The sequence below is a fragment of the Pelmatolapia mariae genome, linkage group LG1, assembly GCF_036321145.2.
Source record: "Pelmatolapia mariae isolate MD_Pm_ZW linkage group LG1, Pm_UMD_F_2, whole genome shotgun sequence".
Lineage (NCBI taxonomy): Eukaryota > Metazoa > Chordata > Actinopteri > Cichliformes > Cichlidae > Pelmatolapia > Pelmatolapia mariae.
In genome coordinates this window covers 11,299,007-11,443,185 of record NC_086227.1, presented here as the reverse complement: position 1 = coordinate 11,443,185, position 144,179 = coordinate 11,299,007, and the positions used below count along the sequence as shown (strand labels likewise).

Genomic DNA, 144,179 nt, shown 5'->3' with positions numbered 1-144,179 from the left:
AAGTCAAAGGGTGACTATTTTAACACATCGGTGAAGACCGCACGGGCACAAGTCTGAGCAGGAAATAAAGAAATGAATAAAAAGCAGCCATGCTAAAAGCCCTGCAGTGCTGTACAACAACATGACCTTGATGGGGAGATCAGGAAGAGTTTCACAGGTGAAGTCTTCAAACTCTGTGGTTGTACGTTGCAGTGACAACAAACTGGAAAAAAATCAAATGTCATTTTTAGGTTAATATTCAGTGTGAAAAGGCTTAAAATTTCTCTTGGTGCTTCGCTTGCTCATGTGGCTTCACCTTAACACACATCCACCTCAGATTCTTTTTTAGCTTGTTTTTATATATATATATGTTTGGGTTTTTTTGTTTGTTTTTTAACTAGCAGCTAGCTTTGGATTAGTCTAAAAGTAAGCAAATGAGTCTGATGCCTCAGACAGCAGTTTTAATTGTTACGTTGTTGCCTATGCTGGAAGGTCAGTTTATTAGCACATTAAACAGAAGAAAACTATTAAAAAATCCAGCTGTTACTCTTACAAACATGAACCAATCAGATGTTCCAAAAAACAAAACAGGAAGTGTGAGCCAGGCAAAATGTGGAGCGACATGAACATCGTAAACTAAAGCGAAACGGGAGTCGGGAGGCTCAAAGCTGCCCAATGAGCTCTCTGCTTTCCTTTCAACCTCTTAACACGTGGTCCCCTTTTTTTTTTTTCTTCTTCTTCTTCTTCCTTTTTTTTTTTTTTTTAATTTGCAGACGTGTCCTCTTGTACCAGAGTTCCCTCTTGGCTTTATAGTACAGTTCTCTTATACCTCAGGGGTTGTAAGTGAAATTCTATACACATGCTACTTGCATAGATTTGAGAGGGATTCGGTTTCTCTGTGTTGGGGGAGGGGCACATTATCCACTCTGGGCTGGATTTGATGTGCTGGTTCATTCAGGATAGGGCATTGTTAAAGGTTCAGTGTGGGCTGTGGCTTATGAGCAGTCTTAATGTTCCTCTAAAGGATTATAATCTGAGTGGAATATTGACCATGTTGTCATTAAATTTAATTTTATTGATTTTTTTTCTTCCTTTTTTTTTGGGAGGGGGGGGGGGTCTATACTTTTAATGTTCCTATTGTTGTCGTTTCTGTTTCTCTCAGTAAATACTCTACATGGTCAAATCCCTAAACCACCAGTTAACGTTGTGTCTAACACCCTCTGACGTCGGATGTTAGCTGCTTGTTGAGACACTATTCAGTTACCAAACTGCATCGCTTCGTTCTGAGGTTCTTGGACATTCCAAGTAAATAAGTTGCCAGTGCCCCGTCTAATGGAGGCTTGCGAGGACGGTATATATTTTGACTTTTTACGCATTTTCAAGAAGAATGGCTGACATGAGTAAGCTGAATGTGGTGGTGTTTGACGTGTACTTAAATCTGTAAGGGTAATCTAGGCAGCTGTGATGTTGTCATTAAAAGTCAGTGGGTTTTTAGTACCAGCAGGCTGCATACAGTACATATAGTTTTATCAAACAATGGTTGTGACAAGTGCATTTGTTCTCTCTCTGAGAGTAGTAATGTTATCTCAGTAGTAAGCAAAGCCCAGTGAAAACCATATATACTAAAGTGTATGAAAAAGCCAGAAAAGTAATGTTTTGCTATCAACATATTGGAAAGTGCTTGGCTCTTGTATTTTGCAGGACTGTATTTGTTTCATGGTGAAGAGTATATTTATTGGCCAGCAGTTGTCTCAATTGGTGCCTAGTTGAACATTCTCCTGTGAAAATGCAGAGACACTCGCTCGTTTGTCCTTTCCAGACCCCGCCCACTATCACGCAAACCCCCGCCAACCCGAACCCCATTCCCACACCCCCCTTTTCCCAAAAGTACCACTTCTGGTGCTTGCAAGGATGTTTACAATGTCTTCATTTTCTTTCTGTGTGAGAAATTCAGATCTCTGTCCCCTCTCCTCATTTCTCCCTCCCTTCAGGAGTTTGTGTAAAGTGTACATTACCATGGTTCTTTTTTATACAATACTCTGTAACTTGCCTTTGTAAATTTGGGCTGGAAAAAAATAAATCTTTTTATGAGACAATCTGTCTTGGGAACTGTTTAATGGCTCGTGCTTGGTGGGTGCTATAGATTTAAGCTGATAATACAGTTAAAATGGTTTTGTATTTATTGTTTACCGCCCAGGGACAAGGTTGACTGTAATGCAGCGTTCCAGCAAAATTCCTTGTCAACCTTGAAAGTCACATCATCAGAACAGGTTTCCTTTTGTCATTTTTACCAAGTCTTATTTCAGATGAAAGTCAACCCAATAGGTCATGTAATATTTATATCCCATCACAAAACACAGAAAGTCCCCAGCATGTGTATGGCAAGTGTTTGAATTTGCACGTAAATTGATTTTCCCATCCTGGGAGAAAGAAGTCTAAAAGCCTGAAAAACCTCTTAGCCTGCAGAAACTGCACCATGGCACACAGCCACATGAGTGCAGTGTCTCTAAAGAGACCACAGTCTGTCTCAGTGGGATCAAATGTCAGATTTTTGCCTCTTTCTGAGTTTTACAGCTGACTCGCTTGCACTGCATGCTTGAGGAGCATACATACATTTAACTGGAATATATGTTATGCTCCTCTGGGAAACGTTTGCGAGCTGTCAACAGTTGAGTCTGTTGAGAGCGTCACTTTACATATGTGCACACAGTGCTCAAACTTTATCTGCGTCTGGTGCGACATCCATTCGTATCAGGCAGTTGGGATATTTTTAGCTGCTCCTAATGCCCCTGAACTGACAGTACACTCTATGCAATAGCATAATGCAACATCAGTGACAGAGAGTGATTAGGCCGGGGATGATTTTGGTGAGTGTAAATGTGAAATCTGATTATCCTCCATGCTCTCAGCTCTGCAGCGGGAGGAGGGCTGGAACTAGAGAGAGGGGGAGAGAGTGAGGCTGGAGGAGAGATTCAGAGGGAAGGAGGGGTTAAGTTACCAATGTGCTGAGCCAATGGCTTTTCCACAGAGCAGCTGGCTGGCATCAGGGCAGGACAGGCCGCTCAGAGGAAGGATACCTTGAGGACGACTCACACCGCTAACTGTAGGACATTAAAGGTGACTTCTAGGTGGTGTTCATGGGATGCACTATCTACGCAGCCAGCCCTAAGGCCCTGCCAGCCGACGAGGCCCCAGGCCAGGACAGATACTATCCGGTCCCCCACTACCGCCACCCTCATGGTAACTGCAGTCAGAGGATAGCAGCCAGCAGAGCCAGGTCAGTGAACAGCACACAGGAAGTGTTTTTAGCATGGTTACACATTCAAGATCGCATCCCATCCATGCATACATTACAAAAAGAAAAAAAGAGCACTGTTTTAAACAGCAGTAGGAAATCAGTGTTCTATTTAAGTGGTTTTGCTTCTGCTTTGAAACATGAATGGCAGAGGAGAAGCAGGGATGAGGGGATCACCACAAATGTGTCAGCAGTTCAAGGTATCACATGACTATGATAAGTCAATTAGTCATTACTGAAACCACAAAATGTGTGATTCAGGGTTTATTTGTGCGGCACTGTCAACTTAAAACGACCCAACTCTGTAGCAGTGTTTGGACTGCGATTCCAAAAGTTAAACTCCTCAGTGCAACATCCTCTCTGGAAAGTGTCTCAGTTTGACCTTAGAGCCCGGACTCAGAGCACCTAATGCACACAGACAGCTTGATGCTTGAACCTTTGCTGTTTGTACATGTGCACAGAAAGCGGAGGGACAGCGGCTAAACCCCTTCAAACATCCTTAAACGATTCTCCTTTAAATCTTCCACTTGATGGTTTTGCACCAGATGACACATTTGTTGCTTCCATATGAGTGCAAAACATCTGCAATGTAACAAGGCAGCCATTACATGTCAGTTATTGGTCGTTTACTATGAATGTAAGTCTAAAACAGCAGTCTGATAATTTGCAGACGATACAATGATACGCTGAATAATCTTTACAAAGTTATTTAAAAATACTTCAGAGATGTAATTTTTTTTATTCCATGGATAACGTGACCAATAACTAAGAGCTGAGACATTGCCTCTGAGTAACGCTTTATAATGAATTAAATTTTCAAACTCCTCAGCTGGAAACGGAAACATGTTGTTAACGTATAAAAGGTAGAATGAAAGCCACGACCCCTCCCCCAATTTAAAAAACCCCCCAAATAATCTAACTAGTTTGATCTTTTACGTCATGTTTTTAATTTCCGTTATCTCTGCACGTGCAAATGAACGAGCGCGCTGTTCTGAGCGCCTGCGAGGGGAAAAAATAGCCACCGTGTAATCCCCCGGCTGCTGTAAACAGTTAGCTAATAGGTAAGCTCAACCCACCTCACACTCGGACTCACTTGTGAAGACGCTGCAGCTCAGCCCTATTTCCCTGCTTAAACTTTAATTATTGTGGCGGGAAACTTGGTGTTTTTGTTAGTTTGTCGTGGAAAAGCAAAAAATAAAAAAATGAATTTGACGAGAAATACCGCTAAGACCTGAAGAATTTAGTGGAGCTACTGGAAAACAACATAGAGGAAAAAGCGACAGCAGCCTCTGAGCTACAGGTAGGAAACCTTATGTAAATCAAGCTAGCGAGAAAAAAACACCAATGCTTCCGGAAATGACTTAAAAAAATAAATGCACCCGTGATGCCTTTAGGGATTTCCTGAGGAATTTAGAGATGTCGATAGTCTGTATGAATACTTGCTGGTAGTGGAGTTTACCAAAATCTACTTTTTTGTGTGTTTTTAGTGCCCCTTATAGCCTGCTGCATGTCTACTTGTATTATAAATTTGAACGCTTTCTGCTTTTATTTTGAAGGGCTCCGGTTATTCCGATATTGTCTTGTTTAGCTTCACGTCGTTGCTGCTTTTCGGGAATACTGTAAAAAGTGGTGTTTATTCCAAGTCAAGCGCTGAACATGCGGATATACTTCACGAATATAATGTCTATGCAGAAATCTCTGAAGTAGCCACTTAAACTGAAAAATATAAGTAAAATATGAAGTTATTTTTAAAACGTGTTTACAAGCCCATAATCATCATGTTTATTACTACTAAAACTAAAAGTGCTAGTGGCCTATCAATTTGCCACGACATACGTACATTAAAAAAACAAATTATTAAATGGGTTATTAACTAGAAGTAACTAGAAACCTGTCAACAAAGCTATTAATTTCCCCTTTCTCCTCTAATCCCATTAAACTAATCACTCTGCTCCATTAAGTCTTAGGTAAGATGGACTTTTGAAGGGTTGTACTGCTTTAAAAACATACTTCTGTCATCAAAGGCTGTTTTGAGGTACTTGCACAATGGGGAGTTTTTTTTTCTTTGTCTGGTCTCAAGCAGTGCAGGCCAGAGTCCAAAGGCTGTATATGTGTTTCATAGACAGACTGATTCAAGGACACAAAGAAAAGGAAAGAAAATAATAATTATCCCGTGCCATGTGATGCACCAAAGCTCTGCAAACAAATATCCCTTGGGTTAGCGTTTTTCATGAGTAAACTCTTGGTTGACTTGCTGTACATGAGAGAAAGCTCCTGCTGGCAGCTTCAATGTCCCTATAAGAGGAAGTCACCTTCAACGTTTGTAGACACATTAAACCTTTTCTCCTGCACATCCACTGTAAACAACCCAGATGGGTTATTACTGACGCATCTAACCAGAGACAAAGTTCTTGGTTTAGTAGCCTCAAAAATGGACTTGACTTTAGATTGTAAAATAAATTTGGAGGTATTTTCCTTGGAGCACTGGTCTACGAGGAAGCGAGAGGTGGAGAGAGCGCAGGGACGACCTCGGTGACGAGCAACCTTAACAAGATTAGAGTTTATTGGATTGAGGGATGTCTTGTGACAGCAAAAAATGTCCAGACACAAAGAAGGACATGGAAGAGGAGAGGTGAAGAGAAGAATGGCTTTCAACTGAAAAAACATTCATGCAAGAAACAAAGAAAGTGAGACAGAAGGAATGAAAGTTGGCCTAAAGAAAGGCCAAAGGTTAGAAGAGACCCCAACCTTTAGTTTATACATGTGTGTATTGTCTTTATGAGCACTGGCGTAAGATGATAGGTGGGACGCTGCTTTGTTAGCTAAGCTTGAGGCTCAGTGTGTTTAATGAATGGGCCATGTATTGTTTGGCCTCATAATCGTGGTACAAACTCTCTCCAAGTTACAGCAGCGTTGACTCCCTGCCCAGCTCCAGCAGCAGACTGAACGCTATGGAAGTATTCATCACAATGTATCACCCTGTTTTGTTGAGAAAAATGCAAAACTTACTGTTGGAATATTTATCCAGCTCTGTATTAATTATGTATTCATTCGTGGCTCCGTGGGGACATCCAGCCATCTTTGTGGAGGCAGAGCACGGGTAGAAGAGGAAGCCTGTTAAATCATTTTATATGAACTGATTCTTATCTGAACCGCGTCATATAAAACTGAAAAGCAGCAAATTCGCTTTGTCATTATCTCATGAATTATGAGCTTTGAGAGCGTGTTCCTTCACATAAACCGACTACGTGTTGAACTTTCTCATCAAAAACAGGAAGGATTCATTATCAGATAGCTTCGAATGATGCTCCTAGTCTTGAAATACTGTGACAGAGCTCACCAGGCTGCTTCTTTTTTCCAGCAGCATTGGAGTTCAACATAATGAATGACTGTCTCACCTCTTATTTACCTAAGAAACTGGTCAGCCTGGTATATTTTGTTTCAGTTTGCGCTCCTGGATGACATGAACAGTCCAACTTTAATCAGAGGTTTAAGTGCAGGCAATAATTGTCCAGACAGACATGCTAATATAGCCAGATGACTGTGAGAAAATCACAGGTTGTGGTGTATTTGACGCAGCATTCATCGTCTACTTCCAGGAAACCCACTCAGACTAAATAAAACCTATTTTAGATGGCCTAAACATCCTCACGGTCAAACTCACAGCGATATAAAGTTGGTTTATCTCAGGGCTGTTTGTGTTGGTCATTATGATGCATTTCTATAGATGCTTTATACAATGTCTAGACTGTAAGCCCACAGCTTGTGAATGAGTTAAAGTCTTACCTCATGTGAAAAGCAAATATGAAAAAAAATTGCAGCTGTTAGGTAAAAGGTCCATTTATCTATGTATCAACTGAGTCAAGTTTATCTCTTTGCAAGCTGATTTTCAGACTACAGCAAATGAAAATGAATGGAAACAATAACAGTGTGTATTTCTTTTCAAAGTAGGCCAATTAATATATAAAAACATTTAAATAAAGATGCAGAAACCTTCACTTTTTGCATTAAACTTCTTTGGGTTTTCACTCCACCATATCTCTTTGGAGTAACATTTACCCATATTTTGTAAAAAGCCTCTGTTCTGCAAATGCACAAGTCTCACACATTAGGTTTTTTTTTCTTTTTGATTATTAAAATAAACACTGTTAAGTAAGCACTAATTCAAGTCCTTTATATGTTCATTCTGAAGAGGAAAAAGTGTAAAAAAGAAGTGAGCTTTATGCAAATTCACGGTAATACAGCATCTGGGATCAAATACTGCTCCTGAATACTTTAAACTCTGCTTACGGAGTGAAGACCCCACATATCCTATACTTATGTATTCAGCCTTTCACCTCCCATTTAGTCCTCTGTGATCACAGACAACAAGTCAGATGTAACCTCAAGCACCAGACAGCCCCTATTGTTTGAACAGGTCAGCGGCTGACGCAAAACTTCTGCCTTCTGGCCAATTAGAGATAATATACTGGAAACTGCATGCAGGAGCCATATCCATCAGCACCTGTAATTAAACCAGAGCAGGTGGTAAAGACTTCCCCTCTCCCAGAGGTATAGCACAGGGCAGGCATGTGTTTGTGTGTGCATGTGTGAAAAAAAAGATGTGCAGGTGAGGGAGGAAACAAAATAGATGGGCTAGAGCTTTTCAGGTGAAGCTGTTATATGGTAAAAGCACGAACACTACAAGGGTAAAACTTTTTTTGTGTACCCAAAGAGTACCAGACAGACTGTGGACTACTAGGACAATTCAAAAATTAATTTTATTTAAAAATATATCCAAATTGAAAAAAAGGAAGTGAACACACTTCAAATGAATGTGATGTTGAACTTTGAGACAAAGCAAACTGCAATCAAAAATGAGTGAGATATAGTTACAGAGATCTTTATTCAGTCGGGGGGAATGAGAGCAAGGCAGTGGTGAAATTTCAAATTATACAATAGGTGTATAAAATAGGTGGGAGAATACATAAACACCCATTTCGACAAACATATATGTAAAGGTATATAAAAAAATTATGATTCCACAATTATGCTGGTCATAGATAGACATAGGAACTGGAAAAAAGTCAAATGTAAAGGATAAAATGTATTAATAAATAAAAGCTAAAATCTTTAAAAGTAACTAAAAGGTCAAATTGGTAGCTAAAAGTAGACCACTGACTTAATGGAAAGGATTAACAAATAAGCGGTGTCAGCTAAAAGTAGACAAATGTTAGGAGACAAACTATTGTGTGAATGCCTTTCAGCATTCACACAATTACGTTAGAGGCTATAAAAGCTGACGTAGCTACCATGAAGCCATCCACTGGTTTCTGAAGTCCCACGCTGGAGCTGTAAGAAGAAGGTTTTCACAGAAAAATACATTTGACAAGATGCGCAGACTATGAAACCGCTAGTGGGGTTGTGAATTCCCCCACTGTACGACCAGGTTTTCACAAACCAGACATCATTTTTCATTCAATGTGATCCAAAATGAGTGACTGAGCCCATTAACTCAAGAGGAAAGTGTTTATCAAGGTCAAATCAGAAAGCTGTTTTCCTGTACACTTCTATGGGTCCGCAAGTCTTTTTGCAACCACAGCTATTGCCATCTGGTGGTCTTCAGATGAAATGTAGTTTAAAGGCACTAATGCATTTTCTTAATTTGTCAGACCTCGAAGCTACTTCCATGTTTTATAGTGTCTATGGAAGTAATGTTTAGCTGAAAGTCAGAGATAATCACAGTCAGAACTGCTAACTGCTAAGGACTGTTATACTGTTGATGCACTGTTTTGTTAACACCTATTTAAAGTACTGGATAAACCCTTGGACTAGATAAAAGCCATTAGATGCTACTTTAAGCTGTACCCTTAGTCACATGGCGTCACAACAGCAAGTAGCTGCACATGTTTGATTTAGCAGATTTTTATGCTAGAGGCCCTTCCTGACAAACCACAGATTAACAAATCAAACTGTGAACCACTTGAAAGTCCTTAGTTTTAAAAAGTTGGGAAATATTTAACAGCTGTTTGCCGTTAGACAGGTGAAGTCAACCAGATATGTGCAACAGATTTAAAGTTGAAATTGTAACTAAAAAGATTACATATGCAGGTAAGCATAAAACAGCTGAAAATTGATCAGCACTGACATTTTACTAAAAAGTTCTCTTCGTATGAACAGTTGTGTTAAATACCATGCAGCATCAAATAAAATATTACAGGTCACATTAGTTAAGGGTACTTATTCATCTCAAAATGCTGTGACGAATGAAGTTTTTCTAGTTTATTTTAAGTGGTCTGATGAATCATCTATATTCATTTGCCTTTGGAGCCTCATTATAGATGGAGATTGTGAGGCGTGTTTGATTGTTTAAAGCCATTTGCTGCCATCTATTCTGATCTGCGTGCACACCAACGTCAACGAGCCGTTAAAATGACTCGAGCCTCATTATACATCACAGTAAACACTGAGCTGAGATTTGGTTCTCTCAGCGTTTCTGCTGAATCCACGCTTTACTGAGCCTGGTGTGAATCACGCTTTGCCCGGCTTGTTGTCAATCACAGCCTGCGAGGAGATATTGTTCTGAGCAGCTCACGCACAACCAACGGTCATATTCATGGCTTCTTCTTCTCCTTTTCTCATCCGAGAAAAATATATTTCACGTCGCACGTGGCGCTGAAAAGTGTATAAAGTGTATTTTTAAAAATCTTTGAGTCAGCTCACAGCAGCAGATCAGGTCAGCCATCTGCACAACCTCTGGGGTGCTCTGCTTCATTGTAGACATCTGGGAGAGGGTACAAACTGACCCAGTTTACACAAGCACAAGCACACAGATTTATTTCGCTAAGTAGATATTTTTAATGTAGTGCCAGTGAGCTGTGTCAGACTTTGAATGTTGCATCACCTCTGTGTTGATTTTGAAGACCAAGTCCACTTGTTTGGCCCATAAAGTTTTTGGGAATAGCTCTCTTTAAAGTCAAACACGGAGGCAAAAACAAACCATTTTTTTTACACGTCTACATGGAGATCGAACAGAGAGGTTACCCACTGTTAACACAGAGCTGTGTGTTTGTGTATCCAGGGCCAGGAGCATGACTGAGCAGCAGGAGCAGAGTGAAGAAACAGGCCTGCTTTCAACGCAGGACCTGGACCCCTCCAAGGACGACGACACACACGGCCACTTCAGGCAAACCTTGCACACACAGACACACGCTGCTCCGCCACACTCTTTCCATGTTTTTTTTTTCATCCCACACACCATCTGTATCCTGTGCACGGTCACGGGTGTCAGCCCTAGGAGATTTATTTTCACAGCACTTATTTTGTGCTTTTATTTCAGCTGTATTTGATGTCAAACAATGGTCAAACACGCACACATACGGATAAAGAGACTGCAGACAGGATGTTTTTTCTCTTCCCCCTTTAGGGTCTTTAAGAAGATATATGTGCTTGGGAGGCATGCTATAGTTATACTTGTAATAAAGTGCTTTAATCTAATGCATCATGCTTTTTGTGTGAGTATTCATATGGACGTGTGTGTGCGCGCATCTGCATATATACTGCATGTGTGTCTTGGTGTGTTATATAAGAAGGATTGAAGACAGGAGCAGTGTAATCTCGGGGGAATCTGCTCTGAGATGGGATTTAGCCCTGAGGTACGGACTCAGGGACTTGAACACTTCATGCACGTTAGCTTCAACTTGTAGCACCTCAATGAGCAGTGTGTCTATATTTGATCCACTTCCTGTGTGTAGCTCACTTCAGTGCAGCTCTGTTCCAGCATGCAAATATTTACAGACTGTTTATAAAAGATAGACTTACTCCGTGGCTCTAAAGTAAAGCCAGTGCAGAAGAGCCTCTGACTTCTCAGAATTTATAGAAATGCATGAGAAAATGACCTGAATTCCCACTTCAATTAATACCTCAGTAGATACTAATGGGTTTATGAGCTCTGTTGCTGACTTTGAGACTTATTTAATACAACATGATATTAATTTAGTAAAACACAGTCCCATAAAGAATCAAATACTTGATAAAGCATGATTTTAGGCATGGCTACTTTTTGTTGTTGTTGCTTTGTTGTTAGTCCAACAGCTCTTTTGGTCTCAACTATAACTTTCATTTAGCGCCTAGCTCCGAACTGTTAAATGTGTAACAATGTGTTTATCATTGTAAGTTGATTAAAAGTTAATAATAATTTAATGTAACTAAAGAAGGATACATTGAACATTCTGTAAAACCAAGCGTTCAAAGGGGCTAAAAATCCAAGAATTAGTAGATATTTACCCATCTAACCTCTTTTATTATACAGAATCATTTGTTTGAATGCTCATACAGCTCATACAGATATATATTTTTAGGCATTTCAGTAATTGCTACACCAGTAGTTTTTCTATTTCAGTTAAAATTAGCAAAAGCAAAAAAGGATTCAATTGAAAGCAAAGGATGAGTTATTTTATTAAATGTCTTACATTTACTGCACTATTGTAAAGCAGTGAGAATTCTTATTGATTCTAGTGTGCTCCACTGATTTCTGTGTGAAATATTTCAAATGAACGCAGATTTTCTCAGGACACGCAGACAAAAAATTTCACGTGTTCTTTACTTTTCCCACTTGTGTGACCTTATTCGTTTCCCACTCAGAACACTTTGATTTTAAACTCCCGATCATTCCTGTCTCGTCTCGTGGACACGTGTCATTTAGAGACGTATTCTCTCAGTGCTCCCAGTCCCAGTTTCCACTCCTCCAGCTAAATTATTGACTGCGAGTCCACTGCCACACTGGCCACCGATGGGAGGTGTTCGCCTTCTAATTTTAGGATTCAATTTAGGATTCTTTGAGCTTGTAATTAGTTTCACCATTTTGCCTCGCAGCCAAGGGCACTGTGACAGTCTAGTGCATGCATATACACACACAAACCCACGTGCCACAGGCAGCATTTTACTTTGTTTTTATTTCCAAACTTCAGAGGTGATGGTCGGGATCAGTCTTCTACCCCTGCTCTATGAGAAAGTTGTTGCTTCTTAGTATATGTTGTGTGCAGGACAAATCCAACACATTTTGCTGCTGTTATTACTGTTTGTTTTTCCTGTGTTTGGCTCACACTAAACATTTGATGATTTCCTCCCGAGCCTGTGCATTTCAAACCCTCTGAACAATGCCCAAAATAAACACGAAGCGAAACTTTAGTGGAGCTGTCCATATCTGTATCATTCCAACATGACCTTGTTTGTACTGTAAAAAAATGCTTTATCTCAACACAAATCACATTCACAGCTATCCTGCAGTCATGTGGGAATGCCCGAAGCACTTTTGTCCTGATTTTTGCCCAAATGCACCTGCAGTATTGATTAAAAGCTGGATCTGGTGGAAAAGAGAGAGTGAGAGGGAGACAGATGGAGATAGAATACTAGAGAGCCTACTAGTCCCCACAGACCCGCCTGTGTTTTTAATAATCACTCTCTTCTCTCCACCTGAGAGTGCAGAGCCACTGTGTAGCCTATTTATAGGCGGGAACCAGCAGGCAGGGAGGCAGAGCAGCACACATGCTCTGTTGTTCATAATGTGGTCACAAGATGATGGGGTGCCTGGAGGGGGAGGGGGCTTAATGAGGAAAACTGTGAATTTCACATCTAGTGCAAGCTACATTAAATAATGAAACATTTGAAAGGTTGAACAGAGGTTAGTTTGCTCATCTAATGGCCAAATTATGGCTCTTATTTAGCTTGGTTATGGTTTACGTATTATTTATTTTGGTCTCTACGTTTGTATTAATGACACTTAATTTTCACATATTTGGGTCATTAATTTCTTATAAAATTCACAGCATGTAACATTTTGTAAGTTAATGTACCTCACAATACAAGTAGATACTACAATACAACACAATATATTAGTATAAATTCATTACATTTAAAATACAGATTATAAAGAGACAGTCTGGCTACTTGGATTCATTGTCAAAAACTGTATATAAAAGATGGGTGTCACAGACTGCTGTTTTTGAGCCTCAGCTTAGAGATTTCACCCATAGGTGAAGCTTAGCATTTGGAGTTAAGAGATGCATTGGACACAGAATAATAAAACTTGATAACTTAATGCTATCAGAAAAATACTTACTGTGGGATTCAACCACAGGGGAAGCTACTAACAGTCTTCTATGCAATCTAAAATTCATTTTGAAGCCAGTGAAGTCTATCCTCACTGGCCCTCAGAGAGAGTGCAGGTTAAAGACCCTTCTACAATAATCAACAATTATTTGTTGTCAATGTTTTGTTTTGTTTTTAAGCAGACATATAATATAAGTTGGCTGGTATTCAATTCAATTTTATTGATACAGCGCCAAATCAAAACAACAGTCACCTCAAGGCGCTTTATATTGTAAGGTAGACCCTAGAATAATACAACAGATATATCACTTTAAGGTCTGTGAGGTTTACAGGAGTACCAGCAGGAGACCTGTCAGTGCTGGAACAGCTTTGCTCTTGTGTAAACAACAGTGACAAGCTCACACACACAAAGTCACACAGCCAGTAGGCTGACATAGCATTTATCAGACCCTCTGCTCTTTTATACTTTAAGCCTTCTTGGACATATAGGATTCATCTTTTCAACAACATTAATTTATCACCTTGAGTTGGCTCAGTTGTCACAGAGATGGAGCTGTTTTCAGGTTTGCACTTCTTACTCAGAACTTTAAGCAAACACTGAAGAAAGGTGCTATAGATGCAAACGATTACTGAGCTCACATGTCAGCATATCTGTCTCCAAGACAACTGAGCAATCTGTCCACTGAGCAAGATCATGTCATGTGTGTCGAGTGGACTTTGACTTTTTCAAACCCCTGTAGGTGTATTTATAAATTTGAAGTTACATAACATGTGACCACCTTACATTTGAGCAAAGGAGTCATCACTTTGGTCCTTTAACATTATTTTAGAGGCGTCTTGCTGTCCTTTTTAAATCTCCCGCTCTTTCCTAAAAGTATTTTATTGCTTTTTAAAAGTCTCACTCTCTAACATTTAAAGTGGTAACGGCTAGCTTCAGCTTTGACATACACCTTAGCTATAATGACATTATATTGTATTACAATATTTTTTTTAAAAAGTCACGCGAGAAACATCTTTAAATACTCATTTTAGCAAATATTGAATCATACTGATAATCAGATCGATTTCTCGTGGTCTCATGGTTTATCTCACATCACTTAGAGTACATAATATAATATTTAGAACTGCATTTTTCAGTTTTATCGAATATTTTTTCTGATGCTGGTGATTTTTAAATAAAGCTGTTTAACCTTAAATTGAACTGTGATGTAATTATCTTGGCGTCATTGTGACACGCACCCCGGCGGTCAGACTTTGTCATTCTCATCTCCACGGTGACAAAGAGCTGCATGGAAAAAACTACCAGAGTCAGAGAGAGTTGTTTAGGGACAGAGGTCATGCTATCTTCTTACCCAGAGGAGCATCTCTCCTCAGGGGGAGAGACGGGACACTGACAGCTCTGCTGCTATAAGGGCAACAGAGAGGGGGATTTTACATAATAGCATCCCATTGTATAAAGTATAGGACGCTTTTCAAGGAGAATACAAAATGTGATGCTGAAGAAGTCATGTTGAGAAGTAGATTTTCATGAAATATTATATTGTGCTTGCAAAAAGCATGATGGGCTTGTGATAGTAGATGTGTAAAAAAAAAAGGACAAAGAAAACATTAGTTTATTAAACACTATGATACTTTTGGTAATATTGATCAGATCGATGGCAACGTTATCTTAAAAATATGAAGATTATGGCACATCTAGTCATGTACTGAGTAAACGTACATAAAAAAGGTAAATAAGGCTGTTGGTAAAAGTAGTTAAAATACAGCTATAAATATCTATCTATAAATATTTTGTGATCAGCCTGAAAATGATGGACTTGTACTGTATTTGTGTAAAAATAAGATTGACTAATAATTTATCTGACCCTCGGAGGCTTCTTCATATTTTAACAGTATGTTTTTACTCGTAATGTGACAGCAATGACTTTGAGATGACTAGCTGATGTGTTTTACAGATGCAACAGACTTGTGCTCTGTATGATGGAATATACCAAGGTTCACTTTCTGCCCTTCGTTTGAAGCCTCTCACTCTCGCACAGTGTGAGAAGTGGCTTCCACGGAGTGTGATAACTCATCACAGAACACGCGAAGCTTCAATTTGGTTTGGCCAGAGCTCCTGATTTATCAGTATCTCCTTCAGCAGCGCTCTTTTCGTATCAGCGCTGCGTTACATCTTGCTGTGCTCGCTGTCAATCACCCAGCGCTCTCAGAAAATAGAGGAAGAAAGGCAAGTCTCTCAAAAAAGAAACCATCGAGAACACCCTGCCTTTTACTCTTTATTGTTGCATACACATCTTCTCCTTTTAAACCTCTTAACTGGAACAGCAGTATGTTTCAATGACATTTTCCTTTAAGGTCTGATTATACTGGATTTTATCTGCTGGGGGGAGGGGGGGTTGTGTCTGCTTTAGCAAAAGATATGAGTATCATGCTGTGACATCTGCTGCAACACTCTGATTATTCCTCTTGAGGCAAGTTGGATGCCAGTTATATGTGTGTGTGCGTGTGTGCTCATCTACTATTAAAAGAGTGACACAGATAATCTCCTGGCATGGCCACTTTTTGTGTTTGAACAGTTCAGTGTTTATCTTTATGTTGTTTTTTATGGCATCCCACATCTCCCTCCATTTATGCACATGCTGATGATTAACTAACCATTTGTCACGATGACGATTTTTGCCTTGTTTAGCTCACGTGACGACGTCAATCTGTCTTCAAGTGTTCTTATATTTTTTAAACAGCACATTGAGATGAGCTGGCGATAGATAGCATGTCATATGTCATTATAACTAAGTGTATTTTTTTTTGTTTTATCACAGGTTTCAGCTGATTGAAGACCTGTCCTATGAAGATTTGAAGAAGTGTTACAGGGGCTCGGTGAGTCTGATCTCTTCTTTTTGCTCCTAACTGTGTCTGTGACTCAAGTCCAGTTAATTTTATTTTACTTTAAATACTCAAAAAAAGTGGAACATCCTTTAAAATATTATTTTCTTTCTCTGTACTGCTAAATTGAATTTGAAAGCAGATAAATGCGCTTAGTCATTAGTCACATCAATTGATTCCTTTTTATTTCATGCGGTTAAGATGATAAAGTTGAGAAACATTTGGATTCCTTCATTTTACATTTGTACCAGATTCTTGCCCCATTAAAAGAGAATTTACAGCAATGTTGTCATCAGTGAGTAGAAATAATACAACCACACCACAAACTAATCACCTAATACCATTTGAACTACAAATTTGTCAACAAATCATCCCCCAGTAATGGTTGCAGCTTTCACACAGTGGCATTTGAGCCCTCTGAATTACTGTAACCTACTGTAAGCTCCATAGTCCTGACGACAGGAGCTGCTCTAGCGTGAGCTATTAATAGAAAGACAAAAACAGGAGCAGCAGATAATAACAAACAGAGCACCTACGAGTTGAAGGAAAGATAGATGAGCTACAACGGGACACAAAAAAAGAAGAAACTTAATCTTGTGCTGGAGATAGCTAGAGGTGGAAGTGAGTCTGAGCTGCGAGAGAGGAGGGTGGGGAATGAATGAGCTCTGTTGTGCATTCGGGGGAGGAAAATGGATGTTTTTTTTCTTTGAACAAGGGAAGAATTTTAGGTGTGAGAGACTGACACTACAGACGAGATGCTGACAGAGGAGAAGAGGAAAGGTAAAGGCAGAAAAGAGCAGACTTCAAGTGAGAGTAGTGAGGAGTACCAGTGTTTTTTTATAGATGAGGGCAGAGTGTGTGTATGTGTGTAAAGGAGAAGAGGGAGGGTGTCAGCTGGGTGCTGTAAAGTGTAGTGTCACTGGAGGTGTATCTGAGGAAGAGAAAGACAACCTTGTAGTTGTGAAAGAGCTCAGTGGCTGTAAAAACCGAGGCGTCTGCAGCGCGTGTGTGTTGTGTGTGTGTAGGTCCGCACATTAGAGCCACGTGTGTGTTTGTAGGACGTGTTGACTAGAGGTAGTTGCACAGAGGCAGTCCTCTGTCACAGTACTGACCGACGACAGGGGAACAGTGTGTGTCTTGCAGCAGCTTGCTCCAGGCCTTGGATGTTCGCGAGTGTGTGTGTGAGTATGGTGCCAACGTGCTGAGCCTGGTGCAGAACTCGCGTCCTTTGAGGGAGAGGGTGGCGTCTGCGCCGAGCGGAGCCGGAGTGGCCGGTGGCGGCGGTGGTACCGGTGCTGTGCAGGCAGGCCGGTCCGCCAAGGAGCTGCTCATGACTCTGCCCTGTCCCTCTGCACAGACTGTCAGCAAGTACAACTCGCAGTACCACAAACTGTTCCAGTGCGTGCCCAAGGATGAGATCCTCATGAAAGGTACTGTGTTTTTTACTCTGTTTGGCTCAAGCTGCTCATGTATAGTAACTGAAGTGAGTCAGTTAAGCAATCATCAGAATGAAAAAGATTAGTTTAATTGGTGGCTGTTATCACGTAAATGAATTAGAAATAAAATGTTTGGCGACCTTGAAGTTGCAACGAATGAGTCATTACATGTTATTCATTAAAAAGGTAACTTAATCCATTTTATATTGTTCTTTTCTTTTATGTAACTCAACCTCGGGCTTTTCAGGTGCCTTTAAACATCTCCAACTCCTCCCTAACCACACCTTTAATCTTTTGTATATCGTGTAAAAATAGAAAATAAGATGTTTAGCAAGACGTAGCCGTACAGTTTGAAGGGATTTACTGACCGTCCAGCAGTCACGGCGTAGCCTCGGTGGCTTCACACGCCTCTGCTCAGTCCTGACCAGAGCTGCAGCTTCACCCATCCGTCACCTCACAAACTAGAGCTGCATCAGAAGTCATTCCCTCGTTCTTTCATTCATAGGTCCCTCTACTGAAACTCGATAGTGAGAAATAAATGGAGCTTCTTTTTTTTGCATTGTGTTTTTGTTGGCAGACATTAATGCGCATGCAGAGGGCATATACTTTACTTTTCAGGTTTTTAAGTAAAAATGCTTTTAGTTGAACAATTTTTTCATTACTAAGCTTTTTAAGGTTTTCTTCATCAAGTTTACTGTTGTTAGAAGTGCTTTTGTCTCTTCTATCCTCAGTGTACTCCTGCGCTCTTCTTAGAGATATCCTCCTACAAGGCCGGCTATACATTTCCAGAAACTGGCTGTGTTTCTATGCCAACCTCTTCGGCAAGGACATCAAGGTACGAATGACTGGCAGACAGCTTAATAAATTTAAACCGACTGAGAAACTTGAACCGGGTTACTCCCTGTCAGAGTCTGACAAGCGGATCTGAAAAACTTACAAACTGATTGGACAAATTATTTGTCTGAAAGTCAGTCAGGCTTACAGACTGAGGTGAAGTTTCACAGTCTCCCACGTATAAAATACCTCTGTCTGTCTGTATGTGCGGTGAATTTATGTACGAGGACCAGTTAGACTTACTGAACCTTTAACCTTAATCAGCTATGTTATTTTCTCTTTGATGTTGTGCAGTGTACCTTTTCCTTCATTTCCTTGAAACCAAACCTCTCCTAACATTTCAGTGACAATAAGCTACTTATTCAGACTGCATTCCTCACATTCTGACTGAAATAAGACACGCTTCATGTCCACTTTGAGCTTTCTCTGAGGGCTTTTCCTCGATGGATATTAGCTCTACCTTCCCTGCTACCATCTACTGAAATCACAAGGGTGTTATTTCCTGCTTTAAAAATCAATTTTTTCATTTTTTTTTCCTTAGGTGGCCATCCCTGTCGTTTCTGTGAGGCTGGTGAAGAAGCACAAAACAGCAGGCCTCGTACCCAATGGCTTGGCTATCACCACAGACACCGGCCAGAAGGTAAACATTACAGTCACCATAAACTGAAATGCTCATGCTGATTAGCTCAGCAAGGGCGTTTTTTCCACTGAAGCTGAGATGGAAAAAAATAGAACAGTGCTATAGTTAGAAGCAGAGTGAAGTCTCAGCTTGCTAACACAAGAGAGCGAAAGGTTTTTCCACCATTACAGCAATGTTAAGATGAGCCTCTTAACTTCCTGTCACACCAGATTTAACCTCTCATCAGGTGGTGCTTTCAAGGACAATTTGCACCTTTCAGCTCTTGCCCTGGCCCCAACAATGCGTGAATAATAATAGCTACATTAGCATCTAGTTAAATCTGGGTAATTCATTTTCAACTGCCAATTAGTACTGCGCAAAAAAAGACCTATAAACACACTGAAGTCAGTGTGGCCCAGAGGGTGAAAAATGTTTTAATGAATTGTTCCACCAAATTAATTATTTGTGTGCACCGCGCATTGTGCTGAGGGAGAGAAGAGGGGCAAATTAACTCATTTTTAAAAGCATGATTTGCTCACTTGAAAGGAATGATAAAAAAAAAAAATGGTGAACGCAAAAAATTTAAAGTTGTGATTCATAAAAACCCACAAAGTGGCAGCACTCTAGTAATTTACAACTGAACTCTATCATGTTGCCCTATATTTATAGAGTAATGTGGTCAAACATTAACTGTGCTGCGTTACATATAAACTACATATCAAGGTTAGAAATACTGTCAGCTGACAAGATAGAACTGAGATCATTGTTTTCATTGTTGTCCTGTTTTAAAATATTCTGCTATAAACCTAAATAGATAAAGACAGAGACAGATGTTTTGTTTGTTTGTTTTTTTTACAAGGGAATATTTTACTGAATATTCTTTCTAATTGGAGCAGACATATGTCCGCACACATATACACAAAAGAGCAGCTTCTTCAGCATTATGAGAATCAAAAAGGTTAAAGCTATTCTGTCATTATATGACCTATATAATGCACCAAATCACAGAAGTATTCATTAAATATTCCTAACAATGGATCTTCCCTATGTAAAAATCTTCCTACCAGGATATACAACCTCTGTCTTTACCTTCAGTTTCTTTCATTCTTTCTTTATTTCTCCTTACACTAACTCAGCTGATCAAATAGATGTTTACATTCTTTGCGTGCTAAAATCCATTCCTACCAACTAAATGACCTCAGAAGATAAATTGTTTTTATATTTACATGACGTAGTGTGACTCACCGGACAGCACGTTACTTTATAGCGTCATCTTATTTAAGGAATTAAAGACACACCTCTGTTGAAGCATGTGACAGACATAACATAATTAGTCGGGACTGTTTATCATCTTAACTCGGTAAAAGCGACTGATAACGCACGCACGCACAGTGATTCAAATTTCCATCCAGGTCAAAGGAATATTGGTACGTGAGCCAAAATGGGATCAGAAAAGTCCAGGTGACTTTTAACAGATTTTTTCAATTCAGTAAAATCAGAATCTAAATATTTATATGCTTGTCTGCAGCCATAAATGTACTGCATGCGGACTAACATCATAAGCATTAGTATTATGGGGGAGTCAGGGGGAATGTGAAACAGAAATAATCTCTTATCTAAACTGAGGGTCTTCTCAAAATTGTAAATAGAAACCTTAACTTGCTGCATGGGTATCACCTGTCAGGTGTCACGCTGCTGTGTTGTTCTCAGGTGTTTACTGCACAGTAAAAATGATAATGATAAAGTTAACTGAATGTTTATTTCCTTGTTTCTCTTTTTTATGTTCTCAGTATGTATTTGTGTCTCTGCTATCAAGAGACAGTGTATATGACGTCCTCCGCAGGATCTGCACACACCTGCAGGTGACAGATGGAGGACACACACACACATATAGAGCTACACTGCTAATTTAATTTGTCGTGGTGTACATGTTAGTTACAGAAGTGATCTGCTTTTCCTCTTCAGGTCAATGGGAAGAGTCTGAGCTTGAAGCAGTTCATGGAGGAGCCAACCTTATCCCTGGTCAGTGAGGACATGTCTTCCACTGAGAGAAACCACTTAAAAGAAAAACTGTTAAAAATCTTAAAACTGTAAAAATTAAAGCAAGTGTACCCCTGAAGTAGCTTGAAACACTGATCAGAGGGCTGACTAACCTTCCTACACAGACAGGATCAATAGATCATTTTGTTGCAGCTGCAGCCTCACAGTGCATTATTCCCCGAGTCTGCAAGATGCTATCAAAGAGCTCTCTGAAGTCACCTTGTGTGTTTGTGTGCATGAACACACACACACACCACAGGTTACACTGCGACAGAACACCTTTTGCATGAAGGAATAATTAAGTTCTGTTAACGTACTTGTCCTTGATCATACTCTAACCTGGACTGATAATAATCATGGAATCATTGAATATCATGTCATCATACTATGGCAAAAGTGAAACATCTAAGAGCTTTTAAAAGTTTATACCTGCGTTATTACCAAAACAAAATTATTTACACCCAGATTTTTTTACCTTGCAACCTTACAGGCTTTGATCTAATTTAAGGCTTTTTACTTTCAAAGAGGCTTTACTATATTAATAATATAATAACCATTTATTTAGACTAAAACCAGACGTGTGCTGACAGCTCATGTGTTCAATCAATCAATCAATCTTTATTTATAAAGCACTTTTCATACAAACTGTAGCACAAAGTGCTTTACATGGTTAAAAGCAGCCCACCTCACCCTCCCACTCATTCCCCGCACTGTCATTAACAGAAGCGGTCATGATACACACATCCCCCCACCCCCCCACCCCCACACACACACGTACACACATACACACACACACACCTAAAGAGTAAAATTGGGCTGGGTACGTATTAGCCAAGTGAGGAAACACTATCACAGGGAGCTGTCTGCACCGGGAGCCGGTCACAGACCGCAGCCTCCAGGCTGGGCACACAGCAGGAGGGAGGCTAAGAAGCCCCCCAGCCAGGCTCAGAGGACCCACAGGGCCCCAGCAGCCACTGTCGATCACAGCCCCGGTGCAGAGAACCCCCTCCGAGGAAACACTGGAGATATGACCTAATAAGAATATAAACAGGATAAAAAGATAAAATAAATAAGAGTGGGATATAATATAAATATAAGTATAAACAGAGTAAGAAGATAAAAAATGAATAAGAATAAAATCAGTAAATATTAGGTAAAACTAAATGAATAATATAAATAGAATAACAGGATAGAATAAATAAGCATAAAATAAATAACGTTAGTTAAAAGCTAAATTAAAAAGGTGGGTCTTGAGCCTGTTTTTAAAAACATGAACGTTCTCTGCGGCCCTGAGCTCCTCCGGCAGGCTGTTCCACAGTCGAGGACCATACGACTGAAAAGCTGCCTCTCCGTGAGTATGTGTCCTGACTTTAGGGACAATCAAAAGGCCAGTACCAGAGGACCTCAGGGTCCGTGAGGGTTCATATGGTAAAAGCAGATCTGAAAGATAAGAAGGCCCAAGACCATTAAGACATTTAAAAACCAATAAAAGAACTTTAAAATCGATCCTGAAACACACGGGGAGCCAATGCAGCGATTGTAAAACCGGTGTAATGTGGGCCCGCCCTCTGGTCTTCGTCAGCACACGAGCTGCAGAGTTTTGCAAAAGTTGCAAAGGTGAAATATTCTTTTTGGGGAGACCAGAGAGCAGGGCATTACAATAATCAATGCGACTGGTAATAAAAGCATGCATCAGCATCTCCGTGTTGGCCCGAGAGAGAATAGGGCGGACTCTGGCTATATTTTTTAGATGATAAAATCCAATTTTGGTTACATGTTTAATATGTGGGATAAAACCAAGCTCAGAGTCAAAAATAACACCCAGGTGTTGATCTGTTGTTCTCTTCCTCCTGTGCCACAGGATGACTTCCCAGCTCCAGACGTGTTCCCAGTGGTTGATGAATTCCCATCAGTGTTAAAGTGGAGAAGGAAACCCTCGGTCGTGTCTGTGTCCTCCTCCCTCCCCGACCTCCTGGGGAACTCAACTAGCAGCCTGAGTGCCACGGACACACCCTTCAAATCAGAGCAGCAACTCGAAGGTGATAAAACTAGATAATGATGCAGTGTTACATCATAGATACAAAGGTCAAGGCTTCACGCAAGGCCACGTAATCGCAGGGTCTTGTGACTTTTGACTAATTGAGTTTTATGACGCAAAAAAAGGGAAGTCTCACAAGCAGGTTTTCAGTCTCCATTTAAAAATAATAAATTATCTTTCTGTATAACACGTCCCAGTGGTAAAGGTACAGATTTTCACAGGAGTGCAGCATGGAAAGAAAATCTACTCCCAGCAGGGCAGTGGAATAAAGTGCCTGCATTATGCACTCTAAGAGTGAGTATTGTATTGTATCTTTATTTTAAACATTTTAATTTTGGGGGGTGTATAAAAATTTTAAGCTGTAAGGAGGTGTTAATCTGTGAGGTTTAGGCGTAAGAAGAAGCCATTTTTAGTATGAGGTAAATTAAATTTGGAGAGACTGAAGACATGTTGTTACTATGTGTTTTCTAAATGTCATTGATTTAGTAGAAGAAGACTAATCAATTAAACATTAATAGACACTGCTCAAACAATGAAAGCAACACTTTGAAAACATATCAGATCTCAATGGGGAAAAAGAATCTTCATGCTGGATGTCTATAAAGATGGACTGGATGCCACATTGTTTGATGGGAATGAAAATGATCAGCCTACGGAGGGCTGAATTCAAATATAACCCAAAAATCAAAGTGGAAAAAATGTTGAAATTGATCTTGGATCTGGACCCGGGCATCACTGAGTTCCTGGACAGTCTGAGGTGCAACCTGGACGGAAACACAATGCCCCCGAGGTGCTTTATTGGATTTAGGTGAAGCAAGAGTGGAAGTCAGTCAGCGTTATCAATTCCTGCATCCTCTTGCCAAATGAGGCCGGCATTATCATGTAGTAGGAGGAACCCAGGACCCACTGCACCAGCGTAGGGTCTGACAGTGGGTCTAAGGATTTCATGCGATACCTAATGGCAGTCAGGTTGCCGTTGTCTGGCCAGTAGAAATCTGTGTGTCCCTCCATGGATATGCCTCCCCAGACCATCACTGACCCACCACCAATCAGTCATCCTGAACCATGTTACATGTTGCCATGTTTGCCAAATGCAAAACTAATGAAAAAACAGTCAGAAAAGATGAATAGGGAAAAAAATCAATAAATATCCCAGAAGTTTGATTAAATTGATGCTATACTCTTATTAAATTGTTTTTTTTAGCAACACTTATTTGCTGTTTAACATTTTTATTTTTAGTTGAATGCTGTGCAGACAGAACATGTGTGTGAGAAGGGGGCATTGAGAGAGTAATTGCTTTTGGATTGCAACGTTCCTCTTATGCAACAACACATTAAGCCTCAAATGGAGATTAAATCATTTGAGGGGCTTGTATTAAAAAGCTTTGGGCGGGTGCAGATTAAGTAGAGATTATGACGAGCAATGTCTGCCGTCCAAGTTGTGTGAGGACAGCTTCCGCGTTATCTGCTGAATATCGTTTCTACATACTCTGCTCCAATAATGCTGCTCTCTATTAAATGTCAGATCAGCGTGAGCTTTTGTGTACGTTATTGTCACAGCTCGCCTGTGGAGTGGAAAGCTGGGATGTAAGTCAACACCTGTATTACAGTTGTTTTATCTCACTACAAAAACACACACCAGTGTAAAAAAGAAGAATGCACATGTCAGGCACCGTGTAATAATAACAGAGCAGTATTGAGGCTGTGGTTCTGTATGACACAGACTGTTTGCACTGTTTACAGTGAATGAAGAAAAAGGTAGAAACAGAATTAGAGTATCTATTTATGACTCCTCAACTCTGGATATCCTTTTCAGGGAATATATGAAAGCACTGTAATTGCATTTGAGTGGTAGACAGGCAGCAATATTTAAAGGGGACTATGTGGTACAGTCAACCACTATTAATGGTTTTATTATACTGTTTGTGTGTGTTACAGAGCGAGCTCTGCAGACAGACAGAGGTCTTTTATCTGAGCCAGTGGCAGAGTTGGGCCAGATGGAGTACCAGCTGCTCAAGTTCTTCACCCTGCTGTGAGTATACTGAGGAACATACAGACACCAACAACACCACCTTCATCTCCTCCAGGAGCTGACTCACAGCTACACACACACACACACTAATGTAGAAATATAAATAGTGGATGATTGACTCATAGTGAACACAGGGGGTCAGAGCTGATAAAACACTTTTTATTTTGTATTTTTCCACACAACAAGTTTCCTCCTATGAAACTTTTCGAAGATTTGTCTCTTATATAAATAAATCATTTATCTTTAGGACATCATGCGCTCCTTTCTCCACCTGGGAGACTGTGCATTATCCAGAATCTGCTAGCTGTTTATCATGTTGTTGACCCCTGACCCCTGTCTGAATAAGAGGAAGAGACTAATCTCTCTGAGATATAACAGACTTATTCAGAAGTAGATAAATAGGTAAACCATCATGTTATTATCACTATGTAATAATGCAGAGTATATTTTAAAAACTACAGCTAAGTTATATTATATAAAAGTCCCAACATTTCATTTTGTTATTATTATTATTATTATTATTATTATTATTATTATTGTATATGAATGACTGTGGCTGCATAATAAGAAAGAAAAGACATGATTTGTTACGGAGTTGTTGCAGGACAGTGTAGCCAAATGCCGCCACCCAGTGTTCATCAAAAGGCATTACAGCCCTCATACTTTATTACAAGAGTCATTACTATCAGCAAAGATGACATACACTTTTAATTAGACCAACGCGTGCATCTTTTCTTCTGTCTTCAGTATTATTCTCCTCATCTTGTCATCGTGCTACTTGGCCTTCCGTGTGTGCAGTCTGGAGCAGCAGCTGTCTTTCCTTGGTAACCCAAATCTACCCCTGAGAGAAAGGTAAGTAACGTGGTGTCAGTGGCATCATCAGTGATTTAAATAATGCTAAACTGTAATATGGGTGCTGGTATGGCTCACCTGGTTAAATTTGCAACCACACTGCAGAGGACTGGGTTTAGCCCGACCTGTTATTCCCTGTTGCTCTATCCCTGCTGTTCTGTCTACTATTACAAACAAAAATAAAGGCTAAAAAAGTATAATCTGAATAATTATAACTGGAATTTGCAGAAATAAATAAAAAACATCAGCAATATTATTAAGTTATGATTATTATACTGTATTATTTTATGCTATTCTTGTATTTTGTTAATTCTGTTTAGCAGGAACAGTACTGATTAATGCTGTGCAGTACTGCTGTATGTGGGAGCAGGTGTAAAGACTGATAAATAACAGCACATTTCTGGTGTCAGAGTCCACTACCAGGCTGCTTTCTCCTCATCTAGATAACCAACCGCTGTCTGCTGTGAGCCTTCAGACTGGCTGCTGTTTGCTCTCCTCCCGCCTCAGAGTCGACGATGCCCTTCTGCACAGATCCAGGACCTGCTTAGAGCTCAGAACAGAACAACCTCCGCACCAGCTGCACCGCGCAAAGGTGCAACAACAACCCAACTCCGGGCTCCTTATGGACTTTCCCACCGGGGAACGAGTTCCCAACCAGTGATCACTTCCAGACTATGCAAACAGACTGTCTATTTTTTTCTAAATATAAAGTAGCTTTTTACTTTAGATTATGATTGTCTCCCAGGACCTGTCCCTCTCTCCGACATTTCATCTTTAACCTGGTGACGCCTCAGTGTAAGGTGATCCTGAAATAGTGAGTAGATTACTGTTGAATCTGCTGTTTGTGGCACTCATCTTTTTTTTTAGTAGCTGAGCGATAATTCAACACATTAATTACTTGAAAAAAGACTGATAATGAAGACGTCAGGCACGTTATGGGTGTAGCTTGCACATCTCACCATACTGTGACTGACAAAAACTGGACTGAACCAGATGTATTCTTCTTATTTAACCTCATTTCTAGTTACCACTATGCACTTTCTCTTAGTACAGGTCCACATGATTTCAGATGTATGTGACTATTTGAATCATTTTTCATGATATTTATGAAAAAAGGTAATGTTGCAAGCACAGTCTGTTGACTGAATGAAGTTATACGTCATATAATTTGATAAAGTGGAACGATCACATCCCTTGTGGGTGTTAACTGTAATGTGAATGGGACGATTAGATGACATGCATCTCCTTTGTTTTTCATTGTATCACTAGTCAGATGTGTGGCAGGTGTTCCCCAGGTTCTTTTATATGTTTCAAATGAAGAGTTAAGACTTAAAATAACACTGATGTGTCATATTGTTGGCTGATGATGAGTGTTCAGACATGTGACATGTAGCCCTCAAGTCCTATTTTGTGAAATCCCTGTGAATTAAATTGGAAAACAGTGTAAATAAGCAAAAGAGAGAGAAAAAGTCTGTGGCTTTTACTTGTTTTTCCGTCAATTTGGGTGCCAAGACTTTTACTGTCTGGTTTTCCATGCTGTCATATTGGCACTGCATACACGATCACAAAAAGGCTGGACTCCAAGACCACTGCAAATTTCAGTAACCTCCACAGCTCAGGCTAAATTATAAAACTGGCCCACGATGTTGGCAGAAGCACTCGGCGCTTAATAAATTACATACGGTACGTTGGCCGAACATCACTGGCACGGGTTTTCTTTCTGATGAAATCAGTTTAAATTTAATAAATTGTCGCCGTTTTTCATGCGCTGAAATTGTCTACTTTGTAGCATTTTAACTATGAAAAACAACCTTGACTTTAGAAAGGAATACATGCCGCATAGACATCATCACTGAAAATCACGTGGTGCTCAATAAACTCAAGAAAGAGGTTTCTCATCCTGCACAGGAACCGTATGACCTTAGGAATGACGTGGGGCTCGATTCAGCTTTTAACTAAACCCAGAGCCAAACAGCAATGCGACAAATGTGTTGTTGATTAATGACGTGGAGTCCTCGTTACATGTGACCCTGAGGGTAAAGATTTGCTTATTTAAATACAAATATTCACTAAAGCTAGTCTGAGGAAGCAGAAAATCACAGGTGAGTAATTCAATTAGATTAAATTAATTAAAACAAACAAACAGATAATAGATCTGCTTCTCTGGAGGAGCGCATTAAATGACAAATTCATCCATACAACAATCGGAGGGTTGGAGTCGATCCCAGGTAGTCCATTAAACTGAACCCTCACATTCACACCTACAGTCGGTGATATCCAAGCCTCGTGCCTTTGGACTGTGGGAGGAAGCTGGAGCTCTGGAGCAAACCCACAAACATGCATGGAGAACAAACTCCGCACGGAAACGTTCCAGTCGACTCGAGAAGCTTCTTGCTGTGAGGTGACGTCCAAACCACTGCAGCATCATTCAGTTTGATTTCAAAGGCCATCTGCAGCCCAGACTGTCCGCTTAATGAGTCAGATCACAGTGCCCACAGAGTCGTACAGACATAATAAAAACATGTCAGTTCAATTGAGAAAAGTGAATAAGAGGGACTCGTTACCTACGGGACTAATTGACCTTGTTGTACACTCAGAGTATAGTTAATATTTAAACCCAGCAATGAATATTCAATGGCATGCTACATCATCAACAAAAAAACTACAGACCTCCTGTACACTGCTTTATGCACGTGTCCCTCCTTAACAGCCTCACATTTAAAATTATGAATATTTGAACGCTGCAGTTGGTGCTCTTTTGTTTGTTGGTGCTGTTGTGGGTTTATACTGATCATAGACTGTATATAAAAGAAGGAGCCTTACTGATGGATCAATGCCTCCACACAAACTTTTGCCTCTGTAAGTAATATGAAGTTCATAGTAGGAAACAAGAGGCATCCTTCATCAATCATTTGTAATAGCACATTTAACAGGCTAATCATTAACATCTGTGTGTGTGTGTGTGTGTGTGTGTGTGTGTGTGTGTGTGTGTGTGTGTGTGTGTGTGTGTGTGTGTGTGTGTGTGTGTGTGTGTGGACGGGTATTAACATCTTCATGGGGACCAAAAATTGGTAGTTTACTATACTTGTGGGGACAAACAGCCCTTGTGGGGACCAAAATCCCGGTCCCCACGAGTTTGAAGGCATTTTTGAGCCTCAAAATGTGGTTTTAGTGTCAGGGTTACAATTAGGTTATGGTTAGGTTTAGGGTAAGGGTCAGGGTTAGGCATTCATTTTTGATGGTTAGGGTTAGGGTAAGGGGCTAGGGAAAGCATTGTGTCAATGAAATGTCCCCACAAGGATATAAATACACACATGTGTGTGTGTGTGTGTGTGTTACAGAGCAAGCTATCGGTTTGAATTTTAAATAAAATCTCATGTTACTGCTCATAGATGTGCATACGTGATTTAGGCAGAATTAGCAGAACTTTATCACAAGAAACTACACTGACATCTAGTGAACAAACAGAACGAGCCCTAAACTCCACCCAGTGTCTGAAATTAAATACAGCCGCTCAGCAAAGAGTGAAAGCAGCATGAATTATTCAGTGTAAAACTCTTACTGATTTCATTTGGCGGACAACGTCTGTATTGACTCATTTTTGCTCCAGAATCACCCAAGAGAGTGCCCAGATTCAGTATAAATCATGGTAGAGCAAAATTCTCCCTGTCTTATAATGACAGTTTTCTGTAATATGGCCGGCACTCACATTACTGTGCAGTCACATTTCTTTCTGAGTAATTCTGGTGTGTGTGTGTGTGTGTGTGTGTGTGTGTGTGTGTGTGTGTGTGTGTGTGTGTGTGTGTGTGTGTGTGTGTGTAATAAGACCAAACTTAATATCTAAGTTCCTGATAGTAAGACTTTTTAGTCAGTATATTTACACACCACACATAAAGTTTATGTTTTAATCAAGTAATATCTCAGATTTTTGTATTTAAAAAGACTTTTTAAGGATTATAGATTAAAATAAATGTTTAAAAAGGCTGCAAGGCTCACTGTGACAGCTTGAAAAGGCAGATGAAACTGATGTAACTGAAGAATTAACTTAAGGAATGAAAAATAGAGAAAGACCTTTACAGATTTAGTTAATTACTTTAAAGCATTTTGCCTTCAGACGAGGCCTCGCCCCAGGTGACTGCAACTACAGCCTAACTTAAAATATACTAGAATTCATGCCATTGAATTACATTTGAAGTTGTCCTGCTGTATGGATCAATGCCATGAACTACCAAAGTGAGCTTGGTATAACATACCTGCTTTGTGCAGCACTCAGTCTTCTGGAGATCTCAAGAGGCACAAAGAGCAGGAGTCGACCACTGTGTCACACCAGCGTGTGTGAGAGTGTGAAGACAGCTGTAGCTGTGGAGTAATGGGAGCAGGTTGAAGCAGATGGCTAGACAAGCTGTAGCCTCATCCATACCTCCAGGGAGCCATATTGTCTGTCCTGAAATGCTCTTCTGTTGACCTCTGACCTGTGCGGTGTGAAGGAGTGGGCTGACTGTGACGTCACGCTGATGTCCTCTGTTACACACGGCAAAATAGTCACACTGCTGGAAGTTTTCCAAGAAAATTACCTCAGTGGAGCATTGAATGCATCTGTGTCCGCTGAAAGCACAAGTCTGTTACAGCTGCTATTTATGAAGTGAGAGGTGCTATATTTTAACTCCAAGACACCACAAATATTTCTTCTCCTCTCCTGGTACGAAATCTCTATGCAGCAGATAATTACAAGAGGCGTGCATCTTATCAAAACAATCTACAGTGAAACAATAAAATGATCTAGTTTGACAATTTTCTTTGAAATGTTGTGCAAATGGAAATTGCAGTGGAGGGAAATATTTACTCATGGTTGCATGGCTAGAGTTAAGCTTTATGTAAAATGCTTATTTACAAGTTTTTTGTGGATTTAGAGCTCTACTTGAGAGCCTAAAATCAGTGCTTCCTCTGTGCCACAACATTTCATAGAGGTGTATTGGAAAACCTCTGATTAAAGCTTCCCTGCCAGTAAGCCACATGATAAACTATGTTTTGATTAACTGAGGTTGGCTGAGACCAAAGACACCCCTCTATGCTCTCAAACAGTTGGATAGCTTCACTATATTTATATATATGTATATGTATATTTTGATTGAGTGCTAAATATTCACACCCAGTCTCTAGAGAGCCATAAATCATAATGAGCAGCACAGCCACCAAGTCAGACTAGATAGATAGATAGATAGATAGATAGATAGATAGATAGACTTGCCATATCTCAGCATGCTGTGCAGTGTGTCTTTAGCAAATCTGAGGAAACTGGATGAGGGGAAGACAAAAAGAAGAAGAAAGAAAAAACTGTCTACAGCAGATGAACAGTATGTGAAAGTCATGTCCTTAAGAAATATGGAAAAAAAATCGACCTAAAACAGGACCTGAGGGATGCATCTGGCCCTTCAGTTGATTATTGTTCACTGAAATGTCATCAGAAATGGTCTCAGTGGAAGGGCGGCTGTCAAGAAGCCAAATTTGTGGTTCAAATCATTGTCATTGTGTACATAGGAGGTCAACAGTGCAACAGTGAGTGTCTACAGTGTAAAACACAGTGGAGGCTCTGTCATCATATATATCTACTTGGCAAAAGCTTCATTTTTTTAGCATGACAAAGTATACAGCCTTGCCATGTAAAGCAAACATGGCTTTCCAAGAAGCCTGGAAAACTATTCTTGAAGAAAGCTGAATAAGAGAGTTCAAACTGTGTCGAAGAATTATGTTAAGCTTATTAGAACTGTACAAACTAAACACCTTTTATATTCTGTTTCTATGTATGTTTGAACATATTTGAATAAATTGCAGCACCAAGTTCCGATTTTACTATCAAAATATATACAAATGAGGTATATATTTAAAAAAAATTCCCCGCTCGCCTCTGTGGGCGGTCAATCCTTCAAGCTCGGGTCCTCTACCAGAGGCCTGGGAGCTTGAGGGTTCTGCGCAGTATCTTAGCTGTTCCTAGGACTGTGCTCTTCTGGACAGAGATCTCCGATGTTGTTCCTGGGATCTGTTGGAGCCACTCACCTAGCTTGGGAGTCACTGCACCTAGTGCTCCGATTACCACTGGGACCACTGTTACCTTCACCCTCCACATCTTCTCGAGCTCTTCTCTGAGCCCTTGGTATTTCTTGAGCTTCTCGTGTTCCTTCTTCCTGATGTTGCTGTCGTTCGGGACCGCTACATCGATCACTACGGCCGTCTTCTTCTGTTTGTCTACCACCACTATGTCCGGTTGGTTAGCCACCACCATTTTGTCTGTCTGTATCTGGAAGTCCCACAGGATCTTAGCTCTCCACCAAATGGGGGCATCTCCCATTTTGACCTCGGGACTTCCAGGTTATACTCGGCACAGATGTTCCTGTACACTATGCCAGCCACTTGGTTATGGCGTTCCATGTATGCCTTGCCTGCTAGCATCTTGCACCCTGCTGTTATGTGCTGGATTGTCTCAGGGGCATCTTTACACTGCCTGCACCTGGGGTCTTGCCTGGTGTGATAGACCCCAGCCTCTATGGATCTTTTGCTCAGAGCTTGTTCTTGTGCTGCCATGATTAGTGCCTCCGTGCTGTCTTTCAGTCCAGCTTTGTCCAGCCACTGGTAGGATTTCTGGATATTAGCCACCTCCTCTATCTGCCGGTGGTACATACCGTGCAGGGGCCTGTCCTTCCATGATGGTTCCTCGCCTTCCTCCTCTTTCTTGGGTTTCTGCTGCCTGAGGTATTCACTGAGCACGCTGTCAGTTGGGGCCATCTTTGTGATGTATTCGTGGATATTCGTTGTCTCATCCTGGACTGTGGTCTTAACACTCACCAGTCGCTGGCCTCCTTCCTTCCCCTTAGCGTACAGCCTCAGGGGGCTGGACTTGGGGTGAAACCCTCCATGCATGGTCAGGAGCGTTCTTGTCTTGATGTCAGTGGCTTCTATCTCCTCCTTTGGCCAACTTATTATACCAGCTGGGTACCTGATCACGGGCAGGGCGTAGGTGTTGTATATCCTGGTGGTGTGGATCAGTGAATCGATGTCTCGTTCACTCTTGGCATACAGCTTGATGTCATCCATGTACAGGAGGTGGCTGACAACTGTTCCATTCCGCAGTCGGTATCCATAGCCAGTCTTGTTAATGATCTCACTGAGGGGGTTCAGGCCTATGCAGAACAGCAGTGGGGACAGAGCATCTCCTTGGTAGATCCCGCACTTGATGGTGACTTGTGCTATGGGCTTGAAATTGGCCTCTAGTGTTGTACGCCACATCCCCATTGAGTTCCTGATGAAGGCTCTTAGGGTCCTGTTGATCTTGTATAGTTCCAGGCATTCCAGGATCCAGCTGTGGGACATTAAGTCATAGGCCTTCTTGTAATCAACCCAGGCAGTGCGCAGGTTGGTCAGTCTGGTCTTGCAGTCTCGGCTGATTGTTCAGTCTACCAGTAGCTGGTGTTTTGCGCCTCAGGTATTCTTGCCCATCCCTTTCTGTGCCCCACTCATGTATTGACTCATGTGCCTGTTCATCTTAGTCACTATGATGCCTGACAGGAGCTGTGGTGCTGAGGCAGGTTATTGGTCAGTAGTTGGATGGGACCGGTCCCTTCTTGGGGTCCTTGGGGATCAGGACCGTCCGGCCTTCGGTTAGCCATTCTGGCTGTCTCTCATCAACTAGCAGCTGGTTCATTTGTGCTGCCAGACGCTCGTGGAGTGCAGTCAGCTTCTTCAGCCAGTAGGCGTGAACCATGTCAGGTCCTGGTGCTGTCCAACTCTTCATATTGGAGACCCTTTCTTGGATGTCTGCCGCTGTGATGGTTACTGGACCCTGTTCAGGGAGGTTGCTGTGGTCTGCCCTCAGATCCACTAGCCACTGAGCATTGCCGTTATGGGTTGCGTCCTTCTCCCATATGCTCTTCCTGTCATGATCCTGGGTCCTTTTGACCCAGCGTTTTGTGTGTTCTATTATTGTGATTTTGGTTCTGTTCCTCCTGTTTAGTGTTTATTCTGTTCTGCCCATCTATTCCTGTGTTAAGTCCGCGTTTCCTAGTCTGTGTCCTTGCATATGTGTTTCCTGTTTTACTTTGAAGGTCTCTGTCTTTTGTCAGCATGTTCTGTTTACGTTTCCCCTGCCTCGTCAGCTGTTATGTCTCCCAGGTGTGCTTCCCTCCTGTTTCCCATCCCCTGATTACTGGTGTGTATTTATAGTGTGTGTTCACCCGTCTTCGTTGCTGGTTCGTCTGTGTTGTTTCCCCTCGGTCTCCCTGCGTGTATTTCCCCGGACCTCCCTGCATCTACGTTTCTGGTTTGTTTTGTTAGTTTGCCCAGTTTAGGTTTTCCTGTTTCACCTTCACCCGCGCCATTGCTGTTTGTATTTTCTTTTGTTAAATAAATACTCATCTGCACCAGAGCTGCCGCATTTTGGGTCCTATCTCCAGTTCCACACGTCTGCCACACCGGACGTGACAGTTCCAGTATTCCTCAGTCTCCAGCCTTGGTGGTGCTCTTCTCATATTGTTCCCCTGCCACTGAGAGTACACCTTGGCTGGTTCTGTGGAGAACAGCTGGTTTATTCTCCTGCCTTCGATCTGTCTGGTGTACCTCTTCAAGCGGCTGGCCAAGTCTGTGAGTCATTGCTTGGCAGTTTCCAAGGCCTCAGGTATGGACAGGTTCCTGTACTTCTTAGGCACCTTCTTCATTGCACCTTTCTGCAACTCCGATAGTTGGCTAACCTCCCTCCATGCTACCTTGATCTTAGCCTCTAGCCTCCTTCTCCATGGAGGATACTGCCCCTTGTGGCTGTTCAACTTGTAGCCAAGCATCTCACTCATCACTGCTGCCATATTGTAGATCAGCTTGTTAGTCTGTTAGTTAATGGTGATTGTAGGTATCGTCTGTAGTGCTGCATTAACTGCATTATCTAGTAGATCTTCTGAGGGTACTTCACGTAGTCTTGGTAACCGGCTACAGGGGATCCAGGTTTCAAGCTTGGCCATGATTTTATCTTTCAGGTCAGTTCCTCTCGCACTCAACGATCCTTCTCCTTGCGCACTTGGGGCTTGGTACCCAATCTCGGGTGGGGGTGATGAAATCTCCCCCCTAACCTGGCGTCCTGGTTCCCCCTTGCCCTAAGGATTTTAGTTCAAGTCCATTTTAACTACTTAACTACTACTCAGCACTTGCAGAGGATGAGAAATGACGATCTGAATCTTCACGGATGGATTAACTGTGAAAACTACCATGGTAGTACATGACATGTACATTTTCATTTCCCTCTCCGCTCTCATCCTTTAGTCTGCTTCTCTCTCTCCACATAAGCATCTGTGCTTCATTAGCTCTTTGGATTCTTTCATTTTCCTCCCAGCAATAACAAATTGAACCCAGCGAGCCGACCGCTGAAAGATCTGGTGTCCCACAAAACGCAGTGTCCATATATTACCACGGCCAGCGTGGTTAACAGTGTCCACCGAGTGACACAGGCCACAATATTTTCAAGCGCACGCATGTGGTGAAGCTAAGAAAAATTGCTTTTCATGTTTACATTTTTTTTCTTTTAGCTTGAGCCAAAAAAAGAGCCAAATGATGAGGCTGCTGTAATTTGCTGAGAGTTCAGAGTCAGAGTTTGGCATTTTGTGGTAAAAAGGCATTTTTTTTCTTTCTAGGACAGAGCTAATTAAAAAGAGTGATACCAGTCTCAATTTTGTACAGCACATGGAAGGTCACTACCAATGGTTAGTTAGTTTAGCTTAGCACAAACGCACTGGTAATGTGTTTTTTAAGGTTGAAAGAAGCCACGTGTAGCTGCAGCTCTAAAGGTCACAAATCAGCTCAGTGTTTCTTGTTGCTATACTTCTTTTTTTTAACTTGTGGTGTAGAATCTCAGTGAACTTGTGAGCTTTAAATAATATATATTATAAATGTTAGTTTTTAGTTCATTTACATAATACATGTTAAAAACATATTGTTCCAATTGTCTAGTTTCCAAAGGATGCTGGTAAGAGTCATCAACCGTTCTCAGAACCATCAATCTGTTCTTAATTGTGTTTCTGTTGCACACCAGATTTTAAATACTTGAAGCTGGAGTTTTGTTTTTTGTTTTTTTGTTTTTCATTCTTTCTTTGTTACAGAAGAAAGCTGGAAAAGTACAAGTCATAAATCTGTAATTCTCCAGCAGTTTTTCTGCTCATACAATGACTGTCCCACATAAAAACTACCTGACCCAGGGGGTGTGAGACTGACAAGCCTGGCCTGCCCATCTGCATTTCGCTGGTACGCGCTGTTAACACCGAGCACAATGCTGAGCTTTATCTCAGGGGGATGTGTGCTGCTCTTGCAGTGGAGCATCCAGTTGTTTTCCTCTCTTTTTTTAAATTTCTGATGTGACGTTGCGATAGAGACTTGGCCTACTTGCACCTCCTCAACAAAACACATTGCCACGCAGGGCACACCTGCAAACTTTGCTGTTCAGGATGTAACTGAGCGGGTTTAGGCCTCTCTTTGGGATGCTGCTTGTTTTAATCAAGCCTTTTCTCACACATGCTGCTGCTTATGAAGCTCCACGTTGTTTAAGTTGGCTGCAGATGTGTTGTGACAGGATATGATGTCATTTGCAAGAGCCAACACTCCCCAAATATGTTTTTCTCTGAGAGCTCGGGGACAGTTTTGAGCTTCCATCATGAAACTATATGTTTCATTCGTAAGTACTTGTTTGCATTGGTTTGCATACATGTTCCTGAGGAGACATTGAGACATGAGGTGAGAGGAAACCTTGGCTGAGGCTCCTGAAATTAATTGCAAATGTTGTGTAGTGTGTACATTGAAGGTTTTTGAAATGAATTAAAACCAAAATACTTGCTGGAATAAATTTGGAGATGCAGGAACACAAGTACAGCTTGAAGACTAAGGCTAAGGCAAGCCTCAAATTCTCAAACACAGATGTCAGCTGTGTTAGAGCACTGAATGTTTTCTTTTATGACCTATGTATTACACTTCATTTTTCAGTATGGTGATCCAAAATATCGAAATCATTGGAAAAATCCCAGGAACAACATAAAATAAAACACAGCAAAAAAGAAGTCTTGAGACATTTATCGATGCCTTTCTTAGAATGTGCATATGTTTTTTTTCTTGTTTTGCTGCAGTTTTATGGAGCTGGTGACTGCTGTGAAAAACAAAGCATTTGCAGGACTCAGAAAATTAAGTACACAAATGCACAGGATTACCTGATATATAAAAACAGGTTTTAGCAGTTTGCGGGTCTGGAGCATTCAGATGTGTGTTAGCATGATGCCACACTTGTTGCAGGAATGAATGTCCAAGCAAAATCACTCCGAGGTTAGAGCATGCAGCACACAGAGAAACACAAACCAACCAAGAGCTACATTTCAGACTCTACAGGCCTCAGTTAGTATGTTAGCTGTTAAAGTTAATGACAGTGCAATTAGAAAAAGACTGAACGAGTACGACTTGTTTGGGAGCGTTCGCGGGAGAGAGAAAAAAGACAGCTTCGGTTTGCAAAGCTGACAAACCACAAACAAACAAACAAACCACAAGATGTCTGTAGCAATATTATTTGGATAGTTGACACTGAAATAGAGATGTTTGGCCAAAATGCAAAACACCATGTCAGGAGAAAATCAAACACAGCACATCAGGATAAGCGTTTCAACTATCACCAACTTTTAAGCACGGTGGTGGAGGGGGGATGATTTGGGCTTGTGTTGCAGCCACAGGACGTGGGCACCTTGCAGTCACTCAGTTGACCATGTTATACCATCTAGTTAAATTTGAGGCCGCCAGCTAAAGCTTGGCCCAAACTGACTCATGCTCACTATGATCCCAAGCACGGCAGAAACTCTACAACAGAATGGCAGGAAAAAAAATAAAGTTAAATTTAAAATAATAAAGGTGTTGCAATGGGCCAGTTAGAGAGCCCAGCCTGATTGAAATGCTCTGTAAGGACCTTAAGAGAGCTGTGCATAAACAAACGCCCACAAACCTTAAAGAACTGAAGCCACGCTGTAAATAAGAATGGAGCAGATTGATTCCACGTCACTGAGAGAGACTGATGAAGTCATACAGAAAGTGCACTGCACAGCTTTTCACTATCATGCGTTCTCATGCTTTTCTTGTGACATTTGTGATTAAAAAACATGCTCAAACTTTATAGATTAATAATTTGCATTGTGATTCACTTCCATACGTGCAGATTTCAGCTCTTCATCTTATTCCAGATCATAAACAAACACAGCTTTTTTTTTTTTTGGCTGTATTTCACACACCAAAACTGTAACACAGATATTAACTGTACTCATAGATACCCAGTGTTGCAGTAATAGTGTTTCATTTACTTCTGCTTTTCTCTGAAGTGCTCACCTGTTATTCCCTTGATCCAGACGGTCCTGTTTTCCTTCATTTACGACCCTATTGCAACCAGCCAAAATGTTATCAGCACCTCATTTACACAAAGTGTCATTTTCACAGCTGCTATTTCATTTTATTGGAGCTAGTTCATTATAACTGCTTTATCAGTTTTACCGCACTGCCAGCCTAACTGCTGTTTGTCAGTATTGTTTGCAGTGTTTCACGTGCGCTTCCAAATGCCAGCTGCTGCTATTGTTATTACTGGATGTGTTTAGCTCACTTTGCATAGTCAGGTGCACAAGCCGGGGTCCAGCAGGTGAGATATGGCCTGGAATAAGTGGAGATTATCAATAAACCCATCGCGGATTTACAGCACAGTAAAACCACAAACACTAAGAAGCTTTGTTTTAGGCCACAGAAAGCAGGGCGTCGTTTGCCAAAAGAACAAACAGCATGTTACTGGATTTTGTAGGATTTAAATTGATCCATTTCTGTTTAGGTTATTTGGTATGTAATAAGTTCATATTCCTTGAAACTATGACAAATAGTCCTGGCATACTACACCAGGCCCAGAGTACCGGGAGATGACAACAGACAGAGAGCCGAGCTGTTTCCCTGTAAACACTCTTGGAGTGGACTTGACAAATTGGCCATTTAGAAGCAAATCTGTCTAAACGAATGTGTGTTTCTTACCCTGGGCACTTTGTCTCTCTAATGCAGTGTGCTGCCAGGGCAGAGAATGCCCCAGCTTTGTGGCATTTTATGAGGACAATAGTAAACCTCGATGGCTCGTCTGACTGGTTACTCCGGATGAAATACGCCTGTGGGCTGTAGATGCGCACAGAATGCCAACGGAAGGAGAGAGGAGGGTGAAAACAGTCTGAGCAGTGTGAATTTAAGAGGAGCGCAGGGCAGCCAGCCAGAGGAATTGAATGCTCTTTGTTCTGCCACATGGTTACCGATGAGTATTCCTAACTATAATCTACGTGGCGGACTGATTTGGTGATGACTCTTCATTACAAAATTTCCGAAAGCCAACAGATGAAACTATGCTTACACATCCAGCTTGTATTTAATCCTGACTTTACACAAGCTTTAGCTGTTTCGGTATAAAGGATCTAATACAAAACGGGACAATGATCTTTTAATTGATACACACTCCCTCTTTCTAAAATCCAAATGACACGTTTGTGTGTCCCACCCCATCTCTAGGTATAGGCTGTGAAACTCTTTAATCCTGAATCTAAACTCGCTTTAGCTGTGTCAGGAGGGAAGTATGTAAAACAGAACAATGCAGGGATCTTTTAATTGATCCACACTCCCTCCTTCTGAAATCTAAAAGAAATGGGTGCATGCCCTTCCTGTGCGTCTTCCTAATTTCAACTACAATATGAGCTCACAGCTTACAAGTTACCCACCCATCCTGCATCGGGATGTCCATGGAAATATTGTGGGACATTTCTGATGTTTCTAAAAATTACAGCCATTTTATTTATTTTGAGCTAGTGAAGTGAAAAAGTCTTCACTATTGTTCTCATTTCCAGCTCCTTGTCTTTTCTATTTTTACTTGATTAGAGTAGCTGTGCATGATTCGCAGTTCAAACTGACCTCTCTTCATCTTATACCGGACCCTGGTGCAGGTCCTCAAATTCCCTTGTCTGAAACAAGCTGTTTTGCGTGCTCTGCCTTTAAGCTAACGTTCTTCTGATTGGTTGCCCCTTACAAACAGAAGGTTTAAAGAGCAGATGGCCGGGACTTATTTGCTGACAGCCAGAGCTGTTTGTCTGAGATGTCATTAGTAATATCTTCTCTCACTGACAACACAGGAAGCCAAAAATTGTTTTGTCGCATGCAAAGCAGTCTGAAGTCTGAGTATTTGGCTCATTACACGTCTACTGACGTTGTGATTTGAAACTGAAGCTCGTGTTTACCATTGTAACAGTGTATGTATGATAGAAGATAAGGAAAAAACACATTAAAGCCACTTTTTTTTTTTCAATTAGAATACAGTCTTAATATTTTGCCAATTATGTTTTCTGCTTAGTTTTTCTTAAAGTCTGCTTGGCCTTTAACTGCTGAATGTAACAACCTGGATATTGTGCTTTGTTCCACTTTGAGTACTAAATTACTGCTGTTAGCGCACTTCTTTAAGATACTGATTCATGTCATCATCCATTACCAAGGAACACTCCACTAAAGAGCCAAATAGGAACATTTAAAACTTAAGGTACTCAAAAGCAGATAAAAATTCGGGTGCCAGATTTTATGATACCCTGCGTATAGTGCTTGCAACACTTCGGCAATCAATAACACAGAAGGTTAATATAAAAATCTAGAAATCACACATTTAAGCTTCAGTAAATCTGCAAATGTAATTTCCTCAGTGATGTGACCGCCTGTAAACCAACGTGCAGTTAACTTTTCTGACATAAAATGACTTAAATGTCAACAGAAAGAAAATTAAAAATAATAAATAATTGTACCACTGTGTCAACAAAAATGTGACAAGAGTCACATTTATTAGCTCGACAGACAGTGAGCTCGATACATTCCACCACCCAACACTGCCCTTTGTTCCATAAACACTCACAGCATGTCGGCACCCTCATACAGCAGGAATTCTTCAAATTATCTCAAAAACTAAAAGTATGCACGTTCAAGCTGACGAACACAATGACTGTGTGACAAAAGTAGGAGCCAGAGTTCATGTGCACATTCTTATTGTCAATTCAGTTCATTTAAAATGACCCTGAGCAATAATCTGTGTAAACATTTCTACATTCGCTCCAAACTCAGAAAATGGAGAAAAAAAAAAGTCTGTGCCGCCTCTTCCACATGACGTCCTCACTCAATATGTACACAGGAGAAAATCTGTTTTATAGGCATGCTGGTGTTCTTGTTTACATACTTTTCGTTTCTGTGCATATACACGACACCAATAGTTCTCTGAAATCATTAAATATTTGAAGCATTGCTTTATGTTTTTAACTCTTTTTTGATAATGGAGTATGACGGAGACTGTAATAGAAATAGATTTCATATATATAGTTATATACTGTATTGAGGGAGTGCATTCAGGTTCTCCAGCAGTAGATATGTGGGGTGACAGCTTTTCTGCATACAGTGCGGGGCAATCGACGTGCTAAGGGAAAGACAGTGAGCAGCAGAGGTCATTCTGAGCTAAGCTCTGGATCAGTCTGCACCACTCGGCCCTCTTCTGGGTGATGTAGGCTGGGGTGATCATTTGCACAGGAAGGCGTGGCGAGCCCTCCACCCGGGCCTTCTCGCACAAGGCCTCGGCAATACAGATAACATACATGCCACAGTCATAGCTGTTCTGCTGGGATGGGCAAGGCTCCTCGACAAACAGCGCTTTCCTCCCTGCGCCCAGGAAAGGCTCCAACTTGCTGGCGATGCGCCGTGCGTGAAGTGAATTGCTGCCATTTTGAGAGTCATAGTGGGCAAAGTGGTTGGAGTTGTGATGATAAAGCAAGAGGCTCCAGTGGGACCCTCCAGCGGTCTGGTTGGAGTTGTCGTTCACGGCTAGGAAGACCCAGCGACGAGAAGCAAGATCCAGTGGCTCCAGAAACAATGCCAACTCATCAGGGCAGGAAGCACATTTGATGAACTGTGTGACCTCTGGGCTGATAAAGATGACGGCTTCCCCCAGGACTCTAAAGCGCTCAGCAGCAAAGTACTCAAAGGCAAAACCAATGACTTGGTCATTAAGCCAGTAAGGTCCTTCCAGTAGAGAGACATCAGAGCGCCGCAACAGGCTGTCATGATAGCTGAGCACTACAGGATCCATCCTCCAGAGCAGTCAGAGTGTGTCAGTCTGAAAATACACAGAAATGCTTTAATGCTTAGGGCTCGGCTAATTCATTCATCAGAAATTTACTGCTTGTGTTTTCTTTAATATGAGAACTGCTTTTCTTTGTCTCGTACTGCTCTTTTCTACAATAGGTTCAATCAGCACATACCACCTTAAGGATGCTGTGATCTCACAGGCAATATTATTTAGCAGCTGTTGATCTCAGCAGAGCAGTAATTTCACAGAATAAATTCAATTCCGTTTTATTTATACAGCACCAAATCACAACTACTGCACCTTAAGGAGCCTTATATTGTAAGTTAAAGACCCTACAATTATAGAGAGAAAACCCCAAAAATCAGACAACCACCCTTTGAGCAAGCACTGGGCGACAGGGGGAAGGAAAAACTCAATTTTAACAGGAAGAAAGCTCCAGCAGAAACAGGTTCAGGGAGGGGGAGCAATCTGACGAATTTAAAGGCGTCATTTGGGTTTCTTAGAGAATGCAAAAGGCTTCATTCACTTCATTCTGATGCCAGTTGGCCAGAACAGCCTGGCACCTGTTTCAAACATGAAGCTTTTTTTCACAGATCTCATCCTGAACTAGTGATTCAAACGCAGTCACAGTCTGTGTTCATTTAAGCAACTCGCACAAACTGTTAAACTTCACTGAAGCTAACGCAGGCTGCCTGTTTCTGGGATCCTTGTTGACTTTCGCTACTTTGCTTTATTACTCACTCAGACACATTAACTTGAGCCGTTTCAGCGCACTGGCCGATCAGGTTATTTTCAGAGATGTTACAGTAGCGCTTTGCTGGGCCGGGAATCCACTGCGGAGCATCACATTACTGCAATGCGTTTACTTCAGCAGGCAGCTCTCCGCTCAAGCGAGCCTGCGTTTTTAGCTTGAGCTCGCTAACCGACAGTTTTTAGCGTCACTCGTAGCCAAAAAACTGAGTTAAACAGCAGCCTGAGCATGCGCCACATTAACCGTGGGCTGCCAAACTGAAATACACAGTGTCCGTTAAGTGTCCTACCTGTAAATGACACATTCAAATTAAAAGTACCACGAAAACACGAGCGGTGATGCCCCTCATTGCAATGACTATCGTAAACAGCGGCGTGAAGACCGTAACATTTTGCGACAGTGGGGGGTGGACATAAGCTTGCTTGTGATTGGCTCCTTGCATTCGGGTATGGGTGCGCGAGCGTTACTGAAAAACTGACATTCTGTGTCGTTACATGCAAGCACCGGAGAAGTGACTTTCTTTACATTTTACAGCGAATAAAGCGAGATAAAACTACGTATTTTAAAATCAAGTGAATTTCCGTTATTTTAGGTTGTTTTTTTTTAAACTCTAACATGACCCCCAAAGTTTATAATCCATTATCGGAATCCGAGAGGTGCAGTGTGGTCACTGTTGCCCTGTGTTTTTCAGGGTACTTCCGGTTGCTTCGCTCCGCCCCTCCCCCTCCGTGTTTTCTCCCCTCCCATCAGCGGCGTGAACGCGCACCGCTGAGCCGCACTGATTAGCAAGACCGAGAGGAGTTTTCAGCGACCGAGCAGCGAAGAACTGCCGTTTAATTGGATTCAAACTGCGAACATGCTCGGATAAAAAAGAAAAAGAAAAAAATGCGTAGGTTTTCAACACGGACTTGACTTTCGAGGACTTTGCTAAGAGGCAAGTGAGTCGAGTGAGAAGAAAGCAAATTAATTCAGTGGGAATGCAGGGAATTAAATAGAGACTTGGTGATTTTTTGCGTGGCTACAAGTGTGTGTAGCTCCACGGTCAAGCCTGACAAGAGACGGGAAAACTCGAGTGCCACTTTAAATTGACTTTACAGCTCACGTCTGGAGGTAAGAGTGATGTTTAGTGGTAGTTATACACTGTGGTGCGTTGGGCTGCCCCGCTGTGGGACGATAGGCGTCTGGCTGGAAGCTGCCAGTGAACCTATGATTCAGTTGTAGTCCGTAAGAAACTTCTTATGACCTGCACTCATTTGCAGCATTGTTTTCAGTTGGCAGACTTAAGTTGTGTGTGTGTGTGTGTGTGTGTGTGTGTGTGTGTGTGTTTTGGGGTGCTCAGTCGGTGCTTTTGTTCAGTGAGGAGTCTCTGTCAGAGCTGATGTGAGCCTGTAAAAAGTTCTGGCTGCTCCTCACTGAGATGTCATTTCACACTACAGAGAGTGCTTACTGCACAGCTACAGCTGGCTGAAGGACAGTTTATAAGAATAACAACCACATGTAACATAATAAAAGCAGGCTGGATTTACTTTATTCTTTCATTTTATTTGTGATAGTGCACAATACAAATTACAAAGGGCTCATTTTTATCTCTAAACTATTGACAGGGGTCGTTTTTTTATCCATTACAGGCTCAAACAAGGTTTGCAAAAAGCATAGGGGAACACCAATGCATGCGAAGATTGAGACAGCAAAAATAAGGATATACGTACATGAAACCGCACACAATATGTCACTGCGACATAAATCAGGTATTATGTATTCACGGTCCTGCAGAAATGGGAGCTATTACTGCGGCAGGGTGGGGTAAGTGGTTACATGTATTATTTAGTGGAGGTCAGACAGAGCAGCTTATAATGCACTGAAGGCAATATGCACTGCAAAGCAGCTGTAATTGTACAGGGAGGTCTAATGGGGTGAAGAAGCTGCTGAATCATGGGCATTGTGTCTCTCTGTGTGTGTGCGTGTGTTTGTGGATGGAGAGCTGACTTTAGACAGATTTTACAAGGGATCGCCTGGTTGTGTATCTTGAGTGCACTTGAGTGGGTTTGATCGATTTTATAGTATAGTTACTATAGTTTACCTTAAGAGACTATAGCCTAATTTTTATGTAAGTTATTGGTGAGTTGATCTGCGGTGCTTACTGACTACATTAAGTCATTTTTATACCTTTTTTATGAATGGACAAATGTCACCAGAAGATCATCAATTTGTGCAAAAGTCCATAGACCGTCAGCATGCTCCTAACGGACTTTTATTTCTATCATCATTTTAAAATATACATTTTGGTGCTAGATGATTATTGTTTAAAAAAAGGAAGGAAGGAAGGTAAATGACTTAAATTCATGTTGCAGTGGGTGAGGTGCCCCTGAGAGCCTGTCCCGCCCTCAGATCACCACAGGTGATGAGGGTAAAGTGGGCCTGTCCTGCAGGAATGTGAGGTCTGAGAAGACACAGCTGCTGCAGCACGAGAGGAAGCCCAGGCTGAGACTCCAGCAACTGGTCCCTGTTGACATCTGACACCCCACAGACCCCTCTGTCTGCTATTTCTAAAGGACCGGCCTCAGTTTTGTATCACATCGGTGTGCAGTGAATGGTCTCGCAGACGCCACCTGAAAGATTGAAGCTGTGATTTAGCAGCTTAGGGCTCAGATTTGAGCTCTTCAGAGGAACTAACCACTGCTGTTGTTGAAGGCAGTCTGTGGTTTACTAGGAATACTTTAAAGAAATGTTTTTAAGTTTTTGAAGGTTCGAGTTACGAAATCGCAAACCTTCATATGCAAGTAGTGCTGCTCCATGCTAAGTTTTAGCTGTTCTTTTGATCGCTACAGTCTGGGACTTAGTCAGTGCTGACTGTCATTCTCCAATAAGAAGAGCCAGTGTGTGGCCTGCCTTTGGCCCTCCTCCTTGTGTCTAACTTAAACTCAGTGCCTTTGAAATTGAAACTTTGGAAAATGAAACTGAACAGTTTTAGCCTCTCAGAGGATTTTCCAGTTCACAGTAGTTGCGCATCTCAAAGAGTGATGGCAGAAGCTGCACAGGAAGGGAAGTGACTGTTTTTTATGTATAATTTAAAGCTTTTTTTGGCAAATTAAATATTTTGAAAAAAATAATACAGGAGCTCATTATTTGGCTTTCAAAATGTCATTGGGGTCTGCGTAACACTAAGATCGAATCTTTACTTACCCTTGCCCTTTTCGTTTGAAAGAGCTCCTCGTAACACGTTTTACTTTTGCCATGCACAGATCTTAATAACCAGCAACAACAAAGTTGCTTCTGTTAAACACCCACAGACTGTAACTGTGATGTGCTTAAAACAATGAGTTACCACTAGCTCATAGATGCTGTTTCTGCTGTTTTGTTCTCTTGAGACTAGAACTAACAACCCCTTTGTCTTGTGACTACTTCTTTGCTCATCCACCAGAGCTCCTGTGATCTCCCATGAGCACCGTTCCTCTAAACTCTAGCATAACCTCCCAGTTATCATCCCCTGAGGTGTTATCTGCTGGACTGAATTACCTGCTGCTATCAGTCACATGCTGCAGGCTTAAAACTTCGGCATGTCCTGAAAAGTGGCGTGGCTGCGTTTTGAGATTGTGTGGCGCAAGTGATTGGCATGCACATGAAGTCATTAAAGAGGAACCTGCTTGTGTTGCACTGAACAAAGCTCTCCTTTCTTTAGTACGCTATTATATGAGGGTGGCTTTGGCCTCACAGGCTCAGCTTCCCCACGTTTTGCATTTCCCCTCATTAATTCGCCGGTGCTAACAGTAGTTGGAGTGAGATGGAGAGAGAAGAAAGTGCATTGTGTTGCTCTTTGCAATTTTGTTTATGTGAAAAAAGCCTAACTTGTTCTTTAATTAATCCTTTACAATGGGGAAACGGAGTGAACAAACAGCACTGGTCTTGCTGGAAGCTCACTTTGTATCCTTTTAAATTAAATTAAATCCTCTGTGTCTTTGTTTTGGACAGAGAAGAAAGTGTTCAAAACCTTTGTGGTTTCTTTTTTTTTTTAATTAAATGAATAGGTATGTGAATAGGGATTCTCACTTGCATCCTAATTTATTATTTGAATTTTTAAGGCTTAGACAGATTGTGGAAATTGTAATTAGAGCACAAAAACCAAAACCAAAACACAGAGTTTAAGCCCCATAGAAACACTAATTTCAGAATTCTATTTTTGTCAAAGTACAGCAGTATATCTGCAAAACCTGTGCATGATGACAGAAGACTATAAGCAGGAAACTAAAGTTGTGGATTTGTGGGTGTGTGTTGTGACACAGCTGTGACAATAGCTCCTGGCCCCCTGCAGCCTCATGGTACGGACTGGACAGAGCCCGTGGTTAATCCCCAGGCATGTGCTGTTGTGTAATGTTATACAATTCTGTCCACCTACAGAGTGGTCCTACCTCGAAACCACTTAAAACTTTGAACTGACTGAGTTTATCATTTTCTTAAAGCCTTGAATATTGTTATAGCAGAAGGAGACAACATTACAATAGATTTGGATATTTAACCAGCGCCAAATATAATATTAAAACTTTAAAGAAATATGATTTTTGAATTGTTATTGCTGGTTTGCTGGACAGTCCAGAGGACAGGAAGAAATGAAGTTTAAAGTTCTGTCTTTGCACTACACTGCCGTTGTTATCTGTGAGAAATCCTGGCAGTTTACAGTAGTCTGTTCACTGTCAGAATGAGGCAGAAGGGGAGGAAGAGCGGAGATAGCCGTGGGTAACAGACAGCAAACAGGCTACGATAAGGTGGATTTCGAATGCAGTCCGAGACATGCTCACTAATGGCTGGCATTCTTCTGCTGTCTAATCTTTACTGTAGCTATCAGCGCAGTAAATGAGAAGATGATGTAGGCTACTGTAAGATTATGCTTAAGTGTATCTGTTAGCTATGAAACTGTGCTCTTAAGTGTTGCCTCTTGTTTCACACTTGCTGGCACAAAGCGATTGTTGTAATTCTGAAATCTTTGATTATTTTTACATGACAGCTGTAACCAAAAACTCAGATTTATGAAAAAAAGGTGGTGGGGGGGCACATGCACAGGTAAAAGATGTGCTTGTCATGCGTTGCTTTGTTGCTGCTAATGGACATCCTAGGTACCGGTTGTCTATTTACGACCCTGTCATATGTCAGTCAGCTGTATCATAAAAATAACTAGTTGCGCTTGAGTTGCTCCGTTTGAAGTTCAGAAACTTGAAAAGCGTCCTCTTTGCGTCACCCATTGTTGCTTCAAATCATTGAACAGCTTTCTGTGGTCCCTGGTCACCACATATCTGCTAGTTACTTCCTGTGTGGACACCCCTTAAGAGCCTATAATAAATGGCAATGTATTTGATGGTAATACCTAGCCAAAGATGTTCCACGCTCTGTCCCACTGACTAGCTGCAGGGGCCTGAACCTGATCTGAGTGATGGAAATTACAGTATGGTACTTACCCATGTCCCCAGCTTGACACCTGCCCAGTTTGAAATGGCTCAGATGCGTGGATGGAGTAAACAGACATACAATGATTCCTTTATTTGTTAGTGATTATAATCGGATCACTGGGCAGTTTTGGTGGCGTGGTTGTTAGCACTGTTGCTTCACAACAAGAATGTCCTGGGTTTGAAGGAAGGCTTTCTGTGTGACGTTTGCATGTTCTCTCTGGGTACTCCGATTTCCTCCCACAGTTCAAAGACATGTAGGGTAGTGGGTTTAGGTGAATTGGTGATTCTAAATTAATTATAGGTTAATAGGTGTGGATGTGAATTCAAATGAATGTCTGACTCTCTGTTGGCACTGTGACAGGCTCGCAACCTGTCCACAGTGTACCTAGTCTCTTACCCTAGGCAGCTAGGATATGCTCCAGGCCCCTCTGTGACCCTGAATTGGGTAAGCAGTTTCATATGCTGTAAAATACAGTTCCAGTCAGTATAAACAAGTATAATAAACTGTATGGATAACAACTTGCTACATTCATGTATCTCTTGTTTACATAAGAAAGTTTTTTGTATATTTTGAGTAAGTTTGAGGGGCTGTGTGTCTATAAGAAAATAAAAAGCAGTGTTTTGTGATGATTAAAGTACTCCTGTCCTGACGTTTCAGTCTCAACAAGCAGAGTTTATATAATCTTAGAGATCATGTATGATTAAAGAATGAGATACTTCTGCTGAATCTCCTCGGTGTTCGGTTTAATGTTCCTGCTTGTTTACTTTGGCGCCCACCTGCATTCGTGCTTATTAGCCACTGATGCGTTTCATCACACACATTCACTGCGCTGGCTTAGTGGTGTGGTCGAACGACTCCAGTTGGACGCCCTAGAGACGATTACAGGGTCCTTATTGTCTCCACAAAGCACAAGTCCTCCACTCTGCCTGAAAGAGCCCACTTAACAGTGAAGCTGTTTGAGTGGAGCAAATACCTTTGCTCTCCTGAGCAGGTGAGCTACGAAAGTACTCTCTAAACGCCAGCTGTCCTAGTTTTGGATGGAGAGTTCAAGTCAGAATGAGCTCACAAATTGTTTCATGTTTTTATTTTTGGTGGTAGTTTGGCTTTTGCAGACTTTCATCAGAAGAATCAAAGGGTAACAGCCTCTTTGTAGACTCATCCTTTTGCACCAGTTTTTTGATCACAGGGGATGAACTCTACAGACAATATGAAGATATATCCAAGTTTGTTTTCTCAGTAGACCAATATAAACAGAGAATATATTGCTTTTCACCGTAGGGGCTCGGTACTTGTCCCTTCTTGTCTACAAACTCATGTGTCTCGTGCTTTACTGTGCTCGTGCACATTTACAAAAGTGCAGTAAATAAAACAAGACCATGCATGTTTATGCATATTTCAGGTCTGTCAGGGGGTATTTGAAGAAATGAAAGAAAGAAAGAAAACTGTGAAATAAATGTCCAGCATTTCCAAAAAGTCATTTTAATAGCGTGAACACACAGTTTTAGTAATGAATAACACTGGAAGAGTAATCTGCTTGGTTTCTCTTAACACTTTGCGTGTGCAGTTAACCCTGAGGTCGTAACACTATACGTAGCCTCTCTAGAGAGTATCACCGACATCTTCCGTCATCCCCTTGAAGCCTGCAACCAAACTTGCATTATCATCACGCTGCAAGTTCTGGCTCTCTCTCTGGTGGCTGCAGCCCTTACTGCAGCACCGGGCTCAGATTTCAAAAAAGCCTGTGGTCTGTTCAAGGCAGAAAGACAGGAGCCATCCCCCATCCTCAGAGAAGACAGTGAGAGCCTCTGTAACACCGCCCTGTAATTACAGGTCATGTTTTTTCCTAATACGCTAAACAGATGTGCTTAGAATGATGCTTAACATTCAGACCCAGAGTTGGACTTAATGACCTGTCATTACTATCAGCTGGTGAAGGCGTATACTGTTTCCATTGCATAAATGATTTTGGAAATTGCTTTTTCACTTTGTCCGTGACAAAATGTTTGTAACTTTAATGGATCTCAGGGTGAAAAAAATCACAGAACTAAAAAACTTGACTTCATTTAGACAAAGGTGCAACATGTACCATTTAAAAAAAAAAAAAAAAAAAAACTATTAAAGCCTGAAGGGTATGAAGACTGGCTTGTTTATTTAAGTTGTTGTGATTAGTTTGACATACTTGCTTACATGTTTTTCCATGTGAGGTTTCAGATTGTCCAGATCTGGTGCGCTGCTTTGTCGCATTTTCCTTTGATTGCTGATGCCCACTTATGTATTTCATGATTCATTTTGATGTCTTTGAAATAGCTCTCAGTGTAGGTGTTGAATGGCCTCAAGGAAAAGTCTCCTGTCTTTATCATTATGCAACGCCTCACAAAGGAGTAGTTTGGCTCTAGACTTGATCTAATTGACCATGAAGATGACACATTCATTGGTATGACTTAATATCAAAAACTAAATATTTGTATCTTTTTATTTGTATGCTCGACTGGATCACAGGTATCCAAAATAGGAAGCACCGTTGACTTGCGATGAGCTTGTGGGCATTTTGGCACCGTGCTTCTGAGCAGCTACAGTCATTATTGCTCATCTCCACTCAGCTGTGAAAGACGAGATGAGTCCTGTTGGCATCTCTTCCTCAGAGTGTGTGTTTGTGTTTGCAGACAAGATCCCAGTCCCTGTGACACTGTTATCCATTGTATTTATATATACTGTGCCTATTTAGTACATGTTTTGTGCCTACCATCTGGTTGGCCTTTACAACAGAATCACGTGCTTTACATGGTTCTTCAGGAAACATGCTAGTGTCCTAACTGCTTCTCAGCACTGTCTTCCCTGAGGCCAGGGGCAGCTGAATGGGTCTGTTTGGACTTTCTGAGGGGGAAATGGAGTGTGGATAATCTGGGTCAGTGATGCCTCCTAGACCCACACCATCTTGCTGCTCTTCTGCTTCCTTCCTCTATATCCCGTCCTCTGTCTCTGCTGTTTGGCTCCAGCACATTTTGTCCAGTTTATTAGTTATTATTGAACTTTTTAGAGACCAGTAGATATGTGAAGATAACAGATTAGATTTGACTGGTGATTCTATTTAATAGGGATGGTGGAAATATCAACATGTTACATTGTTACACCAAATACAAATATTTTATTAAGTAATTAAAAATACTTGGGGATACTAAAAACAAGAGTGCTCATCTCATGCACCTCCTTCCTGAGATAATATTAGCCAAACAAACTTACAATTCAACCCCCCCAAAAAAACATCCATCACTGGAAACATTTAGTTTGACAAACCTACCTCCTAATTCAGAGCTAGCTAACGGTTCAGTCTCATGAGTAAAGCTAGGGAAGCAATGTCGTTACTAGGGCTGGGCCATATCATACTGTTCACGGTAATACCGGTATAATGTTGGGCAACGATAAGAAAATACCGCGATAGAATATGGGTAAAACGCGCATGCGTAGTGCCTATGTTTTCATACGCACATGGCGGAAAAAGCATGGCGGCGACGGAGAATGAGAAGGGCGAAAGCGGATCGTTGAATGAAACGGATGAACCAGAATTGGTTTTTAAAAATGCTGCAACTTCAGTGGTGTGGAACTGGTTTAGCTTTCGTCAGATACATGACAAAGCACTATTTTTGGTAGAGCATGCTAGCGGGCCGTTGTTATTACCGTGTTTTTTAGAAAATACGGCACACTTAAAATCAATCCTTTGATTTTTCAGAAAATCGACGTGTGCCTTATGTATGAATTCTGGTTGTGTTTACTGACCTCGAAACGATTGTATGTGGTACACGGCGCTCGAAAATCTGTCAAATGTTTTAGTACGACTTTGCTAAGCTATGAAGCCGCACCGCTTGATGGATTGTCGGAGCATTACGGCTACCGTGGTCAGGAGCCTCGCGGAGTGATACGTACTGTGCTTCAACATAATATTACCGTATTGTGTGTGTATAACCTCTTTTTAAGTTTTGTGGATATTATACATGGTTATGCTGAGGATATGTCGGCCAATTTCCACTGAAAATGCCTTTAACTTTAATGCACATAAAAAACAGCTGCTTGTTTAAGTGAAAATACATTGATGGTTTGTTTGGGTTTTTTTGCACTAATAAAGTTGTGGAGTTGTAAAGTATTTTGTCTAGTGTCAATTATATCGTCAGTTATTTCGTTATCGCAAATTTTCAAATGTATATCGTGATAAATATTTTTGGTCATATCGCCCTGCTCTAGTCGTTACATCTACAAAAACTCTGTGGCTGCCTTTTGATTGGCTGCAACGTGTGGTGACTAAATTGTTACAGTACTTGGCATATTGCAAATTGTTAAAAATCCTGGTACATTAATTAATTTTAAGGTTTTCTCTTTATTCAATTGGATAGGAATGTCAAAACTACTCAAATAAATGCCTTAGGGTGTTACCAAGATGGGCTACAAGATGGAACGGCTTTCTTCCAGAAGGACTTATTTTTCTTTTCATGTTCATTTCAAGTGAAACTTGGCATGTGCATGTGTTTCCATGCATGTCATACAGTTGTTTCACTTCAGGCATTCATTGTTATGCTGTAGCTTTCTGAGTTCATAAATTTCTACCAATCATAATGGCGTAAAAAGAGAGAAAAAAGTGATCATATGAGCATTTTTGTAGTATGATTTCCAAGAAACTGTTAGACCGAAAACCCAAACAGCTGTTGATGATGTACCTTCCACCGGCTGGCGTGTTTTATTGTAGGGTGGTGTACTTTTCCTTTGTCGCTGGCCAAATCTAAACTGCGGGGTGATATTGATATTTCCAGAGCTAGAATGGAGTCTGAAAGCAAAAACATTTTTCCACCCTCTAAAACAATAAAATATAAACGTGAGGTCAGACCAAGAACACGGCCTTGTTTTAGACTCAACATTTTGGCCCAAGGCAAAGTAGTCTCTGCAAACAGATTTCTTCATCTACAGATCCATAATGTGTCTATAAAGCCTGAAATAGTGAGTAGGTAGAAAGTTCCTCAGTAAAACAAAAGCAGGAATGTTTAAAAGTGTACATCTGCAAATTTCTGTAGAAAATCTCTGCAATTTTGTCATGTGCCGAGTCATTTTTTGTGAAATCCCCTTTAGCTTCCTTGAAAAACACCTTCAGAGTGCTGGATACTGATAACACTAATAAAACATTACTCACATTTATTTACTTTTATGACTATGACTAACGCTGATCTGGTCTGTTTATCACCAGGCAGAACATATCTGTATACTGCTGTGCTTTTTAGCTTCTGTTCTTTGTTAAGAAACAATCAAAAGCACATGAATGGATAATAGACATGCTCTTATCCTTAGCAGATTTAGGCCAATGTGAGCAGGAGGCAGAGAAAAGCTTACTTACACCTGCATAACCCAGAGTGAAGGACCATTTAAAAAGGAACAGTTACTAAATGATAACTAATGAGTCCATGCCATCATGTCGTCTACTGTGGACGACATCCATTGAGTGCATGGACAAGTTTCCAAGCAGGTGTTTCACTATCGGCTAACATGGCCAGCTCACCTACTGCATCTGAACTCTAGAAACAGGAGCATGAGCATGAAGCTTGAACAGATTATTTCATGAATCCTTTTGTTTTTTTACTGAATCTTTCTGTATGGGTTTCTAAGGAATGTGCTTATGTGAGGAATTACACTCATATGATCTAATAAAGAACATTAGTGGGAAAAAAATAATGATGTCCTGCTGATTGCAGAGTTCACACCCTGATCACACCGGCCCCGACTGTGTGGTGGGCTGCAGCTGTCAAAAATATCCCAACTGGTTGTGTTGCATTGTGCAAAACCCTCTCCTTTATTGGTGTTCTCTTTTTCTGTGCTAAAACTTGCTTTGTCTCCCTTTCCCCCCTCGCTCCTGGTTTGAAGTGAATGCAAACAGGGTTGAATTGGAATATAACAAATCTGTATATGAGCTGTGACTTCATTGTTTGTCCTCAATGTGAAATCTTGAACTACTTTTCTTCAAAACTCCTTTTGTTCCAACTTGTGTTGCAGTGAGTTTCCTGCTCATAAAGTAACTGAAAGATCAATATGAAATTAGAAGCAAAGCTGAAATGGAACTTTATTAACAATGGCGTGATGGTATTGTTGTGTCGAAACCCCTTGTGCGGCACTTCCTGTCACGCAAAGCTGCTCTCGTTGTCCGGGGAGTGGACACAGGAAGTGGAATTCTCTGTGGCGACAACAGAGGAGTGGTGCTGTTTACTCCCACTTTTTCTAGTGTGCTTTCATAGAAGCCCCCAGTGGCTTTTTTTTTTTTTTTAAATATCGAGTCTCCAGAACAGCCTGCAGTTGAACAGGTCACTTGGTCTGACTGATTTTGAGGAAAATCATCCAAAAAGGTAAATCAAAAACGTGACATGGTCATTACTTGTTGCCACTAACACAAGAGATTTAATAGTAATGTAAAAGTACCTATAACCTTTTGTAAGAGAGTCCATGTTCCTGTTTCTTTCAGCCTGTTTTACGAGGGTCCATTAAAATAAATCCACTCGTCATTTACAAGCTTTTGACTTAACCTGGCACTTTGGATTTGTTGGTTTTTCTTTGAACCTGAAGTCACATTGAAACTTGAAGGAAAGCGGGATGGATTAGGATTCGCTGCAGCACACTATTTGCTGCAGCTTACAATAATTAAAATGTAGTGTGCTAAAATGGTGACGAGTGAAAAGTTACAGGTGCAGAATGTGCAGAGACCATAGATATCCGAGCACACAGTAGCATACAATGTTTTGTTTTTTTAATAATGTTGTCCTTGAGACTCCCGCTCTGCTCTGAATTAATTTCCTTCCTCTGGTTTCTCCCTCCACTCTCTCCTTCAGGGAACAACAAGAATAGGTCCTGCATAGCAAAGTGAGGCTCTTAATTTAGCAAACGCTCATGGCGTTTCCTCCAGTGACATATTTTCGTGGCAGTCGTGTCACCTGTTGGCGCTCAGCTGAAGTTAATGTGAAGGGAGTTGGTCGTCAGTGGTTGTTAATTATGGCATGGACAGCGAGTCCAGCCTGGACTTGTTTAAGCACATTTTTGATGACATTGACTTGAGTGTTTTTGTAAGACACAAGTTTTTAAGTGTTAGGAATTGGTGTGATGTAAAATCAGCTGGCGATGCATGCAGTTTGTCCAATCAGCCAACCCTTTGAATGGTAACCTGTTCCACTTGTCTGTCACCTTTGTTGTCTAAATATAATCATCTGTAGACTAAGAAGATATTCTTGAGTTGTCATTCATTACAGTAAAGTTAATAATAAAATAAGTTGATAATAAAAGTACATTTCAATATTAGCAATCACAGAGTCAGTAGATTTTGCATTTGGTGGGTGAATATCACAAGGCTGCTGAACGTTTGGAACAAAATAGTTATAATAAATAAAAGCAAGCTCCTAGTCTTCATCTAACTGGCCATTTAGCCCTAATGTTATAGTCATGTTACAGAAAAGAGTGGTTGGAAACTACGGCACCACCAGAATAATAGCAGCTTTAGTTGCAATAGTTGCTTTGAAGACCGGGACTGGCTTTGTGACCACTGGCAGTCACTTGGCATTTTAATAGCAACCTTGGTGTGTCAGCACGACGATATAACAGCAGGACGAGAGTCTGCTATCAGTTTGGTTAAATGGGTCAAGATGGCAATTCAAAATTAAATCAAATTGTCAAAAATCATAAATCTGTTGCAAATTTGTTGTCGTCTACATGCGCAGAAATTCACATTAAATAACTATATCCATAAATATAAAACAGAAATTCCTTCACAAACAGTCATGAAATGAGTGATTGTTTTTTGTTTTTTTCCCCCCTTACTGTGATTGAGCCATAACCAAGCAGTATTTTAGTATACTACAGTTTGTTTTAAATGTGATTTCTCTGTTTCTGTTAAGCTAAGCCAGCTAAGCTAATTTTTATTTGGGTGGGTAAAAAAAAAACAAACCTGCTTAGCTTATGAATGACAAAAAAAATCAATCTGTGTACATCCTACATTTCCAGTGTAAGTGGAAAGGAAATGCTGCATCCATACTTACTTGAGTGATCTCAGTATACCACCGCCATGATTCAAAGGTTATGGCTGTTGATTAAGAAAACTGCATCCGACACTGTAAAACCCAGTAGCAGTATCTGCTACAGACTGGTTTGCAAATCAGATGTCCTGAAATCTTTTTGTATTTGTATACGGTGTGAGGCATGCTCTTACCTTTCTGAAAGGTTTATTCTGTGCTGCCTACACTCACAGTGAACTTTGTACCTGGATTAACAAGATTAAGAAGCAGTTCAGTGGAAATCATTCATTTTTTGTTCAGCATTAATGTGAAACTAGAATGTAGCTTCTCCTGTTTCAGGACAGTGCTATTAGTAAGCTCTCAGTTGTAGAAATTAAATAATAAACTATCAGGTTAATTGTGAAACTGTACCAATAAATAAATGCCACCACAGTGTTGTCTTTCCAAGTTGGGTGTTAGCATTGCCTTTTCATTTCTCACTCTTCTCCCTTTATTGTGCTCTCACTCTCACTTTCCCACAGCTAAGATTTCAGGAAGCCAACATCCTCTTCTCCGCGTGTCTCTCGCCGCCTGTTCCTGTATCTCCTTAATTCTCTGAGTTCAGTTTCTCGTTCTGTGAATCTATGCCTTTCAATCCTTTTATCCTCCTATTCTAACTGAATATTTGGCCGAAGCTCATGTTCCACACCCGAGCCACCGCTTCCTGGTCATTAGCAGTTGCCGAAACGGAGAGCACAACAAGTTAGTTAAAGGTATGCAAGGGCCTGAAACCATACTGCTGTCAGTGCATAAGAAGCTAAAATTACAGCCTTCTGGTCCTATGCATCTGCCAACCAGTTAGGTTGCAGATTCCCTGGACAGCTTGAACTTTGACCTTTTTTGAAGTGCAGTCACGTTATCTTATTAGAAATTAGCCTTTTCTTATAATAATGTTATGCATTTTGTAATTAGACCTCACTCTGAGAATCCATCAGCTATTCTGCTCACTGTTCTGGCATTTCTGCTGTTTTCAACCAACCTAGTCATTGTTTGCGTACATACATGATATGAAAAATAACTGTTTCGTTAGATTATAGCCAATGGGTTTGAGATTGCATTTCAGTAAGTGGAAGCAGGTAACTTGGTATTCATATGGATCATGTTCAGATACTGCAGTTTTCTGAGTGCTTTCTGATAATGACATGAGCCAATGTCATTGTCCCATCTCTTTAAAATCATCCGAAGGTCGAATCCAGCTTCTGGACCAGTGAGCACATTTGGGCTTGAAGGAATTATTTGCATATATCATCTGCAAACACAACAAAACCACAAAACCAAAATGTTACAGACGCTGACTCCAGTGTTTGACACTATTTGGGTAAATGGAAAACAAGAAATCCAGGATGCAAACATGCCATTTACCAGTGAGTTAAATACAGGGAGAGGTTACAGTAGGCTGATGTGCCATATCCTCATGTTACAGTCAATTTACCACACAGTCTAGGAAAACTTGACCTCTGTCAACCATTCACTTCTGGCCAGCTGCTTTGGTATGGCTCCAAAATGGTTTGTACACTTTCCAAAGGAAATGCTGTACGTACGCGTAGTCTTCAACTAAAGAAGGAAAAGAAATGCATAAACATTTCCACAATCATCCAGTAGCTTTATCTTCCTGTCATTTGTTAAGGTTACATTCAGCAAATTAGATCTGAAAAACCATGATTAAACAGTGATGGAAGGGATCTGCTCAGACCATGAAGCTGCACGCTGAGATTAATCTAATTATTCTAGAGTCTTTGTGACATAGAGGGATATATTGCAGGGTTGGCTGGTAAGCTACTGTTCATGAGCTGACCACTAACATGCTAAGCTGGCATCACTTAGTCACAACACTTCCTAAAGCTTCTTTTTTCCTGTTTACTGTAATGGTTACTCCCCCTTTCCACATCAGTTGAATTAAACTTTTTAATGAAGGGGGCGGGGCTTACACTAGTTGAGCTAACAATCATGTAATCAATTCCCCCATATAATTTTCTGTTGCTAAATATTGTGTGCCCAGCAGTCCTCACATTTAAGAAAATTTACCAAAAATAGTTTTTCAGGTCAATCACCCATTGAGCATTGATCCAGTAGACTGCTCTTTTCTGTTGTTAGCCTTAGAGTCTGAACAGCTTGGAGAATTGTAGCTATCTGCTTAAGAAGGTCAAGGCTGCGCTTGCTAAGCTACACTGTTGCCTCTGGGCTGAAGGTGAACTATGTCTCTAAGACACTGAAGAGTCAGAGTGGTGCTGCACATTTGGGTGCAAGGAATGGTCACTTGTAATTACAGGTTTGTTGAACATGTCGGAGCAAGCGTGGCATGTCTGCTTCATTCAGCTGACCTTACTGTTCCTGCAGACTTTAGCTGAAGCTGCTGAAGTATTGTGTTTTCACTGTAGAGGGTGGCTCCAAAAGGCTGTTAAGATCTTGGTCAACCACTTGTAGTGGTTCTTTCTGAGATGACTGCGTTGAGCTTTTGAGTTGCTGTTTCTGTTTGCACATATGCTGCATCATAGCCAGGCGAACGGTGACTCTCGTGCTGCTTGTTTCATGCCAGTGAATGATAGAAACATACATACACGTCAGTGATCTTCTTGTAGTTGCGTGATCTGTGTTAATTATATTCAAATACATGTATTAAAGTCTGCAATGTTTTTTCTTAATGTCACCACTATTGTCTCTTCATCACTTAAAATTTGGAATGTAAATTCTGAACTGATCCAAATCAAAATAATGAAAATAAAACAACATTTGGCCTGTTTAGTGCCACTATGAATGATTTTGCAGTTGAACTTTAATCAGTGTTATGCATTTGCCTTATTTTGCCAACTCTGACATTTATTAGCCCAGCATGACAGCTTGGAGAATTAAATAGAATACTACTACTTATTTTAATATTTGTTCAGTCAGCTGTGATTGGACTGTATGTGATCTGCCATTTTATCGCTCATTCACAAACACTCGCACACGAATGGGAGCACCAACCCTGTGATTAGTGGACGACCTGCTCTACCACCTGAGCCAAAGCTGCCTGGTTTCAAGTTTAAACAAATAAGCCACTGTAGGAGCTGAGCAGATACTGTGGGTTTTTTCTTCTCAGGTTGTTTTGACTCAGTATGTTGCACTTGAATTTTCTGCATTCCTAGAGCCGGATGCTAAGACTGTAGAGATTATCTGACTGTTCACAATGTGGTTCTCAGTCCAACTGTTTTTCTACCTGCACTATTTAGCAATTCCAATAATGTTTAGAGAGCTGTAAAGGACTAAATAGAGTTTATAACTGACCATTTGACAGCAGACTTATGGGAAATCTGACTGCTAAACTACCCACATTGTAAACAAGCAAACCTTCCAAATCTTGGCTTGATTTAAACATTCAGAAATTATTAATATAGTCATTCAGCACTTGCTCTGTGTGTCTTCTTTCCTTTTAGGATATGTTAAATTTCCTTAAAGCCAATACAGAAGGCTTTATCTTCTTTTCTTCAGTTGTTAATTTTCACTAGCTCATGCTAATCTGTTTTTACAGTTATTTTTATGAGTCGCCGATAACCATGTTTTATGTGGCTTCCCTTCCACCTGTAACAATGAGGGGCCCCGGGCGTATTGTTGAAGGTTGTATAGGTCTGTTTAAAAACGGGGAAATAATTTTATATTTGGTGCTTGTGGTGCGGCATAACATAGTCTGGCTCCCAGGATCTTACCTCTGTCTCATCTTTGCAATCTCATAATTGGCACGTTCTGCATGTGTGTTACAAGTAGTCATCAATAAACGTGCATTCCCATGTAAGCATGCCCTATTACACTCTGCTTACATAAAAAAGGTATTTAAAATGGCAAACTGCCAATTCTAAGAAACTATGACATTATCTTTTAATGGATAAAATATTAACAAAACCAGCGAGGTAAAGTACTTGTTAGTTTCTTGAACTTGCGCTAATGAAAGTCTTGTTTTCTTATTAATGTTATGATTGTAGCATTCAAATAACTCTTCCATATTATGTCAGCACTTAGTTTAACAAAAACGTTTTGTGACTACCATACGGACGTGCGGTTTTCTTTTGAAAGCTATAAAAATGATGCTCAAACCTTTTCTTGTTTGCAGAGCATTTTGAGTAAAATAAATGTTGAACTTCACATGAATGTTAAGAAGGCGTACCCTGCATTTAGTGTGGCTGTCATAACTCTGGTAATGCCAGAGATCTGAGTCGTGGCTTAAAGAAACAGCTGACAAACGCATTTGTATGACTGATGCAAACAGTAATAAACTAACACTGTAATCCTGCGAGATGTGGACAGTAAGCATAGCAGCTAAAGTTGGCTTTGTGAAGCTGTCAAATCTACAAATTAACACTTTAAAAACTGCAAACCAAATGGGAGGGTTCACAGTCCAGTGCCAACTCACACACCCTAGTGCAACACATACAAATTCCCAGTTAGTATATGTGTGATATTGAGGCTCTGTAACAGTATGAACCCTGAATACACAAGCTAGGCACTGATGACATACACCTACTAAACTTTTCAGAAAGATGACTTCACGTTGTAAAAAGCTGACCAAACTAGATCCTTCATTCCTATGCAACAATGTCAGCTATTGTATAGTAAGAGTCACGTGGTTGAACCTCAGAGGCAACCTCAGACTAGGCTTCTCTCAATGTTCAGATTACAGAAAGAAATGCATAGAGTGTAATTTTCTTCAAATATCAGTATCTGCCAAAAAGATCTAAGTTTACATCTACCTGGGAGACTCAAATGATATTTCCAGACCTATAAAAACAACAGATTTGTTGGTGGTAACAAACAGGGCCTCACCCAGATGTTTTGAGGAAACTGTCTTTAAGAGGATGTGTTAAAGAATGAAAATGCTTCATTTATTCTGCCAAAGAAAGAGGGGACTTTCTGGATGGAACAAGAAAATGAAACAAACAGTTTCTGCTTTTTGATCATGTTCGAGTCTGTGTTTACCTACTGATCCAAGAGCAGATAAGTCCCAGCACTGCTCTTAACTTTAATAGATACTACCAGTGTTCAGCGAAGTTTAACAAAAGATTGAAGCGGGAATCCTGGGATTGAAGTTGTTTGATATATTAGGTGAGATTGGTTCTTTCCTGACATGTAAAAAAATAAAAAATAAAAATCTTGAGCTGATTCCAGATTAAATTACTTGACAACAAGCCTTTATCCATGACTACCCAGGTGATGTAACAGGTCTGTTTCTAGTTCAATTGCTTGAGGAGCCGAATAGGCCACTGCAGGTTTCATCCAGCTGTGCACCATCTGCTTTGTCACTTCCTTAAGGGCACAAACCTCAGTCTTATCTAAAATCAGACCTTTTTTAAGTTGGTGTGCAGACGCACAGGCATGGCACTCAGGTGAAACGATATCATACCAGAAATATTTCCTTTCTTACATTTTTGATTGTTTGAGCACAATGTGAATCATGCGATCAGTGAAGGGTGTGAATGTCCATTGGTGCTAGATGTGTATGTTGGAACAAAATATTTCGTTTAGTTAATTATTTTAACTCTCTTAAAAAAACAACAACATATTGTCACTGAAATGCCAGATTTGCCTGGTTTGCAGCCCTGATAATTATTAGCCTTTAATGTGTTTGATCATCAATGAAATGACTTTGTCATATCGCTTCAGTGACTGAAGATGGTGGAAGATGTCCTGTGATTAGTAAGGTTTTCCCAGAGGAGATGTCCATTAGTTGAATGTCCTCATGTGATGATAAAGAGCGGGTTTTCCAGCATGGCCCTGCACTGTGCAGCACTGCCACAACCCTAAATCCCCCCATCCCCTATCCTTTAAGCAGCGAGCTGACCATCTGTTCGAGACGCCCTAACCCAGTGATCAGAACACACGCTGATACACACAGACGCAGTCGAGTCACACAAACAGGAAAACATTGCAGTCAATTAATTCCAGTTTATGGATTCAGTAGTGAGCGGTAAGACTGAGTGACTTATATACGATTGAAAGAAGTAATGCATATATATAATTCTGTGTGCGCCTGTATGTGAAACATGACACATGTTTGTATCGAAGTTGCTGAAGTGACACATAGAGAGTTGGATATGGGGCAACAGGAAATGACCAGGGATGGGTGCAGCATTGTATCATTTCCCTGCTGGAGTCCTTTGTACTCGTCTCTGTGCACCTACTATATGTGTCCCTGTTCCATTTCCTGTTTTCCAGGGTTTTTTTTTGCTGCGGTCATGGTGCTCATGTAATAGTTGGTGAGGAAATTGATCCAATTTATTTTCAGGCATTGTAATATTAAAGATAAATTTCAAACTAAAATGATTCCTCTAAGGAAAACAAGGTATTTTATGACGGATATCTCATAATACATATTTATATTAATTCACATATGGTCAAACACAAGTCAATGTTTGCGCGATAAAATACTGAAAAATAAATGTCTGGGTGCTATTGACAGGTTCAGAATCAGAATGTCTTTATTGTCATTGTCACAGGTACAACAAAATTAAAAGTGGTCTCCGATCAGTGCATCAGCCATAAAAATATAAATAAAAACAAGAGTGGCGTTCAGACATGTTATTGCGGTTGGGTAAAAGTTGTGTTTGAGTCTGTTTGTCCTTACACTGAATTGCTCTGTACAGTCTGCCCGAGGGCAACAGTTCAGACAGGGAGTGGCCAGGGTGTGAGGTATCTTTTATAATTTTCTGAGGTTTTTTTAAGACGGTATTATGTAGATCTTCCAGCGTGGGGAGAGGGCAGCCAGTGGTCCTTTGGGAGGTGTTAATGACCTCTTGGAGTGACAATTCTGTAAGTTTAATGTCTTAAAACTTCCTAAAAACAGCTGCAGGAAAAAAAATTGTGTTTTTTTGGGGGGGGGGTGGGGGGGGGGTGGATTTAGGCCATTTTTAATCTCCACACAGGTTGTACTTGGAAGCATCGTGTTTTTGGGGTTTGTATTGTTATGAATCATGAGCACCTAAAGGGAATTTCTGTACAGTTTTGAATCTGACAGGAATGAGCTGATTCATTTGATAATTCAAATTAAGATCCATGTATGTTTTTTGTTTTTGAGAATTCATGTGCTAATCCTGACATAAATGGTCAACTGGTGGCATTTTATTGTGAAAATGTGATAATTGTTCTGTTTCTAAGTAACAAAGAACCTTCTCTGACCTTTATTCAGCAACGTAATTCATAAGGCAAAAAAGAGATTGTGACCACTGTAACAGTTAAATCAACTTTGATTCTTTCCAAGTCTTTATATTATGAGTCTGGACACATTCAGTTTACTGTCAAGCGACATGCATATTCCTGGGATGTCGAATTTTAGATGATATTAAATAACATTCTATATGTAAACTGCTTTTATGAATTAATGTGTGTGGGTGTGGGTGTGGATGTGTGTGGGTGTGATGACACACAAGACTGTAATGTTGCCAAGTTAGATGAGGCTTCAGATGTGGTTGGTAGACACGCATACCCAAAAAAATCTGTCTCCCTTGTTCTTAATTAATTTTTTTAAATTTCAGTCTTATATGGCACAAATGATCATATTTGCCAAGTAATTATGAGGTTTGTTTACTGTAAGTCTGAACATGAACAAAAATCTACAGTTTGCCTCCAGCGCTCTGTTTTGTTTTTTTTTAAAAAGCAGACATTACATCCTATCACTGTATTTTGCAATGCTTGATTGTACCTGAACACAGTGTAGTGCATATGAACTCTTATCATTTGTTTCAAAATGTGATGTGGGCTGCTGTATTCTTTAATTTTATAGTACACGGATGTTTGACCTTTCAAGAGCAACTTTAGGTTCATTGATTCTATCAGGTGTGGTCTTTGCTTAGCAGCTTGGTCATTAATTCCAGCTCTTTTCCTGTCCTCGTCTCTCTGTGGCCTCTGCTCGCCCCGTGATGCCCCTCTGCTGTGTATTAAAGCGGGAACTTGTGAATGGCGTGATTGTGCATAGAGTAAAGAGGATGGCAGCTGCTGGCAAGAGCTTATGTGTGTGTGCTCGGCAGTGTGGGTGTGTGCTAATGGTAATCCTGTAGATCCTCATGGCCTCTCCTTTCTATGAGTATACATGTCAGGATCCAGGAAAATAATTTGGCCCACTGGCAGATTACATAACAGCACATGGTCTTTGTGTCATAATCTGCCAGATTTTGTAATCGGGCAGATTGCAGAGAACTGCGCTGAAATGCCTGGCCTTAACTCACTAGATTTTCGAAGGTTCATTTCAGTTTTAGCCCAGAGACGTTCTCAAAGCTTCCAGGAGTTTAAAAAAATAAATTTGTACTTGTTGATGTTAGATTAAGTCTGCTATGATGAGTTGAACAGAAGTTTATTTTTTCATTTTTTCATTTCTTTTGTCATGATAAATAAATAAGTCTGGCTGTTGATTTAGAAGAAAAAATGGCTGATCAAGCTATCAAGTTGTTATTTTTTTTTAATTAACCTTTTGTTCTTTCTTTTGCAGTGGTAATGTCTTGAATTGGTGGATCCTCCTACGCAGTTAAGAACATGCCAGTGCCGGGCTGCTGCTAATGGGAGCTCCTGATCCACCATGAGTGCTCGTGATGGCGTTGGTGGCATGGGCACCCTGGGTCGTCGGCCGCGCTTCGAGAACTCGGAGTTAACCGTGCGCATCTACCCAGGGGCCCTGGCAGAAGGCACAATCTACTGCCCAATCAGCGCCCGCAAGACCACCACAGCCGCTGAAGCCATTGAACGTGTCATTGAACGGCTCAAGTTGGACCGCTCCAAGTTTTATGTTCTGGCTGAGGTGAAAGAATTTGGAGGTGAAGAATGGATTCTGAACCCCAACGACTGTCCCGTGCAGAGGATGATGCTCTGGCCCCGTATCGCACTAGAGCACCGGCCGCTGTCAGGTGGCGAGGATTACCGCTTCCTGCTAAGGGAGAAGAATCTGGATGGCTCGATTCACTATGGCGGCAGCCTTCAGATGTGGCTGCAGGTCACAGAGGAGCGCAGGCGCCTGATGGAGCGTGGACTGCTGCCACAGCCTGAATCTCAGGGTGACCACGCAGATCTGTGCTGCCTGCCAGAGCTCAACGAGCGCACGCTGCTGGACAACCTGCGCTCGCGCTTCCGCCAGGAAAAGATCTACACTTACGTTGGAAGCATCCTCATCGTCATTAACCCCTTCAAATTCCTGCCCATCTATAACCCCAAGTATGTGAAGATGTATGATAATCATACACTGGGAGATTTGGAGCCACATATTTACGCCGTGGCGGATGTGGCTTACCATGCCATGCTGCAGAGACAGAGGAATCAATGCATTGTTATATCTGGGGAGAGCGGCTCTGGGAAGACGCAAAGCACAAACTTCCTCATTCATCATCTGACTGCTCTCAGTCAGAAGGGTTTTGCTAGTGGAGTGGAGCAGATCATCTTGGGGGCGGGGCCAGTATTGGAGGTAAGCAAAATATACAGTCACTGGGTTTCAGTCATGCAATGTATACATAAGAGGAACAGGAATGCTGTCACCCATTTGTTTAAGTTCTGTTTAAAGCCTCGAGTTTAGCATGTTTGTCGGACACCATTTTTGTTTTTTTGAAACCAAACGTCACATATAAGGGGTGGAACTAATTGAGAAACCTTCATTGTTTTTCAGTTGCAAGCTAGCCACACCCTAAAGCATACTGTGCTTTATTGTCCATTTTACTCTGTGGGACTCCTATATGGGAGTTAGGGCTGTGTGATATGACCAAAATCTCATATCCCGATATAAGACATCTATCATCCCGATAACGATATAAATCACAAAAATTTAACATTTTCTGTAAATTCTGTGAATCTCGGGCAGCTCGACTTGCATGAAGTGTTTTCAGCTGGGCGCTGTGTACCTGGAGTTCAGACTTTTAACCGATGCATGAAGCTATACATTTTTAGACATAAGTTGTAACGGCCGCCGTTTTCTTTGTATTTATTACATGGCGTGCTCTAGAAAGCCTGTTCTAACGTTTGAATCTAAGGTTTGTTTTTTTAGCACCTAACGCCTCTTTTTTTGTTTCTCATCCTTAAACACTCTGCATACTCTTTCACGATTTAGTTTATTTTGAAAAGTCTCAACAGGCTCTTGAGCTTTATTGTGAAAGGTTAATATGCAAAACAAACAAGCGGACGGCGGAGCCACGCCATTGTTTCACTGTCGTGGTTGCTAACGACAACGCATAAAAACAGTCGCTTGTCCGTCCGTAGTGTGGTCATATTAAATATAAGAGAAAGACAGAACTTTAACAAATTAATATAGCCACTACAATGACCATCAAAACGATGAAAAAAATATTGCAGTAACCAGTTTATTTTGCGACACCACGAAATAAACGATAGCGTAATATGAAACGATAGATGTTTTTATATCGTCATCTGATATATATCGTTATATCGAACAGCCCTAATTGGAATTTTGTTATAATGAACAGAAGTTTGATGTCAGTAATACTTAAAACCTGCATTTGCGACCACACTCTCCTAAGGAAAGTGTTTAACTGAGATCATAAATCAGTCGAGCATTGGGACTGTATTCTCATGTACATCTGGCACAATTTTTTGATTATGTCATAAAACTATTTTTTTTAAAAAAAGCTTCTATAACACTGCAGTTGAAGTGTGTTATTAAATACCTGTTTTGCATACAGACCTCAGCTCTCCTGATCATATCTCTGTTAGCTTTGCAATTTAAATTGATTCTCCGAGATTCTCTTGTCCTTGAACTGACGACTAAAAACGTAACTTTTACTCACCTAAAAACTTGATGGCTCTGGTTAATAGAGCAGCCTGGTTGACTTTGACTTTAGCTGAAACTGGGAGAAGAACGTCTGTAGGTAATATTTAATGGTTACCATGTCCAATTTTTTTAAATTCTGTTGGCCTGTTGATTTTTGCCCATATACTCAAAATGGCTGGAAGTGAATGTGAGTTTCTTTGTGGTTTTTAACATCAGTTACACAACACTGGTTAGCCACAACTGTTTCTGTTTGGCCTGCAGTTGTGTCTGCCCTCATACAGAGGTTTATTGCACGTTTAGTCCAGCTGTGTGGGGATTATATTAGTGCACAGAGGAGCTCTATCTGCAAACAGTCAGTAGCCTATCAGTGCTACAGTTGTAGTTTTTGATTTTTCTTTCTTTCTTTCTTTTGACCAGCACACTGGATTTATTGTTTCAAGGTAGAAGCCCAGCCAAAGGTTAAGAAGGACACAATTATGTCACTTAAGATATAGAAAGGCATTGTACTCTTTTTCTTCTTGAGGGATACGCCACTGGTATGCAATGCATACCATTCAGTAGTCTTTGACAAGTTCACAACTGCACATAGTTTTCATATCTCTCAACATTATCTAAATTCCTAAAAAGTTGTATAACACCCTTCATCTGTATGCACGTTTCTAGTCTGTAGTCTGTAGTTGTATTTAATGAGAGGTTGTATTACTCATTGTCACATTACCTGATCATCTGCTGTTTACACTCACAATGTTCAGAGCATTGTTTCCTAACATGTTTTAGTATTTCCTCATCGCAGTATAACCAGCTTGACTGTATGACCTTGTTAAATTGTCTGTCAAGCAACTTGAATTAAAATATTATGATAGGGCATAATAGATTATGACCCCTCTTTATACAGTGCTTAACAAATACATTAGGTCATGTATCATAAAAACAAGAAAATGCTTATATTTTTAGAAATTTAGAAGGAAGTCAGAAATTGATGAAGCATAATATTGATGTTTCTGTTAATAACTGTAGATTGACAAGTTAATCAAAAGATATTTATTCGCTTTGCTTTTTTTTAAAGCTTGTTTTGTAAAAAGGTAAATTTGAAAATCATGAAAAACAATAGCAATTAAATTTTAGCATTAAAAATATGAGGCCCGTGGGACTTTTTCAGATTCTTGATGCCGTGTTCAGTGCCGTCTTTTAAAAAAAATTCAATTTTGGTGACCCTTACATACAGGTGATGTACCCCGAACGTGACACATGAAACAAATGTAAGTGGAGAATGAATAAAAAAATCAAAATTGAGGTTTATAATAATTTATAATCGCACACATCGGGTACATGTATAGATACAATGGATCATTATAGCAAGATAATTTTGATTAAAGTCCTTGCGCATGCTGTTAGATGAACCATTACATAAACATAAAAAAATCGTTTTGTAATTAGCATTACTCTTAATCTAAGCCTGCTGTGGCATAAACCTTACTTTGGGTGGTGGTCGAATAAATTTGTTAAACATTGTGCGTATTTTTAAAGTCTCTCCCCACATGGTAATTTGTTTCCGTCACTATCAACGCTAAGTCAAATTGACAGTAGTAGATTAGAAGCCAACTTCAAAGGTGACGAGCAAAACAACAAGTCATGCAACAAGTAGCTCTACATCACATTCATTGCCCTGGCAAGGCAGCTCTGAGGAATGCCATTCATTTGTGCGACTCTGGGGTTAATGTGTAAGCATGTTGAGTTAATCCACAACACGGCAACGTGAGTGAATAGTTTTAAGTGCAGAGGAGCAGCCTTTAATTGTTTGCACAGTAAGATTGCATATCTGCCTGCTGGTGATTAATGCAGAGACTGTAGGTGCGGCGCTACTGCAAAGAGGCTGAAGGAAGGGCGGAAGGAACATCAAACAAAGTCGCCTCAAAGGGATAATTTATCTCATTTCTTTTAAGCTTGTCTTTTAAGAAAAAATACAAGCACATGATTTTTTTTGTCGTGGAAATAAAATCCATGTTAGAGTTTTAACTTCTGTTGGTGTTAATGTGCTATCAGCTTAATGTAAAGAATTTTGAACGTAAACTTGACGTTTACCTTAACCACCAAACCAACAGGCAGCGTTATCAGCCTGTTTGTGCTTCTTCAGGAGCGCCACTGCATCTGCTCCTTATCTCTCCTTGAGGCCGACTGTAAAAGGCTACATCTCTTTGGAAGTTGGGTTGCATTCAGTGTTGGGAAGGTTACTTTTAAAATGTATTCCACTACAGATTACAGAATACATGCCCCAAAATGTATTTTGTAACGTATTCCGTTACGTTACTCAATGACAGTAACGTATTCTGAATACTTTGGATTACTTAATATATTATCATACTTTTTACAACTACATGAATGTACTATTGCTTTGTGATTTATTACTATTACTGAAGGTCCGTGGCTCCGAACCATAGTAAAGGGACCTCTGGCTAATACGTCTGGTTCCGTGTGGGGCTCGTAGCCAAAAACTAGCTTTACTTTGTTGTCTGGGTCAAGTTTGCTAGCGAGAGACAGAGAGAGGCGTTGAAAGGCTGCTGCAACGGAACTTATTGTTTCGGAGGAAAACACGAACACAGTGTACAGTCGAGTCTTAATAGCTTACTTACAACTGGGCTCGTCAGGCACTCTTTTTGGCTGCAGTGGTTATTATTATATTTACATGCTTCCAGCTCCCGTTTCTGCTCGATGACAGCTCATACTTTTCCACTCTCCTTTTTTCTCCCTCCCTCGCTCACAGACACATAACGGGTATGGCAGTCCATTCTCGCTGCAGCACGGACTACACTGCCCATGAGGCTACATTCTTTAGGGCTATGCCTGTAGCATTCTGCCTATTAGCTTAGCACAACAACAACAACAAAAAGGCGCTCTCTCACCCGGGAAACACACAGTCGCAGAGAGAGCGCATCACCCTGTAACCATGGCAACCGTAACGCTGCCGCCTGGAACAACAGAGCGTAGCTGTCAAACAAACCCAAACAGTCCTGACCCGCGACAATATGAAACAGAAAAATACCGCCATGTAATCCATTTATTTCAACAAAGTAACTGTATTCTAAATACCACCTTTTTAAACGGTAACTGTAACGGAATACAGTTACTCATATTTTGCATTTTAAATATGTAACGGCGGTACATGTATTCCGTTACTCCCCAACACTGGTTGCATTTTAGGTATTTTTAGTTGCACACCTAACCTCTTTTGATTGTTCTTTCAATTTCTTGACTGACCTTTCCTTCACACTCCCAAATACATGATGGATAATTTACAGTTTTGGTAATCTGTTTAGAAAATTTAAACAGAGTCTTCTGGAAGCCTTTTTCTTGACACTCAGCAGCTCTTTGTTGAGCATCTATTTTGAGGTAGTAACCTAAATGAACTTCATGCGTGGACTCAACAATAAAATTTGATTAAAAAGCTTTTGAAACATTTGCAGCTTTTACCCCAAATAAAGTTATAAAAAGTTTTTTTTTTTTTTTTTTTGTTTTCCTCCTGGAGGTTATCCCTCTGCTCCCACAATCTTTGTGGTGACAAAATATTTCCACAGACCTCAGTTCAGGATTTTGTGACTGCCAAATGTCTCCATTATAATGATTCTGGTTTAAGCTGGTATGGAGGGAAATCCAGTTTTTCTTATGTCATGCCAGTGTTAATCAGAATTTAGGTTTAAGAAACACCAAACAAGCAAATTCAAGTGGAAAGTTTTTTTTTTAATAGAGTCTAATGATTTGAAAAATAACAATGGAAAAATAAAATGATCAGGACTTTGTTGTGTTATGTGGGACCACACGTGGTGGTTTGTCAAATACAAATCTAAGATAATGTGGTGGATTATGGCAATTCAGAGTGGTGACGTGTATGATTGCATGTATGAGCAGTATAGTACGCTTTGCTAACACGGATCACAGGTTTACAGACCATCAAGTAAGAACAAAGTGTTTGCTGGTGAGCGACTTTAATTTCCTTGCAAAGTGTTTGTTAGTGGTGGTAACTTTTGCTTTCATTTACTCTGACAAAAGTAAAAACGTAGTCATTTCCCTTCACACTTGGGCCAGGTCATTTAGGAATGACTAATTTAAAAGACCAGGACAGTGCTCAGGCATCACCCTAAAGTAAATGAATACTATACAAGGCAGAGCACACAGACATTTTCTACTGACTGTCAGTTGAAGGACAAAACCACCCCGAGCTAGGGAGACAGTTTTTTTTCATTTTCTTTTTTAAACTCGTGATACAGGATATCACTTACAAAGGGGGTCGGTCTGGAAACCAGCCAGCAGCTGCGGTTATGTGTTAAGATCATGACAAGCTCTGTCCCTCAACTGTTTCAATTAATATAACTGAGAAGGAGATGAAAACGCACTCGGTGAGGACATGTTATTCCAGTTAGATAAACACAGCTTGTGTTTTGGTTCATTGTAAATAACCTTTAAAATGAAGGCAGTTAGAGCTATGACAGCCTTCAAATTTCGGTTAGACGTTGAAGGGGGAATAAATGTATTTTACTCACACTGCCCTCGACAGCTTTGGACTTAATTTGACCCGAGAGATTGAAGATGAATACAAGCATGCATGAAATGGGACAAATGCTTCACCTAGTGTTGATTTTGTGCTTATCTGCTGTCTGTCATGCCTGACGTTTTTTACCTTCTTGCGCCATGACTGAGTTGACAGTAAGCCTTAAATTCCTGTTTACTTGCGTATAGGAATTCGCTGTTTGAAATAGTTTGGTGTGTCTTCCTCTTTGTCTCCATGGTGGCACTGTGTATGGTATGGAAGTTTTGACCTGTTTTACAAATTCAGTGTTACATGATTTGCTCTGGGTGAAGGTGAAGTATTATATTAAAGTCTATTAGCTCTTGTCTGCTTGTTCTACATTTGTTCAGGGGTACTCATCAGTAATGATAGGTTAGTGCACAAAACTGAGGTCAGCAAGTGCTACATAATAGTTTTACCTTTCCTCTCAGCTCTTGTGTCTAATGCATCCTGGGTAGATGAATGCTGAGGATCCATCTTCCTTTCTTTCTTTTCTTTTTCAAACATGTATCTGTACTTTGGTTGTACTGTTGGTTTCTGGTGGTCAAATGTCATCTGTAGTTTAACCGCCAAACAAGCTTTTAATCCAAATGCAAACCTATCAGGCCTTTAGGCTTTAGGGGAGTGATGTCTGAAGTAGGTATAAAAATGTCAGATAGGCTTAACACCTCCAGTTAAACAGTATTATTGCTTTTTAACTGTTTCAACATATTACTGTTTATATCTTTTTCCTTATGGTTTCCACATGTTCCATCTCTGTCACGTCCTCTTAAGAATGGACTTCTTAAAAAATCTGAAGGATACCTGTACAATGTTTATACAGTAAAGCAAGTTGGATCTATGATTGGTCTTTTCATGCCTGAAAGAACTAAGGAGTCATGGTTATTTGACTTGCACTTGAAAAAAGTGAGTTTAATATGAGCTCAGCTGTCTGCTGAGGGTCAAGAGGGAGAGTGCTGGGGTTACCTCAAACTGACCTCTCTGACTGAACATTATCAGCTCTCTGAGACCAAGGAGATGTCACAGGGCATCACCGAAGGAACACAGCTAATGGTGTGTATGCAAGTAAAGTGCTTCAGGGACACTTTAAGGCGCCTGAGCTCCAGGGCACTGCTGCTGGTTTTGCCAGACCTCTCTGGACAAGCGAGTGCAGGAGCTCCTGTTGTGCTCCTCTGTGTTCCCGGCCAAAAGAAACAACCCCACTGTGAGTCATCCCAGGTCAACAGTTTTACCGCTCAGCATCTCTTTTACTGCTACCTCAGTACACTTCTGCACTCGCATATTTAATGCAATCTTCCCAGAGCCCCCACTAATACCGAGTAGATTAGTATGTATTACAGCTTCTCCTAAACTGGGCGGGGTTGAGTGAGATTTACTGTGCCCTGAAAATGTTGTTTTCTTCAGACTGTGAAGGTGGAAAAAAAGAAGAGAAATGGGAATGATTGAGCACCATTCATGTGCAGTATCCCGCTGTTAAGTATAAAGTTACAGTGCTGTGTGTTTTATTCAGGTTAAACGAGGGTCAACAGTGTAATACTGGCCAGTTTGGTTGCTTATACAGTGGGATTGGCCCATGGGCTGCATTCCTGATCGAGTAACATGTAAGGTGTTTTTCAACTGATACTCACTGGACTTTAGTTAAAGTTGTCAAAAAGTAAGTTCATGTCTTTTTGTTTTTTCCAATGGTGTGGGATTCATCACACATCATATTTGCAATCATCTCAAATCAGTAAACTTTTTCTGTCATCTTTTCTGGATCATGTGGCTGTTCTCAGTGGCTCAATTACCTTTGATTGCGTGTATAAAATAATAAAGGTGGACAGATAACCTGCACTACTTAATAAGATATGTTTCTTATCTCGTCCAGAGAATCACATCCTTCCTCCGCCCTCTGTAATCTTTCTAATTGTCATCTCATAACACCAACTTATCAGGAAATATCTCATATCCACGTTACGTTACAATTCACATTTTGTCATCTGAGAAGCTAGTGGGCTTTTCAAGTTTAAGTGTGATATTGTAGAAAAGGTTGTGTTTTTCAGATCTATTAATTTTTGTCCACTTCTTTTTGTCATTAGTCGGTATGGTAGTTTTTAAGGAATTTTGAATATCTGAAATTTCAAGGTTTTGTTAGAGTAGATGTGTTAATTAATTGAGACCTCAATATTGATCAAAATAAATAATAAATCAGCCCAAATATAAGTACCGATGAAAGCAAAAGAAACTCTGAAAATGTATATATGTATATATGAAATGTAACACATCTCATATATACATATGATTATTTTTATGTGAACACATGTATACACAAAAAAACTTATCAAGACATTTTCATGTTCCCACGTTTACATATAAACAGTTTCTCTTCAGTGAGTCTCTTCAATCAGTGAGACATGAGTAAAATTTGACTCATTTAGGTAGGACCAAACTTGCCTCAAATGACAAAATGTTATACCAAGTAATTAAAGGCAATATTTAATAACTTATTTGTTTTAAAATTAAAAGGAAATTAAGGTCTTTGAATTTTTTTCCTTTTAATAGTCAGTCATTACTTTCAGGATTCATTGCCCTGCATTTTATGATGATATAGAGAATATCCGTGTTTGTTTCTTTGGCCGTCAACTTCACACAGCTACTTCTGCCCCTAAAGGTTCTTATCTATGACAGATATTATGATTCCATCGTGTTGCCTGGAAACCACCTAACAACGGGTCCCCCACCCACCCTTTTTTGGTTTTTTGGTTTTTTTGCTATATATAGTATATGAGTTTTTCTGTGGCATGAAAATGACAAATGATGGGGATGTACTTTGTTTTTCTAAAACATCACTAAACATTCCTGCAGCTGAACACAAAAAATTATACTTTTAAGGAAATTCCCTCAACTTTATAAGGTTTACGTTAACTGAAAGCAGTGAGTTGCACTATATTCTGTCATTTTTTGGGATCTGTGTTATTTCTTCAGCTAGTTTTGTGAAACGAAATTTAACATGAAAACCGGTAATCAGAAACCACAGACTTTATTACAGCAGAATTTTTGCTCAGCAGGACAATGAATGCCAACAGCTCCAGCTGTTAAATTTCACTTTGTGTTTATCTCACCATCCTGGTGCCAAGCCCCTATTTTTCCCTGAAACTGTATACACCAGGACTGCTACTAGTGGCTGGGATAAGAGGAGTACATACCGTTCCTGCTTTGTCAACTTGTGTGCTCAAAAAAGATACAGCTTCTCACTCTGGCCGTAGCAGTGAGAGGCCTGAGGTTACAAAGAGGTTTGGTAGAAGCACATCACTTACAAAGGGCTCACAGTGATTTGTTTGACTTCTTAGTGTTATTTGTGCTGGACCAAAACGAAACAAAAGTTGAGATTGAACTTTTTACCCATCATCCATTTAGATCTGCTGATTGTTATGGAGGTGCAGATGTAAATATATCTGTACTAGATTATGGATAGTAAACTACATTTTTATTTTTTATATTTTTAGGGCATTTGTAGTGTTGCCCACTGTCATGTCTTCTCTCTCATTACACTTTTTGACCCATCTAGTCGCTCATCAGCAGCAGACGTCTGCAGCAGCCCAACAAAGTGTCTGTTTGTGTCCCACACAGCCTCTTTATTTATGCTGCGGTTTGCCAGAGTTTGCAGGTGCTTCGTCGGCCACGTACACACTCACACACCACAGTCAGCACCTGCTATGAGACTTTCCAGCTGTTCTGCTGTCCCGACTACACCTGCATCAGTGTGCCACACGTAAATATCGATGGACAGAAAAGGCTTTATTCTGTTTGACGTAATAGTCACACTGCCAGACACAGTCATTCTGTATTTTGAGGTCTTTAATGGTTGTTTGGACAATCTAAGACTCTAGGAAATGGAGATGACGCACATTGTCAGGTGTAAGAATATGGTAAAAATTGATTTAAAGTGCCTGTTTTATTTCTTCTGGTTCTAAAAAAGAAAACAACAAAAACTTCCTAGGATACAGGATCTGTGTGCTTCCTTTTGTTGCTGAGACTTTGTTGGCCTGTAGCCACCTAGATGTTGTTTATTCAGGTCATACCATAATAGTGAATCTTAGCATACCTTCCTAATTACAAAAGCAGATTCTGGGGCACCACCTGTTTCAGTGAGTATCAGGGAAATCTCTTACATAAAGATTGAGAAGCAGCGCTCCACTCCTCACTTCAGTTACATAAATCCTCGCAGGTGACCTTTGCTTCAGGATTCTCGTGATTTCTGTGGCTTGTGGTCATCGCGCTTCCCACGTGTCCAGATGTGGTGTAATGAAACTCAGCACTGCACACATCTGGAACGCAGCAGAAAACTTGAGGGATGACACTCCGGAGTCATGGATTGAGCATGCTGGCGAGACACGTCCTGCACTGCATATTTTGTGGTATTTTGGTTTGGTGTGTGCCAAATTGAGGAAAGTCCAATTAATTTTTTAATTAAGAAGTCATCTCATTTGGCTTTGATACAAAGGTGCATTAAAGTTTAAGCAAAGATAAGAATTGACTTTTGGGTGCATGATAAATTATCATTGCATCATTGCAGGAAATGCACAGGGAAATCATCATCTTCCTTATTCCTGGTCCCCATCTTCCTGTCTTGGCCCAGAACTACAGTAGCGGTCTGTGTATCTCCTCTGGCCCATCCCAGTGAGAAGATAAATGTCACTGTCAGGCTAAGAATAAATTGTTGTACTCTGGGAAAGTGGCCTGTGGTAATGTGAATAACTCATTAACTCTCCCAAACAAAGGCTCTGAAGAGGTGTTGCGGTGCCTTTAGTAAGTGTGGAGATTTGGTTCCCCTCATGACTCCTGCTCACTGACCCCAGGCTTAAATCATTAAGGGATGTAGACTGAGAAATACAGCTTCTTGGTACACTGATACACTGACTTTTCCCTTTGATGTGGATGCACACTTGTTACTCCTTATTTTCTGTCATGCAAACAAGGATTTGACTTGGTGTTTGTCTCTTGTTGTAACCCCCCCCCCCCCCCCCCCCCCCCCCCCCTTCATTTGTAGTGTGTTGGTAACATAGGTCCATAAATGTACAAACATACAAAAAGACCCTGGCTAATTTCAAAATTTGCACTAAATCTTTAAGTCAGAAGTGCAAATATGGATTCATTTTTAAGTTATAAGTGTAAATGTGACAAGCAAATGGTAACATTGGACACACCCTGGCTGAACTAAAAGATATGACTTTTTGTGCTGTGAGTCGGATGCTATTAACATAGTCATAATAACAAAGTATCTTCATAATATAAGCCTGGAGACTTGGAAGTGGATGGACATTCTAGGACTGGCACGGGATTGGATTGAGTCCTGATGTTTGTGTCTCTGGGATCTAACTAATTGGATTGACCTCTTTTCTTCACTGACCATGTGCCCTAGCTTTACTGTAGTGATTGTGCTAAGTCACTCCCCTCACCTGCAATCTTAGCCTAGCGCTGGATAGCTAATGCTTGACATGTGACCTACATATGAGCGTGTTGTGGATAAGACCACCTGTTTCGACTTTGCTCCAACGTGGCGAGCTGTGTAGACAGAGCTTTACCTATATGGCTGTGGCTAATGACAGACCTGGAGAGTACAACGTTGTCTTTCTTGCAAACACGCACAGCAATAGAAATCTGTCAAGCTGTAGTTGAAGATTAACTGGCCCTTGAATACCTCACTTGAGACAGCCTGTATTGTTTTTTCCTGGGAATAATCTAAAAAACAAGTAGCAGTATGCATATAGATTTGCATATAGATTTAAAGGGGTTTATTAGGCAAATATTGACAATTCAAGTCTAATGTAAGGAAATAAAAAATGTATTTGAATCTGTGTAAGAAGGATTGTACAAGCACTTTTCTACTCTAACTGAGCACAAGTTTAGTCCATTTGAAGACCCCAGGAAGTTATTTCTGATCATCTGGATGTTGTGTTTTTTAATGGAAGGAACATTTCATCACTCATCCAAGTGACTTCTTCAGCTTTTGAAAAACATTTTAGTCTGTACTTTGTAGGCTCTTTACCAATCAAACATATGCACTCTCCAGTGGATGTTTTGGGGTTGATTTGGAGTTCATTCTCTTGGCCAAGGCCACTTTGTGTGAACCAGAAGAGTCTAGGATCAAACAACCATCTCTGCCTTTGGATTCTACTAAGCCTTGATACTACTCAGCCTAATAACAGCCATTTTAAAATTTGACAAGTTGGTAATAGATAATCTGAAGAATAAATGAGAATCTTCTAATAAATGTTTTGGGGGTGCACAAACTGGGCCATTATTTAAGTAAAGATTAAAGCTTGTCCTGTCAGCTATTGTACAGTTGGATGGAGGAGAATAAGGTGTCAGCGCTGAAGGCGATGCCAGTGTCAGCTAGCTCTCAGCCAGGTGTCTATAAGTTGTGACATTGTTTGTAGTTATGAATGTTACAGTGTTTATAAAGGGGATGAGTTGTCTAAAGCACAACGTGGAATGAATGAGATCCATTCATTGATTAGCTTGATGACAGAATAACTTGCTGACAGGTTAGCTGATCACATTGCCATGTGCCCATGGTGTTCACATCTAATTTCTATTAAAGATATACATTTACAGAAAAAGATTGCAAAACTAGCATATTAATTTGCAGTGGACCTCATTTTCATTTTTTGTTTGAAGTTCCTCACAAGACTTTTTCACAGGTGTCGTCATCTTTGGCTTTCTGTGTTTCTCCTCTTTGTACTGTGCAATCTAATCTCACCCCATCTCACATGCTTTATTTGTCCGACAGCTGGTAGTTAGCACAGAGAGCATAAAAGATGGATGTAGCTAATGTGACGCCACCTATTCATTTGTGAAGCCCCGTTTTGAAACCTGGAGATGAGGATGTTTTTGAAACTGGATGTGACATTCATGAGCGTGCTGTGAAATTGGCTCATTGGCTAATGACTTGTCAGTCACAAGTTAGGAGAGTAATCCTCCTCTCTGACTCTTAGAATGACTGAAATGTATAAATCTCAAAATAAGTGACTGAGTCCATGAACTCAATAGAAAGGTGTTTTCTGAGGTCCAGAAATTTCCCCAAAAGACCGGATGTTTTTTATAACTTCAGGTATAACCTCCAGTAGCCTTAAGAAGGTTACTGGTTTGAGGTACTTTTACGTTGGCTTCACTGTTCAGACTCGTAAGGGGCGTCTTGTGCCGTCTATGATATTGAGCAATACAGTCTTCTGCTGTTGTTGTTGTTGTTGCTTGATGGTAGCTAGAAACTGTTGTTTTGCCCATTTTTAGCTGTGGGCCAAACTAATGAAACTCCCCTGTTTGTCAGTGTAAAGAAGATGAACTGTAATTCAGTCCCTATTATATCTTGAAATTTGAAAAAGAAATGCAGTTTCAATAGTATGTTTTTTTATTTTCTTTTTTAAATTATCATTATTATATTAAATTAATCTTTGTGCTTACATTGTGAAAAATAAATGTGTCGCTCATTGACTGTCCTGTAATTTTAAAGCAAAGTTTTTGTACTTTTCCCCCCAAAATTATATATTTTTTAAACTGTGGTCCCATTTTTTAAAAAAATATTAAATTTTTTATTTATTTACTTATGAAAAGGTGCAAATTTCTGCGCCAATTCTGGCCCCCTTATGTTTGACACATCTGCTTTAGCGGGTCTACGATTCAAACCCCAGTGAGTTAAACACAGCTGTAATGAAGTTGTTGCAATCTTCTTCCAAAATCTGTCACCTTGCCTGGCGAATGTTGCCGTTTATTCCTTCTTGTATTCCTAAATTATTCAATTGATGATCTCCATTACCAAGTACACAAGCAACTAAAACTTAATCACTGCTGACAGTATCGGGTACACAGCTCAGATTTATTGACAGAAAGTTTGTAAATGTAGTGATACTTGATATTAAGCCAAGCTCAAATGGACAATCACAGGCCATACTCTCAAAGTTGAGGCAGATGAATTGCTGTTTGAAAATGACTGTCAGACAGATGACTGAATAAACTGAACTGCCATAAATTTGTTTACTCATCATATGATCGTACTGCACATTTAAAGGATAAGGAATGCGACAGGACCTGATTCTTTCATCGAGTCTTCTCATATTTTTTAACGTAAACCTTTCCGATTGTGTGAAACCTAAGCTCCATATCGTTGACTACAGGATCGAACACGCAAAGTGTTGTGCAATTCGCCTGCAGCAAACAGTTCCTAAGAAGAAACCCACCCAACATCTTTAAAAGAATCTGTTCCAATGTGATGACATGTAATCGATGCTTCTCATTTTTCGCTCTTGCTGAAACCGTCCACTCTCATCCTGCGTGCAGCGTGCTGACTGCGAAAGCTGAAGCCCGGACCCAGTAGTGATTGATGTGTAGTAACAATTAGCAGCAGGTTTGCACTGTTAGTGTAAAGAGACTGCTGAGCTTATAAATACTTGAGGAGAGGTTTATATTTCTGTGGCCGAGTAATCCTCTTAGTTCTGCAGTGTAATGCATACAGCCATTCATGGAGTTCATCTGATGGAGTTCATCTGAGGAGCCATGAATTCAGTCCTTTAGGTCTTCAGTGTGCAGATGATTGAAATTATTTTTTCTGATTGACACAAGGGTTATGTTACAGCCTGTGCCTGAATTAAAGAGAATACCTGATGGTGCATTTTGGGGGATTTAGATTTCAACTAAAAATCTATAGCTGAGAATGCTTTTAGGGCTACACAGACTTCAGAGTTTCTTCTGAATATAGTAGTGAAGTACTCTAAAACAGCGGTCCCCAACTTTTTTTGCCCCACGGACCTGTTCATGTTCGACAATATTTTCACGGTGTCGCTGATAAATACAACAAAATAAAACCAGTACTGGCACCAAAAAAGATTTATTTATAACACACGAGAAAAGACACACGGAAACTGAGTTAACAATAAAAATGATGAAAAATAATGATAAAAACTGATTTAAAAACCCTAAAAACCATAAATTTCCCACCTGAGCCTCAACTCTCGCGACCCGGTACCAAACGACTCACAGACCGGTACCAGTCCGTGGCCCGGGAGTTGGGGACCACTGCTCTAAAATAAAATAAAAAATGTATATTTCAAAACTGTATGCGTCTGTGTTTCTACTCCATGACTGATCAAAGTTAAACATAGGGCAACTCTGACGTGCACATCCGCTGGAGCTTGCTGGAAGTGAGAGTAAAGCAGGAAACACTTGCTTGAGTTTGTCGGTGCACAGGGTCAGCCTAATGATGACCTTCTCACTTGCACCGAAGTCTGTTCAGACATCATATTGAGAGTTCACAGTTGAGAGATCAGACCCTCCTGTCTATGAAATGCCTGTCAGTCAGTTGCCTATTTATTTGTGTCTCTGAAAATGGCTGTAAGACCTGAAGAGTTAATCCACTGTGGTGGTGTGCAGAAGAAAAATAGATCCATAGTTCAGCAAATATTTGGACACGGTCTCATTCACCATCAGAGTAATGTCCCAGTAATATCTGTTCATCATCGTGGGGATATTAAAGACTGCTGCAGCCAGTCGCACAGTCCTCATTAGATGCTACTTTTGTCATATGTGGAGTGATGGCAGCATCTCTGCAATGACTCTGACGTGCAGTATGGTGGTCCATATGTACCATTATTCATTCTGTTGTCAGTGGCACATGCAGTTGAATCAGTTGGCTTATAAATGTCTTTAAAGATTGCAATTTTCTGTGCTGAGAGAATTTTAGGAGGCATTTTAGGATGCTTGGGTTTGTACTTAGAGATTTTTAGCTGTTGCAGTTTCCTGACTGTGAACTGACACGTGACTCCATGTTTTCCAGGACAGCGTGCCCCCGCCTCTCACTCCCCCTCGCGATTACATTCCACTTCACTGTATGGCGGCCAGATTTGGGAAGCTTCTTTCTGCGCCTTATGCATTTCCTCTTTTTCTGCTGATGTCTGGGCTGTGAGCATCTACAGTTTTTTGAGGGGAGTGTTTGGGAAGTTTTTTTTTTTTTTTCTTTGTCTTGGTGTACTTCCAGCTCAGAGAGCAGTTTTGCTCATAGGAAATTATTAAAAATAAATTGTGGGTTACTTAAGTTTATTAACATCCCTATTTGCTGCTGCAGTTCTGCAGCTGTTCTTCATGAAGGCAACCAAAAAACTTTAGATTGTCACAATGCACCATAGCGTGACGTTTAACATGTAATGTTTTACTGAGGATTTTTGGTATGGTTTGTCTTAATTTTTATGGGCTCTCTCTTTCTCACTCATTGTGTTCCACCAATGGGCTTTGAATGTTGATGCACCTACCTGTACGCAAATACTGAAATGCACACAGTAACAGTGTAAAGAACTGGATTAAGGCTGCTCTGCTACCCCAGAAATCTGTCACCAGTCCATAAAGCCACCCTGTGATCCCTCATGGCACACCTCCACACCAAGAGACAAAGCCACAAACAAAACACTGAAGTATGTGAGTGTACAGAACAAAGCGTGGGAGGTTTTATATGGAGATGCCTTTGCTTTGACCTACTATTGTGCTGAATTGTATTGTTCAGCCCATCTTCTCTTTGTTTCACTCTCCCTCTTTGGAAACCATGATGATAAACTTTATTTATCACCTGACACCACCGCCCCCCCCAGCCCCCTACCTAAAGACAACATTTGTCTTGAGCCTTAATGAAGAGTTTTGGCAGCTCATTAGATGTCAGTAAAACGAGTGTTTTGACCACCATTAGAATGGTTTCTGGGTTTTTCAGAGGGGAACTGTGTAGATCACCCTCACCAACGTCTGATGCAAACACAGCCTGAAATATGTCAGAAACTCCTATGCGGCTTTCAAGGGGTTAAGAGTTAACATGTGCTTACGTTTAGCTGGAAGTATTTACTGTATTTACTCAATTACCGAACAGAAATACAATTTTAACCAGCTACTATTTCACTCTGTTTCTGTTTTTACTCCATTCAATTTCTTTGGCATTACTCTGTCTGTAAAACAGATGATCAAAATAGATCCTTAAAGACTTTTTTGGCTTGATTCCTTTGTCATATTTTGGATGTCTATAGATGGCTATAAATGGCAGACCAGCCAAATAGTGATTTTGACTTTAAACTTCACTGATTTCATGTCCGTAACTACTGCAGTTTGCAAGTATTTGGCTCAAAGCTTAGTTCTGTAAATGAATACAAATTTATTTAGCTTAACTTTTCTGTCCATAAGAAAATATGTTCTTTTACCAGTTATCCCACAATACCTCAGATTTAGCCTGTTTAGGTCTGTTGAGACCAGTTTTAAAATGCTAAGTGTGTCATAAATAATGTGTTATTGTTTTTTTGTTTTGTTTTTTTACTTTACAGTTGCTCATTTTGCTTTTCATCATAAATTAAGCATATTTATTTGATGATACCCCTGCAGTTTTACACAGTGGGAAGCAGGTAGTGTGTCCAAGCAGCCTGCTGCCACTGGCAAAATGTATATTGACACAGGCTTCTGGAGTGAGTGGGAATTTGTGTTTGCTCTAAAAGATAGGCCTGTTTTCCTAATGGCTGAGCACATTTGCTTAATGCTTGTCAAATACATTCTTTACAGGCAGGCAAATTGACTCGGGTCACTCAACCTTCTTGCCATCATCTAAGCAAAACACGGACTGGAATGCCACCAAATTAACAGGCTCCATTTATTAAAGTTTGCAGCTCAGACAAATGTTAAGGACAAAAGCTTGAATCACGTTTTAGAGGATATGTTTCCACAAAGTAAGCACTGATGCTGGAATCTGAACTGGTTAGAATTTACAGAATAAGACATTCACTGTGTTGCATTCAAAATCTTAATATTGGGTCAGTAATTAAGTCATTCAGGCTTAGTTACGTGGATTTGAGATGACATGTTACGTTAGCCAAGACCAACGATGCAGTCAGTGAAACGCTTCTTATAGAGACTCATCTGCTTGTCTGCATAAATCCCATTTTCTGGATTCATACCTTAAAAAAAGCTTTGTGTGAAACTGACTCACGCACCCCCTTTCTATCAACAGCCATACTTGAACCCGAGGTTATTTGCACTCATCCATTATAATAAACATTTTGTTTCAAGAGTGCATCGATGTGGAGAGTGGCATGTGGAGGGATTTTGCTGTGGAAGCTGGTACATCATTGGAGACCGAAAAAAATACTTAATTACTGCAACTTCTTGTCCTTTACAGGCTACCATCCAGTTTATACGATCAGAACACCATATATCCGAAATATCTAATGTAACATTGATCATTATATTGGCCTTGTTTATTTTATTTAGAGCTATCATTAACTCATTATGTTTAATTTGTGATGCAGCATTTAACTTGTATAAGTGCCTCTAACTTATAAATTGTGTTGTGCTAATTGTTCTACTAATAGAACGATCGTGGCTCAAGAGTTGGGAGTTCGCCTTGTAGTCGGAAGATTGCCGGTTCGAGCCCCGGCTTGGACAGTCTCGGTCGTTGTGTCCTTGGGCAAGACACTTCACCCGTTGCCTACTGGTGGTGGTCAGAGGGCCCGGTGGCGCCAGTGTCCGGCAGCCTCGCCTCTGTCAGTGCGCCCCAGGGTGGCTGTGGCTAAAATGTAGCTTGCCATCACCAGTGTGTGAATGTGTGTATGAATGGGTGGATGACTGAATGTGTAAAGCGCTTTGGGGTCCTTAGGGACTAGAAAAGCGCTATACAAATACAGGCCATTTACCATTTACTAGAGCTGGGCGATATAAGATTTTTTCATATCACGATATGTTTTTTTTTTCATTTCAGGCGATAACGATATATATCACGATATAAGCCAAATAACTATATTTGTAAGATTTAAATGTGCCATTGCTCACAAGTAAAATGTGAAATAATCAGCAGCTTGTTTTGATTTAAATATTTATTTCCCATAATAAGTTCAACAGGGCAGATGTACTTAAGGAACATGAGACTTCAGTTTCAGATAAATAAAGGCAAATATTGCAAACTACACAAAAGGCAGCCGCTAAAGCGTTTAAGTTTCAAAATAAAACAAACAAAACAGACTACTAAATTGTCAATTCCACTTAGAAACAAAATTTTAATTCTAAAAATAAATCTTAGTTTGTTTTACAGAATAACAGACAAAATTGACTAACTTTTGTCAATATCAAATAAACTGAGAACTAAAAGGAAATTCTCAATCTCTCCTTGTTGTATAGCTTAGCTTTTCAAACAGTTTTAACAGTGACTTTAGTCTGACAAAAGCCGAATGACGAATTAGCGCTTTCAGTCAGAGATTGAGCATGCACCGGTTTATTGTATTTCCAGACTTGCTTTCGGCACAATTTACAGTGCGCGCTACTCTGTTTTTTTGTCAGACTTGAAATAACCGAAATACCTTCACACTACGGAACTTCTATGGCCCTTCCGTTCGATAAGCTCTCCGGCATTGGAACCATCATCAGTTTTTTTCTTCGGTAACCTTCGCTCACGCTCTCGGTTGATTTTTCTCTAGTCAGCAAACTCATTTCCTTCATTACCTGGGCAGCCCGGCTGCAAAAACAAATACACATGTGCGCCTTGGCACTTGTGCTGTACGTAACAAGTCGCGTGACGTGACGCTGCGGCTGTGATTGGTTCAGCTCTGCGCTACTTAATTTGGATTGGCTGTTCTTTTTTTCTTTTTCTTTTTTTTTTAAGAGGACAAGAGAGATGAGGCCTATCGCAATAGTTTAATTTTTCTATCGAGAAAAAGTTATTTCGCAATACATATCGTTATCGTTCCATCGCCCAGCTCTACCATTTACCATTTATTAGCTTATAGATTGAGCATCCTGGTTGTTGGCTTGACAGCACTGATTCTTCATTGTCTGGGTATCAGCAGGACATTGGGGTGTATTGATTGAAATTTCTTCTGTGGAGCCCACACCCATGTCTGCAGTGCTGCAGTATGCTGGCAGAGCTTCAAGCTGAGGTCTGTTTCTGTCCGAGTGCAACTCTATATGTGAGTGCATGTCACATTTGACTTTTGGGTATTTTGCTTAAACAGATGACACAAGAGTACAAATTAATGTGTTGGCCTTTCAGGTCTAGCTGCTAGAACAGTCATCTTAGAGATTTCTTGGCTAATTTCTTTTGAGACTCTTTATGAATATCATGATTGTAGTGGGTGCGGTGGTCAGTCTGATATTTGACTCAACAATCGGGTTTTGTTCCTCTATATGTTGGTGGAGTGACTCAGAGTTCTGAGCTAAATCTGTGGGCTGAGTGGAAGGAATGACGGCACTTCGTGACTATCAGACATCAGCTCCTTCTGCTTCTGCTTCTTCTGTAAAAATCAACACTGCAGAAAGCCTAAAGGGCTACTTAAAGCTAATGGCAAAGCTATCCTGTGTGTTTAATTTTAAACCATCATGTTTTTACTCCTCCCTTTGTAAAGATTTATTTTAAATCGTTTTAAACAAACTTGTGGTTTTGATCTACTTAAGTGCGCACTGTGGAAAATTCAACTTCTTGGAAGGCGAGTCATACTTTTGATTTTCTGTTAAGAGAAGGTCATAAATGTTTTTTTGTTCTTGGTCACATTATTTGGACACTTCTTGTTAAGTATATGTTTTTGATTTATGAAGCCACATAACTAAGTCATCACAGCTAAATAATTCTTTGATTTTAGGGTTTCTTTCAGAGCATTTGTGTGATAAGTGAGGTGTTTAGATATTTAAAATCATCAAAATAACTGAAAACATTTGTCTGCTCGTGGCAAATGCACAGTAATGAACCATCCATTCATCTATCCATCCATCCATACTCAGTTATACCTACTTCATCCCAAACTTGCCCTGGTGACAAAGACAGAGACAAGTGAATGCTCAAACTCATGGACAGTTCAGTAGAAACCCAGCAGGACCAAGTTAGTGTCAGTTTCTGAATTAAGCACACTTGATACTGCACATTTTCAACCTGGTCGGTGTTTAACAGCTTGCAGTTTCACTAAGCAACTGCTGAGTTTTCTATAGATGAACCAAGCGGTGGAAATTTGTTTCCTGGTTTTCTAATTAAATTGTTTCAACCTTAAGCTGATATGATCTGACATGACTACTTACTCATTTCATATTCACTAAGTACGTGACATGAATGGAAAACACCAGTTTGCTTTCCTAAGCATCTTGAGTGTATGTCCACACTGTAGGTGTTATCTTGATTGAGGACTTGTTTCCCCATAGTTCACAAGTGAGCTGAAAAGTTCCTTAAAACTTCTTGAGATTCCTCTTCGTCTTTCTTTCTCTTTCTTTCCCCCCCCCAAAGTTTTTCATCCCGATTCCTTCCTCATTTACCTGATCTCATTACCACGAGGAAACACTGCACTATTGTTTACCAGCGAATGTTCCAGTAATGTTGGTGCTGAAACAAGAAGCTTCCGGGTCCCGTTGGTTCTGCCATCCTTTGTGGCCATTTTAAGTTTTAGGAAAGTCACTCGTGTGGCTCGTACTTCCACATTTAACTTTTTTCTAATGAAAATCGAGAACGCTCATGTAACACAAGCCCAAAAATTCAAGTTGAGGATTTTTTGTTTTTGTTTTTAATGAAATGACACTGTGTTTATGCTTTTGTAACAGTGTTTGAAAGGAACCTGCGATTTACAGAAAAACAAGCCATTCACAGCAAATAGTGACCTCACACTGCAAAGGACTATAAGTTGAGTCATTTAGTTACACTGCAGAAGAATGTGGCTGAACTTGTTTTTGGAAGAATACAGAAAGGCTGACATTTATCATCGTTTTCAGTGTTTGCAAATGTGTATCTAGAATACGTCTCATCAAAACCTTTTAAGTGATTACACGGATACGTCATAGATAAATTGACCAAACATTTCGCCCATCACCATTTTTTTTACTAAACATTTTCAAAATGTCAAAGTCAGACAGGATTTTAAAAACAATACACCACATTCCTATGTTTAATAAATTAAAAAAGGTGATTATTTTATTTTGTTTACCGAAAACTTTCATTCATCGCCTCCGTTGATCCAATTTTGGGACACACAGATAATAATTTGTATAATTATAATTACACATAATCACAAAGGAGGCTGCTGCTTTTCAGTCCTGTATCTTATTTGTTAATGATCTTCAGTAACTACGTTGGCTGGAAACACATTTCAGTATGAAGTCTCATAGAGCGATGCTACATTCATTAGTTTGTTTTGGGTGAGCTAAGAGGGGATTTGGCAGTTTAGTTACTAAACCCATTTGGATAATCAAATGTGTTTAAGGCACTTTGTCAGTGCATCTTTTGTGATTGTTGTTTTATTTTAAAGTCCTAAGATAAATAAAAGAAATACTTGCAGTCCTGAGTTGTTTTGTTTTGTTTTGTTTATTGTAGTTTTCACTTCTGAGCCCTTCCACAGATGTCCCCATGTGCCAGCAGTGAAAATGGAGAATTCATTGACTGCTGTTATTGTTTTGAATAAGTTGTTCTCTGAGGTGTTTTGTCTGCTCTCTGTCTCACCCTCTTCCTGTTTAGTTTGTTGTGCTCTGGACATTTCATTGTGTTTGCGTTGTGGTTGTTCGGTTTTCTGTCCCCCATCGAACCGTCCACTTTAGCAATATTGTAATTATAAGTTTTGACCCTCTAACCACTGGTGTACAAAAGTGAAACAGAACATCTGCCGTTGCTTGTTGTATATGTTTGCCTGTTTGTTTGTTTTCATGGTGTGTGAGAGAAAGTGGAGGAGTGAGTGAAATCTGTAGAAACACAAATAAAGTGGGGGTGAGATGCCAGAGGAAGCCAGTCAGAGGAAGCTGACCACACACACACACAAACACGTCTTTATTGCAGATAAGGAATGACTTGGCAGATCTCTCTGCTGAAGAAAACTAGTAAACAGGCTGCCACCCACTGAAGTTGTAGGGACTCTTTGGCCAAATAGGAAGCATTTTCTTAAGGTCATGACTAGGAAGAAAATAGATCTGGTATGGTTTGACACTGAACTTTAGACCTCAGCGTGTTGATGCTCAGGGTTTTGTATACTCAGATTGTCATGTTTTTCTTTGCACGAGCCTTCCATTGAAGCAACAACTAAAACTTTTTTCTGGCTGTGTTGGCAACTCTATCAATATACACACATAGGGTTTTTTTTTCCTACCCTACCACTGTTAGTAATTATTGCACTTTCTCTTGTCTTCTCTTTAGGTTAAATGTGAATCACAAAGTCTGGCCTTAAATCTTTGCATACTCTCTGCATGGGAATTGGATACATTAGCTCGTGCATATCCTGCTTGTTATTGGTCGATCCACCCAATTTCCTGAATTTTTGTTTGGAGTCTCATTTTCCAAAAACCGTGAAATAAGGGAGAATTGCTTGCTTACACAACCTGAGGATACACCAGTCTACAATTTATGGAACAGCAAGGGAAATGAATTTGTAATTTCAAGTTTCAGTAGAGTTTATGATTTGCTTCTGTCTAAAGGATCTTATTTTTCCCCTTGACTCATCTTCTCTGATTGAGAGAAGTTTATGTTTTATGAGAGATGACTGTAATAACAGAGGTGTCCTGGAGAGCAATGATTATTTTTCTATTACGCCTGCCTTTCATCTCCATCGCTGTGACTAATGCGCACTTCCTTCTTAGTAATACAGGAGTTTCTGATTGAGCCAAATACTTCAGTCATGCATTGTTATGATCAAAAGGCCACTGCGTTTTCTCTGACTTTATACTTTATACTGCTTTATCGCAAACAGTGATATAATTCATGTCTGTCCATAAAATATAAAGCTCAAGCAAGCAGCTGGTCAGTGTAGCTTAAAGAATACACAGACTGCAGTTCCTATAATGTGCTGGTTTTGCTGCCCTCCGAGCCATCCAATAGAGACCATGTCCTGGGTATATCCTGGGCCCTCTTCTCAGTTGGACATGCCTAAAACACCTCACCTACGAAGTGGATCAGGCATCTAAATTTGATGACCAACATACTCCTTTCAGTGTGTGTATATATACAGTATGTAGCGCTTTTCTACTCCCATCTGAGCACTTTTTTTCAGTTTTTTTGCAAATACTTTCTTTCCAGCATTCACACACATTCATACTCCAATGGATGCATTGGAGTGCAACTTGGGGTTAGTATCTTGCCCAAGGGTATTTGGCATGCAGATTGGACCACTACTTTTATCTGTGATCTCGTTCTTTCGCTCACCCACAGCTTCTGGTCATAGATAGGGTGGGAATGTAGATTGACCAGTAGAACAACATCTTTATTTTCACGCGCAGCTCTCTTCATCACAACAGACCTGTTAAGTGTCTGCATCACTGCAAAGGCCCCTGCGATCAGTCTGTCCCTTTGCTGCTTAACTTCCCCCTCCTCCACTTGGCTTGAAAGAAAGGGGAATTTTTGCCATTTTTGTTGTAATGATTGCAAACAGGGGGAACAGCTAGCCTAGCTTTGTGTGGAATTTTGCAAATCTGCCATCATGATTAAAATGTTACATGTTTGTTTGATATTATCTGTAAAAATGTGGGTTTTCCAGTTAGGCTCTCTGCCCACGTATGTCCCCAAAAAAACCAGCTCACCCATCGATAGTGATACTTTTTATGGCATATTGGTGATTGAAATGTAACATTTCTCAATATTATGCTTAAACAGTATTTGAAGCACACAATTTGAAAAAGGTGAAATGACAAATCTTGTAACACCCTTGATTTCTTAGGATGTCACTCCCACTTTGTGAACTGCTGCTTTGGTTCATTTAATACAGTGCAAATGTGTTACCCACCCAGTGACCCAGTCCTTCATACTGTGAAACATGATTTATAAGGTTACCTCACTGTTGAGTGAATGAAAGAATTTGGCCACCAGACAAAGTAAACATAATTTCTTTGCGTTTGCTTTGCCTCTTCGGTTCAGTTACTGTGAAACATGTGACTGAAACACACTAATCATTGTAGTTATTCTGTAAGAAGATATGTTTATGTAGTAAAAATGTGTCAATTTTGCACGGAATTGTAAATGTAAATGTAATACTGATCATCTCATTTTTCCAAGCTGGAAAAACATCCCAGAACCAGTGGCCCTTTGCAAATGTTACGCAAATACTTGATCACAGTCTGACGTTCCTTGTTTTTAACCTATAGGTCGACTTATGATAATCATCGACCTTTTACATAAAAACTACAAGTTGTTACCAAAGGGTGGGACACACAGTTAGTCAGGATAAACTGATAAGACTCCAGTTTCAACTAAATTTGAAGCTGAAATTGTCTGAGATAGCAAAGTTTTCAAAAAACGCAAGCAAACAACTGCTGGGATTTCTGGCAGTCAATTCAAGCTTGAGTTGCACAACCTGCCAATCTTCACATCTATATTGCTCATTTCAGTAGACCATCAGATTTGCTCCTGTGGGTGTTTGTAATGGTGGGGATTTATGCAACACGTAGTGTGTGACAATAGGATCCAGAAATTTTATAAAAAGCTTCCCTTATACGAGGCTTAAAACCAAACAAAAGGTTTCTGATTGTTCTGTACAAAATTAATACATTATTTTTGCAACTAAAAAGAAATGTTTTTTCATTACTGATTAATTGGACAATCATTTTCTTGACTGGGCAATGAATGATTAGGTGTATAAAATATCTCAAAGTGGTGATAAATCACTTCGTCCACTATAATTTTTTCTAAGTTGATGACATCCCATTACATCATTTTCAGCTCCAAAAATGTTCAACCCTAAAAATCCAAAGACAAGCAGCCAAGTCCTTGCAATGCAGACAGTACAGACAGTAAAAAAATAATAAACCCATCAAATGATTAAAAAAATGTAAATCCATTATCAAAATGTTTTCAGTTGATTAAGGTGATCATTTGACTAGAAGTTAAAGCTTTGTAAACATAAACCTCTTGCCAGTCAAAACATATTCATATTGCAGTAGTAAATAAACACATTGTCTGTAAATGCTACTAAGGCTGCATTGAGCCCACAGTCTGAAAACAAATCTGACCATATAGATGTGAAGTATCCTGCACCAGCCAAGCAAAAAGGCAGTATTAGATTTAAATGAATGAGGATTACAGCAGCCTCGGTCAGGTGCTGAATAGGGGGTAACTGCAGCTATTAAACCACAGCTTGCTAGCATCAACACTCTGAACTTTTTAGCATGCGGATGTTAGCGTTTAGCTCAACTCCCTTTATACTGCCTGAGGTGACAAATATGTCCAAACAAGTTTTTATTCTTGTTCACTCATATTGTCCATCGCTACTTTATGTACTGTCATGCACATTTATTTTCTTTATTACACAGAGGTGAAAACCCCTTTAAAGGTTTTACGGTGACAGTTAAACCTATACACATCCTACCTCAAACACTTTTTTGCACATTGTTTTGACAGTTGCAGCCGCTGCCAGTACCCACATCCCACCATGCTTTCACTTAGCTGGTGGCTGCAGATCTCCCCTGTGGTTAAACAGCCGCTGTGGCCACAGTCCGCTGTGCCCAGCACAGCTTTAGGTGTGAGGCTGCAAGGTTCATGATTATGAATTGGTCTCTGGAGAGCTTTATCTGCCCACACACACTGCGACACACACTGGGTCAAGTCAGCTGCTCTTTCACTTCATGTTTACATCCTGTCCACATAGTGTGGTTGATGAGTTGGCCTGGTAGTAGGGTCCGAAAAGGATATGAATCTGCACAGGATGAATGAGCAATACTACACTGACTCACATAGAACACTGAGTTATTTTCTCTGTAGCTGCTGTACAAGAAGGAATGCAGAACATTTGGTGACATGTCCCTAAATGAATTTGTAGTACGACAGAAGAATGCTCTTTTCATGTCATTGCCCATTTGATTGAGGCACTTTGAAATTCAGACAAAGAGCGGCTCTGTGTATTTTGGGGCCATGCTGTCACATGACCTCTAAACACAATCCAGTGTGGAAATGTACTTGTAGCCCCTAAGCAGTTGTTGACTTGCTAAAAGATAATCCCTTTGTGAGTCAAATGAAGCACTCTTTTGTCTCTACTCTATCTGAGAAGCTAGCGTGACCCCCTCCATTCATTCAAATTACTTCCAACTCTCTCTACAGACTCAAATCAGGACACTCCTCTCCTCTCCTCTCCTCTCCTCTCCTCTCCTCTCCTTTCCTCTCCTCAAGAAGCAGCCAATGAAATCATCCTCATATTATGTTAAGTTAAATGGGATTTTTTTTGACAAAAATATATTGGGTACTTTGCTACAGTAGATATTGAAATAGAAATGAAATTAATCAGATTCATGAGCCTCTTTAAAAATATTGGAAAGACTGGGCTTATAGCTAATCTACATAATTTAGGGATACACTACACTATAATTTTAGGTCTGAGAGGAGGGTTTTTTTGTTTTTTGCAAGTTATTAAAATCCACATTGGTGTTGGGGGGTGGAAAAGTATTATAATAGTACAATACTGCAAGTGAGAGTGCATGAATTTTTAGTGTCAAAATATCAATTAACATGACAGGACATTTGTTATATCAGAAGTAGGAAACAGGAACCACTGCAAACTCAAAGCTTAGTAGGTGTGGTGTGGTGACCAGAGATTATGGGAACGACTGCAAAAACATCAGGGAGGTACTGAGTTAAACTACGTTTGAGGAAAGTGATTGACATGATGAGTGTATGGGATTGCTTGAGAAAGGAATGGGTGGGAAATGGAAATTAGGCTTACCTACACAATCAAGTCTGGAAAGTTTGCATGAAGTCTACGGATAGTGAGTGAAAAGGCTTCAGATATTAATATATTTCAAATGGCAATAAGTTAGATCCCAACTAAGTTATCGGTAGCTCTTTGCTAGTCTACTGGTATCAACGTTTATATCAATCTTCTATCAGAATATCGGATTTTCAAATCGCCAAATATTGGTATCGTCATCAGTCTTAAAAATCCTATATCAGCTGAGTTCATGAGAGAATTGTGGTAAATCAAAATTACCATTGGTTTCTACACTACACAAATAGTCACCAACCAAATACCAAGTTCCAGCAATAGAAAGTAAATGAATTTTAAAGACACAGTTTAAGAGACTTCATTTAAAAGGTTTCCTCGTAGTTAAATTCTGTAGAGTGTTTGTGCTTTACTTACTAAAGCATAACATCATCCCTGTGGCATCCTCTCTCTGTCTGTGCTCCCCGTAATGACTTTGACCGAGCCTGTATTTGGACACATTACGCCCAGAACACACTGGCACCATCTCAAGCCTGTCATTGGGCTGCCTTTGGCTCAGTTTATGGTCTGAAGCCAAGAATAATGTTGTTGACCTAGTGGAGTCACTGAAATGGTGCGAATCATGTCTGTACAAACAGCTTTAGTCATGATGCGTCTTTGAGCCGTGGAAGTGGAAGGAAAAAAAGAGCCACCCAGAAAAAACCACTCTGCGCTATAAATCTTTTACGTATTATATGCTTGTTATTGTTGTTTATTTGGTTTCAGCCCTTGTTACCTCAGCTTGCCTTCCTGTCCTCTTGAGCTTAAGTTACTGACTTAGATTTCCAAGAATAACTGTTGACACCTCTCATACGAGAAGGTTGGAGAACATATTTGCATTATTGTGGGCTGTTTGTGTAGGTGGAAAGCGCAAGAGTGCAGTAAAATATTTGCATTTGAGACCAAGTTTCTGAAACCAGAATTTGTCTTGTTGCTAATTTACATTGGTGTCTGTTAGGGAGAAAAACTGTTTACACCCTGATTATTATACAGATTGATTTTCTCTGTTGGCATGCTACTGTAGATTGCTGTTTGCTGCTGCTGTAACTCAGGAAATTCTTCTGATTATGTAAGGCCATTGTCACAAATATTTATGGTAATGTATTCTTAGAAATTGAAATGTTTGGAAGTAGCACAGTGATTTAATGATAGCTGGCTCTTACTGATGACTTATTCACTCTATTTTGCGTTTATACATTGGAACTTAATGTCCACGGTGAGAAACTCCTTCCCTGGAGGTCATTTATAACTCATCTCTTCTGCTGGGAGATTTGTGTTTTATTACCGTTGATATGGAGCTAGCCAAGTTTAGAAAGACTAAAAACTTTAGGTTGTAAAAATGTCGTCTTCAACGATATGCGTCTTTTCTTTTACATAGACCAGGTGGATGAACACACAATGCCTCAAATATTTTTCAGTGTTTTTAGTTGTTCCACATCCTACTTCCTGCCAGCCCAACACAAAATGTTGAATGTTAACAAAAAAAGCACTGAAAGGTCCAATACCTGACCTGTCTGCTCACTCTGAAAGCAGCATGAGTGCTTTTGGGTTCGGTTTTTATTGGCTATCTACTTTCCAGTAGGAAGCTCGTACTACTCCGGAGCGCTGAGTGATGTTAGTCTGTCCTTGTCTGACCTGGAGTTCCTGAAGCAGGCAGGTTAGCCAGTTCAGAGACAGACAAAGAGGTGAACAACATGCCAGCTCCTCTGGAAGGCGTCACATTTCGAAATCCACATTCTGGGATGCGAAGTGATACAGTCACTGTTCTTTAGTTTGACTCCGTTTGCTCGTTTCTTTGTCCAGACAGTGGAGTTAAATATGTTTTTCCACTGTGTCTGCCTTTTTAATGATTTCTTCTGCCTTATGAGTCAGAGACGAGAGGCAAGTTTGTAGCTTTGATCCAGAGGTTTGAGCCAGTGTCAGCCGGTAATAGAGGCCAACGTGTCCTAAGTTCTCTATCACCACGATTCTCAAAAGCATCTAAATGGGTTGTTGTTCGTAAACTTCAGTGGGACAGAGCCTAACCTTCAGATGCTTTTGGACAACAAAGTGTTGGTCTGAATAAAAGATGTTCAGTTTATCTGGACTGAATTATCTGTCTCTGCAGTATATGTACCAAAATGATTTAACTTCAGCTAGTACACCTTGTGTGCATTGTTCCTGGAGGAAACTGCATGCCGTAAATTAATTGTCACTGACTCATTTCTCAAGGAACCGTGACTAGAAAAACCTCACCATCTCACCTTGTGATGCTTCGCCGTGTTGGTTGTTTTCGACTGGAAAAGGTAGCTGTGCCCCGAAGGTTCCATCTGTATTGCATAGCAACAGCCTTATTGGTAAAATGATGGCCTACCCTGGACCAAAACAACATATTTTTCAAATGCAGGAGAAATTCTTTGATGGATGAAGCTCTTAAATTTGTGGATTATGATTAGCCTGAAGCCCAGTAATTTTGCACATTAGCTTGACGTTAGCTGTCTCCTTGCATGTTTGGGAAGTTAAAAAGTGGCGTGGGCGAAGGGTGGGGTAAGGGAAGGGTGTTTTCCCGTTTCACAGACGGAGAGCTCGGGACAGCTCTAAGTGATTCACTGAGGAATTTGTTTACTTGTGGTAGAGCTACAAATAACTATAGGGCTTATATAGGGCGAAAAACTACTTCCCCTTCAGGCAGCCATACAACATAAACAGAGCTGTGAGGGGAAATACTGGACTGTCTTATTAAAGCACAACCGCTACACATGTTCCACACAGCCACATGGATCCCATTACTCACTGAGGAGCTTTTTTTTTTTCGCCCCATCAGGACTGCTGGCCATAGCTCCTTCATCCTCACTCTGGCAATTTGTCTACCGCTGGCTTTAATAGATCCTAAAAACATGTTATTAATCAGTCTCGGACCAATGCTGTTAGAAACTATGTGGGAGGAAAAGCTTCCTCTGTGGCATCCAGACGGACAGTGTCTCAAGACGATGTTTGGCCTCCTGCCAGACGCTCTGCGTTCTTGATCCATAAACAAATTATCCACACCTTAAAGTGGACTCTGTACTTGGTCTCAGTGACCCTGTTGCTGTATGCAATATGTAGCCTTTCTCATTAATTCGTTTACATCTTACCACATGTTCCTCTTTTCCCCTATAGGCATTTGGGAATGCAAAGACAGCACATAACAACAACTCCAGTCGCTTTGGGAAGTTCATTCAGGTGAACTACCAGGAGAGCGGCACTGTGAGAGGGTAAGAACCCAGAACCAAATTCTTATTATTATCCAAATAAAATAAGAAACAATGTTAAAGTCAACCACTTTTCTTGTACTTTTTTTTTTTTTTTTTTTTTAAAACAGAGCTTACGTGGAGAAATACCTCTTGGAGAAGTCAAGACTGGTCTATCAAGAGCACAATGAACGGTGAGCGCATCTCAGAAATGCAGATTCTTATCAAAAGCCCTCATATAAACAGCAGAAGTACATTTGGCGAGCAGGACTGGGCTGGGTTGCTGTGACGTACATTTAACACAAAACATGCATGCACCAAATCAAAGATGATAAGCTTGTGTAAAAAAAATCAGTAATTAGCAGTAAGGCCAGCGAGCTTTTATTGTACTATATTTGTAACATTTCAACAAAACATATTAATACTCATTTTAATCCAATCTTCCAAATTGAGTGTTATAACACAAAAAAGTGAGTTTTTCTTAAAGCTGCATATATTTCACAAGAAAGCTGGCATCAGAATGTCTGTTGAAGATGCCAAAGTTTAAATAGACGATGAAATTAATTAGTGGGCTCAGCAGTAATGTGTTCGATAGTTGGTGGAGTGCACAGTCGGCCCCTTTTGCTAGCTACCTCTGAGATGGATTTAAGGTCCATAAAAACTTTTGTGAAGTGTGCATTTAAAGAGAATCTTGGTCGAACAGCAGACTTTTTCTCTCTAACCTTTCCACTTCAGCCCGACTCTGTCAGAAACAGAATGCACACACAGATAAATAATCTGATGGAAGTGAGATGTCGTGGTTGTTTTTCAGTCAATAATTTGATCCCTCTCCAAGACATCGGTTTCACAAGTAGTTTAGCAAGATGGTTTTCTGTAGAATGTGGATCACCAAGAAGTCAACTTGTCAGTTTTCACACCACGTGAATTGAAACGAAACCTGTAAGATGAAATTTGAAACCCCTCTCTATAGTTGTTCCAGTTTTAAATACTAACAATGCTAAAATTGCTATGCTGACATTCTAGCATGCTGAACATAACAAGCCTGTTTCCAAAATAACATGCAAAGCACTGTATTGCTGGGTGTCAGGAGTTTGCTGTGCTCACTGCACTCAAAATAAAGTCCTGCATCCCACTCAGTTAGTTTGCTAAAAATGAGCATGTTCATGGCGATGATTAATACAGTAACTGATCGGCTGCTAAAAGCATAGGGGTGTTTTTTTTGGCATAGATGATTAACCTGTTTTGGTACATGGGGAATAATATCCATCTCAGTGGAAAGAACATAAGATTAGGAACGTTGTAGATGGAGATAAACTTCTTAACCATTTCCAGAAACAGATGTGGTGTTTTTACAATTAAAAAAAAAACACTGTAAAGTTTGAACTAATTGCGTTACAATGTAATAATTTTTTGTTTCTTTGGTTTTTTTTTTTAGAAACTACCATGTGTTTTACTACCTGCTGGCAGGAGCAAGTGAAGAAGAGAGGAAAGCCTTTCACCTCAAGAAGCCTGAAGAATACCATTACCTCAGTCAGGTGGGACCTTTAGCATCAGGCACTGCAGACTTGATCTTACACTAGCCGTGCCATGTGATGTGATGTTTGTTACAGTTTTCATTTATCTGTAACATTGTAAATGTCGTCAACATGTGTGAAATAATAAAACAGGGGGAAAATAGTTTTTTGACACCAGCTGCACTGCTGTCCTTCACATACACACTATCTAAAATGTTCAGCTGTTTCAGGGACAGACACAGCGTTTTAATTTGTTTGCTTTTCAGTTTGACTTCTTGTAGGCATAGCTGTACTGTATAGTAGGTTTGCCTTCACTTCCGTCTTTATTTACATTTTTTTGTTCATGCAGTGAGGCAACCTCACTGCTTCACTTCTGCTGACAAAAACGCACACAAAATGGTATTCATCCCCCATCTCTGTTGCTCTGTTGTCCTAAAGGAAAACGGGTTTCACATAACTATGAAATAAAGCCACAACAAACACACAAATAGTCAGTCTGCATATGAAATGCGGATGTTTTGTAAAATTTAAAGTGTCTCCGTTTCTGAGCTTGACAGTCAGACGACCAGCGACCTCCCCTCCACCAAGGTCCTCATGCCTACGCAGAAGAGAGCAGGGAATTCCTCCCATTCCTCCCAGCCACTGATGTGCACATGCAAACATGCGTGCGCTCGTACACACACACACACACACACACACACACACACACACACATGTCTGGTTTGCTATCCTCGTGGGGACATCCCATTGACATAATGCTTTCCCTAGCCCCTTACCCTAACCCTAACCATTAAAAATGAATGCCTAACCCTAACCCTTACCCTAAACCTAACCATAACCTAATTGTAACCCTGACAGTAAAACCGCATTTTGAGTGTGAAAATTGCTTTCAACCCCGAGGGGACCTGGATTTTGGTCCCCACGGTGCAGAAAGTCCCCACCAGGATAGTAAAAGTCAGATTTTGGTCCCCACCAGGATAGTACGAACCCGTACACACACACACACACACACACACACACACACACACACACACACACACACACACACACACACACACACACACATTCTGTTCATGCCCTTGTATTTTCCCCTTCTCTTCTATTTTGGGACCCACATATAAATATATTATAATATAAATGTAAATTATAACTCCCTAGCTAGAGGTCTTGCATGGATTTCAGTGTTCACACAAGGAATCAAGTTTTTTACTGTGTGCATGTGTTTGTGTGCGTATAAGAAGAAACTGAAATTTATTTATGAGGTAACTTTCACACACAGTCACAAAGCAGTGTACACAATATATATTCTAAAAAAGAAAAAAAACTGAAAAAAGATTGATGCCCTTAATATTATTTTCTTCCAGAGTAACATCGTGCAGCATCATGTTGTACCGCAGCTAAAAGAAACAAAGTTCCCCAAGGAGGTGCACTTAAGGACACCCTCACTGAGGCTCGTTGATTATATGCTGAAAAATTCCAGAATGCACAGATGAGCAGATAGCAGATGTTGCATGAAATAATGTGAATCTGGTACTCTACTGCGAATCCTGCGTTTTTGCAGCAGTGCCTGCTCACAATCTGGAAATGCAGTAATTACTTTAATCTACATAAATCTGTGGTTGTAAATTGCTGCCTTGGGTTTGTTATCTGCAATAGTGTGTCTGCAAGTTGAGTTTCATACCTCATCAACAACCCTGTTTAAAAAAAAACACACAAGTAATTGACATGAACAAGTTGAATTTTAACTTTGCTCACTATAAAATTGCAAAGAATTTGAAGATTTTATAATCTGCCGTGCATAATATCATTAAAACATTCAGAGAATTTCATAGAGTCTCTTTACCAAGGGTAACACTGAGAAAACTCCAGCATGCAAAGAAACTACATAGAGAGAAGGCAGCAGTATTTCTAAGCTTATTTAAGATGGTCTGAAAGAAAAGATTTTTCTGACAAATCAAAATTTAAGCTGAAACGAAGGGAACCATCCAGGCTGTTATCAGCACACAGTTTAAAAGCCAGCATCCATAATGGCGTGGGGGTAGCTTGAACATCAGCAAAGCGCTATAAATGCTGAATGATTTATAAAGGTTGTTGAGCAACATATGCTGCCATCCAGACTGTTCCTTTTCAGTGAAGCCCTTGCTTATTTCAGCACAACAATACAAAACCACAGTCTGCAGCATGGCTCAGTAGTCCAGTTCCTAAACTCAAGAAGGAAGAAAAGAAAATATTTCAATATCAAAACTGTAGCACCTGGTCCCATTAATACCAAATGTCTCATTTAGGACACGGATAATGAAGAATTATGTTTTAACATTTGACAACAATAAAATCTAGAGTTTGGATGGCTTGCAAGAATTCAGTTCTACATTAGTAGGAATCAGTTCTTATCTTAGGAGGTAAAAAATGAGTCATAAAAAGGTATTTAAATTTGAAGGAAAGCCAACAATTCATTCTGGCGCCTTAATATTTTTGTGTGCTGCATGTCTGGACCTCTTATTTCCTCCTGCTTTGATGTCTTAATGTGTTCAACCGTAAAGTTTTTATGTGGTAGTGTCTGAGTGTGTTTTCTTTGTCTCTGTCATCACTGCTTATATGCTTAAAAGTGTTTGACTTTGAATCGTCGATGTTTGAGACTATAATGAACAGCCTGTATCTTAACAGCACGTCTTCGTTGTCATTGGTCGCTCTTAAATCTGCGCACATGTTTGACCAGTATAGTGTGTTGTCATTGGAATACTGCTCTCTAACCTTGATCTTGCCTCCTGTAAACTCGTCATTTCCAGATGTCAAAGACAAGCCACCAACGTCAATGGGAGAGTTACTGTGAGAGTGAGCCGGTCAGTATCAGCTGTGTGTTAACTGTCCGTGTGTCTGCACGTGTTGCAGAAACCTCAGCTGGTAGATTTTGTGTCACCTGAGCACTCGCAGCTGAAGCTGCACTTCATCTGCACAGTTGCACACCTCCTCCACCCCTCCACACACCCGTTCCTATGATTCCCTTGCTTATTTTGTTGCTTTTTGGATATTTCCTGGTTTGGTTTGGGGAGCATTTATTTGTTTTTGCTTTCCCCTGTTGTACTGCTTTTGAGTTCTGGTGGTATGTCTACTCATATCCTGGCCACTGTAGCTGCCTGTGTTGCTCTAATTTTTTTTCTTTTTTTTCTTTTTGATCGTTGACCGGTACAGTGTTTCCTGCAGCACTCATTTGAATTTCCTGTCCTCCATACACTACAGAAATCCCCGAGTAATCTTGTGTTCAGACAATTTGTAGCATCAAACAATTTTAACACACTCATAACTTTGATGTGTGACCTCACCTCTGAAACAGGGGAAACACTGGATTGAAGAATGTCAACGATCAAAAGGTCTTCTCTCATTACTGTTGGGATTCCTTGTGTCTTTTTTGGGGTACTGCGTGTTTTTGTGAGTGTATTAAAGCATTTATAGTGATTAGAAATGCTTTTATACTTTCCATTGACATGAATAGAAGTCAATGGAAAGCTTACGTTTTTAGCTGCAGTTCATTAATCCAGTAATATTGCAAAATGCAATGCAAGTTTTTGTATAATGCTGATAATATAAGTTTGTGGCTCTTGACACTACTGAGGAGAAATGCTATAAATATACCCAGACTGCACTGTGAGTAGACAAGCGGTGATCCGTATTTTGACTGACATCTTTTATGACATCTGGAATCTTTAGACACCTTTTTACCTCACTGACTGCTTTCATTGAAAAGAACTTCAAGTTTGAACAAGCAGTGTTCACATAATGTAGGTTTTCCTGACGTGGAAATGTAACACCAGAGCTTCTAATGGGTCAATGTAAATTTCTGCTGTGAAGGAAGAGAGAGAAGGAAGCGAGGAGGAGGCACATTGGTGCAAGCATGAGTCTCAGTGTTTGGAGTGTTTGTGTTTCTGAGGCACAGTTTGCGATAATTATTGCAGCCATAGTGGAATGGGCCTATAAAGGAAAGAGCAGAGCTCACATTATAGTGGGTGTATGTAGTTCAGTGAAGTACTGTGTACTTATGTAGAAACATCAAAGCATATGTTTCTAGGAACGCTCTTGTAAACAACCAATCTAGATCCAGAATGATCTAAAAGTATACTCCTGCTAGTATTCATATAGCTGCTAAATAGAATATTTCTTGTATTTAATATATTTTTCAATCACGTCATGACTTTAGTCCTGTTATGACAGTCAAAACATTGCAGTCACTATATTTACTCTGCTAGTTTAGGTGATCATCCATTCTCAAGAACAGGCTCATCCATAAACTGCTCTTCCTGTCAGCTTCACTGCTTGCCAAATTTTTTGTGGATTGGTTTAAAGTGGAGTGCCAAAGCAGATTTTCCACTACATGAGCAGAACCTGCACACGCCACTGTTCACTAGACGCTCTGCACATTAGGCTCAAGTTTTGCAGATTTCTTTGACCCCAAGCTTCTTAATGATAGCTTATTTCAGGATGAGTTGGGTAATGTGTCTGCTTCAGGCACTTTTTCTGTTTTTTGTTTTAAATTTATTTTAAGTACAATGTAAATTAAAAAAAAAAAACAACTTTTTTTAAGTGTATTTGCTAGACAGTCTGTAAACCTTGAAAACATTAAGGCACCATATATGTCAGCAGTCCTTCTAAACCTCAGAGTAGCTTGTCATTAGCCCTTTTGGCTTCCCCGGTCACTGTGTTGTAACAGCCTCCGCAGGCCTGATAACATCCAAAAACTTTTTTCTTTTTTTCTGCAGGACTGCTTCAATGTAGAAGGAGAGGACCTGAAGCATGACTTTGAGAGGCTTCAGCTGGCCATGGAGATGGTGGGCTTTCTTCCTGCCACACGCAAGCAGTGAGTGACAGACACAGAAACCATTATTTACCTATGGTATCACCTATTTATACAGTCCAGTTCAGCAGTGTTTCATCTGACTGCACTCGCCCCTACTTTTGTTTCATACTATAAACGATGGCTTTGCAGGCCACCACAGCTCCCACCATCACTACCAGTACTGTAAAGTAATTATTTCAGTCCAACTTTTACTAATAAAATCAATGGATTCCACTGATTGAGATGATATACTTCCACTGCAGTGTCCCATGAATGCTCTCTAACTGTTGTTTAGGATCTTCTCTCTGCTGTCGGCCATCCTTCACCTGGGTAACATCCGCTACAAGAAGAAACCTTACAGGGACGACCAGATAGACATTGTTAACCCAGAGGTGCTGCCTGTTGTGTCAGAACTGCTGCAGGTAGATGGCAATGCTAAATATATTTCTACATATTACATGTCTAGATTGTGAAAGGCGGATAATTTTAAACTGCTAAATACACTTCCTATTTGTTCAAGCCAGGATAAAGACACACACACACACAACCGTGTATTCATATCTTTGTGGGGACATCTCATTGACATAATGCTTTCCCTATCTGCTTACCCTAACCATCAAAATTGAATGCCTAACCCTAAACCTAACCACAACCTAATTGTAACCCTGACACTGAAACCACATTTTGAGTCTGAAAAATGCCTTCAAACTTGTGGGGACTGGGATTTTGCGTCCCATAAGGGTTGTTGGTCCCCACAAGTATAGTAAACTTCCAATTTTTGGTCCCCACAAAGATATTAATACACATACACACACAACAGACACACACAAAAGCACATTTTCGGTTACTTTAAACGTAATCAGGTGTGAAGGGCAGCTTGAAAAGGGTTTCAGCTTTCTTTTGAATGAGTGAACACTTGTGTCTCACCATCATCTCTAGGTAAAAGAAGAGATGCTGTTTGAAGCCCTGACAACGCGGAAGACGGTTACTGTGGGAGAGAAGCTGATCGTTCCCTACAAGCTGGCTGAGGTGAGACTGGAGCTGCTTTGCGGCTTCTCAAACAGTAAATAAATAAAGCTGCAAATCAAAATGTGCGAAAAAATCTTGATAAGTCATCCACAATAACATCTACCTACTCTGAGCAGCAGGAATGCAGATGTTTCTGCCAACTTGAAGCCCGTTCGGTTGTTGCACATCACAGATTTCGGCCTGTTCCTTTGTCTTCGTGACATGGGCTCTTTTGAACATGTCCAGATGTGTGAGCTGTCTTGCTTTAGGTAGGTGGGCTAATGCTGATGGCAAATTAAGACCCGAATCGCGCAGTGGGCAGCCGCGTTGCATTCCAGAGTTGATTGCGGCCACTCAAGACAATTCTTGTGATTCCACCGCCGCATTTCAGCGGGTCTGCGCCTTACTAAAAATATGCACAGAGTCTATTTTTAACGGAAGCCACGTCAAATAGTAGAGAGCAGGAAGTCGGAGACAGGAACAGAATGGAACTTTTGGTCATTTTTCAAGCGATCGTAGAGATCAGTTGCTGCATGTCTGAAATTCTCTTTGTGTGAAGCACAGAGTGAAAGTAAACACAGGCTCATGACTGATGTGTTGTGAATTAGTAGGCAATTAATATGTACAGTGTTTTTTGATTGGCTTTTTCTGGCATTCGTACCAATGTACTCAGTATGATGCCAGATTTGAAGGCGCATAGGTATAAGTAGTTTTTGGAGTGTTTTCACATCCGGCCCGAACACAATGGCACTGCAGTCGTGGCTCTTCAGTGTGACCTGGCTGTGTTTACAGAAAAGCACGCACCAGTACCGGATCTCCTCCTGCTCACTCTTGATTCTCTGCAGCTTCTTCGTTTAGTGGCGTCAAGTGAGGGCTCTGAGTCACAGCAGTGCGCACTTACACAAACCCACATGCACAAAGTCCTTCAGTCTGTTTAGAGGGAAGGGAAAGCATTTCAAGTCCCTCTAGAGTTTTCATGGGACCTCCTCTCTGAAAACAAACACATCATGGTCTGCAGATGAGAGCCATCTGAAAGAGACGAGGGAGCAACACGAATACAGGGTGTAAAGAGCCCCCGATACATTTTTATCTTTTTTTTTACATGTGCTGTAATGCACATAGACTTTAAAAATGATCACGATGCCTTCAGTATTTCATACTTTGCTGATGTCAGATCTTGCACACACACGCCGTGACTTGAGTTAAATGATTTTTTTTGTTTTGTTTTTTACAGCACAGATTTTCTGCAGCAGTCTCAGCAGTATTTTACCACAGACTCTCCAAAAAGACTGTGCTGTGCTGTGTTGTGCTGTACATTCCCACCAAAACGGCAACAACCTCATAATGGCCCGCTGGATATTTAGGAGTCATTTTATATGAACAAACAGTGATTGTTGTGGTAGCACACTGGGTGGTCTTTGAGTAAATATTGCTCTAACAGTCTCAACAATCCCATTGCCTGTTAACTGAAGTCAGACAGTTGAAAACCTCAAAGAAGTCTGAGTGTTTCTGTACTGAGTTTTCTCCATTTGGTCAGATTTATGAGACAAGTGAATGTTTTAAACCCTGCTTCCTCTAAATGATGAAAAGCTTCTGGGTTATTAGACTATAGTACGTACGAGTACGTACAAGGTTCCCGATAGGCTCTCCTGACACATAGAAGACATATTTTGTCTGAGGATGTTAAAAATATCCTGCTTAACTGTTTAGAAACCAGGGATTCTTGCGTTGGGGTAGCCACTCAGTCAGTTGTTTTCTTTGTGAAGTCTGCGGCTCTTCTTTGCTGCAGTGAGGTCAAATCTTTCCAGCGGATACAGGAATTAAAAAGCTTTTCTTCATAATTTGACAAGGAAGCTTTTGCACAAAAAATCCTGTCTTTTATTAAAGAAGACACAAAATTGATCACTCTGTTTGTCAGTCAATCCAAGCTTTTAAATCCCCAGTATTGTGATTGGAACTGTGACATAAAAATATTACTAGTTTATCATCCAAATATTTCATGCTTGTTGCCTGAATATCATGTTGGTATTGCCAGCAGTGAGGTCAAAAATATATCGAGTCCATGCTTGGCTTATAACAGCTGATATTTCTGTTGGGCCTTGAGTTTAAAGCTGAACTTCTGCACCTCCATCTATCACAAGTTGACAGATCAGAGTGCAACTGATGAGTGTAATCCTCTCTAATGACATTTATAATGACTCAGCGACGCCCTGCTGTTGCACAGCGCAGTCTACCAACATGTTTTGGTTGAGATGTCAGACGTGTTTGGATAGGAGCACTGTCTCTTCTCTCCTTGGTATCTGCTTTTTCCATCTTAGGATATCCAGTTTTATATTTTCCATCAAAAATTCAGAGTAAAAGTGTGTGTGATAGGACTGCAGGAATGTGATTTACGCTCAGGTCAAAGTATAAGTGGTTGATTTTTAAAGTAGAAATACAACCACATCTCCACATGCTGATTCACATTTGGGTAACACAGTTCATACAGGGCCATTTTACATTTTGACCATTACAAATCAGCTTTATTTTCTGTATTTAAAGACCTCCTTTCATTTTATTCTCCTGGGCCTGTACAATAAGTGCAGTGTTAAGAGGGAAGGTATTCAAGGCCAAACTCTAATGTGTAAAACAGATGTGTGGCACACTGAGTTTGAGGGGAAATACTGAGGAATACTGTAATGGCTGTGAAGACAGAACAGGCAAAACTGCATGAGAACAAATATGAAACATGGTCTCCAACAACTTGGATCAAATGAGTACAGTTAATGCAAATTACCAATAAAAACAGCCTCTTCTTCACTTTTAATAAAACTTGACTGGCATCTCTTTTTAAGGAGTGCATGCACATAGAAACTGGTGCTCCTGCTTTCCCCTTCTTATTGGTGTTCACTGAGATATTACAGTGATACTGTATGTTTGCCTTTAGGCTGGTACAGTGAGAGACTCTATGGCCAAGTCTCTGTACAGTGCTCTGTTTGACTGGATTGTCTTCAGGATCAACCACGCTCTGCTCAACATCAAAGACCTGATGGAAACCACCAAGGTAAGATGACACAGAATATTAAAAACGCATGAGTGTAGTCGTTTTTCAAAACAATAATGACTCTTATTATAGATTCGGTTTTTATTTTTCATTTATTTGTTTCTGCTGGTGTCTTCTTCAGATCTTGTCCATTGGAGTCCTTGACATATTCGGTTTCGAAGACTATGAGAACAACAGCTTCGAACAGTTCTGCATCAACTTTGCCAATGAACGTCTCCAGCATTACTTTAATCAGCACATCTTCAAACTTGAACAGGTGAGTCTTTGGTTAAACCGTAGCAGGACATGCATCTTTCCCTATCCTTAAACGTTTAAGCTGCTGTGTACGTTTTGTTCTATCTGTCCAACTAAGTTCTGATTGTGGCCATTTACAAGGAAGTGCACATACACCACAAGACGTTCTTCAACACTTAGTCCAACAGGGCTAAGAAAGATGAACGTCACCCCACCCTGTGACCACCACAAGTGAGGATGTATGTTTTCTTAAGTGAGCTGATTAACTTCAAAGGCCTTTTTAAAGTTGAGATCTGTAAGGTTTACCTGTAAGTTAAAAAGTGTGTTTACCCTGAGATTGACAGGATCAGCTGCCTGCCCTGACATGTTTTGAGAGGCTGGGGCTTCTTCGAAAACCATGAAATACACCACATGAAGGTCTTTGTATCTAGTCATTACTGTTTTGCGCAAAGGCAGTTATTCACAAACCACCTCTGTGTCATAATTGTTTTAGCAGTCATCCTGCTGTTGTCTTAAAAAACCTGTAATGGGGGGCTTCAAACACTTTGGATATTAGGTTAGATTAAATGGTTGTTTTTTTGTTGATGGCTTATTCGGTGACCCAAAAGCAAATGTTTGAAAGATTTTTAAAGGAACAACATGTCGCCAAGTGTGCGTGATTTCACATAGCCTGCTTGCAACATTACTCCCAGCATCAGTTTTGAGAGCCCCATGAGAGCAGGCTGAATATTTCAGTAATAAGTCCGGGGTCAGCCTCTTTGGTGTGTTTGAGAAGTTCATATTTTTTTAGGCATGCTTAACATCACTGTCTTATAATATGTGACTTCTTTTTAATAAGACTCTGAGACAGCGTTCAGTGTTTGTTATTCCTCATAATCCCACAGTGCTTCCTGTGCTACTGGTTACTGCATGAACCCTCAAATCTCAAGGAAAATCAGTTGCCATTAATTCCAGCCTGAGAGCCTCAACCTCGGTGTTTGTGTTGCATTCTGGAAAAGTAGTATTTTGTGGTTAAATAGCTTATGTAGGGTTTTTTTGGTGTTGCTTGGATATTTCTCTGGCTGTCCTTCTGGATTTCCTTTATTGTTTTGATGCCATCCGTTCCCCCTTTCTTCCATTTCCTAAAGAAATTTCAGAACTGGAATTTAATATCTTATTTGGGTTTGAACATGCCCTTTTTTCCAAATGAAGAAGAAGGGGTAATAAAATCCAACAGGATGAATAGGGAAAATGTTATCAGTTTGGCAGTGTTCACATCATTCATATGTTTGATTGATTGATTGATTGATTGATTGATGTGAACACTGCCAAACTGATAACATGCTCCCAGTCACCTGACACGCCGCCTTTGCCCTCAAAAGCTGTGGAATCTTCGACTGAAAGTATGGAGGGCACATAGTGCAGGTGGTCAGAAAGGGGCTTCCAGGCAGTAAAAGTAGCTGTTAGGACATGCATGAGAAGATGACCTTGAATGTGAGATCGGTCAAATTTTAATCAGGTATGATTTCTGCTGTCAGAAACGTCTGAGGTGCAGAGGAGGGTAGAATTAGTCCATTTTAGTTCCACAAAATGTCCTATTACCTTGTGTGAATTTTGACCTGGAAAATGTTCAGTCCAGCCCTGCAAGAGTCTGACTTTATGGAATTTTAAATATACCTGCTAACTTACAGGCCATGTGATGTAATGCCATGTGGCTCCACACAATGCCGTGCTGAAATGACAGAACCAATGTCCAGCCACTTCCTGCTGGGTAAAGCTTGCAGCCTGTACATAGATTGGCACATTGCTGCCATTGCTCAGCTTTACTCTACTTTCCAACACTTGGTGGTATACCAGATTATATCTGTGGCAATGACTGTATTATGCATATTTTGGCAGAAACAGCATATAAAATGCCAGCCCTGACGCACCACATCACAATATATTGACCCTTATACCACCCATGTGCTCTTTAACAGGTCTGTGAAATTAATGTGTGTAAAAGTGAACAAAACATAGGCAGTCTGAAAATCCCTTAACATGATTCAGCCGGGATGGCAGGGCGACCAAGAGCGGGCATACTTCAACCAGAGCGGAAGTATGCCTGCTGTAACTGGTGTTTCACCCCCTCAGCTACAGTTCCAGTGTATATTTCCATGCATCTGTCAACCACTGAGTCACTCTGTTGGAGCAGATAGGGGTTAAATAAGTCAGTAATGCCTGTCTTGTTGCACCTTTGTGAAATCACTTCGTCATCTAGTCACTCACTAACAATCACTTGCTAACTGTGCTTGTAGTTGAAATATTTATTCATGGAAACTGTGACGGCAAATAAATGGAATAACCAGCAAGACTTTACCCACAAAGGAGAAAATGTGAATTTGACATGATGTGAACTGTTTAACATTATTACATTGGATATTATAAAACGGGCAGCAGACTTTGTTCTTTTAGACTAAATGATGAAAGTGGTGTTGAACACTTTAGAGGATTCCTGTGGCCTAACCACACATTCTTTTGTGTTCCCCCGTTATTGAGAAAATACCAGTCTGTCATCCCCAATATACTGGTCATAATATGTCCTAAATATCCCTCTTTTTAGAACTCTGTCAGTGGATATGTCTTTTATTTGTTTTCAAGTTTTGTTCCATTCAATGAAAACACATCTGCCAAGAAAATACTTGAATTTAAATGGTTGGTTTTTGTTTGGTGTTTTTTTTTGTGTGTGTGTCTCTATTCGTAAAGATGAAACTTGAACACCAAATGTATAAAGAAATGACTTTTTATTTTTAATGGTTGTTGAGTTAATATAATGAAAGAGTAACTGTATGACAGCCTGACAGTTCTCAGTAGAAACACGACAAAGAAGCTGATTCTGCATCTTCCGGATACATTTTGGGTTTTTACTGATACAGACAAAATAAAAGTGAATCATAGTTTTTATGGGAAGATGACTTAAAGGCACGTGGGTGGTGGGAGTTACGTTATTCCAGACAATATGACAAAGTTAGAAATAGCACCCCCATAAACCAAAACTCAGCAATTACCAAAGAGTTGAGTCAACTCGCCTGTGTTTATTTAAGAGCCGAGTATGTGGCAATATATGGGATTACACAGACACACACTTTGTCACTTGAGTGTGTGCAGTCTTAAGAGATTAGAGTAAAGTCCTGGCTTTAGTATTGTACTCAACAAAAGCAGCTGTTATAAGAGATAAATGGAATTTGTCACATTATTTGGTTGGGAAAAGTTCTGACTGACTTATTTTATATGATGCAATCAAAAGGTTCTGTATGAAAAATATTGTAACCTGATTTAAATTTAGACAATCTCACATTCAAGGTCATCTTCTCATGCACCTCTGGACCCCCGACACAGGTATTACTTTTCGATCTCTCAGTAGAGGTTGACTTATGTCCCCTTGCACTTGCTGCTGGATCTTCCAGTTTAAGAGAGTGATACTTCATCTTGATTTTCATTTTTGGGAAGTGGGCCAAATCTGGCACACAGCCCAGGTGATGAGTGAAAACTGTCACAGGCACAAATGCACATCAGATAAAATGTTCACTCTCAGAGGCCCCAATGCATTATACTAAAGCTCACAGTGGCGGTCTCATGACGAGGGACGGATTCAATGTGAACAATCTTGTGGATTCTGGAAAAAATGACGAGCATGCTCCCAGTCACCTGACACGCCGCCTTTGCCCTCAAAAGCTGTGGAATCTTCGACTAAAAGTATGGAGGGCACATAGTGCAGGTGGTCAGAAAGGGGCTTCCAGGCAGTCAAAGTAGGTGTTAGGACATGCCTGAGAAGATGACCTTGAATGTGAGATCGGTCAAATTTTAATCAGGTATGGTTTCTGCTGTCAGAAACTTCTGATTAGACGTTGTCTGTGTCTATTAATCATATGACATTTTTCTGTGCGTATGGCCAGAAGCAATAACCATACAGCCGTTTGCTCAGTTGAATTGCAGCGTAAAACAACACTTCGCCTTTCAGGTTTACTTTACTTTGTTCCGAGTAAGTTTGGCTTCCTTCTTGAAATATTCTTCCCGTGAACTAACAGTAAACAACAGTAATTAGTTGCATATTTTTCCTCCAGACTTTAGGCTAACAAGAGATTACACAAGAGAAAGAGTTTTTTTTTATTAAACCTCTGCTGGATTAAGGTCTTTATTGGTTAAATCTTTCCCAGGAACACAGGAAAATAACATGTATAAGGAAGTAATACTGATAAATACTCCGAATGATTCTTTCATTATTAAACCAGCAGGCCAGGCGACCATGCATACAAACTATAGCCACTCTGACTGTAAGATTTAAAACAGCCTAATCAGCCTTGGACTGGTTATCTGCTTTTGATTTTATGTTATTAATTTTTTCCATTTATTTATTTTATGAGCGTTTGTGATGCTGTCGGTAATGTCACATGCAGTGAAAACCCACTATAACAAAGCGTCTGTGCTTCTCAACAGCTTCAGTGCATTAAAGGACAACACCAATACATATATTTTTAATGTTATACCCAAACACTTTAGTATTTTAATACAGCAAGTTGGTGACATTTATTGCCTTAAAGAAGACGTTAATCAGATTCCAGTCCTGTGAAGTAAATTTTTCTTGAAGGTGTCGCTAAAGCTGAGCTCTCTGTTTGTACATGATGTGACCCTGCAGGAGGAATACAGGGCAGAGGGCATCAGCTGGCGAAACATAGACTACATTGACAACACAGGCTGCATCAACCTGATCAGTAAGAAGCCCACAGCGCTGTTCCACCTACTGGATGAAGAGTGCAAGTGAGTATTTATGTCTCCCTACCAGTTTGACTGGTTTACTTCTTTAGAAATTCAGTTTAGCTTTGCTGTAGTAAACTACCTGATAATTCAGCAGGTGCTGAGTTCAGGGGACGAGTTCAAATTGGCAGGTGTTATTCTGCAACTGAAAAGTCGCTGGTTTCATTACAGCTTGGGATCTTCGTGGTGTTTGATACCCTTCTCCCCCTGCCTTCTCGCGTTGATCTGTTTTGTCCTTGAAATACTAAAATCAGCGAGGCACTGAACATAGTGTTTCCGCACTGTTGCAGAGATCCAGCTGCAGTGCTTCTGCAGCTGGACAGTGTCCTCTGCACAGGTTTTATATTAACATGAAATAAAACAGCTGTGAAAAATGCACAATCCCCTCTTGGCCTCCTCGAGCTTGTAGTTTTGGTATTGTGGCAGAACACAGAACTATCGACACAGACAGAGGAACTAGGTTTGTGTAGGGAAATTACTATATGACACACAAACAGCAAACTAGAGATGGACAGAAATAAATTGGAGTACCTAATAGACTCTTGTTTGTCTGAAGGGCCACTCACAGCAAATGCTAACATTACTGCATCTCTCCTGTCCTTATGAGTGGACAATTTTTCTTTTATGCTCAATGGGAAAACATTGTGCAAGATTCTGAGTGTGATTCCTACTGCACTTTAAAGAACATTAACACATTTCAGACAAATACACTTAAATTTTGTCAGATTTCTCTAAATTGTTAAGCAAGATTGAGTTGTCCAGAATCTATACCTGCTAAACCTCAATAAAATATGGTTTTTCTGGTACATGGCTTTACTGTGACTATTTTACAAGTAATATTTCCTTCTTTAACTCCCTTTATTCTCCATTTGGACATTAAATCAAATTCCTCCTGTTAGGCAAAGCTGGAAGGCAGTGACTCTTTAGCTGCTCTGTTTTCATAGCTCAGGTTTCACCCTGTTCCAAAACCCCTGGTGTCTCATTCTTCCCCTCGCTCCTCTTCCTGTAAGCTGTTGATTTTCTGCAAAATTGCTGGCTCTTGATACTGACGCACTGTAGAGATATATGAACTGAAGTCGGCCTAAAAGGATAATCTTCAACCTGTGGCAAGAGAGGTTAAAATGTCAAAAGTGGTTACAGATCAGATCATATTGGCTTCCCACGTTTCCACCGCTATGCTCTGCTATAATATAATACAGTTGTAGCAACTACACACAGAGTGGTGAAAAAAAATCATATCTTGAATTCATCATGTTCTGTGTGGATAACATCAGAAATCTGTTGGACATTTTCTGTGTGATTCGTGTTACAGCATTAAGACATAGTTGGCGTCTTGAATCAACTTCATCAAGAGCGTGATTCTCGAGTTTCCTTTCTTGAGGTGTTTTGATATTAAAAACAAATGTAAAACCCGTTTTTCTTCAAAGCATATGTTTCTTTGTTTCCTTTCCCAGTTTCCCTCAAGCCACCAACCAGACTTTGTTGGATAAGTTCAAGCGACAGCATGAAGGAAACAGCTACATCGAGTTCCCTGCTGTCATGGAGCCTGCCTTTATTATCCGACACTATGCTGGCAAGGTCAAGTATGGAGTCAAGGTCAGTGCCATCTTTTCTCTCTTAAGAATCTAAGTCTGTCCAGCCAGTATTTTTTTTTCTTTACATGTGTGACCTTCACAACAGGAATGTAAGTGCTAAGGCAGGAGCTGTAGCACTAAGCTACATAATACTTCTGAACAGTGTTGTGTATATATATTTATCTTCCACACACACACACACACACGCAGGATTTCAGGGAGAAGAACACAGATCACATGCGCCCGGACATCGTAGCTTTACTAAAGAGCAGCAAGAATGCCTTCATCTGCGGGCTTATCGGCATCGATCCGTCTGCAACTTTCCGCTGGGCAGTGCTCCGCGCATACTTCAGGGCCCTGGTGGCTTTCAGACAGGCTGGAAAGAGACACACGCACAAGAAACACACTGGTAAGAACCCACACCAATGCATTAATGGTTGACATACCCTGTAGTTATCTGCACACTAACCTCTAGCAGTGAGGGAAAGTATGCTCTGTGAAGGGAAGAGATGTCCCAGACTGGAGGTAAACCTTAGCAAAGCACAAGAAAGCTTATAAAACATAATGTCATCAGAAAAATCTGTGCACCTGTCTTACAGTGTCAGGGCAGCTGCTCATGCTTCATTTGTACTTTAGGAAATGCTCCATAGCTCACAGTTTAGATAAAAGTTGCTACTACATACTGTACTATATGCTAACCTGCTGTGCGTCTTGGTTCATTATGTTTATCTCAGCCAGGTTTTGTATTCACTATGCAGTCACTGTTCTGTAGTCTATGTGTGCAAAGTGCTAGTAGTTTTGCAGTGTAATGACAGTAGCTCTTGCTCTGTCTCTCTCTCTCAGCTTTGGCTTTCTTTGAATGCCTTCTTTGCCCTTAGAATTTGCTCTAGCTGTACTTCAGATGCAGTAGATGTTGCAATCAGATGTTCTTTCAGTCCTGCCGGCGTATGAATCGGACTTTTGCTCTGCATCCTCTCCATCCTTCCTTCACATGAAGCATAGATGTTGTAATGTGGACTAGATTTTTCTTTTAGAAGTTAGATGTCTTTCACTTGTCTTTAGATATCTTTTAGAAATCTTTTCAGCTAAACTCTAAAGATATTGTGTCACCCAAAGGAATCTGGTACATGTCTTCTAAACCATCTCTATACAGACACAGTTTTGTTTTTAAATTTGTAAACTTGAATGCTACTGCCATCTTATAATAGAATATGTTCACTGGATAAACCACTAGAAGACGATGTATAGAAATACCTTTGGGGGGCAAACACCTATATAAAGACAGGTCTCCCTACTGCTGCCGCCAACGTCAGTTTTGAATGTCAATCATCTTCTCTTGCACAGGTATCTCTCCAGTAGACGACTGAATTTCTTGATCTCATCTTCTTCGCTTTCTAATCTGTCATTTCTCTCTCTCTCTCTCTCTTTCTTTCCTTGTGTATTTTCTGTCTTCTCTCCTTTTTTTCCTCTTGTTTTGCTTCTCCAAGGGCATGATGACGCTGCTCCCTGTGCAGTATTGAAAAGTACGGATAGTTTTAGCTTTCTGCATCACCCTGTGCATCAGAGAAGCTTAGAGATCCTGCAGAGATGCAAAGAGGAGAAGTACAGTAAGGCTGCCAATACAATAACTCCTCCTACTTTCATCTGATACCATGACTAGGGGAAACTATAGGGAGAGGACAGACCAACATTGACTACTTTTCTAGGCAAAGTAAAGCCAAACGATACAAATAAGAATATCCAAACAAAAAGAGGCACAGTTCCTGCGTTGTGATTTGATTTAGGATGCTTACTTTAGGACTAGATGCTTGTTGGTCTCTACTCTCTCTGTCTCCCCTTTTTCTCTTTAATGCACCTGCATGTGTTTGTTCCTGTCTTGCATGCTCTTCACTTGCATTCTTACACTGTGCTAGTAAAAGGCATGCAAAGAACTGCATTTTTATCTCGCTCTGTCAGCGAACTTTGGTGATGGAAGCAACACCTCCAGGTTTCCACCACTTATTTTTTTTAGCAATAGCACATTGCTCCACTGTCATATACAATTTTGTCTGTTGGGCACTGGATATAGTTGCTTGTCCACCAAACCGTTGTCTAAAATCAGCTGTTTTCCACTGTCACTAACCCCACATCAGCTGGTGATGGTGATCAAAGACCAAGGGGTGTGTCTGGCATAGCTGGGGACACAGATGTGTACATTCGTATCACTAACTGGCTCACAGGCAGCTTTACATGTGGTGCAGGACATACAGCCGACCTCACACACTTTTCACAAGGGTCACTTTTCTTCTACAAACATTTCATGACACTCAAATGTGTTTCTGTCTTTTTTTGTTGTCTTGTGCCACCCTGCAGCTCCAGATGAAAGTGAAAATGTACAGAGTGATGAAAGTGAAAACGGTACATTGTCGAAGAGTGCTTTATGAGTAGGCTAACACACTTTAGAGTTGTAGGATTTCAGCACTGTGATTGATTGGCTGTAGGTTCAAAACAAATCCTGGAATATGATATACGTTAGTACAAATTTATCACTACCAAAGTCCACCATCGCACTGTAGTGATGCAACAAAGCAGCTGTAGCTTGTATATAAAATATAGATGTGGCCTCTGGGTCTGAACAGTGAAGCCAATGTAGAAACACCGTCAGTGTAACATTGAACTAAATGTTTAATCCTTGGGATGTCTTAATATAAGAAAAACATGTACTACAGTAAAAATCCGTTTTTTCCTTATGACAAATGTGTAAAATTACAGAATAAGTTCTGGTAGCTCATTATCCACACAGGGCTGCATTTATTAACAAAACTGTGTTTTGATTAATTCACAGATGTATTATTTTTAGCAGCATAGAACCACTATTAAACAAGAAATGTTTATGGTAGATGGTAGTGAAAAAACAAGAAACCTTCTGTGATTTAATTGTTTATCTAATATTTAACTACTTTGGTGTAGTAGGAATGGCAGTGGGGGAGGTCTTTATTTCAAAATCTATACCCTCCTTATCTAAGCCTTCCAGTGGGCCAGATTAGAGTCTTTGCCAGACCGATTCTGGCCACCGGGCCTTATGTTTGACTCCCCTGTTTTCGGACAGCAATTTGATTGGCTTTCCCCCCCCCCCCAGTCAAATCTATCACTCACTTTCGAAACACAAAGATGTCAGGACACAAAATGCTCATTTCAAGACTTTTCTAACCATGACATGACATCAGTGGCTACATCTATCCTTTATATAAAGTATGGAAAAGTAATTCGAATACCATTTTGCTCAGATTTTTAGCTTTTGTAGATAATTGATTGTTGGAAAAAGTGTTTCATAATCAAGTATTTTAAATTGCCAATCATGGTATTAAGCAAACCTACAGGCCAGACTAAACTAAATAATGCTTCAGTATCATCTCACATCATTCGGCACTAACAACCTTGTTATTAACCGCACAAATCTGTGTTAAATGTTACTTCAGCTGCAGTATTTCCAATTTTAAAAAAGGCACATAACAATCACTGCAGTAACACTTGAGTGTCACACGGTGTCAGAAGTGTGTTTTTGCTCTGGAAGGGTTTTGTGTGAAGTGTTTTGTTTTTTTTTTGTTCTGTATGTGCGTGTTCTTTCACATGATGCCAACATGTTTATTCGTGATCAGGTGTGACTAGAAAGAGTCCACGTACGCCACTCTCAGACCTGCAGGGAAGCAACACCATCAATGAAAAATCACCACGGTAAGTGGCCATGTTGTAAAATGTTGTCAGCAGAGTAGTGTGTTGACTCTGATGGTATTATATCCAAGATACTGAACCCCAAAGTGCCTCTAACGCATCCATCAGTGAATGTGTCTGTGTGATAGTTGTCTTTCCCCCAAAATATTAATAGAAATTACCTGAATGCTGTTATTGTGGCATTTTGTGGCCACAATGAGCAAAACATTGATATTGTGACAGTCCTAATCTTGTGTCCTACGTGCAGTGGTAAGGATATTTGCCTCCCAGCATTGAGAGAGACATTGGGTGCCTTTAAATAAATGGACGCAAGTGCTTGTGACCCGGAGTGTTGGTCTCGTACCCCTCACTGACACTTTCTGTAATTAGCTGTGGACTGTGAGATTTGCAGCAGCACAGAGGGATTCATGCAAGTCAGCTTTTGTTACACAGGAGATCAGTATGGAGCTGGTAACCTCCCCACCATCATCATCCTGCCTCCTCTTCCTCCTCCACGCTCCCCTCATCCTCCACATGCTAGGAGAACACTAAACCACTTACAGCTGCTTCCTCGGTGATGTAAAGTCGGAGCTATGCATCGGAGAGAAGTGCCCGGGGAGTAATAAATGTTCGGTCCCTGCAGGGTGCTTGTCAGCTGGACAGAGCAGCAGACAGAGCAGTGTTTTATGAGACTCTCTGAGACACTATGGAGATAAACAGTCACTACAGAAGCCATACTGTACTATCACCATTTGCAGAGATAGATGATCAACTGAGGAGAAAATCTCCCTTATATGGTGAACCAGCTCCATACAGAAGATTTATGCTTTACTTTGTTTCATGACGCAAAAAAATATTTTCTGATTTTGGCCATAGACGGTAAACGCTGGTCCTCAGATTATGTAGGGATGGAGTGCAAAGATTTTGATTGATACTTACACACTGGAGGTTTGTGGTTTTCTGCAGAAATTTATCATCTTGTAATGTAATGCTGACTGGTTGTAAAAATCATCTGCATTGCTCCCCTTGGACTGTGCAGACGTAGCCTTGTGTTGATGATGGTGGAGGAGCATCCTTTGGGTCTCTTCAGTGACCTCCACAGTAAGAAATGTGGTGGAAAGAATGCCCCTGTTTTTTTTGGGGGGTTTTTTCCCCCTCTTCTTCTTCTTTTTTTTGTACTTCCAGATTCAAATTTTCACCTTGATGTCCAATATAGTTCAGAATTAACACATTATTTTTTTAAATTGAGCAAAAACATTAAAAGTCATCTGTTTTGTGCATCATCACCATTTTTAAATCAGAATGAACAACACTGGTCGAGTAAGTTCTAACAATTTGACTCAATTTAGGTTACACCCATGTGATACTTTAATCTAAAAATGCATGCTACTGCAGACTATCAGTTTATATTAGCATGCTAATATCTGCTTATTAACATACAAATTAAAGATACTGCTAAGGCTTTTTGAGAACGTCTTTAGCTTTACATAACGCACCAGATTGTGCTAATGAAATAAAGTTGTTGGATAAATAACCAGTCAAAGGTTTTCATCCTGTTTAGACCCTGAAAAAACATAATCCATCCAACTCGTGCCGAGATAATTCATTTTTGGACCAAACTTGCTAAAGTGGTTCCAAGAGCTGAATATTTGTTCCTTCTTGTGCAACAAAGATGCTAAACACAATAACACAGTAAGCGCAGACAGGCCTGCGGTTTGGTTGTTTTAGTTTAGCAGATCCAATCACACACGTTATTTTTTACTCAGCATTTAAGCAGTGGACGTTAACAGTCACTTTCAAACCAAGCAGGCAGCCCTGCAGCAGAAACTCTTCTCTCCTAACTGTTCAGTGGTTATACTGAATTTGGTTACACACACACACACACACACACACACACACACACACACACACACACACACACACACACACACACACACACACACACACAGGTGTCCCACCTGGTTTTCTCTTTATGAATGATTCAACCTCCGGGTAATAACATACTATGAATCAGCGAGCATATCTTGCTGCTGTAGTCTGTGTGTAATAATGTGTGGCCTGTAACACATGTGGAGGAATTCTTGTAAACTCATGAATGATGAACGGGAAACAAAACAGCGCACCTCAGTGGATCTGAGGAAGCATGAGATAACCTTTAACTGCCACAGCTGTGCTCTGTTCTGAGTAGTGATGGAGATCGTCTTTGTTTACTTGTCTTTCGTTACCCCTCTTTCATTTTTGCTATGGGATAAAAACCAAAACAGTCTGATGGGTTTTAACCATGACTGACCACTTATGTTTTTGTTTGGGTTCCGGACACGTGGTTGGGTTCCACCTTGAGGCCTGAGGTTTTGAACCCTTTGAGGCTTCAGTAAGGGATTTCTGTAGGAGAGATTCATTCTCTCTTCTGGAAAAGGGAATGAAAATTACTTCCCCTGCATTCCTCTGAAAATTATGGTGTCTAAATGCAAAATGCCAGTGTTGGTTTGATATACTTAGATCACACTATTTAAAAGTGCCAAAAGGACAAAGCCACACAACCATGCGTTTGCCGCTGATTTCTAAACTTTCAGTATACATTGATTAACGTCTCATCTGACAAACCAAGTGCAAAGGAAAACAGTGATTTCTAAACAGATGTTTGGAAACTGTTGTGGTAAAATAAAGAAACACTACGGTGATGACATAGATCTTAAGACATGTTCAATAGCTCAATGACTCATCAAGTAAACTTTTTACGGAAAGGAGCAGGTTCTTGCCTATAATCCTTTATGTTATATAAAATACGTAGGGGGAAAAAAGCTAGATTCAGCTAGATTAAAGTTGGAGAATCAGTGACTGACACTGCCTGGTTTATTATTTGTGTTATTTTTGACAGTTTTAATTATTAGTATATATTTTATGGACCCTGCAAGCTTGACAAAGAAGGGATGGAATAACTGATTATGTAGACAGTGTCATGAATTGCAAGGTGAAGACTCAAATACAGACTCCCCTGCAGACAGACGTAAGCAAAAAGCACACCTTTAGTTCAGCTGATTTTACAGCCCAGAGTTATATAGTCCATGAGATGGAAACCAAAAACCAGAGCATTTCAAAAACACACGGGAATGGGAAGATATTGAGACAAACACTGAAGGGAAGACAACACTATATACCCACATAGCAAGCAGGTATGGCCCAGATCTGGTATCAAGCCTGCACTGCTGGCTGACTTCTAGCATGATAAGACGTATGTCATCCAGATATGGGTCAGGCCTGGCATAGATGGCACTGTCTATGTGATGGCATGCCACACCTGGCCGGATTGTAGTTTGGTTTATGTGGCCCAGGCCCATAGAAAACAGGTCTGGCCCGGATCTGGCATCAAGCTGGGACTTCTGACTGACCGCTGTCATGGCAGGGTGTATGTCAACCAGATGTGGGCCAGGTCTGGCAATGATGGCACTATTTATGTTACTGTTTTCCTATTTTAGTTAGAAGACTCAAATGCCATGTTGCAACACTATACTGCTATGGTAGCCAGCGTTTCAAATGCAGGTTTGACAGGTTTGTGAGTGTACACTTTATCCAAAACCTAGTTACGGTTTACTCATGCACAGCCAGCGGGTGGCTGTAACTCAGGAGGTAGAGCAGGTCACCTACTAATCAGAAGGTCAGTGGTTCAATCCCTGGATCCTCCAGTCTGCATGTCAGGAGTGTGAATGTGTATGAATGTAGTTAGGAGGCACTCAGTTTAGAGAAAGTGTGTGACTGGGTGAATGTGGCATGTTGTATAGCACACTTTGAGTAATCCGGGAGAGTAGAAAAGCGCTTTATAAGAATCAGCCCATTCACTGTCTGAACAGTTTTGCATGTTACTTTTGCATTATTATGTTCCAGCACATGTTGTTATTACATGGCTTGATTAAGGTACACATTAGGCTGACATCTGAGACCAGAGCTGAAACTGTTCTGGGCCAGCACAGGGCCAGCAGTGTGTCTGCAACTGGCCCGTGGCTGCACACAACTTACACATGGCCCTCATACCGCAAAAAATGACGGCCTTTTGGTGGCCCAGATCAGGTTTGCCAAAGGTAATCCACACATGGCCCAACACAGGACCACCGGTGTGTCTGCAACTGGCCTTGTGCTGGCCCATGTGTGGGCCACATCTGGCAAACAAGATCTGGGCCACCAAAGGGCCGTCATTCTTTGCGGTATGTGGGCCATGTTTAAGCACATTGTGTGGGCCAGATCTGGGCCATACCAATTTTGCTATGTGGGTAAACACATTAAGGTTATTAAAGAAAGTGGACATAGCTGAATAAGAAGATGGAGGAGGTAACCAAAGACAATGAGAAAAGATGGGATTAAAATGAAAAAATACACTAGAGACAAGTAACCAATCAAAATAAAACAGGAAGTGAGAAACCGAACAGGGAGAAACAGACATGTGAATGAACCTAACCTACAGGAATTAACACAAGAGGATGAGACAGGAACTGCTGAGAGAACAAACTTTAAAACTAAACTACAACAAGTACTACAAGCTTAAAAAATGCTAAAGAAAACAGGGAGAAAAATTAACCAAGGTATGAACACCAAACATAAAATTCATTTTCCGAAGGCAGAGTCAGACCTCGACTCATGACGGTGTGTCTACATCTATTGTAGTACTCTTTGTTTAGCACACACTGTAAATATAAAATATTGGACTTCCACAGTACATCCCTCAGGTACTCTTGATGAGCTTCAAGTGAATAAAGTAAAAGTAATAAATGTATTTCAGAAGATATTCTATTCTACACAGGCTAAAAAAGTAAAGTTACAATAAGATATATTTCTTAGGTTATGGGAATAGATTGCTATGATTAATTGAAAAAAATTGAGAACTAACTGCTCAAATTGTTTTGTATTGCTTTTAATTAATAAATGTATGAAACTATTAATGATGTATAGAATTATTATTATATAGAGATCAACATAGATTTAAAGTTTGATTTGCTTTAAAAGATATAGTTTATTATTATTATTTTTTTCAAATTATTCACTGGTCTGTATGTTTGGTCCAAAGGGGTTCCCCAGGGCTCGGCTGGAACGGGCGCGTGGGTAGACAGAGCCGCTTATCATCCAGCAGCTCTACTGCAGAAGATGATGGCATCTTTCTCAACTCTACCAGCAGCAAACTCCTGGAGAGAGCCCACGACATCCTCATGTCAGTATCGAGATGCTATTTTCTTTTTGCTCTACAGTAATTTGTTATTTTGGTTAGCGCTGCAGTCTAGACACAAGTAAACCCTAAAGTTCAAACATCTGTCCTGATGAAGTCTCCTCCAGCAATGACTACATTCCTGCAAGCTCAGTCAGTGCTGATCTCTAGTTGAACCTGACCTCTAAACCCCTGTATGGCAGAGAGCAAGTGAAGGAGAATTTCTTTCAGCTCAGGGATCAATAAAATTCTGCTTTATTGACAGGAATATGACATATTTAGGAAAAAATTCTGAAATTATAGGTTGTTTTGTTGACCTGACTTAAAAAATAAAAATAAAAACCCACCTGTCTCACTTGCTGATTTAAAGAACTGCTGAACTAGATTTTCAGTTTTTGTTTTATTTTTCTTCCAGGAGGAACAAAAACTACAAATCTAAGCCCGTTCTTCCAAAGGTACAGTGCACAGTATTTTTTAATTTACCCTTATAGGTCACAGTGCATACAGACAGCAAGCATAAAGTCACCATGACTTGTTCCCCAGGGCTCTGTCCTGGGGCCACTCCTGTTTACTATACATATATATCACCAGTCTTGAATTTAAGTGTTTGGATATTTAATTTTTATACAGAAAGATATGGTGATCTGCTTCCGAACAGTACCAGGCTCTTTAACAGTTAAATAAATAACAGTTAAACAAATATTAAAAAAACAAATACTGAAAACAGCAAAGCAAAACATGCACTATTTTTAAATGCAAAATCAAAAGCACTAAATATCCCATCTGTTGGTGCTTCTCTAAGATTGAGTTTGTATGTGAAACCACTCTTAGCTTTATAAATAATTTTAGATAAGTCTGTCTTGATATGCGTCCATCTTGCTTACTGAGGAACATCCTTCAGATGAGTATCAGAAGAAGGACTTACTGCTTCTGTCGGTTCCTAAAGCCTGTACTGGAAAAAGTGAGCTTCTGTCTCTAAACCAATTTTAAATGAGTTGAAGGAAAGTAAATATACCTGTAGGGGATTTTAACTGACTCTTACGTATATATTTTTCAATCTTGGCGGCCTTTTTATTTGCTAAATACAAATTAAATAGATGGTACTTCTTATATTATTAACTGACTCTGACATTATAATTGTTGCAGCATTTACTCAATGTGAAGTCACTGAAGTACCTCAACAATCTGACGCTTCACGACCGCATCACCAAGTCATTGCTGCACCTCCACAAGAAGAAGAAACCACCCAGCATCAGCGCACAGTTCCAGGTCTCTCACGCACGCACACACACACGCACGCACACACACACACACACACACACACACACACACACACACACACACACACACACACACACACAGAGAAAGCAGCCGCATACAGAGCTCAATAATTTCCTTCTCAGTGCTTCTCACAATAAAAATCTCACCAGGCTGAGATTGAGCAGGCTGGAGGAATCCCCTCCCAGCTGTGAATGTGACAAAAACAAGGTGTGTCCATTAAATGGCTTAGTTTCTTTTAGTGCAGCCTTTACTGCTCACTGTCTAATCCTTGATCCAGTGTGTGTGAGGTGTCTATCATGTAGTTACCCACGCCCAAAAGTCATATTTGTATGACATCATGTCTGGTAATAAAATATATTTGATTTAGTGAAAAAGAAAAACACATAAACACACCCTTTGGAAAATTCTTCACAAAGAATGAACAGAGGCACAGCTTCCAGTATCAGTATCAGAATGATTCGGTGCTCTTCAGGTCCAAAATGTCTGATAGGAGCTTGCATTGTTAGCTAGTAACACACAAAAGGCTGAGAACAAATTCCAGAGAGCAACATTTTCTATTTTTTCCCAAGTTCTTTGAACGTGAACTGTGTGCTCTGGCTGTTGGAGGTAGAGACGAGCGCTGAGGCCCCTCTGGCAGGCAGCCCTGGCCCCTGTGTGTGGATGACTTCACTTTCCACATCCTGTGCTGCGCTGATTGCTTTAATCTCCCATGGAGGGGGAGGAGACTGAATTCCTTCTGCCACTGAATTATCGCGCACACATGCTGACACATATGTGCATGTGTTTACACCCACACACACACAGACACACATATACAATGACGGCACATGGAAATGTTGCACACATGTCTTTGTCCTTTTTATTCCCAGTCTGCATGCTAACATAGACTTGTTGCTGGTAATTATGATCCCAGGCAGATACTTTAATCTTGCAGCACAAGAGCTTTGCTTGCAAATGGACCAGTTATAACTGACAAGAGTCACCTGACTTTGACTTCTGCCTGTCAGACAGCTGTGAAGTGAGCCTCAGCTCGTTATCTTCTCTGTTAATTCTAATATTTTGGTTTTTGTGTCTTGTCCTCTAGGCCTCTCTCAATAAGCTAATGGAGACTCTGGGTCAGTCTGAGCCTTATTTTGTCAAGTGCATCCGTTCCAATGCTGAGAAGGTACAGTGTGCTCCCTCCAGCCTGCGGCCACTTTGACTGTTTCGGTGTAGTTTTCAAAGCATTACTTATTTCCTTTGAAGTTTGGACTTTTTTTTAAAAGCTGTTTATCATTTTCCCGTCGTCTCTCTGCAACCTCTGCTGCCTGTCGCTCTCCCTTTTTTTTAACCCCCCCCCCTCCCCATGCCTCCTTTTTTTCTCTCTCTCTTGCTTTCTTTCTCTCTTTCAGCTGCCCTTACGGTTTAACGATAACCTGGTGCTGAGGCAGTTGCGTTACACAGGTATGCTGGAGACAGTACACATCCGGCAGTCGGGTTACAACATCAAGTACACTTTCAAGGTAATACACACAATTACACTGTGTATACTCTTCAAGCATCTGGTTACGCTTCATAATAACCACTTGGGGTTGTTATTGACATTAAAGGACACCTTTTACCCATCTCTGAGTCTGATGTGGCTTTGGCTGAAGTATTTTATAACCCAGAGTGGTTGGGCTCACTGCTCCATCCATCCATCTTCCTAACCTCTTGTTCAGTTAGGGATCCTTTAATTAGTGATTACAGATTGTTAATGTACATTCCGTTATTTCAAATTCAACATTTAATAGGAATGATTAACCAAAAAAATAGTAATGTAGTACAGAAAAAGTTAGTTATGACTAAACCAGGTACAGTACAATATAAAACATATTTTAAGATGGATCATTTTTTGTTAGACAAACTAATAATGGAAGTAAACATATTTTATACCATCACTAATAATTATAATTTTGTTATTTTTAAAAGTAAAATAATTCTCAAGAACTCAATTTACAACCCTATCTTTATAACCGTCTTTTTTTTTTTTCTTTGGATGCAACATGTTGCTTTCATCATAAAAATCATGTAAACTTTGTGAGAGAATGATGGAAGATCTGTCTTTAATCTGTCCTATGATACCCGATTATGTGCTTTCCATATTAAACTAAAAGGTCTGCAGCAAAGCTTTTCGTTATTAAGTTATTTGTCTTGACAAAGGCCTGCAGACCTACAGAAGACACTATTCATAAATTTTCTCAGGCTGAGCATTTACCCTGATTAGTAAACTAACCTGTGTAAAACTGAAGCTCCCTGTTCATTTCCCGAGTCTCCCCTTCTTGCGTTATTTTGCCATCTTTGTCGATAAATGCCAAAGATCTTAATTTCCAGAATGCACTGAAAGAGCCAGTTGCTAAAAGTTCAGCAGCAGATCATAGCTACACAGGCAGATGCAGGCCAGAGTGCTGCTGAAGCGCTCCTGAGCCAAAACTTAAACAACACTCGTGTTTCCACGAGTGCAGGCGCCAGCTATGAATTCATCTCCAGGAAACTTGTCGGTGATGTTGTTTCATTTGGGGGTTCTTTGTATGTTGTGTCATGAGGGACTTATGAGGGATGTGATGTGGCAGCCATCTTTAACCACACTGGCTCTCATAGGAATGATGTCAACCCTGTAAGAAATGTGACTAATAAAGCAGATGAAGTTAGATGCAGATTTGGGAGTGGCTCACTCCTACGTCAGATTTTTTTTCATTTGCTTTCCATGTTGTGGAGGCGTGTAACCAGTATAGTGGTTACGTTTTATTATTTAAGGTCTTTGCTGCCAGGATTCCTAAATAGTAATTTCAGAGGCATTTTAACATAAGTGACTCTTTAAGTTTGTCCAAATGTCAGATGTTTAAAGTGAGAAAATGCTCCATTTAAAGAAAAAAAATGAGATAATTTTGAATTTGATGGAAGCAACTTTTCTCAAAAAAGCTTGGACACGCCATGGTTACCAATGTGCAGCATCCCCTCTTCTTCTAACAGCAGTCTGTAAATGAACAGTTTTCCACTTTGCCCCAGATGAACTTTAACCCAGAGAAGACAGCAGGTTTTCTAGATCATGCTCACATATGGCTTCTCTCCATGGCAGAGCTTCAGCTTTGTGAATGGCACTGTGACCTTTTTTTGGACATGTTCTCGAGTCCATGCAGTGATTTCCATGACAGAATCATGCCTGTTTTTAATGCAGTGCCACCCAGGTCCCACAGATGTATGAATTTCTAATCAAGTAGCTGAACTTTTCTTTTTATTTTCTGGATGCATATAGTTATAGGTTTAACCTTTACCCTACCAACTATCTCTTCGATCAATGCGAAATAGTTTCCAATAAAAACAGCTTACTTTCTATATGTACATATCATTATGGCTTTAAGTCTAACATTTGGTTTATAATACCAGTGAGCTGGTATTTCGATGACCTCACTTTGATAATTTTAGCATCAGAGTTGGTCATTTACCAAAAATTCTCCCAAACATATTGAGTGCTGCGGTCAGCTGTAATTAGAAATATCTTGAGCATGGGATCATTTTGGAGGACTCTGCTGTTTAGAACAGAGGCTCTACTTTGTCCCCTGCTTTCCGAAACACTCCCCATGCTTGTAATTGTATAAACACAGCATCTGTTTCCCTGTCCACCCCCTACAGCCCAGGGTGCAGATTGTATTGACTTCAGACAATGAGCCTCAGTTTGAAGAGTGGGAGTTCAGCATATTTATACCATGATGTTTGAGCTTAACTACGGATGACATGGATTTTCACCTGAAACCACATGATGCTCGACAGCATTTTTTAAAATGTTGCTGTTCCTGTAAGAAGGGTGTCTCGTTTCAGTCTGGAGACATATTTTAAATTAATCCCCGCTGAAGTGAAACATCTCTGTACAGGAATCTTGTGCAAATGACTTTTAAAAAATTAAAATCCAGAACATAACAGAGCTGTGGGATGCATCTCATTAATATCTGTCCTTGTTTCTTTGATAGGACTTTGTCCACCACTTCAGTGTGCTGCTTCCAGAGGGCGCCAGTGCTACCAGAGAGGGCATCCAGCAGTGCCTGGACCAGCTAGACCTAAAAGCAGATGGATATCAAGTTGGAAAGACAAAGGTAATCCTTCTCCCTTCTTTTCTCCAGATCTTTTATGTCAGCTTAAAAACTGTCGAGGCTATTTCTGATTTGTGTCACATTTTCTGTGTACATATCCATGATATGAGAGCCATTCACATGAGGATTTAAAAAAAGAAATATGAGAGTGTCACATATTTGGTATTTTTGTCTAGGGTATGAATGGGGCATGATAGAGGAGTGCATGTTTCTGGGATGGTGTCTATATAATTAGAGGGTCATTCTTGACATTCTTGTGACCACATATCCATCCAATGCTTTCTGAAGCATGTGTGTTTGCTTGTAATTGATTTTTTTTTTTAAGTTTTGTCTCAATAAGTGTGGATGCCCTGTACTGACTCCATCACGGCTCCTCCCCTCAGGTGTTTCTGCGGGAGGCTGAGCGTCAGCAGCTGCAGGCCTTCCTCCACAAGGAAGTTCTGAGACTCATCGTCATGCTGCAGCGGCGATTCAGAGCCCGGCTGGAGAGGAAGCAGTTTGTCCAGATGAGAGAAGCAGCGGTCTGCATCCAGGTATAGTACAGCGTTCTTCCCCGTCACTCCTCTCGATCTACTTTGCATCTGTCATTTCCTTATGTCTGAGTTCTTACTATAGAATTTGTGAGTTGTTTTTTTTTTAAATTTTTAATTTTGTTTTGTTTTGTTTAATTTTATGCCTATATTAGGCAAAAGGGTCTGTGTATTGTAACTGAAAATGAATCACAGCCCATTGCCCTATTTGTTCTTTGTAATAATGTGTTAAGTACATTGCAAAGTTTGCAAAAAGAATATGAACGTACGTGAAAGAACACCTCACTCACAGATGATATTGTCAGCCATTTCCTTATGCCAACTATAGTAATTTCCTTCATTTTACACTCCCAGTTAAAAAGAAAAAAATCGAAGTCCACTTTGAACGAAGGTGCTTGTACATTATTGGATTAGTTGTCTTCGATGAGCATGAAAGATGTTTTCATTACAGAGATGGTGGCGCTCTGTCCGGTCCATAGACGAGGAGGAGGACGACGACTATGACCTCAGTGTCCAGGAGGGGGCAGCTTTGTGTCTGCAGAAACACTGGCGAGGTTACAGAGATCGTCAGAGGTTCAGGCTGTGGAGGGAGGCTGCTCTGGTGCTACAGAGGGCATGGAGGTTCTGGCTCTGTCGGCGCTGCACGGCAGCTCTGGTCATTCAGGCAGCCTGGCGCTGCCACCGAGCCAGAGAAGCCTACTTGCGCCTGTATGCTGCTGTGATACAACTACAGGCAGTTTGCAAAGGCTTCCTCACCAGGCAAAGGTAAGCCATGCACCTGTTTATAGAAACTTGAGGTATATAAGCATTTCTAAAAGGGTCACTACTCTGAAAATAGCTTCTAAGAGTAGATGACTGTGTGATTTTTTTTTTTTTTTTTTTTTTTTTTTTTTTTTTTTTTCCTCCCCCCTCTAAAGCTGGTTAAAAACCAGATTAATCTTTGCACACAGCTCCCGCCATGTATTTGGGCATTGTTCAGGCTAGGCTTGGTACATGTAACAGCATAGAATTACGCAAGCAATCCGACCCAAAGCAGCTCTACAGCTGAGCTGCTGTGAGCTCAGAATTTGTGTATGAGACTCCGACACCGCTGAATGTTCGAGCTAGATCAAATTTGTCATCAGTAACTTTACTTGTACAAAGAGTGATGAAAGATGTTAGATGGTTAGTTTACGTTAACCCAGTAATACTTTCCTGATTGTCAGCTTCAAGAAACTAAGAGAGCAGAAACTCAGGGAGAAAAGGGAGCAGCAGGAACAGCTCCTTCAGCTCCAGAATGGCCAGGTGAGCCTCTCGCAAGATGAGGAGGAGGAGCCACAAGAAATAATCATGGGACTGGACCTCAGCACTTGGGAGGATCGTTCCTACGAACAACGAGAAAAGAGCCTCCAGGAGGTGGTTAAGGAGGCAGGAGGAGAAGATGCTGCGATAAAAGAGAGCCCCTCCAAAACACAAACTGAAGCAGCAACTTCAGTACCAGCACCCTCTGTGACGGTGCGAGAAAGGGCTAGGACTGCAGATGAACCTAGCCAGAGAACCACCCGGGCCAAGAGAGAGAGCCGGCGGATGAGAGAGTTGGAGCAGGCCCAGTTCAGCCTGGAGCTTCTCAAAGTGCGGGCAAATAGCGGCGGAGCGGCGTCCCCGTGCGAGGACCGGCGCTGGTCTCTTGAGCTGGTGCCTCCCGAGCTGGTGCCTCCTGCAAGCCCACCTCTGCTTTCACCCCAAGGCACACCTGACAGCCAGAGCTCCAAAGGCAGCTTTGAGCTTCTCATGATGGATGAGGAGCCACCAAAGGCCAGAGAAGAGGTGACAGACATTGAGGACCCCTTCTCCCCTCTCCCGCCAGTTTCTCCAGTTTCAGAGCCTAACGTGGATGTTGTTTCAACAAGCCCCAAGCCAGCGGAACCATACAGAACAGAGCTTTCTGATACTGTTGCCCACCAAGGCAGCCCGATCAAAACGGACCCCGCCCATGTAGATCCGCCCAAAGTCGACTACCTCCCAACCTTTTATGTCCCTGCTGGTGAGGGCAGCGCAGTAATCTCCCATTCTGCTGCAGAATCTCAACAAAGCAAAGATGCAGCCGTCTCCACAGCCACATCCGCCATCAACAAGCCTCTCAGAGACAGAAGAGAGTCAACACGGCGCCCAGTGGTGGTGGTCATCAGTATGCAGAAAGAGACACCACTAAGTGAGGAGCTGAGTAACGCTGTCCGCCCCTCTGTAGAAGTTCGAGATTCTACAGCCCAGACGGGCGACTTAACACCTGCATCAAAGAAACCAGACAGACCTGCCGTCCCTGCTCCCACCTCAGTGCCTCAAGCTGACCAGGCTGTCATAGAGAAGCTGGTGCGCCTGAACGAGGAGAAGGAGGAGAGGCAGCGTAATCAGCAGCAGCAGAATGAAAAGGAGATGATGGAGCAGATAAGACGTCAGAAAGAAGTGCTGGAGAAGCAGCGTCGCTACTTCGCTCAGTATGAAAGAGACATGTTTGAGAAACAAAAAGACGAGGCTCTGCTCAAGATAGAGCAGAGTCGACAGAGCGGACAAGATGTCAGTGGAACCGCAGCCTCCAGGAAGCCCCTCAGACCCATTTCAGTGCTGGTTCAGAGAGCAGCGGGGGAGGTTCCTCATACCAGGACGATGTCAGACTCCACTGTTCCTCAACCCCAGCAGTCTCCACCACCTGCTTCTGCTCCTACAAAAATTCACATGGAGAATAAGCCAGTTCCCGAGGGTTGGGCACCCAAACTCACGCTAGAGTCCAGAGACAGGGGAAGAAGCAAAGAGAGAGCAACTGCCAAGAAGCCACCAAGCGATCAAGGCACTGCAGTTGGTATGAGAGATAAGCCTGGCAGCATCTTCTTCTCTCCAAATGACAAAGTGACATTTGCAAAGTGAGTACTAAATTAAACTATTTATGCATTTTTATTTTTTGTACTACAATAGCAGATTTGAGGTGGAGGCTGGGACTTTTCACAGAGCTTGTCTCATTTCTCCAAAAAAACATACTTCGGAGTCATTTGAAAGATCCCAAAATGTAACAGAAGACTGTCTTTAATTTTTCTTCCACACTCTGGATTTCTCTACCTCTATTAAGTAATAACAATGACACATTTGTTCATGCTTATTACTTAATAGATTCACTACATTGATGAAATTTTCTGTGCTTATGTTTTACTATGTTTTTTTCCATCAGGTTTGACACTGATACTGTCACTAAAGACACACAAGCTGCCATCACCAAAGAGGGACCAACGTCTGTGCCCAAATCATCTAAGGGAACAAAAGCACGGGATGTAAGCAATTTTTTAAAAACTTTTTTTTAAATGAGCATTCTGTTTGCCGTGTGTTTGCATATTTTCAGGAGTGCAGTTTTGTATTGTGAACGAATGAATGCATCTTGGCAGGATAGCTCAGCCTTACGCTAAGAACAGCGTAGCACACCAACATGAGGACCACAATGCACTGAAGCTCAGGTTATTAAAGGCTCCATTTAAACATGCTGTTATCACTTCTGGTAAACTCCAGGTTGGCAGAGCGGGCCAAAAAAAGAAAGCCAGAATGGCACGGACCCGCTCCGACTTCCTCACCCGCACCCCCATTCTCTCAGTTGGGGGCGATTCAGACGAGGAGGACTATGATGGCGACAGCCTCCACAGCCCCCGTCATTACACTCTACCCCTCTCCAAACAGAGCTCCACGGAGGCATGCCTAAGAGAGTCCTGTTTCAGTGACTCAGACATGGTAACAGGCGCCATCCAAGCCACAAGTGGCCCTCTCTAAGTTCTTATAAGCGTAGCTTCTCTTTGACATTTCTAACCCACTCAGCAGAGAGAGCATAGGTCTGCATCACACCTCTGAATCAATATGAGCTCCAGTAAATTTCTCTTTTCTCAATAATAATTATTTAAAAAAAATAAGTTTTCTGGCAGGTATTTCAAAGGCATATTGGAATACCTGCCTGAGATCATTTTGGATTTTATGTTTGGCGTGATGTGTAATATTCATGTCAGCTTTTAAAGACGTGAATTCAAGCACGTCACAACTTTGAATCTACTACTACATTTGACAACCCCTCCAGAAATCAGCAGTGAGTGTGAATCTGGATTTATGCATCACGATGCAGGACACCTTTCGAAACGTGTTCTTCCTGAAACATGAAGCTTTTTAACATAGATGCTTTTCTAACATAATTTGGCTTCATTTTCTCTCACAGCTTTTACAGTGACTTTCCTTGTTGATTTACTTCTAGTTCTGTCCTTGGTAGTAAGATTTGCATGTCACCTGATTCTTCTTTCTCTTAGCAGATAACACCAGCCACTAGCCAAACCTTGAAAATCATAAAAAAAAAATTGGTCTTGATTTTTTTTTTCCCCATCACTTAAACTCTTATTCTCCTCAACTACAAAAAACTGAACTGTATCATTTGTTTTCAACTCTATATTACAAGCCTTGTGCTTTAGCATTTGTTGTGTTATACCTTTTTTACATCATGTTTGGCAAAATGTAATTTCAGCCGGTGCAGCACCAGTGATGTGGTGCTGCCATCTAGTGGCTCATTTTTGCCTTCAGCTCATAATCATACTTGAACAAATGGAATGAACATCTCTTTTTTTTTTTTTCTTCTCATTTTGCCATTTTGTCTTAAAAATGTTACCTGTCCCGATGTTGTTTCAGCCTGCAAGCTCCGAGGAGAAAAAGAAACTACACAAAACCATGTCATCAGGCGATTTGGTCAAAGAGGACTCGCTACGTAAAAACTCACAAGATGGAAGGTTTGCTCTTCAACTTTGCATTTCTAGCAAAAAATAGGAAAATTCACATAAAAGAAAAGCATAACTATATAAAACCATATAAAAACATGAGCAAAATAACATATATACACATCGATTGTATCACATAGAGTGCTATTACCTTCAGAAAAGAGTCTTCTGCATACAGCCATGTCTTGTCATTGACACGATTTTTGTTTTTGTATGATTTGGGCTTTTGAGACTTTTTCATTTGCTTGTCACTTCTGTTTCCTTTCGACTAGGAGTCGTAAGATTCTTGGGCCGCGTTTTTGGGGCAAGAGCAAGTACGGGGATAAGAAGACTTCCAGAGAAAAGCTGATCTGTGGGGCTGAGGTCTTGGATGGAGACACTGGAGACACTGGTCCTCTGCTTGGAGAAGGTGTGATTTCCAAGAGTAAAATGTATCCATTTCAGATATACTGTTATTATTGTTTTTTTCTTTTAAGAACTGAAAGTTGTTGAGTGGGAGATAATAGGTGCTTAAAAGCTTTTTACTAAATAAATCTATTAGTTCATCAAATATATTGATTAAAAATAATACTGTTGCCTCTGAAGAGTCACTGATTGGAGCTCTCTTCCTTGTAGCAGGTCAGGAAAACATGTCGCCGCCATGCAGTCCTGATCTGACCTTAAATCAGTCATTAAGAGACTCGAAAGAGAACAGGGAGCCATCTCCCAAGGTAAAGCGGAGGCGGAGTGTGAAGATCAGCAGCGTGGCTCTGGAGTCTGCCCAGCGGCAGAATGACACGCTGCAGATCCTTACCTCCATCGGCGACTACAGGAGCATGAACGACTTCCTTGTGAAGAAGGTACAGCAATATATGCCATCTGCATTGCGTAGAGCTCGAAAATTAACTTGAATATCAGAGTTTTGATTCTTTATATTTGAACTGCACATCAGGTATTAGTCCGGTGTCGTTTATGATCATGCTATGATGGTGTCATGTTTTAGATCAACGACTTGGACGCAGAGGACAGTAAAAAGGACACCTTGGTGGACATCGTGTTTAAAAAGGCTCTGAAGGAATTTCGTCTTAATATCTTCAACTCCTACTCCACAGCACTCGCAGTAAATCCTCTGAAGGCTTTTTATATTTGAATATAACCATTTAAACTGAATAGTCATGTATTCCCAGACTAGAAAGATAAATACTGCACTCTTCCTGTGACTCCTCCCTAGATGGATGATGGTAAGAGTATCCGCTACAAAGACCTTTATGCACTGTTTGAGCAAATCTTGGAGAAGATCATGCGACAGGAGCAGAGGGACTGGAGGGAGTCTCCTGTCAAAGTGTGGGGGAACACCTTTAAGATTTTCCTGGACGAGTTCATGATTGAGTACAAACCTGCACACTGTACACTCAGTAAGGTAATGACACTCTTCTCACTGTACAGGTGAATAGACACAACTCTAATAGGCACACAAATAATTTATATTTACAAAAAACTACTAGGTGCTATTTATTGATAATGAAATATAATAAGAAGTAAAATCTCTCTCTTATTGTCATTTGTCTTTTTCTTTCTTTTTTTTAAACTGCAGCCATTGCCAAAACCTGAACGCAAGAAACGGAGGAAGAAGGACACAGACAATGTAAATTTGCCTTTATCCTCGTCAACATTAAGGGCATGCTCACAATCATTGCAGAAAATAGTGATGTAATCAGAAAAAAGTGCACTCACACAATATAAAATATATGAACGCAAACTTAAATGAACCCGTGCTCTGCTGCCCCCTGCAGGTGGAGGAGCATAACGGCCACATCTTCAAGTCCACCCAGTACAGCATCCCCACATACTGTGAATATTGCTCGTCACTCATCTGGATGATGGACCGGGCCTGTGTGTGCAAATGTGAGTATGCACGCACAGTGTCACAGCTAAAGAACCCCTGATTGTAATACAGCCAGGAAAAGTGGACGCTTCGAAGGCCACTGAATGTGGAGCGTGCTAGCACAAAAATGTTTGATCGGTAATTCAACTGACGGAAAATTAATAATCAAAAAAAAGGTTTTAGTCCTGGATGTGCTGCTTTGTCAACCTTAAAATATATGTGATGCTGTAATTTGCATTGTCACATGAAGAGTAGTCCCTCTGATGGAGGAACATCAGTAGTTTTAAAATGAACTAATTATAACACTTTTAATAGTTAACTGAACCATAATGAAGCAAATCCCAGATTTACTCCTTTAAAACATCCTCTGATGGAAACGGTGCAGATAAAGTCGAGCTTGTTGAGGTTGTCCGAGGTTCTTGCTAAGTGAAGTTAAAGACTAAAAATTCCCAGAGTGGTGGAAAGACTAAATAATTTAAATGTCCTTAACACTGATGTCAGTGTGCTCCATACACGAACACACACACTTCAGAGGGCATTAGACTTTCACTTTTATGTGTTTCATAGAGACTCTGCCTCAGCCTGACCATGACCTTCATTCTACACATAAACATAAGCCTTTAATTGCTTTTGTGAGCTTGCTTTCCCCCCAAAAGTAATCAAGTTCCTGTGACTATGCAAACTAGATAGGTCAAGATAGCAATGGGAATGCCAGAGTATCAGTTACGTAATCCAACTAATTTAATTAATATGATATAAAAGAATTAACTTTTTCATGACCGCAAATGCGCACAGACACACATCTCTGTGCTTCACGTGGATGTTCACATGAAGTTTTGCGCGGACACACACACACACACACCCCTTCTGTGGCCGAGCTGTGTTCAATCTGGCCTCAGAGATAGAGCCCCTCCCTTCTCTCCCTCCTCGGCCCTAATCAGATTGTTTTCAACTGGACTCATGGGGTCTGCGGCTCCGTGTCTCCAGAGATTTCTCCACACAATTTTGCCCTTTAGTCACACAGGATGTTTTCTTCGTGCCAGCCAACACTGCTTTGGCTTCTCATGTGCTGAATTTTTTATATTTTTTTAAATGTTTTTTTAACCTTTTCTTACAACTTCTGCTGAATAATGAGGAGGCACTGCCTTTCTGTGGATAATGGAAATGATGTGTTTGATCTCTATGGCTGTGTCTATCCAGTGTGCCGGTACGCCTGCCACAGAAAGTGCTGCCAGAAGACGACCACCAAATGCAGTAAGAAGGTGAGTCAGCCATATTGTGCACCGTCGCAGTGATGTCCCATGACAGTAATTGTGTTGTTGTGAGTTTATGTACAGTAGTTAGTGTTATTTCTACTTTTTGATCTTGTGAAAATTATTAAAGACCGTACTTAGTTTGCTGAATTAATGATATTTAAACTATAACATTAGTTTTGGATGAACTCTGAATGGTGTGAAGGCATGTGTCATATGTGTGTTTTTATAAGAGCATATTATGGTTGTGTCTGAATAGTTCGATCCAGAGCTGTCCTCCAGACAGTTTGGAGTAGAAGTTTCTCGCCTGACTAACGATGAGAGAACAGTGCCTCTGGTAGTGGAGAAGCTTATCAACTACATTGAGATGCACGGCCTCTACACTGAGGGAATTTACCGCAAATCTGGTTCCGCCAATAAAATTAAGGAGCTCAAGCTGGGACTTGATACAGGTAAACTTGGCTGCAACTCAGTGAGCAGGTGAATGGTGCTAGCTGCCTTTAAAAAGCTGCTTGCAATTACTCAGTGTCTGCGTTTTGTGTCTGCATTGTCTTTGTGGTCCCGCAGATGTGGAGAACATGAATCTGGACGACTACAACATCCACGTTATTGCTAGTGTTTTCAAGCAGTGGCTGAGAGACCTGCCTAATCCTCTGATGACATTTGAGCTGTATGACGAATTCATACGTGTCATGGGTGAGTGGTCGCATATGCCGACTATTGCTGTGGTTCAGTTGAATTGCACTTGAGAATTTGGCCACACATATTCTGCAGACATCAGATTGTATGTGTATTGGTTTGCTGCAATAGTAAAACGTGAGTTCTTGTGTGGGATATTAATTCACAGGTTTGCAGGATAAAAAGGAAATGATCAGAGGCGTGTATTCAGTTATTGACCAGCTAAGCAGAACTCATCTAAACACTCTGGAACGCCTCATATTTCATCTCGTCAGGTAACAGTTTTTTCCTTAATATATGAAGATGCTTTAGTTCCTTCTTGATAGACAAGTAAAACGCAGAATTCATTCTTTTAGGATTGCTTTGGAAGAGGAGACAAACCGTATGTCACCTAACGCCTTGGCTATAGTTTTTGCTCCTTGCATCCTTCGCTGTCCTGACACCACTGACCCACTGCAGAGTGTCCAGGACATCAACAAGACAACAGCGTAAGGCTATGTCTAATGTCTGTCAAACAATTCACTGCCTTTGTCTAAGGCAATAGATCTTGGTAAAGAAAAACTGATGTTGACTGGATCTGTTTCATATCAGAACAGTAAAGTTAAGCATGAAAAACCACACTGGTATGCCTTTCTATGACTGGGACACAGGTGTGGACCCAATGGGTGGCCATTTCCATTATAGACTACACCTGGCTGTACCACACAAACAATAACAAAGCCTCTTAGGGGGATCAACACATACTCAGAAGCAGAGTTATGGCCAGTGACACACACATTTTAATAGCTTAACCACCTATTTAAATGACAGCATTAATGAAAAGGATAAAGTTAGCAAACATTCCAGATTCCTTTTTTCTTATGGTCTTGATAAGAATGATTGATTGATTGATTGATAAAACTGAATAATCAGTTTTATTTAGAATATAAATAATATATATAAAAATAGTCTGGCTCCAGTACTGATGAGAGAAGAAAGTAGGGAAGGTTACAAAGGAACAAGCAGTCAGAACAGAGGTCAGCTGTGGTGATTTTAGTCATTACTTTTAAAGTAACAGAACAGCATTGTTGCTTCATATCAATTCAATACAGTCTCAGTTTTTCCTCAGCGCTGTCTCCAACTGTTTGCTTTGATATATGTGTATTTGGAGATGAGTTATGGTTTGATGCTATATAAATAAAATTGGATTGATTTGAATTGAGTTTGGCCTGCTTTGCTGCAGATTTCCTCGCTAATGGTGGAAAGAGTTAGTGGCTTGAGAGATTTAATTTACTTTCTTGACAGAAAACCATAGAAATCAGTAACCCAAGGGGAGAGAAATGCCATGTATTGTACTGTATGGGAAAAAAAAAACTTTGTAGGGGAGGAATTTTATATACCTTTTTATATGAAGTTATTGTTTTGAAATTCCAGTAACTGAAGTTTGTCTCTTGCTGCCTCTTTATAGGTGCGTAGAACTTATTATCTGTGAACAGATGAATAAGTACAAAGTGAGACTAAAGGACATCAGCACTCTGGAGTTTGCTGAGAATAAAGCCAAGTCCAAACTGACGCATATCCGAAGGTCAATGGTAAGCTCAATCAGCATGACCAGTCCCACAGTTATCAGAGAAATCACATGTTTACAATGACTCATTACTACTGTAAATCTACCTAACCTTTACTCCTCCCAACAAAGTCCTTCACTGCTTGACCTGCCATGATTTCCTCCTTTATAACGTGCTTCTCTCCTCCCTAACATGTCTTTTCCTTTACCCAGAGACCAGTACTAATAGCTGTTAGATTTGTGTGCATAGCACACATTACGGTATGTAAACACACACCATGGTTTGCATCCCCAAAGAATCATCCAGTGTTGTGGTGTACAGAACACTGTATCCAGTACATGTTGAGATATAAACATCTGTCATCCATCCATCAAGCACGAGTCATCACGGCACCAAGTCTATTTTGTTGTTGTTTTTCTTGCCGTATTGTGTGCTGTTACCATCTCATGTGGATGCAATTAAATCTCATAATTAGATTTACTTTATCGCTGTATGTTAATAGAATGTTTTCAGGGTATTCAGCATAAAGGCTTTTTAGGAAACTGTCTACATAAATTGTGGACATAGGTCATCATTGTTTTTTTCTTCTGGCTTCTCTTCTTCGGTGGGTTGGAAGACTTTCATTCCCCAACGAAGTACCATTTTAGTGTAACGCAGGGGTGTCAGAGTCATTTTAGTTAATGAGCCATGTTCAGGAAATTTGAACACATGCTGACTATTGTATAATAACCTATTAAAATAAAAGAACTCACTCACATGTGATTTTTTTTTTTCCATTTATAAAATGTCAGTCCGGCTTTAGCGTAATACAGCAAATAGCAATTAGCACATTGTGGGTCAGTTTCTTTGTGAAACTGAAAATAAAATTACTCATGATCCCAAGGTCGAAGGCTGTAAAACCGATGATTCAGGATACTGGTTTAGATTAAATTTGCACAGTTTGGATAGCCACTCATGACGTGATTCATTCTTAACAATTTCCAACACAATGCCTCCCGGGGCCAAATACAGTAGGTCCAAAGAAAAATCTTCCCCTCCTTCTCAGTGTCTATGCACAGGGTGAGATTGAACCTTTCTGTGGACTGGATCCTGCCCACAGGCTGCAGGCTTTGACACCCCTGGTATAATGCAATTAGTAATATTGGTGCAACTTTAAAGAAGCGCAAGATGGTGTCCTCCTGAAGTGTAGCTATCACTCACTCACTAGAATTACCAGATTATTTCTGCACATTAAGCTTGACCATTTTGAACGTGGCACTGCTGATAGTTTGATTCTTTTTTCTTGTCACTTTTGCTCAAAGCAACCAGATACAGCCAAAAAGGTAAAGTTTGTTCATAAGCTGTGTCTGGGTTTGATTGGTCACTGCATGTGTGAGTCAAGAGCTGCCAGCTCAAAGAGCTGTAATGTATATAACAGCGTTTACATTTTATGATAATCAACATTTAAAAAAATTAAAAGTCCGCTCTTGATTTGCTTCTCAGGGAAAAGGTCGCTCCCAGCGACCAAGCTACCACATACCTTCACCTCCTGTTAGTCCGCGGCTGCAGCCTATGGCTGACGCTGCCATAGAAGAGAGCGGCGGTGAAGAGGGAGCAGAGTCGTTACCTGACATCCCGGAGCATCAGCAGGCAGCCATGCAGCAGGAGGAGAGGGTGCTGACAGAGGAAATTGAAAGCCTTCAGAAAGAGAAGTAAACATTCTCACTGTGCTTTAAATGTTGAATTATCTGGCTTGTGTGTTGCATTGATGCCAGCTGTGTGTCATCACTTGTGTGCAGCTCATTTGTTTTTCTGGATGATGCTTGTCTCTACAGGGAGGAGTTGACCTTTGAGATGCTGTCTCTGGAGCCACGAGCATCAGATGATGAGACCCTGGAGTCTGAGGCCTCCATCGGTACAGCTGACAGCTCTGAAAACCTTAATGTGGACTCTGAAGAGACCATTTCTGACTTCTCTGGTATGCCATACTGATCATTCTAAACTGCCTTATCATTCACAATTCTTCATGTGCAGTTAAACATATTGACCTCTTTGCATTTTTTGGGTGGGGGTTTCTCCAGAGAGAGGTCCTTTGTTGACATTGCCCTGGACTCTGAAATCTGACGGGACGAGCCCCCGACGCAGAGTTCTCCGCCGCCAACCTGCGTCTCTGGATTCTGTAGACTCGTGTTTCACCGGGTCCTCGTACTCCTCCTCATCACATTTCCATCCTTCATCGTCTTCTTCTTCCACCCGGCGCTTTCGTTTCCAGTCCAAGTCTTCTGGTGTCAGCTCGGGTCCATCGCAGGCCCAGAGTCTGACTCCACCCATAGCCTCCCCATCCTACAGCTTAGACAACAGCTCTACCGGAGATCAGGAAGCGATTTATGATGAAAGGCCCCAGTTTACCAGCCGAGGCACCTACAATCCAGATAAGGGTAAGCAGAAACTTAAGGGAGCCAGACATACTGCCCCAAGGCCCTCCAGAGAAGGTGGTGGTCATGGCAGGGACCCTTCAGACATGCCACAGCCCATGGTAGTATATGGAAGTAATGAATTCATGGTATGAAGGACAATGAGACACCAAAGCAATCCCTATCCAACTTCTGCCAGGCATACATGTTCTCAATGGGAGGTGACAAACTGGCAACTGATCTCCACTCCTCAAACCACTCTTGCTTAGCCTTTCATTCTTAAAATCTGCAAAGAAATTTCCCCAAGTGCTGTGTACAGTGTTTCCCTCCTGAGGCGGGGAGGAGAATTGTCTGGAAGAGAAACAAGAATCAGTAGATGGGCTCTTCTGTGGATGAAACTGCCAATTGTGCTCTCACAGTGTCTTGGCAACTCTTTACTCAGCGCCAAGAGGAGACAAACTGAGCAGGAGGACAGAGAAAAGGGAATGTTGGAATATGCAGAAGAAAACACGGCATCAGGGAATATTACAGAGCTGAAAAGCTGAAGCAGTGTACTACAGAAATTGAGAAGAAAAACAAATCAGGCACCATCAGGCGTCGCAGATGTTACAGTGAACTTAAAGCTCACAATTATAGGCTGCTTTATGAGTTTACAATCAATGTAAGCAGTGGATGCTTTGTTATTACAAAATAATTTTTCCCTTATTTAAAAATTTTAATGTCACAGAAATTCTTTATAGCATATAATATACAGGTATAAATACTGTACAAAGCCGGAACACCAGCCTCTGCTGGGTAGTTGAAGTCAAATATTTATCTTGTTTTTGTTTTTTTTAAATTGAGATTCTTGAACAGAGATGTTTGGGTTTGGGCAGTGGATCCCACACTTCTGTTGTGTACATGTGCCGAGAGCTCATGCGTGACTGTATGTTTGCGTAAGACAGAAAAGAAAAAAACCCCACTTAATGTGTTTTAAGTTTGTGCTGCTTTTTTTTTTTTTTTTTTCCCTTACAAGGGAAATACAGCCATCAAAGGGACCAAGTCAGCTGGTGTGTATTCCAGCCAAGGGGATCCCAGCTCTTTAGGAATGTTGGAATCTGTGATAAAATTCCTGCATTCACTGCTTAACAGCCATACAACTGTTATGTACAGTACAGGTCATATGTACAGTATAGAGAACAAATGCCATTCTATTCTTGAAATCCATTATTACCCACTCCTCCCACTCCCAAAGCCATTCTCTCCTGTCTCTTAAGCATTTGCTCAATAGCAACCATGCAAGAACATAAAATCATTGTGTCTTGTCATTATTGATGTGTGTATGTTTTAGTTGAAAATGTCCAACTGCATAAGTGCAATTCTTTTGTTTAGGCCTATGTTTAAAATAGGGAATTACTCATCTTAATAACAATAATGCTAACAGGGGCACCTTTAGAGTCCCACTGCTAATTAGTCAAGATAGTGAGTCAGCCATGCGCTATGTAATGACCCTGAAGCTGAAGGAGCTAATGCTATCCAGTCATCTATAATTTTATTCTGCTTTTTCCCCCAGTGTGGCATGTCAAAGTGTGTTCTATGAAAAAGACAAAGAAATTCCAAGTTGTGCATGAGCCAGTAGGGGAATTTGACATTGGGGGTAGTTAGATTGGATTAATTGTGCAAACAATGTGATCCAAACCAGAACAATTAGCAGGTTTAGACACAAACAATATAAAACCCTTGAATGCACACAGTATTTGGCTGTTGTAATCCATAATGTCTGCAATATTACTATGCTGTTACAAAATGCTAATTGGACTGGTTCTTATATAGCGCTTTTCTACTTAAGCACACAAAAGGCTTAATACAGGTCTTATTCACTCAAACACTAATATAAGCACTAGCACTATCTACCGTAACATTCACTGTCTGGTGACTAGATTAGAAGCAACTTGGAGATTCAACGTCTGGCCCGAGGACACTTTGGCATATAGACTGGAGCAGCCAGGGATCGAAGCACCAACCTTCTAATTATTAGTTGACCTTCTCTACCGCCTCCACCACTAATATTACTAATTTATTATCATATTTCTGATTTTCTTCTGCTTGTATTGTTGCACAGCATTTTACCATTTCTTGATGCACTTGCACAAAAGTGAGCCACCCATATATTACTCCCGCTCGGCCATGGAAACCCATGCCACAAAGCTACCAGCCCAAAGTTTCTGTGCGGATGTTAGTGCCAAAAGGTCTGGAGCTCCTGAGTCAGCAAAGCGTTGGCGAATTTACACACCATGCACCTCAGCATTCAGTGATCAAGCTGTGATTTTTACCTGGTCTGCACTTCATTATTGAGTTGGTGTGATTCCTAAACACTTCCACTTTGCAAAGACACCACTTACAGAAGATCATGGGATAGTCAATTCAGTTTTATTTATAAAGCACCAAATCACAACAGTTGCCTCGAAATGCTTTATACTGTAAAGACCTTGCCTCTCTAAGCAAACATGTAGAAGGCAAAAGAATTCTACAATCTGACTTGCTGCTACGTTAGAATCCTATTACAGTTCAACACTCACATTCAGCGAGCTCTTTAGAACAACAAAAGTTTGTAAAGACAGGCTGCATGGCTAGGTGCTGGGTTTTATACACCTGTGCTAATGGGACAGAAAGCTTGATTTCAAAGATTAAGGGGCGTGATCCAAGGCTTTTGTCTGTTTATTGTACTTGCCATTTGTCACTGCAGCGACCGTTAAGTAAAAGGCAAAAAAAAATTTTTTAACAGGCTTTTTTTGTGATAGATGGGTGACACATTTAAGAGCTGTATAAATGAGTGGAAAGTGCAGATACTTCCACATAGGCACGCTGTATGGTCTAATTAACAGCCAGTCTGCTCCATGGCATTAAAAAAAAATTATATCAAGAAGAAAGAATTAAGAGCCTTTGAAAGAAGGTTCACTGTAGAGCGATGGCTGGCAGCAGATTGAGTTAAATATAAACTGGCTGTTTGTGACGGATGCAATGACTAAAGTGTCATCTACACTAAATCTGTGGGAAAGAGATAAGTAAAGACTGAGATGATCAACAGGGAACATTTGGTGACCATGATGTTCACACAAGTATGACACAAACAGGGGGACTGTCACCATTAAACTGTAAATGAGGAAATATCTGTCAGAAAAATAGTGCTCCATCCCTGCAGGGGAGTTCAAGAGATTCAG

The 144,179-nt window shown here is 40.6% G+C and overlaps 4 protein-coding genes across 23 annotated transcripts in view; 3 read left to right on the top strand and 1 right to left on the bottom strand.

The window, feature by feature from the left end:
- The window catches only part of LOC134626395 (zinc finger protein 609-like), a 77,476-nt gene extending 76,405 nt beyond the window's left edge, over positions 1 to 1,071 (top strand). For 4 of the 5 annotated variants that reach the window (XM_063472211.1, XM_063472201.1, XM_063472183.1 and 1 more), the window contains exon 8: positions 1 to 1,071. This exon is cut by the window's left edge and continues 1,705 nt beyond it. The gene's annotated coding sequence lies outside the window, so the exon portion shown is untranslated. The other variant, XM_063472221.1, reaches the window with a different exon arrangement.
- A 1,913-nt stretch (positions 1,072 to 2,984) lies between these two features.
- On the top strand, positions 2,985 to 27,767 carry gramd2aa (GRAM domain containing 2Aa). 5 transcript variants are annotated; one of them, XM_063472138.1, is made up of 12 exons: positions 2,988 to 3,256; positions 10,335 to 10,439; positions 16,183 to 16,240; positions 17,376 to 17,676; positions 18,414 to 18,517; positions 19,058 to 19,156; positions 20,926 to 20,997; positions 21,101 to 21,157; positions 23,037 to 23,214; positions 25,152 to 25,245; positions 25,993 to 26,097; positions 26,541 to 27,767. In XM_063472138.1, the coding sequence occupies exons 1-12, from the start codon at positions 3,117 to 3,119 to the stop codon at positions 26,542 to 26,544; spliced, it is 1,317 nt and encodes a 438-aa protein (XP_063328208.1). In that variant the 5' UTR covers positions 2,988 to 3,116; the 3' UTR covers positions 26,545 to 27,767. The 5 variants fall into 5 exon arrangements, with proteins under 5 accessions (XP_063328214.1, XP_063328208.1, XP_063328241.1 ...); XM_063472162.1 differs by having other exon boundaries at positions 2,992 to 3,256; positions 17,604 to 17,676; positions 26,541 to 27,763; XM_063472153.1 differs by lacking the exon at positions 2,988 to 3,256 and adding an exon at positions 4,342 to 4,574 and having other exon boundaries at positions 26,541 to 27,764.
- Positions 27,768 to 40,956: 13,189 nt separating this feature from the next.
- Positions 40,957 to 43,387, bottom strand: senp8 (SUMO peptidase family member, NEDD8 specific). 2 transcript variants are annotated; one of them, XM_063483132.1, is made up of 2 exons: positions 43,315 to 43,387; positions 40,957 to 42,301 (listed from the first exon to the last, which is right to left on the bottom strand). In XM_063483132.1, exon 2 carries the CDS (start codon positions 42,272 to 42,274, stop codon positions 41,609 to 41,611), a length of 666 nt encoding a protein of 221 aa, XP_063339202.1. In that variant the 5' UTR covers positions 42,275 to 42,301; positions 43,315 to 43,387; the 3' UTR covers positions 40,957 to 41,608. The 2 variants fall into 2 exon arrangements, with proteins under 2 accessions (XP_063339202.1, XP_063339264.1); XM_063483194.1 differs by lacking the exon at positions 43,315 to 43,387 and adding an exon at positions 43,016 to 43,308.
- Positions 43,388 to 43,812: 425 nt separating this feature from the next.
- Positions 43,813 to 142,270, top strand: myo9aa (myosin IXAa). 11 transcript variants are annotated; one of them, XM_063472046.1, is made up of 45 exons: positions 43,813 to 44,135; positions 64,980 to 65,942; positions 96,636 to 96,730; positions 96,838 to 96,900; positions 98,142 to 98,241; positions 101,007 to 101,060; positions 102,972 to 103,069; positions 103,344 to 103,470; positions 103,988 to 104,077; positions 106,983 to 107,099; positions 107,221 to 107,355; positions 111,988 to 112,109; positions 113,561 to 113,702; positions 113,891 to 114,089; positions 115,168 to 115,287; positions 116,033 to 116,077; positions 117,319 to 117,394; positions 122,427 to 122,567; positions 122,977 to 123,016; positions 123,708 to 123,830; positions 124,927 to 125,007; positions 125,234 to 125,344; positions 127,829 to 127,951; positions 128,332 to 128,481; positions 128,930 to 129,243; positions 129,684 to 131,375; positions 131,678 to 131,777; positions 132,010 to 132,225; positions 133,159 to 133,256; positions 133,517 to 133,653; positions 133,863 to 134,083; positions 134,227 to 134,343; positions 134,455 to 134,643; positions 134,818 to 134,868; positions 135,017 to 135,128; positions 136,309 to 136,370; positions 136,621 to 136,813; positions 136,929 to 137,057; positions 137,209 to 137,314; positions 137,396 to 137,527; positions 138,487 to 138,610; positions 139,888 to 139,908; positions 140,069 to 140,277; positions 140,401 to 140,543; positions 140,647 to 142,270. In XM_063472046.1, exons 2-45 carry the CDS (start codon positions 65,067 to 65,069, stop codon positions 141,132 to 141,134), a joined length of 8,082 nt encoding a protein of 2,693 aa, XP_063328116.1. In that variant the 5' UTR covers positions 43,813 to 44,135; positions 64,980 to 65,066; the 3' UTR covers positions 141,135 to 142,270. The 11 variants fall into 11 exon arrangements, with proteins under 11 accessions (XP_063328116.1, XP_063328106.1, XP_063328150.1 ...); XM_063472036.1 differs by having other exon boundaries at positions 133,860 to 134,083; XM_063472080.1 differs by lacking the exon at positions 101,007 to 101,060 and having other exon boundaries at positions 133,860 to 134,083.
- Positions 142,271 to 144,179: the final 1,909 nt, after the last annotated feature.

Excerpts from the sequence above, each read along its gene's own strand:
- gramd2aa (XM_063472138.1), top strand. The coding sequence starts at position 3,117 with ATGGGATGCACTATCTACGCAGCCAGCCCTAAGGCCCTGCCAGCCGAC. Across the intron at positions 19,157-20,925 it reads CCACAGACACCGGCCAGAAG|TATGTATTTGTGTCTCTGCT; the intron begins GTAAACATTACA and ends TTATGTTCTCAG. Across the intron at positions 21,158-23,036 it reads AGGAGCCAACCTTATCCCTG|GATGACTTCCCAGCTCCAGA; the intron begins GTCAGTGAGGAC and ends CCTGTGCCACAG.
- senp8 (XM_063483132.1), bottom strand. The coding sequence starts at position 42,274 with ATGGATCCTGTAGTGCTCAGCTATCATGACAGCCTGTTGCGGCGCTCT.
- myo9aa (XM_063472036.1), top strand. The coding sequence starts at position 65,067 with ATGAGTGCTCGTGATGGCGTTGGTGGCATGGGCACCCTGGGTCGTCGG. Across the intron at positions 96,731-96,837 it reads GAGAGCGGCACTGTGAGAGG|AGCTTACGTGGAGAAATACC; the intron begins GTAAGAACCCAG and ends TTTTTAAAACAG. Across the intron at positions 140,278-140,400 it reads GAAAGCCTTCAGAAAGAGAA|GGAGGAGTTGACCTTTGAGA; the intron begins GTAAACATTCTC and ends TTGTCTCTACAG.